Here is a 124,740-nt window from a genome sequence, read left to right on the forward strand (position 1 = left end):
TTTTATTGCCCCATTTCCAAATTTCAATGCAAAATATTGCGAAGGATTTACATACTGTTGCACCTGTAGTACTATGGGGGTTAAATTGCACATACCTTTATTAAGTCAAAGTGAAACATAGCCTACATGTCAGGAAAATCGAATTCTAAACATTGCAAATTATGCCCATAGTACACTTCATTTCAATTAAATTTTATTAAAAATAATGTATTCAAGTATCAAGTTATGATCATCACGCACAGGAGCAACTCTCATAAAGCGCTGTCATCCTAACATTACCGTCTCCATTTCTAATATCTCGTCATTCGTTTCCGGGTGCCAGTTGGAAATATATATGCATTTGTATTGTTAAATATCCTGGTTTGATTGTCCTTAGAAAGCATTGAAAATTAGTATTGACAAGCTCTGTTGGCTCATATAATTTTTGTATTAAAAGGGATAACAAATCTTCCTTAATAATACTGAAGAACTATCATTCTCAACTTCGTATTTTTCTGCGTCCATTCCGACTGGTGTACAAACCCGTGCTCTACTTCGGCCTCAGAAGCAACTTTGAAGCGCTTTTCTGAACGCTGGGTGGTTGACGTAGGATTTCAGAAATTGCTAATTCGTCCAAGTAGGATGTTCCACGAAGCATATGTACCATTATTTGGTAACGCCAAAATCACATTTACCATAAAACTCATTTCAAGCAATATCAGCGTCCTCACCAGCGTCTGCCACGGCTCCGATGTTGATAAACACTGGGGGTCGCGATATGAACAAGGCAAGGTTCGAAAACTCACGATGTAATGATCGTTTATAAAAATGTTTGTTTCCGTATAAAAGGGTGTATTTTATTTGAGAAAAGATATAACAACAGGTTTGGATGAATATGTGCAAAATGAAGTTATTATCGTAGATAATGATTCCCTAATTGACTCTCTTTTATAAAGTAGTTCTGTGTCTCTCTGCTGAACTGATTACGTAATCAGCATCACGTTACATACTGGTGTTCATCTGTGGGGAGTCGCCCGATGCCAATCAAAATGTGTGAGTATTCACACTGACTTTAAATATTCATAACCCTTAAAAAGATTTCTTCTCATGACCTCATATTCATACGGCAAACACTTCCTCATAATATCTGCCTTATCCCATATACGCTTATCGAACGTTGTCTCCGGAATATTAGAGAGGGAACCTGGAACTTTTTCCTTTCCGTGTATTGAGTGTTGGTCAGGGGATACTGTCAGCTGCATGTGTCGAGTGTTGTTCAGGGGATACTGTCAGCTGCGTGTGTCGAGTGTTGTTCAGGGGATACTGTCAGCTGCATGTGTTCAGTGTTGTTCAGAGGATACTGTCAGCTGCGTGTGTCGAGTGTTGGTCAGGGGATACTGTCAGCTGCATGTGTTCAGTGTTGTTCAGGGGATACTGTCAGCTGCATGTGTCGAGTGTTGTTCAGGGGATACTGTCAGCTGCATGTGTCGAGTGTTGTTCAGGGGATACTGTCAGCTGCATGTGTCGAGTGTTGTTCAGGGGATACTGTCAGCTGCATGTGTCAAGTGTTGTTCAGGGGATACTGTCAGCTGCATGTGTCGAGTGTTGTTCAGGGGATACTGTCAGCTGCGTGTGTCGAGTGTTGTTCAGGGGATACTGTCAGCTGCGTGTGTCGAGTGTTGTTCAGGGGATACTGTCAGCTGCATGTGTCAAGTGTTGTTCAGGGGATACTGTCAGCTGCATGTGTTCAGTGTTGTTCAGGGGATACTGTCAGCTGCGTGTGTCAAGTGTTGTTCAGGGGATACTGTCAGCTGCATGTGTCGAGTGTTGTTCAGGGGATACTGTCAGCTGCGTGTGTCGAGTGTTGTTCAGGGGATACTGTCAGTTGCATGTGTTCAGTGTTGTTCAGGGGATACTGTCAGCTGCATGTGTTCAGTGTTGTTCAGGGGATACTGTCAGCTGCATGTGTCGAGTGTTGTTCAGGGGATACTGTCAGCTGCATGTGTTCAGTGTTGTTCAGGGGATACTGTCAGCTGCATGTGTTCAGTGTTGTTCAGGAGATACTGTCAGCTGCATGTGTTCAGTGTTGTTCAGGGGATACTGTCAGCTGCGTGTGTCAAGTGTTGTTCAGGGGATACTGTCACCCAGCTAGCACACCTACGTCGGGCCGACGTTGGCTTTGCATCGGCAACCGCCGGCAATATCGGCATCGGCAAACTGCAGCGGTCCGCTGTCAGGCCAATGCTGGTGATTGGCACTGACATTGAACCTGATATATGATTTGATCTTGTTATGATAACATAAAAGAAAAAAACACATTTGTCGATTACAATGTGACAAATAATAGATCAAGTATATTTACGAATAATACAATAATTCTATTCGAACTCAAAATATTAACTTTATTTTTAAATTTTAAATTAAATAGATCAAGCACATTCACTGACCATTTTGGCTGCACATATACAACAGACAGAGAAGATACAGACGGGATTCGTCACATCTTACAATTCATTCAGCAAATTACATGATATTGGCAAAAGTTTGGAATATCGCGAGCGGTTATGTTACGTTGATCCAACGTTTTCACAACATGTTTCCAAGGGAAGCTACTCTTGTTATAGAGGGCGCTGTTACTCACGCGCGTCTTTTCAAGCAGACGACGAAAGGATGATGCGTGGAGGGCTGAGGGAAAACCTATTTTGCGGTAAGTGTTTACTTCATTACTGTATTTACGAGGTGTTTATTTCATTTTCAAACCTTACAATTGAAACGAGAAACAGTGTACATTTATAAGTGTCAACGTGAAGGGAGAAATCTAGGCCTATGTGTTTTGGAGGTTCGAGAAACACACTCCTGTCAATTCTACGTCAGTGTCAAAATCCGTGGAATATGTCGTGACACTGCATCCTCACCAGATTCTCTATTTGTATTTTTTAAACACCATATACATATTTCTAGCAAAACGCGGGGACAAGGGCAAATACAAAACATGACAAGATATGTTTTATGTCCATGTAGATTCAGCGATGTTCAACCAACGAGTCGCAATCTCGGGGTGAGAGTATTACAGCGGCAAGCAAATGAATAGCCAAACTTTTACTTACATTAGTATTTTTGAATGAACATTGCTTTATTTGTCATTGTCACAGGCGTATTTGTTAAGTGTGGGGATGGATGAGGTTAGGAAATTAATTACAAACTCGAATTTACAAGTCAATTTTGTGATTGCTGTCAGCGGAAAAAGCAGTGAACATGAAATTCATAACGAGGCTTTCGGAAACTTTCAGCATTGCGGGTGCATGTCATGCGATCCAGCTAATGTTTCCTACATATCGATGAACGGAGCTTCACTGCCGAGTTTGGTTTTCGATCACCAAAAGGTTGAAATAAAAAAAATAAAAATATGTTTTTAAATGTCATAGTTACTTGCGAATTTTGAACTTTTTCTGGATAATGGGCGAAATGAAAGGACAGCTCTTTTAGTAAACGGATCACTGCGCATTACAGGTGTGGGCAATTTTATCAAGATCTGCTGGATACCTTACATAGACATATGCCTATAATCGATCAGAAATCTTATACCGATGTATGGTATCTGTATCGATCGATTGAGGTTTTGAGATATGGCTATTTCAGAATGGATTTTTAGGGGATGTTTGTGTTTTTTTGGGGGGGGTATGGTAGTCTTATCTAGTTAAGTAATTTATGATGTACATTTTTGATGAAATACTGAATTAAAAATTTTTAAATGTACTATTTCAAAGGTATGATGCTAAATATATAATCCAAGACAATTTAGAATGTCATTTATTTAATCAAAATTCAAATTTATGGTAAAACTTTGATGAAGATACTTCAGTACAGATTTTTCAGGACATTATCCATTGTAGAAAAACACCCACAGCCTTGTTTCAAATTTGATTTATTCTGAATAAAAAAATTAAATTAAATTAAATTAAAAATTAAAATTACTTGTCCCCAATACTTTCCTGCTATTTTTTGCATACAAGTGTTTGTAATATGTACATACCTTTGTATCGGATCTTTTAATGATAAACGTTTATTTGCAGTTTTGGTTAACCATGATGTAATCTACATATATTTTGGCATCATATAATAAATGAAATCTGTTTTGTGGTAACCAGACTTCACAGGATCTGTTCAACATTATGTCAATATGGGGATTTTCTCACTGCTTTTCAATGGATGTGGCTATGGCTATTAACGTGAAACTACTTTCCCTGGGAAATTATTTCTGCTACATGGCTCCAGATAAGGACTGTATGTACAAGTGCAAATATATGAGATAAGATGTATGACTTAAGGAAAGGACCTGATATCTGTGTATGGCCAAAGCTTTATTTAAATGTTACTTTTATGTTTTGAGCAATATTCCCCTCAACCTCTTGACATCATCACCATAATAGCTACGTGCTCACTGCTGCTACACAAACTTGACATATAATATTCTTATATTTCTATTTAAGAAAATCAGATGTTTAGCCATTGCCTATTGGCAAACATGGATGAGCTGAATGAACTCTTAGCAGCTTTTCCAAAATCGAGCAACTGAGAGAGAACTGGTGAGTGAATTAAATTTCTTTAGATGTATCAAGTATGGGAAGTTTACTCCAATTTTGATTCATATAGAAGATCCGGGGTAGAAGATATCTTCAGCAACCCATGTTTGCCGTAAAAGGCAATTATGCATGTCGTATGAGGCGACTAATGGGAACGGGAGGTGAGGCTCTCTGACTTGGTTGATGCATGTCATCGATCCCAATTGCATGGATTGATGCTCATGATGTTAATCACTTGATTGTCTTGTCCAGACTCGATCATTTACAGACCGCCGTCATATAGCTGGAATATTGCTGAGTGAGGCGTTAAACAACAAACCAAACCAACTGATACATGTTTCTGCTCGAAATATTTATAAGCATATATTTAATATCATGTTTGCCCTATTAAGGGCCCTTGACACTTACTATGGTAATCTTCCAAATGAAATTTCATGCTGACTTACTTTTGATGGACATACAAGAGAGATTGCACACCTAAAACTGTTCTCCAGCAAGATTGGAGGAGGGGTGTTATGTGGTTATTGGGGATTTTTATTGGGCTAAATTAATAGGGTGATATGTCAGTTATAAAATCTTTTTTAATTGACATAAGAAACAGATTAGGGACCTACCATACAATATTGGGAGTTGTTATGTTATTTGCGTATATAATTACACATAATTCAATTTACTTATTTACACATATTATTAACTCATCAATTTACTTACTTGGATTCCGATAATTCTAGGGTGGGGCCTTCTGCTTTTAGCCCCTAAATTTGGAAAAAGGCCCACATTTTCAAATACAATGGGGCATTTTAACATTGTGCTGTATGGGCAAGTGCGGGTGTACCTAGGGAATATATGAAATTGTCACATAAAGGGCCCATGGCAGAAAATTCCTTGAGTGAACCCTGTATTTATTAACAGGTGTCAAGACTTAAAATAAAATATACACACATATGTAAGGTGGTGCATGTGAACAGGGTATTACTTATTCTATTATTCCATTATGTTAACACACTTGTGAAGTCCATTTCTTGTAATTGTGAGAGTGCATGCAATGACTTATAATATGCACACTGACATTTTTTGCTATCATTTGTAAACAGAAGCTGAGGAGGAAGCCTGCAGCTGGGCTCTTACAAGCCACTGACAAGTACATGGTGACCTGTGTAAAAGAATGGCTTCGAGTTCCAGGAGCAAGGCTTAGAAATGGCATAAGGAAAACGCGTACTGAAAAACAGAGATGTAGATAGAGAATCTGCAAACGAAAGTGCTGAATTGCAACGGAACAAAGAAATCCAAAATGTTGGTGTTGACAACATATTTTTCACAGGGTTATGACCCTTGTTTTTGAACTTGGTACATATTCTGCCAGGTTCTCTTGGACACTACTGAAGTTAATAAATGAAACTTTCCGTGCTTACCTAAGGTACAAACTCCAGAAGATGGTTATAACTTATAAGAACTAATTTTGTATGGAGTTATGGCCTTTGCTTCATGCTATTTTAGGGGGGGGGGGGGGGGGGGGGAGTTTGTCTTGCAAACGAATTTGAAGCCACATAAATGAAATTTTGCAGGCCAATAGGAGGGGTATATGTTTAGACTGTGTTTTAAAACAGGTTTTGAGAATATATGTTTCACATCCGCCTTGTTGCAGGTAGTAACACTGTTTTCTTGTAAATAATAATTAATTAATAATAAAGTTTATTATTCTATTTTGCTGTTTGTGTTTTTTATAAGTATTAACTACACATGTATTAGGGTACATAAAAATAGTACTGTAACTAGTGTAAGCATTTCGATTGTATTGTACAGCTAGAAGTATTTATATTACTCACATTTGGTTTTCAAAGTATTAACTATGATAAAAAATTATTATCTTTTTAAAAATTTTAGTATTTTTTAGTTTTACCTTTTATCTTTGTAACTTTAACATCATGGCTAGCTGCAGCTTTTAGAAATGTTTAGTTTTATGTACCCTAACACTACACTTGGAAAAGTTCTATTGTGGCATCATTTACATGAAATATTAAGATGAGATGTTGTCAGTTATGACTTCTGATGGCATCAGCCTATTTAAGACAATGGCAGATGCTGCGCTGATAATTATTGTCGACGTTGGGCCGATGTCCATCCGATGCTGATTCCATAACAGTTGCCGGAGGCTGGCCAGATAACTATTTACGACGTTGGGCCGATGTCGATCCGATGAGCAAAACTTCATCGGCCCGACATTGTTTGCCCACGTTGGGCCAATGCTGGGCCGGTGCATTGCCGATGCAGGGCCGATGATGTTTGCCAACGTTGGGCCGATGTCGATCCGATGAGCAAAACTTCATCGGCCCGACGATGTTTGCCGACGCTGGGCCGATGCTGGGCCGGTGCAGTGCCGATGCAGGGCCGATGACGTTTGCCGGCGTTGGGCCGATGACGATCCGATGAGCAAAACTTCATCGGCCCGATGCAGTTTGCCGACGTTGGGCCGATGGTGTAGCCGACGTTGGGCCGATGCAGGGCCGATGATGGCATGCTACCTGGGCAGCTGCGTGTGTCGAGTGTTGTTCAGGGGATACTGTCAGCTGCGTGTGTCGAGTGTTGTTCAGGGGATACTGTCAGCTGCGTGTGTCGAGTGTTGTTCAGGGGATACTGTCAGCTGCGTGTGTCGAGTGTTGTTCAGGGGATACTGTCAGCTGCATGTGTTCAGTGTTGTTCAGGGGATACTGTCAGCTGCGTGTGTCGAGTGTTGTTCAGGGGATACTGTCAGCTGCATGTGTTCAGTGTTTTTCAGGGGATACTGTCAGCTGCATGTGTTCAGTGTTGTTCAGGGGATACTGTCAGCTGCATGTGTTCAGTGTTGTTCAGGGGATACTGTCAGCTGCATGTGTCGAGTGTTGTTCAGGGTATACTGTCAGCTGCATGTGTCGTGTGTTGTTCAGGGGATACTGTCAGTTGCATGTGTTCAGTGTTGTTCAGGGGATACTGTCAGCTGCATGTGTCGTGTGTTGTTCAGGGGATACTGTCAGTTGCATGTGTTCAGTGTTGTTCAGGGGATACTGTCAGCTGCATGTGTTCAGTGTTGTTCAGGGGATACTGTCAGCTGCATGTGTTCAGTGTTGTTCAGGGGATACTGTCAGCTGCGTGTGTCGAGTGTTGTTCAGGGGATACTGTCAGCTGCGTGTGTCGAGTGTTGTTCAGGGGATACTGTCAGCTGCATGTGTTCAGTGTTGTTCAGGGGATACTGTCAGCTGCATGTGTTCAGTGTTGTTCAGGGGATACTGTCAGCTGCATGTGTTCAGTGTTGTTCAGGGGATACTGTCAGCTGCATGTGTTCAGTGTTGTTCAGGGGATACTGTCAGCTGCGTGTGTCGAGTGTTGTTCAGGGTATACTGTCAGCTGCATGTGTCGTGTGTTGTTCAGGGGATACTGTCAGTTGCATGTGTTCAGTGTTGTTCAGGGGATACTGTCAGCTGCATGTGTCGTGTGTTGTTCAGGGGATACTGTCAGTTGCATGTGTTCAGTGTTGTTCAGGGGATACTGTCAGCTGCATGTGTTCAGTGTTGTTCAGGGGATACTGTCAGCTGCATGTGTTCAGTGTTGTTCAGGGGATACTGTCAGCTGCATGTGTTCAGTGTTGTTCAGGGGATACTGTCAGCTGCATGTGTTCAGTGTTGTTCAGGGGATACTGTCAGCTGCGTGTGTCGAGTGTTGTTCAGGGTATACTGTCAGCTGCATGTGTCGTGTGTTGTTCAGGGGATACTGTCAGTTGCATGTGTTCAGTGTTGTTCAGGGGATACTGTCAGCTGCATGTGTTCAGTGTTGTTCAGGGGATACTGTCAGCTGCATGTGTCAAGTGTTGTTCAGGGGATACTGTCAGCTGCATGTGTCGAGTGTTGTTCAGGGGATACTGTCAGCTGCGTGTGTCAAGTGTTGTTCAGGGGATACTGTCAGCTGCATGTGTTCAGTGTTGTTCAGGGGATACTGTCAGCTGTGTGTGTCGAGTGTTGTTCAGGGTATACTGTCAGCTGCATGTGTTCAGTGTTGTTCAGGGGATACTGTCAGCTGCATGTGTTCAGTGTTGTTCAGGGGATACTGTCAGCTGCATGTGTCGAGTGTTGTTCAGGGGATACTGTCAGCTGCATGTGTTCAGTGTTGTTCAGGGGATACTGTCAGCTGCATGTGTCGAGTGTTGTTCAGGGGATACTGTCAGCTGCATGTGTCGAGTGTTGTTCAGGGGATACTGTCAGCTGCATGTGTCGAGTGTTGTTCAGGGGATACTGTTAGCTGCATGTGTTCAGTGTTGTTCAGGGGATACTGTCAGCTGCATGTGTTCAGTGTTGTTCAGGGGATACTGTCAGCTGCGTGTGTCGAGTGTTGTTCAGGGGATACTGTCAGCTGCATGTGTCGAGTGTTGTTCAGGGGATACTGTCAGCTGCATGTGTCGAGTGTTGTTCAGGGGATACTGTCAGCTGCATGTGTCGAGTGTTGTTCAGGGGATACTGTCAGCTGCATGTGTCGAGTGTTGTTCAGGGGATACTGTTAGCTGCATGTGTTCAGTGTTGTTCAGGGGATACTGTCAGCTGCATGTGTCGTGTGTTGTTCAGGGGATACTGTCAGCTGCATGTGTTCAGTGTTGTTCAGGGGATACTGTCAGCTGCATGTGTTCAGTGTTGTTCAGGGGATACTGTCAGCTGCGTGTGTCGAGTGTTGTTCAGGGTATACTGTCAGCTGCATGTGTCGAGTGTTGTTCAGGGGATACTGTCAGTTGCATGTGTTCAGTGTTGTTCAGGGGATACTGTCAGCTGCATGTGTTCAGTGTTGTTCAGGGGATACTGTCAGCTGCATGTGTCGAGTGTTGTTCAGGGGATACTGTCAGCTGCACGTGTTCAGTGTTGTTCAGGGGATACTGTCAGCTGCATGTTTTCAGTGTTGTTCAGGGGATACTGTCAGCTGCGTGTGTCGAGTGTTGTTCAGGGGATACTGTCAGCTGCATGTGTCGAGTGTTGTTCAGGGGATACTGTCAGTTGCATGTGTTCAGTGTTGTTCAGGGGATACTGTCAGCTGCATGTGTTCAGTGTTGTTCAGGGGATACTGTCAGCTGCGTGTGTCGAGTGTTGTTTAGGGGATACTGTCAGCTGCATGTGTTCAGTGTTGTTCAGGGGATACTGTCAGCTGCATGTGTTCAGTGTTGTTCAGGGGATACTGTCAGCTGCATGTGTCGAGTGTTGTTCAGGGGATACTGTCAGCTGCATGTGTTCAGTGTTGTTCAGGGGATACTGCCAGCTGCGTGTGTCGAGTGTTGTTCAGGGGATACTGTCAGCTGCGTGTGCCAAGTGTTGTTCAGGGGATACTGTCAGCTGCGTGTGTCGAGTGTTGTTTAGGGGATACTGTCAGCTGCGTGTGTTCGGTGTTTTTCAGGGGATACTGTCAGCTGAGTTTCCGAACTTTCGCATCAGGACGTCTCTCCTGCAGGTGACTATGTCTTCTAGGAACTGTTCTACAATATGGAATGGTTTCCCTTATAACTCTTTCCCACAACGTTTGACAGCGTCCCTCTCACGGGTGAACATAAACGTGGCGATGACAGGGCGGGGACGCGGATCCTCAGCCCGACGGGGTGGTTGGTTTTTCTTCCCGATTTACGTTTAAAGTGCCTTTTATCACTTTCAAATTAAAGTTCATCCTAAATGACCTTCTGAGCACATTTTCAGTTTCTTCCCAAGTTCCACCATCCCCGTCGACTCCACTTAGCTCTTTGATGTTTGTAAATATAACACTGTGTCTCTCTTAGTTCCAAATCTTCTTCGTCAATGCTTTTCAATTCACCCATTTGTTGTTTGAAGGATTGTACGTCCCCTTCTATTGTTTTCTGGTCATTTTCCCACTCGTCAAGACTATCACTGATAAAGGTAGCATTGGCTTCAATGTAAGTAACGCGATCTTTCATCTATTGCCTTGACTTTCAGTTCCAGATTCGCAATGTTGACTTTAATATCACTTTCGTTCTTTTCTATCCTTTTCTATGCTGTTGCATCCTGATAAAGTTGTTGTGACTAGAGACTAATGTCCAGTTGGTGTTGTCCTTGTACAGAGGACACATCATATTCTGGTACAGGGGGTTACGTGTGATGATTGGTCCCTATGTGTAGGGACGTGGCACTCGTATATGAATGTCCCCTATATTCGAATCACAAGAGTCCTTTTCTTCTCTTGTTTTCATTGATTTTGCGACATATTGTATTTCTCTTGTCGATGTTTTGCATCAAAAGCTCAGTGTAAGGTTGAAATCTCGATCAGGAAACATTTGCAGTGAGAGCGATTCACAAACACGTCCTCTCCCGCCATCTTATGTCACGTTTGTATGGGCATAGATATCCCACCATAGTATCCTTACACGCCTGAGGGACGTAACTCGTCCACCTCAGGCTAATGTTCTTGTTTGAGAGGTAAAATATTGAAACACGCTGTGGCACAACTCCCGTTCTCCGTATGTAGTAATGCAATGTGTATTACTTTGATTTGATATGGATTAGACAGCTGTCTGTCGGTGGTGACCGGTCTGTGGTTGCTCTGAGATGGCATGCCGCAGTATATCATGAATGCCCAACCAAGACAGATTACGACAGGCGACCAGTCCTTGTTTTTCCCCTTAAAGCAGAGCGCGAGGCTAACATAACAACTACTTTTAACTCCCCCGGTAGGACTCAGCCGGACATCGAACAACCGACCTTATGGACTTATGTCCTATCCACTAGACCTCGAATTTAATTAACTAAAACCATCCATAGTCTATGTCAGTTAGGCTTCACATTGGTAATTGATCAAGACCTTCACTGAGTATAAGCTGATTGAGGGAACTGAACTATTTGTCTTGGAATAAGTGGCGATCATACGATGTGACATGTCATCTAACGGTGTTATATAGCTGGCGTGATGCTCATGCGTCAATACACACTCACGTTTTCAGTGAACTGTCCCTGAACCAGGTCAGTCAAGCCGGTATACGGGTCCTTCGGTACAATACGATACTTCCGTGAAATGGTGAGAGAGATATGGGCCTTAGCATTCTCTTCGAGTTACACATTAACCAAAAGACATGATCGTTTCTGTATTTTCAACGACGATCGACTTTCATTAAATCGTGAAGTTTAGCCAATGAATTTGTATGGTAATAATAAACACACCGATTACTGATCCAGGAGGAGGTAACTCTTGTCACCCTTCTGCAAACATTAGTCAGTATTGTTTACTAAGTAGGAAATATTTTGTTTCAAAAATATCTCTCGATCTGTAACGAAATCAGTTGTGAACCCACGTTACTAAGTAGGGAAAGATCGCAACTTGTTAGAGACACCACCTTCCACATATGGATGACAAGTTACCAACAAACCGACAAGACAGGAGGGGGTCCGGGCATGTTTGAGAACCAAAACATGGTCAAAATTAGCATGTATTATTTTAGTTTTTTTCTTATTTCATTTATTCAAAGAGCAAACCTCGTCGTGTTCCAGTCTGTTTTATCATGAAATATACACATTCATGTAAATATATGAAGTAATCAACGCCAGAGAATAACTATTCTCGATCGGCCGAACAGAATGGCTTGCCATTGGGCGTAAACACAAAATAGCGGTAAAAGTAAACTACTTCACTCTGCCGAATGTTAAGCTGCGTTGTATAATATTGCATTAATGCATTATCCTTTTATGTTTTCGGACAAATGTATGCAAACATCATCCAACCATAAACATTGACATATTAATGATGTGTTTAGTATAACAATAACACTATGAAAGTGTATACAGTTGACACTGCAACATTTATCTCGAATAAATTATCTGCTTGCTATCAAATACAAGAGAAGATGTTGTTTCCTCATAGATAAGGGACTTTTCTAAGCTAAGGGACCTTTCTTCACTTGTTCTACGCTAGCTTGCCCTATCAGCTGGAATGTTTATTGTCGTAGCCAGGCATGAACTGGTATTAGCAACGAAGCAGGAAACTGAGTCACATTATCTGTACGGTACACGTGTGTGTGGAGTGTCAGTATTTACACAGCGTCGCGTATGAAGGATGGCTTCTGTGTTCATCTCCCCTGTAAAACCTGGTAGCTTTCTGTACATGGTATTGATACTGATGAACCCGAGCCACACACACAGTACTACTAGCAATACTATCACAGGTGAGAAAGAGTTTTCATATTGTGGGTTGTCCCGTCTTGTGTATGAATGAGCACTTGTAGAGATGCGGGTGCAGGTGTATTTATTAGGTTTCCTACTTAGATTTTGTACTTTGATGTGGATTATTTGTATTGGAGTTACATTCGATTTCGATAATTCACTCTGTTTTAAGAAAATGATTATTGAGCCTGACAGTGTGTATACATATATTGTTTTGTCAAACACGATATATCAGAATAATTATCGCATTTTCAAGTGCCATTTTCTACAATTTATAGGCATGGCTACTCATGTTAGTTTATAAGTGTGTTGACCCTTATTTATATAAAACATCAACGCCAGAGAATAACCAGTCTCGATTATCCGACGAAACAGATTCCATTGTGCGTGAACGGCAAAATAGCAATGAAAAGTGTATGAGTCTCTGAAACTGTGAATAAACTAACTGAGCCATGGATATGACTTAACAAAAACATATTCTAAGCATGAGGGTAAAATATGTATTTCACGTAACTAAAAAGATCCCATGCTATAAATGCTCGATGTACTGGGGGTCAAGTGGAGTCACAACTCACTGTGCAGATTTCCATTCCTTATCCAAATCAGAATCCATTGCTACTTATAAACAGATACTTTTCAATATAGGATATTACATAGTTTTGAATATGATCCTTGGTCCATCAGCACTATTCCCGTGATTGTCGTTATTATTCTAAAAATGTCAAAACGTCGACGACGGTCGTCAATATGGCGCAAAATTGTGAAAAGGAGCAGCTTCTGTCATTAGCGTCATTACATGTGGTAGACTAAACGAAACTGCATATCTTTAGTAAATTAAGGATGTTTGGCCCTCATTCTATGAAGGTTAATACTAAATGAAAGTCAATTGTTATAAATGTTTTTCACATTTTGTTTACCTCAAAGGATTTTGGCCTGGATTTAAAAACAATTTTATTAAGTACGTGTGACATAATGTTTACACTGACAGCTATACAACAACCAGCTGTATCGCGGAATAAAATAGTTCCTCAAAACAAAGGTGACATGAGCTTATGTATGCATAACTTGCTCTTCAGAAACATCTGACACAACACATGTATTCAAATAATATCAACTTTAGATAAGAAAGGTCTGTTAAGAACTACCTCAGTAAGTCAGTCAGTCACAATGACAGCGCGTCGTACGCCGACACAATACACGTGATGGGAGCGATTTCGGAAGATCTTAATGAACATGTGGCGGTTACATGTTTCAGTCATCATTGATCAATTGGCCGATCATTGAAGGGCGATTAAAGATGATCCAAATATACACTGAGTTCACTTCATAGATTGCTGTGGACCGTCACTGTCAGCGTGGTCACGGATTGATTCCATACTACGATCGTTTGGATGTGCATTTCCTCGTTTTGTTCACTAGCATGGGTCATAGCAAGGCTAATAGTGAACGATCATGCAGTCAAGCTCTCCGACCTTTCTCAATGTATGCTAAACCGCCGAGTTCAAGATTAAAGGTATAAATGATCAGTGAGAACGCTTCTGTATGTATTCGTGCTAGGGAATTCCCAGGGGCTTCCCTGGGAATGTGGAAGCAGTCCGTCAGTGTTTCCGTCATTTCAAAAACACGGTTTTGTCTATGCACTTATGAACGTCAATTTCGCGGTCATGTGATCGACCTCTCACCTAATGGAAAAGCCGTATATCATGTAAACTTCAAATATATATCTATGTGTTATATATTGTAGTTACAGACACAATCGATTTCACATTACAGGATCTTCAACAAAGACTACAAAATACACGACGACAAGTCCAAATTACAACAAGGGTAATACTTTCACTATCTGTTGTGAAAAATTGTGTTATTGTCCTATTGTAAAGTTATTAGAGTGCATATTACATCTGAACATTACATCGTACACCACCTGTAAAATATATATCTGAGTCACATTAACTGTACGGTACACGTGAGTGTGGAGTGTCAGTATTTACAAAGCGTCGCGTATGAAGGATGGCTTCTGTGTTCATCTCCCCTGTAAAACCTGGTAGCTTTGTGTTATTGGTACTGATACTGATGAACCCGAGACACACACACAGTACTACCAGCAATACTGCCACAGGTGAGAAACAGATTTCATATTATTAGTTGTCTCGTCTTGGATATGAATGAGCACTTGTAGAGGTGCGGGTGCAGGTGTATAATTATTTATTAGGTTTCCTACTTAGATTTTGTACTTTGATGTGGATTATTTGTATTGGAGTTACATGCGATTTCGATAATTCACTCTGTTTTAAGTAAATGATTATTGAGCATGGCAGTGTGTATACATATATTGTTCTGTCAAACACGATATATCAGAATAATTTTCGCTTCTTCAAGTGTCATTTTCTACAATTTATAATCGATTTCACATTACAGGATCTTCAACAAAGACTACAAAATACACGACGACAAGTCCAAATTACAACAAGGGTTTTACTTTCACTATCTGTTGTGAAAAATTGTGTTATTGTCCTAATGTAAAGTTATTAGAGAGCATATTGCATCTGGACATTACATCGTACACCACCTGTAAAATATATATCATGCACAAAGAATTGTGGATCTAACTAAGCCTTTGATATGATTTTGTTATGACATATGCTAATCTTTGTGTAATATATTTATCATATACTTCAGTGGGAAAGACTGTGTTTTCTCAAGTTCAGAAAAGCGATATTTTCATTGCAGTGAACATAGCACTTTATATTTCACCGCACAAATGTGATATTTAACTTTTGTTATTATTATCATTCTCTTGAAAATGTTTCTTTATAAACTGTATTTTTTCATTTCACTCGTAAATCGAGACTGTTCGTTTTGCAATACGCTATTTTAGTGACTTGATCAGCGTGTATTCTTACACTTCTAACAGCGGTTTCGTAGATTTTTAGTATAGTTTCTGTTGAAGTTTATTTTGTATATAATCATATCCAAATGCATGATAAAGAATTGTATTGACAACAAATGTTGTTTGTAACTTTTCTTTATATTTGTTAAGATTTTGTAAACAATGAACTACTTTTTAAGCTGCAATTATGTCAAACTAATTACATAATTGTTTTTCCTCAGACAACTTAACATTTGAATCTTCCTGTGCTGCTCTCAATTGGTCGGCAGCGGTGACAGACTGCATCAACAAGGGCGCCGCGATATTCTCTTTAGAAGATTTAAGGACATCTAGGGGCGGCAATGTGTTAAAGAAGGCTAAGGCTGAACATACCAAGATATGGATAAAAATAAATGGTAATGTTGTGAACCTTGATCACCCGCCACTGCTTTTACTGAACCTTACTCTCCCTCACATCAAGCTTGTGACATGAGCTACAGTTCTACAATGTTTATTGCCACACAGACAGAATGGCGAAACTGATCGGCATTCAACTGAAAATGGTTAACTATTGTTGAAAACATCCAATTGTTAAAAACAGATAATATAATGGATGAACATCCACTGAATAGTATTCTTAACCCAACAGGTACCTGCTGGACAGCTGACAAGGAGACATTCCAGGACGCCAACTGTAGTGACTCCAACTATTATGTCTGCAAATCGAACACAAATACCAGTGAGTATCTATCACAGAGTGTATCTATTGGCATCATAAATACTAGTACACAGGCAAGGGCGTATGGCAGTGAGTCGATTAGTGTGCCCTTCTGTGTAAACAGCCTGTCATGGACTCAAAGTGTTCGTATAAATATACTCCAAGCTCAAACCTTGAGGATAACCTTGTCATCAACTCTCATGTTTAAGAGGGTTGGACACGATCAGTGACATATGCATCTTGTCAAATGTGAAAGATGAGACAAAAGGCACGGTTAACACATTGATATATTGACATGTTTTGCGGCTGGCGTTACGTTACACAGCTCGACCTGACTAGTTGCGTATGTAAAATGGGTAATACTTCTGATGTAAGTTCATGGTACTTTTTGTGAGAAATAATATATGTGTATTTAAAACAGATTTTTGCGCTTTCAAAATAATTTGTATCTTACATTGACAGGTTCTGATTGGTACGTACCTTGTCGAAATGAAACCACGGATGCTTCCACACAAGGTACATATCATGTATACAATTGTAGTGTCTCCATATCCAACCGGAGTGATGTCTTTTATGTAAAATGTACATTAATAGGCAGAAACGAATATTACTTGGCGATATGTGTTTTGTATTTATATACACATTAACGCCTCAATGTTCGTGAAACAGTATTTCAATCGTGTAAATGATGAAATATTCATGTAAGAATATATCAGTAATATATTTTTGTAAACATGGATTACCATTTACCTATTTTATCCTTGACAAGTACAAGTCTACCTATCTGTTGTACTTGAACGTTGTATCCACACAGGATCTACAAAATCAACACCACAGATTCCAACCACAACCCATGGATCAAACACAAAAGGTAATCCACATTACTGTAAAACTGTGTAATGGTACATTGCGCGCTTTATGATCGTGTAATCATAGTTTAGGTAGTGTGAATTAATGACAATATTATTTATTTAATGAATGAAAACAATCAGTTCATGTTATATTACATTTATATTAAATTACTTACTTATAAAATTGCTAAATATGGAGCAGCAAATTTATTCACTGACATATAGTCATAGTCTCACTTGAACATATAACCTTCAAGGGAATAGTCGTACAATCACGTTTACAGTTGTTAATATCGACCTAGGGGCGGTCGAGTAGCCTCGTGGTTAAAGCGTTCGCTCGTCACGACGAAGACCCGGGTTCGGTTCTTGATATGGGTACAACTTGTGAAGCCTATTTCTGGTGTCCCCAACCGTAATGTTGCTGGAATATTGTTAAAAGCGGCGTAAAACCATACTCACTCAATAATATCGACCTGTGTGTTGTCCTCTACGTAACGGGGCCACTGTTGGCCCATTTGTCTGAGACGCTGTAATTCGCTGTTGCGTCCCGTGAACACGCCAGACGCAAATGATTGTGGGTTCGAATTCCGGTTCGCCCCGATTATCTTTTTAGGTTTGTCGGCACCATCCCCGTGCTCGTGGATTACACCAAAGTGCTAAACGTTTGATACCTGCATCATTTGTGCTTATTTCCCACGTGAAGCTGAGACGCCCTGATGTAGCTGTAATATTGTTCAAAGCGACGTTAAACCCCCCTCACTCAGTGATTCATTCTCCATGGTGACATCTACATTGATAGGCAGTAACGAAAATTAATAGGCGATAATTTGTTCCGTTTTGATAAAACCAATAAACAGACGTACGAACATTTACGCCTCTATTTTCGTGAAACAATTTTCAATAACGTAAATGATTAAATATTCAAAGTCGCGAAAGAATATATCAGTGATTTATCAATCTCAAACACGGATAACAAATTACCAAATTTCTCCTGGTCAAGTACATATATACCACCTGAAGAAAGGGCAAGAAGTAGCATCGAAACGTCATAGATACATGGGTAGAGATTACAGAAGAAGAAGAGAAGAAGAAAAATAGTTTATTTAAGTGTCCAGCGGTGTATACATAAAACTACTTCAATTTATACAAGAGGTAAAATATATTAAAAGATATACATCGCCCGGCCAGCGTGGGCCTATTAGACACTAATGTTCTTAAAAGCACCGCAAGTGCTAAAATAGTTATGTTGGACAGTGGTTTATTTATTAATGGTGCACAAAATACGAGATAAAAGTATAATGCTCGTACATTTATGACAAGCATTGCCATACAATGACATGTTTTATCAAATATAAAATATACAGAGGCATACAATACTGGAATGGGTTTATGACACGTTGTTATATAACCTACGTTTGTACATGGATTTAATTAGTGCAGCTACAGAATAGGATAAATTATCGCACTTCATAAGGAATGTGGTTTGATCTATAGGGGTCATGAGACAAAAATTTGGGCAAAGAGACGAGGCATAACCCCAGACATATTCTCGTTGATCTGCATAAAGAAAACACGTTGTTAAGAAATGAACCTCGTCTTCGATACTGTTTGTATTACAGTGTTTACAAATACGATTATGTAAGGGAATTTTTGGTTTCAAGAAACGACCGAGTTCAATTTCCAGAGGGAGGGTACCACATCTAAATTTAGCAAATATACTACGGTGTTCTCTGTTGGCTAAATCAATGACATATTTGGAGGTACTTAAAGACGTTTTAAACAATCGATATGTTCTTAACTTAATACCATTTGTTAATCCTCTGTCATCCCAGAGCTGTTCCAACCATAATTCCTTATCCTTATTGATGAGTATATTTCTAGCAAGGTCGAAGTCACAAGATAATAGGTTAGTTATAACAGAAGTAATTGATTTCACATCGAATAATTTCTTAACTGAATTATCCCATGACTTACGAAATTTAGATGACCATCTTTGCACTATATGCATTAGCCTGTTTTCATCTGCCAAACTCAGCCTTTTCCAGAAACGTACTATCTCAATTTTTTGCTTTGTATAGTTAGATGACCAGCCCATTTCCCCCCTTACTGCCAAATTAGGTGTTTTGTTGCCTACTCCCAAGAAAAAGCGGCAAGCTCTATTTTGGATAGCGTTAATACAACTAAATTCTTCGGTGCCCCAAATAGCTGAACCATATGATAAAATTGGTTGAACTAAGTTATTGTATAATGTAGTGAATACATCATAATCCATGCCGCCCACCGCTTTAAACTTACTGATAATTACCCCAAGTGCCCTACTGGCTGATTTAGATATTTCTTTTGCTGTATAATTCATATCTAAGTTTTCATGTAACCAAAGCCCAAGATACTTATATGAATGAACAATTTCTATATTTTCCGCACCACAAGTAAAGTGATAGGATGACTTAACAGAGGATATGTTACGATAATGAACAATTTTTGTTTTTTTGCTATTTAATTGAAGGCGCCATTTCTTGCACCAATTGCCGACACAGGTTAACATTGATTGTAATGACTTTTCATCGGGTGCTAAAAGAGCGATATCGTCAGCATACAATAAAATACTGATTATAGAATTATCAACCTTTATTCCGCATTTAAGATCATTAATTTCTTTAACTAAATCATTAATAAAAACAGAAAATAGCGTAGGCGACAGAACACAACCTTGTTTTACACCGCTTAATACAGCGAAGCTGTCAGTCATTTTACCATTTATAAAAACCCGAGAGCTATTATTTTCATATAGCGATTTAACTGATCGGAAGAACTTTCCGTTTATTCCCAATCTATGTAATTTATACCAAAGTCGCGAAAGAATATATCAGTAATTTATCAATCACAAACATGGATAACAAATTACCTACTTTCTCCTGGTCAAGTACATATATACCACCTGAAGAAGGGGCAAGAAGTAGCATCGAAACGTCATAGATACATGGGTAGAGATTACAGACGTTGATACCCACAGCCATTGCGTCTCCTTGTACTTCAACCTATTCATGACGGTCAAGACCTTATTTTTGCCAATATAATTAAACGCACATATGACAGGACGGGCATATGGGGCATATATTAGTATATATGTACTTGTACGTTGTAATACACACAGGATCTACACCACCGAGTCTAACCATAGGCGCTGGAGCAAATACAAACGGTATTATTTTTGACTGTAAAAGTGTATGATTGTTCATTGTGTGTATTATCATGATTAAGTTATGCATTGATTTGGATGTTACAATGGTATGTTGCTCACCACATATGCCACGCATGACCAACTCGGTGTAACAAACAATAATCTGCGCATCTACATTTGCATGTTTGACATCGTATGTATTCCGCGCTTATTATGTGAATATGTTGAGTGAATGCACAATATGTATGATGTATGCTGTTGAAAACATTTTATTTTGGACTCGTAGATTGATAACAGTTTTCACAACATTTTAATTTGCCTTACGTCAGACTTAACTCCCATTCTTAATTGAAGGTAAATCGAACATGTGATAGCCTCCAATGAAGAGTTCCATTGTATCGGGAGGACTTAGAGAACTACTGCAATACCAATCAGATTCTGAAAAAAAGAATATATTTTCCGTCGAGATGTAATCGATGCATGCTGTCTTTAATGATATATATATTCATTTCTGCTCACAGTTCCAATCATCGCCTCGATCGTATGTCTGATAGCGGTTCTTCCTGCTGTGAGCATTGTTCTTGTGTGTTACTTAATCCAAAGGTAGGAACAGTAACTAGTATTGTTTACAAGATGATGATTCGTGCAAGTTGTTCTTCCTAGTAAGTGGGTGGTACAATTGTGACAAGATCGCTGTCAGACGAATTCATTATACAGTTTAATTCAAAATGTCAACGTTAGAGAATAAGCAGTCTAGACTATCTACCGAAACAGTTTCTATAAGAGTAAAAGGCAAAATTCTGATTACACTTATATGAAAGTCAGTAATGACTGGTAGGAATGTCCTGCTCTTAGACACACTCCAATGAACAATATTAGTCAGCTAACCCAGCACGCTGTGGGGGATTCCGGGTTAGGATCGGTTACCCAGCAACCTGTGGCTGTTGTAAAAGGCGACTTAATCGGTTGGGTTGGTCAGGCTCGGTGAATTTGTAGAAAGTTCTTCATCGTCCCCCGACCATTGCTCACAATATCGATCATTGGATTGTCGGGTCCAGACTCGATTTCCACACACACACACACACACACACACACACTCACACTCACACTCACACACACACACACACACACACTCACACATACACACATTAACGCACGCGCTATCTAGCCTGTCGTCATCAATTGAAAATCCATTTGACCATTGATGGACTATATTTTCAGGAGGAAAACAGGGTCATCGAGAAATCAGGTGAATGTCGCAAGTGAAGGACAACCGGAAGTGGATTATTACTGTCACCTACAAGCTCGAGATGCTTCAGAAATGAACAATTATGCTACACTTAATGAACCTGGAAACAACGAAAGGGCACCTGCAAACCAGTCGGAACAGAATGCTCAATTACACGAATCCTAAAATTGCTCATCACAACTGTAAGGTATGAATTCTGCAGAGACCATCGCCAATACCCACACAAGCTTAGGATGCACTTGCAGGATCTACACAGTTCGTGTCTACTGTTCTTCGGATAATCTTTGATCTAGCCGTGTTCATTCTTTTCCACCGGTACATACATGCATGCATATGATACGTTTCTATAGGTTTACATATCCTTGTTTTTATTCTTTAATATCTTTCTCTGAACGCTATTCAATAAAATATTAATTTTAAAATAGTTGTGATTTGTTTTGTAATTATTTCTCAGTCCTCAGTATCTATGACAGAGGACTATATATGAGAAAATATAAATTCCACAAGTGATGAAAGTAACATTAACACACAAATAAATGAATATTTGATTGCTGAATTATCTAAAATATAAAACCAACCGTAAGTTAGTAGTCATGTATTCCGGCCAAAGTGTTAGTAAATATTTCCTGTTTCAGTTTAATGGTCAACTTTGTTCGATATCTGTGAAGATTCAAAGGTTATTTAATTAGAACATGTTGTCATACAGGGAAATGTTTTTCTTTCGCCAGTTCGAAGGAACGAAACTGTGCTCCGAATGACGTTAATTCAAATACTGTGATTGAGTTTAGGTTATCAAATACACGTGATTGTTGTTCTCGCAATCCATATCAGACGTTCAATTCGTTAGCTTTGTATAACCCTGTTTGTGTGGGTATTTGACATGTTAATGGTTTCATACAAGTTTGATTTTCTCTTATATTCACGATACATCTATACAAACATAGAATATTGTTAACTATGGGCCTGAGGTTTCTACTCACTGAATTATTGTCACTTAGCTGTGCTCCTGAGACCAGGGTGTCACTATAAGAATAAAGCAATAATAGAAAACGTGGTAAATGTCTTATTCTTATCAGCTAAAGGTATCTAAAGAGTGAGTGAGTGAGTGAGTTGAGTTTAACGCCGCTTTTAACAGTATTCCAGTTATATCGCGACGCGTCAGCTTAATGTGGGAGGAAAGCCCGAAGTGATGCAGGTCTCAGACCTTTACCACTTCGGTGAAACCCACGAGCACGGGTATGGTGTTTACAAACCTAAAAGCATAATCGGGGCGAAACGGGATTCGAAACCACAATCATAAGTTTCTGGCGTTCCCACGGGGCGCGACTCTGTACAGCAAATTGCGGCACTTTAGACGAGTGGACCATCTAAAGAGAGACATAGGCATAGACATCGACATCTACATCGACATAGTTTATTCCATAACTAACCACTTAGAGTGGTACAAGGACGTAAATGCAAGAAAGTCATTTGATTAACAGAGGACAGTATGATATTATACACCATTTAACTATACAGGAGACAAATCCGCCGAGGTTTCTTAACACTGAGACTTTAGGAGCAGAAACAGTTTTTGAAGTTTATGATATTTAGGCTTGACATAATAGTACTTTTTAGGAAAGCGCTGACGATCAGTTTCAAAATGTGTACACTCAAACAAGTAGTGAAACCTAAAGGCTCAAGACCAAAATGACACTGTCCAAGATCACTGATTAATCTAAGTCATGAGCAAATATACAAGCTGATTAGCTGATCAACTGTGTGACAGCTATTACCAAACACTCTGACCAGAAAGCCGCATAGACGGCCAATTAAACCGGCTGTATCCAATTAACACCTGGGAGTAAATTAACTCAAATATCGGTTCACTTGTCAGACATCCCATTTGTCAGACGACCCAATAATCAGACAGATCAGTCAGGTGTGATCAGTGTAACTGACTGGCTTCACCTACTACTTAATGAGCTGCCACGCACTGTAGGTAGAGTCAGCTACTCGAACTCGTTAAGTAAGGAGTGAGTAATCTCGGCTTGGTATGGAAGGGTGAAATGGTAACATAGAGCCTGTCCCTAAAATATGCCTCGTGGACAATTAAGATCAGACGAACATGCCTGATTAAAATCTCAGTCTAAAGTCGTTTGGGCTGAGCAAGGACATCCTGGACTTCTTGAATATACAGGAACTGGACCTAGAGTATCTAGACTCACAACATTCAACACGTACTTCACCTAAAGAGTAACTTGACTCACAACTATAGAAAGGTGTTTGACCTAAACAAGGCAATCCCGGTGAGATTGGTAATTCACGAATTACTAGAAAAGGGGGTATATAGTATAACCCCCTAGCCACACGTTCAGCTCGGTAACAACAGGGGTGAGTAAGTAAGATCAATATCGCCCAATAATTATTTATTAGCAAAACTAACTTTTGACCTGACCACACTACCCATATATGGTCTGGCAAATCGGGATACCGCGAGCGCCTTCTAAGACCACCAACATCTAAACTAAGCATGCACAGTGGGTTATCATGAGTTGATGTTTCACATGAATTTTCATAAGTAGATGGATCGATCTTATTAGCATCGGAAAACTCAGTCTTGCAAAACGTATTTTATCAAATTGAGATAAAATATCACACGCACTCATTTCAGGTGTCGTAGGGTTTATGATTTTGCTAGCTTAGTCCTAATATCAATGTGACACGTGTTCATATCTCTGTGGTCAGTTGTTAATCTCTCACAAACTACTGAAGATAAGTTCTGAATGTATAAGTCTTAGTACTTATAATATCCTCTCCAAGTTGCTGAGCAGTCATCTGAATATCATTATTATATCAAGCATACACAACTATCCTGCTCTCCGCTGTCTGCTCAGTGTTTGAAAAAATATTAAAATCCAGTCCCACAGTCAGGCAGGTGACCCAATATATGTTGTATGCCCATCTTCAAAGTTACCTGCGCACATTCAGATATTATAACTAGTGAAAAATGTCGCGCAATATAAGGGGCAAATAGCATCTTGATTCAGTTGAAATAATGCAAACAATTATTTGGGAGTCAACAGGGAGTTATGATAAAACTGAATACGTAAGTCTTAAAATTATCTGCCAGGTAGCCGGGCAGGAGGACGAAAGTTTCCGGCAGCCCGACAGAAAAGTTACCAGCCACGGGCAGGCAGATATTTCGGACACTGTGTCTGCTTGCACGATCTGACCAAACACAAACACGTGGGCTAACGACAGCGTCACTGACAATACCCGCACATTCAAACACATCCGGTTTATTGTCGGTAGCTCAAACTTGTAGTAGTATCTCACTGACCATGTTAACTAAATCAGTTATCTCGTGTTACAACACCATGCTGTTCCCGCGCTTGTCCACCCGCACTTTCCTTTGAGGGCCTCGTTTTGGTTGTCGGTCTGAGAGGGGGCGGTATATCAGGTGTTTGAAGAGAATTATTTATGAACAGTTTGTCAACAACCGAGTTGACATTTCCCCCCAACGCCTGGCCTTTCCGAACTCTCGCACCAGGACGTATCTGCTGCAGGCGGCTATCTCTTCTGGGAAGTGTTCTATAATATGGAATGATTTCCCTTTTAACGCTTTCCCACAACGTTTGACAGCGTCCCTCTCACGGGTGAACATAAACGTGGCGATGACAGGGCGGGGTCGCGGATCCTCACCCTGACGGGTGGTTGGTTTTTCTTCCCGATTTACGTTTAAAGTGCCTTTTATGACTTTCAAATTAAAGTTCATCCTGCAAGACCTTCTGAGCAGATTTTCAGTTTCTTCCCAAGTTCCACCATCCCCGTCGACTCCACTTAGCTCTTTGATGTTTGTACATATAACATTGTGTCTCTCATAGAGCGAGCTATTTGGCCGATTAGTGATTCTCATAGTGAGGGATTGTACGTCCCCTTCAATTGTTTTCTGATCATTTTCCCACTCGTCAAGACTATCACTGATATAGGTAGCATTGGCATTTCATCTATTGCCTTGACCTTCAGTTCCAGATTCGCAATGTTGACTTTAATGTCACTTTCGTCCTTTTCTACCCGTATCTTTGCTGTTGCATCCTGATTAAGTTGCTGTGCCTGGAGACTAATGTCTTGTTGGTGTTGTCCTTCAACAGGAGTATACGCTAATTTCTGGTACAAGGGGCTAGGTGTTAACAATGTATATAAAGACTCACGCACTATGCTTCCTTTTGTGTATCGACGTGGCACTCGTAGGAATGTCCCCTATATACGAATCACAAGAGTCATTTTGCCGAAGTCCTTTTCTTCTCTTGTTTTCACTCATTTTGTGACATATTGTATTTCTCTTGTCGATTTGTTGCATTAACAGCTCAGTGTACGGTTGAAATTTCGATCAGGAAACATTTGCAGTGAGACCGATTCACAAACACGTCCTCTCCCGCGATCTTATGTCACGTTTTTATGGGTATAGATAACCCACCATAGGATCCTTACACACCCGAGGGAAGTAACTCGTCCACCTCAGCCTTATGTTTTTGTTTGAGAGGTAAAATATTGAAACACACTCTGCTACAACTCCCGTTCCCCGTATGTAGTAATGCAATGTTTATTATGCAATATCATGCATTATTAATTAATGCTGCCTATCGGTGGTGATCGGTCTCTGGTTGCACTGAGATGGTATGCCGCAGTATATCATGAATGCCCAACCAAGACAGATTACGAGGCGACCAGTCCTTGTTTTTCCCCTTAAAGCAGAGCGCCAGGGTAACATAACAACTACTTTTAACTCCCCCGGTAGGACTCAGCCAGGGCATCGAACAACCGACCTTATGGACTTATGTTCTATCCACTAGGCCTCGAATTTAATTAACTAAAACCACCCATGGTCTATGTCAGTTGGGCTTCACTTTGGTAATTGATCAAGACCTTCACTGATGATAAGCTGATTGAGGGAACTGAACTATTTGTGTTGGAATAAGTGGCGATCATACGATGTGGCATGTCATCTAACGGTGTTATATAGCTGGGGTGATGCTCATGCGTCACTACACACTCACGTTTTCAGTGAACTGTCCCTGAACCAGGTCAGTCAAGCCGGTATACGGGTCACTCGGTACAATACGATACTTCCGTGAAATGGCGAGAGGGATATGGGGCTTAGCATTCTCTTCGAGTTATACATTAACCAAAAGACATTATCGTTTCTGTATTTTCAACGACGATCGACTAATATTAAATCGTGAAGTTTAGCAAGTGAAATATGATACTATTTGTATGGTCATAATAAACACACCGATTACTGATCGTGAGGAGGTAACTATTGTCACCCTTCTGCATACATTTGTCAGTATTGTTCACTAAGTAGGAAATATTTTGTTTCAAAAATATCTCTCGATCTGTAACGAAATCAGTTATGAATCCACGTTACTAAGTAGGGAAAGATCGCAACTTGATAGGGACACCACCTTCCACATATGGATGACAAGTTACCAACAAACCGACAAGACAGGAGGGGGCCCCGGGCATGTTTGAGAACCAAAACATGGTGAAAATTAGCATGTATTATTTTAGTTTTTTTTCTCATTTCATTTATTCAAAGAGCAAACCTCGTCGTTGTCCAGTCTCTTTTATCATGACATATACACATTCATGTATATATAGGAAATAATCAACGCCAGAGAATAACTATTCTCGATCGGCCGAACAGAATGGCTTGCCATTGGGTGTAAACACAAAATAGCGGTAAAAGTAAACTACTTCACTCTCAGGTGACTTGTGCGGAATCTTAAGCTGCGTTGTATAATATTGCAGTCATGCATTATCCGTTTATGCTTTCGGACAAATGTATGCAAACATCATCCAACCATAAATATTGACATATTAATGATGTGTTTAGTATTACAATAATACTATGAAATTATGTAAACACATGTATAAACACTGCAACATTTACCTCGAATAAATTATCTGCTTGCTATCAAATACAAGAGGACATGTTGTTTCCTAATAGATACGGGACTTTTCTAAGATAAGGGAACTTTCTTCACTGTACTACGCTAGCCTGCGCTATCAGCTGGGATGTTTATTGTCATAGCCAGTCATGAACTGGTATCAGTAACGAAGCAGGAAACTGAGTCACATTAACTGTATGGTAAGCGTGAGTGTGGAGTGTCAGTATTTACACAGCGTCGCGTATGAAGGATGGCTTCTGTGTTCATCTCCCCTGTTAAACATGGTAGCTTTGTGTTATTGGTACTGATACTGATGAACCCGAGACACACACACAGTACTACAACCAATACTACCACAGGTGAGAAACAGTTTTCATATTGTGGGTTGTCTCGTCTTGTGTATGAATGAGCACTTGTAGAGGTGCGAGTGCAGGTGTATTTATTAGGTTTCCTAGTTAGAGTTTGTACTTTGATGTGGATTATTTGTAATGGAGTTACATGCGATTTCGATAATTCACTCTGTTTTAAGAAAATGATTATTGAGCATGACAGTGTGTATACATATATTGTTCTATCAGAATAATTTTCGCATCTTCAATTGCCATTTTCTACAATTTATAGGCATGGCCACTAATGTTAGTTTATAAGTGTGTTGACCCTTTATTATATAAAACATCTACGCCAGAGAATAACCAGTCTCGATTATCCGACGAAACAGATTCCATTGTGCGTGAACGGCAAAATAGCAATGAATAGTGTATGAGTCTCTGAAACTGTGAATAAATTAACTGAGTCATGGATATGACATAATAAAACATATTCAAATGTATTGGTAAAATATGTTTTTCACGTAACTAAAAAGATCCCATGCTATAAATGCTCGATGTAAAGAGTCACAACTCGCTGTGATTTGCATTCCTTATCCAAATCAGAATCCATTGCTACTTATAAACAGATACTTTTCAATATAGGACATTACATAGTTTTGAATATGATCCCTGGTCCATCAGCACTATTCCTGTGATTGTCATTATTATTTTTAAAATGTCAAAACGTCGATTACGGTTGTCAATATGGCGCAAAATTGTGAAAAGTAGCAGCTTTTGTCATTAGCGTCATTACAAGTGGTAGACTAGACAAACTGCATATCTTTAGTAAGTTAAGGATGTTTGGCTCTCATTCTATGAAGGTTCATACTCCAATGAACTCATACAACTTTTAAATGTTTTTCATATTTTGTTAACCTCAAAGGATTTAGGCCTAGATTTAAACACAATTTTATTAAGTACGTGTGACATCATGTTTACACTGACAGCCATACAACAACCAGCCGTATCGCGGAATAAAATAGTTCCTCAAAACAGAGGTGGCATGAGCTTATGTATGGACAACTTGCTCTTCAGAAACATCTGACACAACACATGTATTCAAATAATATCACCGTTAGATAAGGAAGGTCTGTCAAAATCTCCCTCAGTAAGTCAGTCACAATGACAGCGCGTCGTACGCCGACACAATACACGTGATGGGAGCGATTTCGAAAGTCTAATGAACATGTGGCGGTTATATGTTTCAGTCATCATTGATCAATTGGCCGATCATTGAAGGGCGATTAAAGATGATCCAAATATACACTGAGTTCACTTCATAGATTGCTGTGGACCGTCACTGTCAGCGTGGCCACGGATTGAGTCCATACTACGATAGTTTGGATGTGCATTTCTTCGTTTTGCTCACTAGCATGGGTCATAGCAAGGCTAACAGTGAACGATCATGCAGTCCAGCTCTCTGACCTTTCTCAATGCATGATAAAACGCTGAGTTCAAGATTAAAGGTCTAAATGATCAGTGAGAACGCTTCTGTATGTATTCGTGCTAGGGAAAACCCTGGGAATGTGGAAGCAGTCCGTCAGTGTTTACGTCATTTCAAAAACACGGTCTTGTCCATACACTTATGAACGTCAATTTCGCGATCATGTGACCGACTTATCATCCAATGTAAAAGCCGTATATGATGTAAACTTCAAATTAAAATATATATATATGATATATATGTGTAATATATTGTAGTTACAGGCAAATCGATTTCACATTACAGGAGTGAGTGAGTGAGTATAGTTTTACGCCGCTTTGAGCAATATTCCAGCAATATCACGGCGGGGGACACCAGAAATGGGCTTCACACATTGTACCCATGTCGGGAATCGAACCCGGGTATTCGGCGTGACGAGCGAACGCTTTAACCACTAGGTCACCCGACCGCCCCTCACATTACAGGATCTTCAACAAAGATTACAAAATACACGACGACAAGTCCAAATTACAAAAACGGTAATACTTTCACTATCTGTTGTGAAATCGAATGTGTTATTGTCCTATTGTAAAGTTTTTAGAATGCATATTACATCTGGACATTATTATTGTTATTCTCTTGAAAATGTTTCTTTATGAACTGTATTTGTTTCATTTCCCATGCAATATTTGACCGAGTTATATAAGTATTTCATTTTATTAAATAGAATGAGTGAGTGAGTTGGGTTTAACGCCGTTTTTAACAGTGTTCCAGTTAAATCGCGGCGTGTCAGCTTAATGTGGGAGGAAAGCCCGAAGTGATATTTATTCCATTTTATTAAATAGATCCCATGCAATGTGTAGGTATATATGTATTCCATTTTATTAAATAGATCCCATGCAATATGTGACCGAGGTATATATGTATTCCATTTTATTAAATAGATCCCATGCAATATATGACCGAGGTATATATTTATTCCATTTTATTAAATAGATCCCCTGCAATATGTGACCCAGGTATATATGTATTCCATTTTATTAACTAGATCCCATGCAATATGTGACCGAGGTATATATGTAATCCATTTTATTAAATAAATCCCATGCAATATGTGACCCAGGTATATATGTATTCCATTTTATTAACTAGATCCCATGCAATATGTGACCCAGGTATATATGTAATCCATTTTATTAAATAAATCCCATGCAATATGTGACCCAGGTATATATGTATTCCATTTTATTAAATAGATCCCATGCAATATGTGACCGAGGTATATATTTATTCCATTTTATTAAATAGATCCCATGCAATATGTGACCGAGGTATATATGTATTCCATCTTATTAAATAGATCCCATGCAATATGTGACCGAGGTATATATTTATTCCATTTTATTAACTAGATCCCATGCAATATGAGACCGAGGTATATATACTATCCAAAAAAAGAAACGCATGGGTGTTACTGATATGTCAGAACGAAAATAATACCTATTGTATTGATATTATTGTCAAAATATGTATCAATATTGGTGAGAGCATCAATTGACACACTTCCGTTTGCAACAAATCGATTTTGCTTGAAAATGTTGACTTTGATGTGATTTTTTGAGAATGAGTAAGAAATGCATCGCCACAACGCAACAAGTGGCATCTTGCACGTTGAAATTGGGCAGGAAAAGCATGCAGTGTTTGGCAATAAAAAGCAAGCTTGCTTTCGGAATTAGGCATTCGTCCAGAAGGTGTTTCCATGCCAAATGAACATGCCACGTCTTGATGCTGCCACAAGGAACATCGCCATTGCATGTGGTTTAGCGATGAGTCCAGATTCCTGTTACAGAGACGTGATGGTAGGAACCGGGTCTACAGACGTGTTCATGAACGTTATGCCCCAAACTTCGTGCGTCAAGTGGACAGATTGGGTGGAGGGAGTGTGATGATGTGGGCAGCAATATCCTACACTGGTCGTACCGATCTTGTCTACCTCCAGGGAAACCTGACGGCTGTACGCTACAGAGACACCATCCTGCTACCACACCTCCTGCCAGCCATTGACGTCCAACGTGACATTTTCCAGCAGGACAACGCCCGGCCCCACACGGCACGTGTCACAATGACCTTTCTCGCTGCTAACAATGTCAACGTGCTCCCCTGGCCGTCCCGTTCCCCGGATCTTAACCCAATAGAGCACCTGTGGGATGAACTTGATCGCCGTCTCCGTCAGCGTCAACATCAACCCAAGGCACTAGCTGCTTTTTCTGCAGGAGGAGCGGCGGAGGATATCCCAGGCCATTATCTAGCGTCTCATCCAGTCCATGACAAGGCTTGTGAGAACTGTTATTCGTGCACGTGGTGGGCACAACAGATATTGATACACCATTCACGTTTGAGGAATATTGTGAATGCCTTACCTCAAGTTATGGACATCATTGTATAGACATTGATCTTAAACGGATGTAAAATTTCATGTACTCAAGTTCATTTCCTACCAAGTTATTCATGTTTGAATATACAACATTTTCTCAGCAAATACGGGTTATGCGTTTCTTTTTTTGAATAGTATATGTAATCCATTTAATTAAATAGATCCCGTGCAATATGTGACCGAGGTACGTAGGACCAAGGAATACTCCTGAATATGACCCATATTTCGTCAGCACTATTCCCCTGCTTGTGGGCTGTAAAGATGTCAAAACGTCAACGACCGTCATATTTTTTTAACCTCTCCCCATAATTAAGCTTAATCCCTTTGACATAACTGATTAACACAATAAAATCATGGTTTAAGCTAAAGCTTACTCACTCACTATTTTACTCAGTCTGTCCTGTTTTGATTAAGGTATGAATTATTTGTTGAACTAATGATATAATTGTTTCTCCTCAGACAACTTAACGTTTGAATCTTCCTGTGTTGCTCTCAATTGGTCGGCAGCGGTGACAGACTGCATCAACAAGGATGCCGAGATATTCTCTGTAGAATATTTAATTACATCCCTCGGCAGCAATGTGTTGAAGAATGCTACTGCTGAACACACCAAGATACGGATAAACATAAATGGTAATGTTGTGAACCTTGATCACCCGTCACTGCTTTTACTGAACCTTACTCTCCCTCACTTCAAGCTTGTGACATGAGCTACAGTTCTACAATGTTGATTGCTACACAGACAGAACAGCGAAACAGATTGACATTCAACTGACAATGGTTAATTATTGTTGAAAACATCCAATTGTTATAAACAGATATTACAATGGATGAACATCCACTGAATAATATTCTTAACCTTACAGATATCTGCCAGACAGCTTTCAATGGGTCATTCCAGGTCGCCAACTGTAGTGACTCCAACTATTATGTCTGCACATTGAACACAAGTACAAGTAAGTATCTATGCCAGAGTGTATCTATTGACATCATAAATACTAGTACACAGTCAAGGGCGTATGGCAGTGAGTCGATTAGTGTGCCCTTCTGTGTAAACAGCCTGCCATGGACTCAAAGTGTTCGCATAAATATACTACAAGCTCAAACCTTGAGGATAACCTTGTCATCAACTCTCATGTTTACGAGGGTTGGACACGATCAGTGATATATGCATCTTGTCAAATGTGAAAGATGAGACAAAAGGCACGGTTAACACATTGATATATTGACATGTTTTTCGGCTGGCGTTACGTTACACAGCTCGACTTGACTAGTTACGTATGTAAAATGGGTAACACTTCTGATGTAAGTTTATGGTACTATTTATGAGAAATAAGATATGTGTATTTAAAACAGATTTTCGCGCTTTCTACATAATTTGTATCTTACATTGACAGGTTCTGATTGGTACGTACCGTGTCGAAATGAAACCACAGATGCTTCCACGCAAGGTACATATCATGTATACAATTGTAGTTCCTCCATATCCAACCGGTGTTATGGTGTCTTTTATGTAAAATGTCCTTTGATAGGCAGAAACGAATATTACTTGGTGATATGTTTTGTTTGTTTTTTATATACACGTTAACGCCTCAATGTTCGTGAAACAGTATTTTAATCGTGTAAATGATGATATATTCATGCAAGAATATATCAATTATAATTTTTGTAAACATGGATTACCATTTACCTATTTTATCCTTGACAAGTACAAGTCTACCTATCTGTTGTACTTGAACGTTGTATCCACACAGGATCTACAACATCAACACCACAGATTCCAACCACAACCCAGGGATCAAACACAAAAGGTAATCCACATTACTGTAAAACTGTGTAATGGTACATTGTGCGCTTTATCATCGTGTAATCATAGTTTAGGTAGTGTGAATTACTGACAACATTATTTACTTAATACTTAAATTACTTACTTAAAAAATGGTAAATATGACGCAGCAAATTTATTCACTGACATATAGTCATAGTCTCACTTGAACATATAACCATCAAGGGAATAGTCCTACAATCACGTATACAGTTGTTAACATCGACCTTGGGGCGGTCGAGTAACCTCGTGGTTAAAGCGTTCGCTCGTCACGACGAAGACCCGGGTTCGATTCTCGACATGGGCACAACGTGTGAAGCCCATTTCTGGTGTCCCCCACCGTAATGTTGCTGGAATATTGCTAAAAGCGGCGTAAAACCATACTCACTCACTAATATCAACCTGTGTGTCTGAGACGCTGTAATTCGCTGTTGCGTCCCGTGAACACGCCAGACGCAAATGATTGTGGGTTCGAATTCCGGTTCGCCCCGATTATCTTTTTAGGTTTGTCAGCACCATCCCCGTGCTCGTGGGTTACACACAAGGTGGTAAACGTTTGATACCTGCATCACTTGTGCTTATCTCCCACGTGAAGCTGAGCCCTGATGTAGCTGGAATATTGTTCAAAGCGACTTTAAACCCACCTCACTCAGTGACTCACTCTCCATGGTGACATCTACATTGATAAACAGTAACGAAAATTAATAGGCGATAATTTGTTTCGTTTTGATAAATATACATAAACAGACGTATGAACATTTACGCCTCAATTTTCGTGAAACAATTTTCAATAACGTAAATGATTAAATATTCAAAGTCGCGAAAGAATATAGCAGTAATTTATCAATCACATACATGGATAACAAATTACCTACTTTCTCCTGGTCAAGTACATATAAACCACCTGAAGAAGGGGCAAGAAGTAGCATCGAAACGTCATAGATACATGGGTAGAGATTACAGACGTTGATACCCAAAGTCTCCTTGTACTTCAACCTATTCATGACTGTCAAGACCTTATTTTTGCCAATATAATTAAACGCACATATGACAGGACGGGTATATGGCAGCATATATTAGTATGTTTGTACTTGTACGTTGTAATACACACAGGATCTACACCACCGAGTCTAACCATAGGCGCTGGAGCAAACACAAACGGTATTATTTATGACTGTAATGGTGTATGATTGTTCATTGTGTGTATTATCATGATTTAGTTATGCATTGATTTGGATGTTACAATGGTATGTTGCTCACCACATATGCCACGCATGACCAACTCGGTGTAACAAACAATAATCTGCGCATCTACATTTGCATGTTTGACATCGTATGTATTCCGCGCTTATTATGTGAATATGTTGAGTGAATGTACAATATGTATGATGTATGCTGTTGAAAACATTTTATTTTGGACTCGTAGATTGAAAACAGTTTTCACAGCATTTTAATTTTCCTTACGTCAGACTTAACTTAATTAGGGTAATTCGAACATGTGATAGCCTCCAATGAAGAGTTTCATTGTATCGGGAGGACTTACAGAACTACTGCAATACCAATCAGATTCTGAAAGGAAAGAAAATATTTTCCGTCGAGATGTTATCGATGCATGCTGTCTTTAATGATATATATATAACACGTCCCATTTTAATTCTGGAAACCCAAAAGTCCAGAAACTCTACGCTCTTTGCCCAGTCTCGGTTAAAGGTATTTACAAAATTAAACATGCCGTTTTCATGGGAACATACCAAGGAAGAAAAAATGAAAAAAAAAATTGTTTAAAAACTCAATATTCAGACTATGTCGCCCATGGGCCTGCCCATGGGCGAAGTGTGGCCCATGGGTAGGCCCATGGGCAGGCCCATGGGCGAGAATATGTTCCTTTACTTAAAACTCATGTTTTTCTTTCGCAAATACATTTAATGTATTCATTCAAGTATCATGACACAAAATTTAATTCATTTTAACTTAATTCAACGATTTTATAGCGATATTGAAATATTTTGCCCATGGGCGAGAAAAAGGTTCGGCCCATGGGCGAGAATATGTTCCTTTACTTAAAACTCATGATTTTGTTTCGCAAATACATTAAATGTATTTATTGAAGTATCATGACACAAAATTTAACTCATTTTAACTTAATTCAACTATTTTATAGCGATATTGAAATATTTCGCCCATGGGCGATAAAAAGGTTTGGCCCATGGGCGAGAATATGTTCCTTTACTTAAAACTCATGATTTTGTTTCGCAAATACATTAAATGTATTTATTGAAGTATCATGACACAAAATTTAACTCATTTTAACTTAATTCAACTATTTTATAGCGATATTGAAATATTTCGCCCATGGGCGATAAAAAGGTTTGGCCCATGGGTAGGCCCATGGGCAGGCCCATGGGCGAGAATATGTTCCTTTACTTAAAACTCATGTTTTTGTTTCGCAAATACATTTAATGTATTCATTCAAGTGTCATGACACAAAATTTAACTCATTTTATCTTAATTCAACGATTTTATAGCGATATTGAAATATTTCGCCCATGGGCGAGAAAAAGGTTTGGCCCATGGGCGAGAATATTTTCCTGTACTTAAAACTCATGATTTTGTTTCGCAAATACATTAAATGTATTTATTGAAGTATCATGACACAAAATTAAACTCATTTTAACTTAATTCAACGATTTTATAGCGATATTGAAATATTTCGCCCATGGGCGAGAAAAAGGTTTGGCCCATGGGTACTGTGGGCAGAGTAAGCGGCCTCGTTGAGTGATACAGACTAACCAGATTATGATTGTGTTTGTAAGTTGCGTTTAATCTGTGTCGGGTTGCAGTTGTTTTACTAGGGGTAGTTTTTTCAATGAAACCTTTTAGCCGTTGAGTTTGTTTTGCATTCATTTCATTAAATACATTGTTAGGTAGAATAATAACACGTTATATGGATAAAACATCTCCCTAATCTGAGTATAATCTCACATGTACTCTAAGTACCGTACTATATTACTTTGCGGAGACACTGAGTATAATTTTTTAGTTGGCATTGTATGCTGTCTGAATGACTTTACACAAATCCCTGCATTCAATAGACCCGTGAAGATCTTCAACAAACCATTCCTGGCGTAAAAGGGCGACAGCGCTTGTCGTAAGAAGCGACTACCGGGATCGGGTGGTCAGGCTCGCTGACTTGGTTGATGCATGTCATCGTATCCCAATTTAATGTTTCTCCTTCTTAATCTAACGTTATAACATTTCCGGTCATTGCCATCATCTAATACACAAGAGATGATACCAAGACATATTTTATTCGGTTTTATGGTCTATGCGGTCTTACAATTGATTTTATTAGTCTTTAAATCTTATGTCTAGTAAATATTTTCACAAACAGGGCTGTTAACTGATATAAGGAATGTAACATCCAGTTGAGGACTGAATACGACGTACGTTAGTCTGGTAACGACATTTCTACAATTAATATTTTGAATAAGCCGTTAATACGCCCGTTGTGACAGGGATGATGGTATGGTAGATGTAGCAGACATATTGACAGCCGTTGTTACGCGAGTCACTAGGTTATTAGTACGGCATTGGCCTTGTTGATTGGTACTATACTTTCTGTGGCCACTGGCGGACGTAATTCAAACTCCTTCTACACTGACATCGCACCAAATATATTTGTGTACCGATTACATAACTCTTACTGACAGGGTAGGGTGGTAGTTCACGCGAAACGGACGACACTGTGTATAATGAGCGGCTCCTTTGATATCGCCTCACAACATACTTTTAATGAATGACCAATTAAACGATGATACACATCAGGATCGCGGAGAAAATACAAGCTTCGTTCGCGTTGAATACATATATCAAGGCACAAATTCATCTTTCATTTTGTTTCGCCAATACATTAAATGTATTCATTGAAGTATCATGACACAAAATTTAATGAAAAAATGAAAACTCAATATTTAGACTATGTCGCCCATGGGCGAGAATATGTTCCTTTACTCAAAACTCATGTTTTTGTTTCGCGAATACATTAAATGTATTTATTTAAGTATCATGACACAAAATTTAACTCATTTTAACTTAATTCAACCATTTTATAGCGATATTGAAATATTTCGCCCATGGGTGAGAAAAGGGTTTGGCCCATGGGCGAGAATATTTTCCCTTACTTAAAAATTATGTTTTTGTTTCGCAAATACATGCAGGTGTTCTTACTATTTTCATGGCACATAATGTAACTCAATTTTACTCAATTCAGCTATTTTACAGATTTATTGAAATATTTCGCCCATGGGCGAGAAAAGGTTTTGCCTTCGAAATCCTTGATTATTATATCATGCCAGAGTTCTGAAATTCAGTGACAATGCTGTTGAACAGTAGAATCTGATGGACGTATTGTGCAGAACCTGTTTGACACTATGGGTTCCAGGACCACTAACACTCTGAGCTGAAAAAGTTTGGTCCTAACCGCACCCAACATCTACAAGTTTGTAAGCTTGTAGACATCATTAAGAAGTAATTAACAGTCCCATGCTGAGACCTTTCTAAAAATTCAGACCGCTGGCAGGCTGCCAACAAAGAGAAGAACATATCGCAACCCCGACACGAGTGTGCTCAGTCAAACAATGAACTTACGACCGGCAGAAAACAACTCCAGTTGAGTATGCCGATGCTGTATCTCAGCCGTGTTGGCCTGAAAATTTAAACATGCTAATTAAATCCAAAATCGTATAATTATTTTTAATAGAAACCGTATCTTAATTTGTTCTTGCACTGCATCATATCGTGTATTTCATCTGTATATGTGTAATGTGTATATGTATCAATGACTACACTTATACCGCATATTCTGCAACAGACTATAATTAATCACCTTATTATTGTCTCTCCATTTACCATGGCTGACTACACTAATACCCTTTTAACAGTGGACACCGATATCAGTATACATGTAGGCTTTTTGTTCAAAAAGGAATATGCAGGAAATTATATGTAACAATTAACTGTGTACTAATTACATGTTTGAATGTTATCAGTTTTACGTTCTGAGATACAGTGATGTAAGCATCTTCTAAAATCTTCTAAAAATATAATAAAATACAAAATTCTCTGCCGTAATTTTTTGTGGAAATCATTCGATCAAGTAAAAATGACTGCGTGACAAGACGAATCAACTATTTATACCCGATAAAAGAAACTGCCGTATTTTAGGAACAGTGCTATAACAAGACATTTGAAATTTCTAACAAGCAGATACATTAGAGACAGTGACTAGACTACAGGTACGTAATCCGTATCAATCAAAGGTGTAAAAAAACTGAAAATCATATCTGTCGGAGACCTACCAAATTACCAAGTTTTATCATTACTATATTTATTACAATGCAAATACTTTAGTGATACATTTTTTAGAGGAGAGGACATACACACAAGTATATTGCTTCCGTGTGTGAATGCAGGTTGTACTTGGTATCTCAGTTCTCAGTTTCATACCGGTTGTATAACTGAATTTGTATATGGAACCATGCGTACAGCATGACAATTACTTGCTATTCGTCAGTTTACAACACACATAATACGGTCAAACAATTTTAGGCACCGCTTTTGCGAGTTATGTAGTGCAATAATGTTTTATTAAAATCTATTTCAATTTGTTTTCACCATTTTCCCTATTGACAGTCGTTGTTACGTGCGTCACTAGGTAATTAATACGGATTGACCTTGTTTATTGTTTCTATACTTTGAGGATTTCTGTGGCAACTGGCGGACGTAATTCAAACTCCTTCCGCACTGACACCGCATCAAATATATTTGTGTACCGATTACATAACTCTAATGGACAGGGTGGGGTGGTAGTTCACCGGACGACACTGTGTATATTGGGCGGCTCCTTTGATATCTCCTCCAAACATACGTTTATTGAATGACCCCATTAAACGATGATACACATCTCGATGAATATATCAAGGCACTAATTCATCTTTATAAACATTTTTTTGTCTTTGTGCTTAATATATCCACATATCAACGAACATTTGTAAAACATGTATCCTAAAAAAAATAAACATTTTCAGGCTAGGTATTTGCCCACAGCAACACCTGCATAACTGTTTATTCACGCGTGGTGTGGTAGATCGTAATTGACCGAGAGCAGGTATTGTAGAATCACCTGTAAATAAGGCCGACACTGTAATTAGATACAACGTACTAATGAGAATTATCATAAGAAGGCTGTAGTTTTTTCTGAACTGTTACCATTTTCATACCAAAAGTGACAATGCAGTTAAAAGTTGCTTTAGTGTCACAATATTCACTCACGTTTTCCTCAATCGCATTGAAACATAATTCCCACTGGTCAGTTCGAAACCGCATGTAATTAAATAATTATTTCGAGATTTCGTTAGAATGTAAGATATTCAGCCAAACGTTATGCAATAAAAGACGAATAGTTTTTTTCATTAAAATACGCGCACGCGTACCTGTATATTGCATACCTAGTGTCACGTAATTGCCCAGTGTGATGTATCAACGGGACATTAAATGCGAAATGAAATAGAAACTAACTAAAATTTAATGTTGTGGAAAATAACTCCAATGAATTGGAGTACACGCACATGAATTCCTATGATAAACTGTCAAAACGTTTTGAGAGGTAAGGGAGGGTTCATTAGAGATCGCTACAATATGTAAAACAGGTGAAATTTGTAGAACTAAAGGAAACATCCAACCAAATGCCCTTCGTAAATAGTAATGTAATGATATGATATAAAGTATATTTCACATGATACAATATACTTTGCAAACAGTTACTTGATGCTTGAAAGGGACTGACGAAAACATGGGCGAAATATTTTAATAACGCCGTAAAATAGTTGAATTAAGTAAACATTAGTTAAATTTGAAACAAAATCATGAGTTTTAAGTAAAGAAAATATTCTCGCCCATGGGCCAAACCTTTTTCTCGCCCATGGGCGAAATATTTCAATATCGCTATAAAATCGATGAATTAAGTTAAAATGAATTAAATTTTGTGTCATGATACTTGAATGAATACATTAAATGTATTTGCGAAACAAAAACATGAGTTTTAAGTAAAGGAACATATTCTGGCCCATGGGCCAGACTTCGCCCATGGGCCTACCCATGGGCCACACTTCGCCCATGGGCAGGCCCATGGGCGACATAGTCTAAATATTGAGTTTTTAAACAATTTATTTTTTCATTTTTTCTTCCTTGGTATGTTCCCATGAAAACGGCATGTTTAATTTTGTAAATACCTTTAACCGAGACTGGGCAAAGACCGTAGAGTTTCTGGACTTTGGGGTTTCCAGAATTAAAATGGGACGTGTTATATTCATTTCTGCTCACAGTTCCAATCATCGCCGCGATCGTATGTCTGATAGCGGTTCTTGCTGCTGTGAGCATTGCTCTTGGCTGTTACTTAATCCAAAGGTAAGAACAGTAACTAGTATTGTTTACAAGATGATGATTGTTCTTCCTAGTAAGTGGGTGGTACAATTGTGACAAGATCGCTGTCAGACGAATTCATTATACAGTTTAATTCAAAATGTCAACGCTAGAGAATAATCACTCTGGACTATCTACCGAAACAGTTTCCATTAAGAGTAAAAGGCAAAATTATGATTACACTAATATGAAAGTCAGTGATGACTGGTAGGAATGTCCTGCTCTTAGACACACAATGAACAATATTAGTCAGCTAACCCAGCACGCTGTGGAGGATTCCGGGTTAGGAACGGTTACCCAGCAACCTGTGGCTGTTGTAAAAGGCGACTTAATTGATTGGGTTGGTCAGACTCGGTGAGTTTGTAGAAAGTACTTCATCGTCCCCCGACCATTGCTCATTATATCAATCATTGGATTGTCGTTCCAGACTCGATTTCCACACACACACACACACACACACACACACACACAGACACACACACACACACGCACGCACGCACGCACGCTCACACACACACGCTCACACATTAACACATAAACGCACGCGCTATCTAGCCTGTCGTCATCAATTGAAAATCCATTTGACCATTGATGGACTATATTTTCAGGAAGAAAACAGGGTCATCAGGAAATCAGGTGAATGTCGCAAGTGAAGGACAACCGGAAGTGGATTATTACTGTCAACTACAAGCTCGAGATGCTTCAGAAATGAACAATTATGCTACACTTAATGAGCCTGAAAACAACGAAAGGGCACCTGCAAACCAGTCGGAACAGAATGATTAATTACACGAATCCTAAAACTTCTAATCACAACCGTAAGGTATGAATTCTGCAGAGACCATCGCCAATACCCACACAAGCTTAGGATGCAATTGCAGGATCTGCACAGTTCGTGTCTTCTGTTCTTGTGATAATCTTTGTTCTAGCCGTGTTCATTCCTTTCCACCGGTACATACATGCATGATACGTTACTATAGGTTTACATATCCTTGTTTTTATTCTTTAATATCTTGCTCTGAACGCTATTCAATAAAATATTAATTTTAAAATAGTTGTGATTTGTTTTGTAATTATTTCTCAGTCCTCACTATCTATGAAAGAGGAATATATATGAGAAAATATAAATTCCACAAGTGATGAAAGGAACATTAACACAAAAATAGATGAATATTTGATTGCTGAGTTATATAAAATATAAAACCAGACGTAATTTAGTAGTCATGTATGCCGGCCAAACTGTTAGTCATTATTTCCTGTTTCAGTTTAATGGTCAACTTTGTTCGATAGCTGTGAAGATTCAAAGGTTATTTAATTAGAACATGTTGTCACACAGGGAAATGTTTTTGTTTCGCCAGTTTGAAGGAACGAAACTGTTCTCCGAAGGACGATAATTCAAATACTGTGACTGAGTTTAGGTTATCAAATACACGTGACTGTTGTTCTCGCGATCCATATCAGACGTTCAATTCGTTAGCTTTGTTTAACCCTGTTTGTGTGGGTATTCGACATGTTAATGGTGTTATACAAGTTTGCTTTTCTCTTATATTCATGAAACATCTATACAAACATAGAATATTGTTAACTATGGGCCTGATGAAGTTATTGTCACTCAGCTGTGCTCCTGAGATCAGGGTGTCACTATAAGAATAAAGCAATAATAGAGAACGTGGTAAAGGTCTTATTCTTATCAGCTAAAGGTATCTACAGAGTGAGTGAGTGAGTTGAGTTTAACGCCGCTTTTAACAGTATTCCAGTTATATCACGGCGCGTCAGCTTAATGTGGGAGGAAAGCCCGAGGTGATGCAGGTCACAGACGTTTACCACTTCGGCGAATTCCATGAGCACGGGTATGGTGCTGACAAACCTAGAAACATAATCGGGGCGAAATGGGATTCGAACCCACAATCATACGTTTCTGGTGTTCCCAAGGGACGGGACTCTGCACAGCAATTTCCGGCGCTTTAGACGACTGGGCCATCTAAAGATAGACATCGACATAGACATAGTTTATTCCATAACTAACCACTTACAGTGGTACAAGGACGTAATTATAAATGCAAGCAAGTCATTTGATTAACAGAGGACACTCGCATGTGTATGAGTATGATATTATACACCATTTAACTATACAGGAGACAAATCCGCCGAGGTTTCTTAACACTGAGACTTCAGGAGCAGAAAAAAAGTTTTTGAAGTTGATGATATTTAGGCTTGACATAATATTATTTGTTTAGGAAAGCGATCAGTTTCAAAACGTACACACTCAAACAAGTAGTGAAAGTCGTCACCGACAACCTAAAGGCTCAAGAACCAAATGGCACTGACCAAGATCACTGATTAAGGTTATATCCCATTAGTTAGACGTCCCATTAGTTAGACGTCCCAATTGTTAGACATTTTTATTTAGGCAAAGAGGGAATATACCTACAGGTGTAATGGATCAGTCCTAATTAGATTAGGGTACTGCGTAGGGATAGGGGACTCACAGTTTAGGGAGTATATATGTTACAATTTCGTTTAATTAACCTAAATTACCTTACTCTCAGCACAGGTTCAATAGGCATGAGATTAACTATGTAAACTATGGAGTAGCTTAATTGTCTTACTGTATGATCAGTTGAAGGAGTTGAGTTTAGATTATCTATTGTCAAACAAATAAATATGAGATTGGGGTACGTCTCATTATCAGTATCAATATGGCTGGTTTAAGGAAAGTAGAGTAAATCACGTCTCGGCGTGGAAGTAAGCAGTTGATATTAGATGGATATATTTACAACAGAAACCGCGAGAGGCAAACCTGCACACATTGGAGATGTGTCGTCAAGACGTGCAATGAGAAATGTACGACTGTCGGTGATAAATAAACTGTAACAGTTATTAAATGTAAAGTGTACATTACCAAAAACTGTCACAAAGTGTTGTTACAAACTGTATAAAATTTATCAAATGTAAAGTGTCATTAAATGTTAAGTATAATATTAAAGTATCTATTTCAAGCTACTTTGCTTTGTTTGTCAGATCTTATCTGGACTATTCCATTTTAAAGTCTGAGGTAACAAGCACAAGGATTAGTGTGCACTCAACCGTTTAAAGTGTTGTTATAAGCTGTCTAACTATTGGGGCGTCTAACTAATGGGAGTTCACCCTGATTAATATAAGTCATGAGCAAATATACAAGCTGATCAGCTGAGCAACTGTGTAACAGCTAGTATCAAACATAGCTTAATCCACACTCTGACAAGAAAATCGACAAGCCGCGTAGACAGCCAATTAAGCCGGCTGTAACCAATTAACACCTGGGAGTTAATTTACTCACATCTCTGTTCACTCCCAATTGTCAGACATCCCATTTGTCAGACGACCCAATAATCAGACAGATCAGTCAGGTGTGACCAGCGTAACTGCCTGGCTTCACCTACTACTTAATGAGCTGCTACATACTGTAGGAGGAGTAAGCTGCACCAACTCGTTAAAGTGGCACTGATCTAACGCAATTCCCCGGGAATGGTTGTTGCCTTTGTTATTGTTTTTTCCCAGCGAGTACCCGGATGTATTGCAGAAATCTAGACTAGTTCGCGACCTCTGTTGCGCCATTCGTAAGCGCATTAGTCACTTTTATGGGTAGTAATAAGGGCGTATGGTCACACTGATCAACAAAATGAAACACAGTTTTCGAGATAATAAGGAAATGTAGGTTTCTTTGTGGGTAGCATCGGTAATGGTGACGAAGTTTTGATAAGTCACTTGCTTGGTAATTTTATGATTTTCGTTTACACTATTTTGATTGGCAACACAAAGTAAATATTTCACCTGAGCATTGCTTTTTTTATAGTGTGTATATATTTTTACTGTCAAAACGTGTTACATTTTCAAATTTATTAAACGCCTAAATATTCAGTTATTTTACAAGTGACTGAAAACCATTTCCATCTGTATTATTATGATAAAGAATTCCAAACATTTTGATGTTCAATGTCATCACCAAGAGACTGAAAATGTTACATTGAAAATAACATTTCTATGTTGTTTGGCTTCTAATACTACATAATAATCTGTTGTGATGTTTGTAGGCCCTTTTGATCATCTTAATCAATCTGGACAATTTTTTTAGTCAAAATGACTGAAATATTTATACATTTTATAAATTGCCTGAGAGAATTACATTTTACAAATTGACGGTAATATATACACGTCTACAAAGGAAAAGACTTGTGAAAACAACGTCTATCGCGCATTGAATAATTTCCCAACCAATACGTAGAGAAACAAGGACGAATCGGTTCAATGCTACAGCAAATGAAGGAAAACAAAATGCAAATACCATAATTACAACCTACCAAATTTATGTGTATAAATTTTAGGCAGCTTCCTTGTTCGAGGAATGTATCCGTGAATATCCACACAAAGGAACAATATCCCACTCGTCTGCAGCTGTACAAAGAAACTTATTCGATGTCACGTGTCTCTGTAACAATCGAATATTTTAAAAGATGCATATCGTTTCGGGATATTATAACCCGTGTTCGTTTTTCAACTGATCACTTGGATTGTTTCAGGTGTTTCACATAGGTGTCAAGTCTCAAAGGTCGGCTGAGAAAGCCCACGTGACAACTATTTTCATAACGTCCACGGTTACTAAAAAATCCATTGAGTGATAGATATCTCTTGTGTGGAAGTGTTCTATAATATGGAATGATTTCCCTTTTAACTCTTTCCCATAACGTTTGACAGTGTCCCTCTCACGGGTGAACATAAACGTGGCGATGACAGGGCGGGGTCGCGGATCCTCACCCTGACGGGGTGATTAGTTTTTCTTCCTGATTTACAATGAAAATGCACTTTATCACTTTCAAATTAAGGTCATCCTGAATGACCTTCTGAGCAGATTTTCAGTTTCTTCCCAAGTTCCACCATCCCCGTCGACTCCACTTAGCTCTTTGATGTTTGTAAATATAACACTGTGTCTCCCATAGAGCTATTTGGTCGATTAGTGACTCTCTCAGTTCCAAATCGTCTTCGTCAGTGCTTTTCAATTCACCAATTTGTTGTTTGAGGGATTGTACGTCCCCTTCTATTGTTTTCTGGTCATTTTCCCACTCGTCAAGACTATCACTGATACAGGTAGCATTGGCTTCAATGTAAGTAGCGCGATCTTTTATCTATTGTCTTGACTTTCAGTTCCAGATTCGCAATGTTGACTTTAATGTCACTTTCGTCCTTTTCTACCATTATCAATGCTGTTGCATCCTGATTAAGTTGCTGTGCCTGGAGATGAATGTATTGTTTGTATCGCCCTTCAACAGTATACGTCATATTCTGGTACAACGGGTTAGGTGTGAACAAAGTATATAAAGACTGACGTACTAAGCTTCCTTTTGTGTATCGACGTGGCACTCGTATAGGAATGTCCCCTCTATTCGAATCACAAGAGTCATTTTGACGAAGTCCTTTTCTACTCTTATTTTCACTCATTTTGTGACATATTGTTTATCTCTTGTCGATCTGTTGCATTAAAAGCTCCCTGTACGTTTGGAATCTCGACCAGGACATTTGCAGTGAGAGCGATTCACAAACACGTCCTCTTCCGCCATCTTATGTCACGTTTCTATGGGTAATGATATCCCATCATACGATCCTTACACGCCTAAGGGAAGTAACTCGCCCACCTGAGCCTTATGTTTTTCTTTGAGAGGTAAAATATCGAAACACACTGTGCTACAACTCCCGTTCCCCGTATGTATTAATGCAATGTGTATTACTTTTATTTGATATGGATTAGACAGCTGTCTGTCGGTGGTGACCGGTCTGTGGTTGCTCTGAGATGGTATGCCGCAGTATATCATGAATGCCCAACCACGACAGATTACGAGGCGACCAGTCCTTGTTTTTCCCCTTAAAGCAGAGCGCCAGGGTAACATAACAACTACTTTTAACTCCCCCGGTTGGACCCAGCCAGGGCATGGAACAACCGACCTTACGGATTTTTGTCCTATCCACAAGACCTCGAATTTAATTAACTAAAACCATCCATAGTCTATGTCAGTTGGGCTTCGCATTGGTAATTGATCAAGACCTTCACTCACAGGGCCACGGATAGCCATACTATATTGACTGTACTGATTACATTAAAAAAATGTAATCAGTACAGTCAGTGTAGTATGGCTATCCGTGGCCCTGTGCCTTCACTGATCATAAGCTGATTGAGGGAACTGAACTATTTGTGTTGGAATAAGTGGCGATCATACGATGTGACATGTCATCTAACGGTGTTATATAGCTGGGGTGATGCTCATGCGTCAATACACACTCACGTTTTCAGTGAACTGTCCCTGATCCAGGTCAGTCAAGCCGGTATACGGGTCACTCGGTACAATACGATACTTCCGTGAAATGGCGAGAGGGATATGGGTCTTAGCATTCTCTTCGAGTTATACATTAACCAAAAGACATTATCATTTCTGTATTTTCAACGAAGATCGACTAACATTAAATCGTGAAGTTTAGCCAGTGAAATATGATACTTTTTGTATGGTAAAAAGAAACACCGATTACTGATCCAGGGGGAGGTAACTCTTGTCAACCTTCTGCGAACATTAGTCAGTATTGTTCACTAAGCAGGAAATATTTTTGTTTCAAAAACATCACTCGATCTGTAATGAAATCAGTTATGAATCCACGTTACTAAGTAGGGAAAGATCGCAACTTGAGAGGGACACATATGGATGACAAGTTACCAACAAACCGACAAGACAGAAGGGGGTCCGGCCATGTTTGAGAACTAAAACATGGTGAACATTAGCATGTATTATTTTATTTTTTTTCTCATTTCATTTATTTAAAGAGCAAACCTCGACGTGTTCCAGTCTGTTTTACCATGAAATATACACATTCATGTAAATATATGAAGTAATCAACGCCAGAGAATAACTATTCTCGATCGGCAGAACAGAATGGGTTGCCATTGGGCGTAAACGCAAAATAGCGGTAAAAGTAAACTACTTCACTCTGCCGAATGTTAAGCTGCGTTGTATAATATTGCATTGATGCATTATCCGTTTATGTTTTCGGACAAATGTATGCAAACATCATCCAACCATAAATATTGACATATTAATGATGTGTTTAGTATTACAATAGTACCATGAAATTATGTAAACACATGTATACAGTTGACACTGCAACATTTACCTCGAATAAATTATCTGCTTGCTATCAAATACAAGAGGACATGTTGTTTCCTCATAGATAAGGGACTTTTTCTAAGATACGGGACCTTTCTTCACTTGTACTACGCTAGCCTGCGCTATCAGCTGGGATTTTTATTGTCATAGCCAGTCATGAACTGGTGTCAGTAACGAAGCAGGAAACTGAGTCACATTATCTGTACGATACACGTGAGTGTGGAGTGTCAGTATTTACACAGCGTCGCGTATGAAGGATGGCTTCTGTGTTCGTCTCCCCTGTAAAACCTGGCAGATTTGTGTTATTGGTATTGATACTGATGAACCCGAGCCACACACACAGTACTACCACCAATACTATCACAGGTGAGAAACAGTTTTCATATTGTGGGTTGTCTCGTCTTGTGTATGAATGAGCACTTGTAGAGGTGCGGGTGCAGGTGTATTTATTAGGTTTCCTACTTAGATTTAGTACTTTGATGTGGATTTGTATTGGAGTTACATGCGATTTCGATAATTCACTCTGTTTTAAGAAAATGATTATTGAGCATGACAGTGTGTATACATATATTGTTCTAGCAGAATAATTTTCGCATCTTCAAGTGCCATTTTCTACAATTTATGGCATGGCTACTAATGTTAGTTTATAAGTATGTTGACCCTTAATTATATAAAACATCAACGCCAGAGAATAACCAGTCTCGATTATCCGACGAAACAGATTCCATTGTGCGTGGACGGCAAAATAGCAATGAAAAGTGTATGAGTCTCTGAAACTGTGAATAAATTAACTGAGTCATGGATATCACATAATAAAACATATTCAAATGTATTGGTAAAATATGTATTTCACGTAACTAAAAAGATCCCATGCATTCCTGATCCAAATCAGAATCCATTGCTACTTATAAACAGATACTTTTCAATATAGGATATTATATAGTTTTGAATATGATCCTTGGTCTATCAGCACTATTTCCGTGATTGTCGTTATTATTTTTAAAATGTCAAAACGTCGACGACGGTCGTCAATATGGCGCAAAATTGTGAAAAGTAGCAGCTTTTGTCATTCGCGTCATAACATGTGGTAGACTAGACGAAACTGCATATCTTTAGTATTATATATATAAGGATGTTTGGCCCTCATTCTATGAAGGTTCATACTCCAATGAACTCATACAACTTATAAATGTTTTTCACATTTTGTTTTCCTCAAAGGATTTAGGCCTAGATTTAAACACAATTTTATTAAGTATGTGTGACATCATGTTTACACTGACAGCCATACAACAACCAGCCGTATCGCGGAATAAAATAATTCCTCAAAACAGAGGTGGCATAAGCGTATGTTTGCATAACTTACTCTTCAGAAACATGGATTCACATAATATCACCATTAGATAAGGAAGGTCTGTCAAAAACTACCTCAGTAAGTCAGTCACAATGACAGCGCGTTGTACGCCGACACAATACACGTGATGGGAGCGATTTCGGAAGTTCTTAATGAACATGTGGCGGTTACATGTTTCAGTCATCAGTGATCAATTGGCCGATCATTGAAGGGCGATTAAAGATGATCCAAGTATACACTAAGTTCAATTCATAGATTGCTGTGGACTGTCACTGTCAACGTGGCCACGGATTGAGTCCACTACGATAGTTTGGATGTGAATTTCCTCGTTTTGTTCACTAGCATGGGTCATAGCAAGGCTAATAGTGAACGATCATGCAGTCAAGCTCTCTGACTTTTCTCAATGTATGCTAAAACGCTGAGTTCAAGATTAAAGGTCTAAATGATCAGTGAGAACGCTTCTGTATGTATTCGTGCTAGGGAATTCCCAGGGGTTTCCCCGGGAATGTGGAAGCAGTCCGTCAGTGTTTACGTCATTTAAAAAACACGATTTAGTCCATACACTTATGAACGCCAATTTCGCGGTCATGTGACCGACCTTACATCCTAAGGAAAAGCTATACACCATGTAAACTTCAAATTAAAAAAATATATTATATATATGTCTTATATATTGTAGTTACAGGCACAATCGATTTCACATTACAAGGATCTTCAACAAAGACTACAAAATACACGACAAGTCCAAATTACAAAAACGGTAATACTTTCACTATCTGTTGGGAAAAATTGTGTTTTTGTCCTATTGTAAAGTTATTAGAGTGCATATTACATCTGGACATTACATCTGTAAAATATATATCAAGCACAAAGATTTCGGATCTAACTGAGACTTTTATATGATTTTGTTATCACATATTCAAATCTTCGTGTAATATATTGATCATATACTTAAGACTGAGTTTTATCAAGTTCAGAAAAGCTATATTTTTATTGCAGTGAACAAAACACCAGATATTTCACCGTGGTGAACACAAATGTGATATTTCACTTTTGTTTTTATTGTTATTCTCTTGAAAATGTTTCTTTATAAACTGTATTTGTTTCATTTCACTCGTAAATCGAGACTGTTCGTTTTGCAATACGCTATTTTAGTGACTTGATCAGCGTGTATTCTTTCACTTCTAACAGCGGTTTCGTAGATTTTTAGTATAGTTTCTGTTGAAGTTTATTTTGTATATAATCATATCCAAATGCATGATAAAGAATTGTATTGACAACAAATGTTGTTTGTAACTTTTCTTTATATTTGTTAAGATTTTGTAAACAATGAACTACTTTTTAAGTTGCAATTATGTTGTACTAATTACATAATTGTTTCTCCTCAGACAACTTAACGTTTGAATCGTCCTGTGCTGCTCTCAATTGGTCGGCAGCGGTGACAGACTGCATCAACAAGGGAGCCGCGATATTCTCTTTAGAAGATTTAATTACATCCATCGGCAGCCATGTGTTGAAGAAGGCTACTGCTGAACACACCAAGATATGGATAAACATAAATGGTAATGTTGTGAACCTTGATCACCCATCACTGCTTTTACTGAACCTTACTCTCCCTCACTTCAAGCTTATGACATGAGCTGCAGTTCTACAATGTTGATTGCTACCCAGACAGAACAGCGAAACAGATTGACATTCAACTGACAATGGTTAATTATTGTTGAAAACATCCAATTGTTATAAACATATATTATAATGGATGAACATCCACTGAATAATATTCTTAACCTAACAGATACCTGCTGGACAGCTGACAATTGGTCATTCCAGGTCACCAACTGTAGTGACTCCAACTATTATGTCTGCAAATCGAACACAAGTACCAGTAAGTATCTATGCCAGAGTGTATCTATTGACATCATAAATACTAGTACACAGGCAAGGGCGTATGGCAGTGAGTCGATTAGTGTGCCCTTCTGTGTAAACAGCCTGCCATGGACTCAAAGTGTTCGTATAAATATACTCCAAGCTCAAATATGATGAGGATAACCTTGTCATCAACTCTCATGTTTACGAGGGTTGGACACGATCAGTGATATATGCATCTTGTCAAATGTGAAAGATGAGACAAAAGGCACGGTTAACACATTGATATATTGACATGTTTTTCGGCTGGCGTTACGTTACACAGCTCGACTTGACTAGTTACGTATGTTAAATGGGTAACACTTCTGATGTAAGTTAATGGTACTATTTATGAGAAATAAGTTATGTGTATTTAAAACAGATTGTCGCGCTTTCTACATAATTTGTATCTTACATTGACAGGTTCTGATAGGTACGTACCTTGTCGAAAAGAAACCACAGATGCTTCCACGCAAGGTACATATCATGTATACAATTGTAGTTCCTCCATATCCAACCGGTGTTATGTATTTTATGTAAAATGTACATTGATAGGCAGAAACAAATATTACTTAGCGATATGTATTTTGCATTGATATACACATTAACGCCTCAATTTTCGCGAAACAGTATTTCAATCGGGTAAATAATGAAATATTCCAAGGCATGTAAGAATATATCAGTAATATATTTTTGTAAACATGGATTACCATTTACCTATTTTATCCTTGACAAGTACAAGTCTACCTATCTGTTGTACTTGAACGTTGTATCCACACAGGATCTACAACATCAACACCACAGATTCTAACCATAACCCAGGGATCAAACACAAAAGGTAATCCACATGACTGTAAAACTGTGTAATGGTACATTGTGCGCTTTATCATCGTGTAATCATAGTTTAGGTAGTGTGAATTACTGACAACATTATTTACTTAATACTTAAATTCCTTACTTATAAAATGGTAAATATGGAGCAGCAAATTTATTCACTGACATATAGTCATAGTCTCACTTGAACATATTACCATCAAGGGAATAGTCCTTCAATCACGTATACAGTTGTTAATATCGACCTAGGGGTGGTCGAGTAACCTCGTGGTTAAAGCGTTCGCCCGTCACGTCGAAGACCCGGGTTCGATTCTAGACATGGGCACAACGTGTGAAGCCCATTTCTGGTGTCCCCCACCGTAATGTTGCTGGAATATTGCTAAAAGCGGCGTAAAACCATACTCACTCACTAATATCAACCTGTGTGTTGTCCTCTACATAACGGGGCCACTGTTGGCCCATTTGTCTGAGACGCTGTAATTCGCTGTTGCGTCCCGTGAGCACGCCAGACGCAAATGATTGTGGGTTCGAATTCCGGTTCGCCCCGATTATCTTTTTAGGTTTGTCAGCACCATCCCCGTGCTCGTGGGTTACACCAAAGTGGTAAACGTTTGATACCTGCATCATTTGTGCTTATCTCCCACGTGAAGCTGAGACGCCCTGATGTAGCTGGAATATTGTTCAAAGCGACGTTAAACCCCTCTCACTCAGTGACTCATTCTCCATGGTGACATCTATATTGATATGCAGTAACGAAAATTAATAGGCGATAATTTGTTTCGTTTTGATAAATATACATAAACAGACATATGAACATTTACGCCTCTATTTTCGTGAAACAATTTTCAATAACGTAAATGATTAAATACTCCAAGTCGCGAAAGAATATATCAGTAATTTATCAATCACAAACATGGATAACAAATTACCTACTTTCTCCTGGTCAAGTACATATATACCACCTGAAGAAGGGGCAAGAAGTAGCATCGAAACGCAATATATACATGGGTAGAGATTACAGACGTTGATACCCAAAGCCATTGCGTCTCCTTGTACTTCAACCTATTCATGACGGTCAAGACCTTATTTTTGCCAATATAATTAAACGCACATATGACAGGACGGGTATATGGCAGCATATATTAGTATGTTTGTACTTGTACGTTGTAATACACACAGGATCTACACCACCGAGTCTAACCATAGGCCCTGGAGCAAACACAAACGGTATTTTTTATGACTGTAAAAGTGTATGATTGTTCATTGTGTGTATTATCATGATTTAGTTATGCATTGATTTGGATGTTAAAATGGTATGTTGCTCACCACATATGCCACGCATGACCAACTCGGTGTAACAAACATAAATCTACGTGTTTACATTTGCATGTTTGACATCGTATGTATTCCGCGCTTATTATGTGAATATGTTGAGTGAATGCCCAATATGTATGATGTATGCTGTTGAAAAGGTTTTATTTTGGACTCGTAGATTGAAAACAGTTTTCACAGCATTTTAATTTGCCTTACGTCAGACTTAACTCCCATTCTTAATTGAAGGTAAATCGAACATGTGATAGCCTCCAATGAAGAGTTCCATTGTATCGGGAGGACTTACAGAACTACTGCAATACCAATCAGATTCTGAAAAAAAATAATATATTTTCTGTCAAGATGTCATCGATGCATGCTATCTTTAATGATATATATATATTATTCATTTCTGCTCACAGTTCCAATCATCCCCTCGATCGTATGTACGATAGCGGTTCTTGCTGCTGTGAGCATTGTTCTTGGGTGTTACTTAATCCAAAGGTAGGAACAGTAACTAGTATTGTTTACAATATGATGATTCGTGCAAGTTGTTCTTCCTAGTAAGTGGATGGTACAATTGTGACAAGATCGCTGTCAGACGAATTCATTATACAGTTTAATTCAAAATGTCAACGCTAGAGAATAATCAGTCTAGACTATCTACCGAAACAGTTTCCATTAAGAGTAAAAGGCAAACTTCTGATTACACTAATATGAAAGTCAGTGATGACTGGTACATGTAGGAATGTCCTGCTCTTAGACACACTCCAATGAACAATATTAGTCAGCTAACCCAGCATGCTGTTGAGGATTCCGGGTTAGGAACGGTTACCCAGCAACCTGTGGCTGTTTTAAAAGGCGACTTAATTGATTGGGTTGGTCAGGCTCGGTGAGTTTGTAGAAAGTTGTTCATCGTCCCCCGACCTTTGCTCATAATATCAATCATTGGATTGTCGGGTCCAGACTCGATTCACACACACACACACACACACACACACACACACACACACACACACACACACACACACTCACACTCACACTCACACTCACACACTCACACACTCACACACTCACACACTCACACACACACTCACACACTCACACATAAACGCACGCGCTATCTAGCCTGTCGTCATCAATTGAAAATCCATTTGACCATTGATGGACTATATTTTCAGGAGGAAAACAGGGTCATCGAGAAATCAGGTGAATGTCGCAAGTGAAGGACAACCGGAAGTGGATTATTACTGTCACCTACAAGCTCGAGATGCTTCAGAAATGAACAATTATGCTACACTTAATGAACCTGAAAACAACGAAAGGGCACCTGCAAACCAGTCGGAACAGAATGATTAATTACACGAATCCTAAAACTGCTAATCACAACTGTAATGTATGAATTCTGCAGAGACCATTGCCAATACCTACACAAGCTTAGGATGCAAATGCAGGATCTACACAGTTCGTGTCTACTGTTCTTCAGAGTCTGGTGTTCATTCTTTTTCACCGGTACATACATGCATGATACGTTACTATAGGATTACATATCCTTGTTTTTATTCTTTAATATCTTGCTCTGAACGCTATTCAATAAAACATTAATTTTAAACTAGTTGTGATTTGAGGAATCTATATGAGGAAATATAAATTCCACAAGTGATGAAAGTAACACAAAAATAGATGAATATTTGATTGCTGAGTTATATAAAATATAAAACCAGACGTAATTTAGCAGTCATGTATTCCGGCCAAAGTGTTAGTCATTATTTCCTGTTTCAGTTTAATGGTCAACTTTGTTCGAAAGCTGTGAAGATTCAAAGGTTATTTAATTTGAACATGTTGTTATACAGGGAAATGTTTTTCTTTCGCCAGTTTGAAGCAACGAAACTGTGCTCCCCAGGACGATCATTCAAATACTGTGACTGAGTTTAGGTTATCAAATACACGTTCTCGCAATCCATACCAGCCGTTCAATTCGTTAGCTTTGTATAACCCTGTTTGTGTGGGTATGCGACATGTTAATGGTGTGATACAAGTTTGATTTTCTCTTATATTCAGGATACATCTATACAAACATAGAATATTGTGAACTATGGGCCTGAGGTTTCTACTCACTAAATTATTGTCACCCAGCCCTGCTACTGAGACCAGGCGGAGGTCTGATAGCCTAGTGGTTAAAGCGCTCGCTCGTTACGCCGAAGATCCGGATTCGATTCCCGACATTTTTATAATGTGTAAAGTCCATTTCTGGTGTCCCCCGCCGTGATATTGCTGGAATATTGCTAACTGCGGCGTAAAACCATACTCACTCACCCCTGAGACCAGGGTGTCACTATAAGAATAAAACAATAATGGAGAACGTGGTAAATGCCTTATTCTTATCAGCTAAAGGTATCTACAGAGTGAGTGAGTGAGTTGAGTTTAACGCCGCTTTTAACAGTATTCCAGTTATATCGCGGCGCGTCAGCTTAGTGTGGGGGAAAGCCCGAAGTGATGCAGGTCTGAGACCTTTACCACTTCGGTGAAACCCACGAGCACGGGGATGGTGCTGACAAACCTAAAAGCATAATCGGGGCGAACCGGAATTCGAACCCACAATCATAAGTTTCTGGCGTTCCCACGGGACGCGACTCTGCACAGCAAATTGAGGCGCTTTAGACGACTGGGCCATCGAAAGATAGACATCGACATAGACATAGTTTATTCCATAACTAACCACTTACAGTGGTATAAGGACATCAATGCAAGAAAGTCATTTGATTACCAGAGGACACTCGTATGAGTGTGAGTATGATAATATACACCATTTAACTATACAGGAGACAAATCTGCCGAGGTTTCTTAACACTGAGTCTTTAGGAGCAGGGGCGGTCGGGTAGCCTAGTGGTTAAAGCGTTCGCTCGTCACGCCGAAGACCCGGGTTCGATTCCCGAAATGGGTACAATGTGTGAAGCTCATTTCTGGTGTCCCCCGCCGTGATATTGCTGGAATATTGCTAAAAGCGGCGTACAAACATACTCACTCACTCACTCACTTTAGGAGCAGAAAAAAGTTTTTGAAGTTTATGATATTTAGGCTTGACATAATAGTACTTTTTAGGAAAGCGCTGACGATCAGTTTCAAAATGTGTACACTCAAACAAGTAGTGAAACCTAAAGGCTCAAGACCAAAATGACACTGACCAAGATCACTGATTAATATAAGTCATGAGCAAATATACAAGCTGATTAGCTGATCAACTGTGTAACAGCTATTACCAAACACTCTGACCAGAAAGCCGCATAGACGGCCAATTAAACCGGCTGTATCCAATTAACACCTGGGAGTAAATTAACTCAAATATCGGTTCACTTGTCAGACATCCAATTTGTCAGACGATCCAGTTGTCAGACAGATCAGTCAGGTGTGACCAGTGTAACTGCCTGGCTTCACCTACTACTTAATGAGCTGCTACATACTGTAGGTAGAGTCAGCTACTCCAACTCGCTAAGTAATAACTGAGTAATCTCGGCTTGGTAAGGAAGGGTGAAATGGTAACGGAGAGCCTGTCCCTAAACTATGCCTCTTGGACAATTAAGATCAGACGAACATGCCTGATTAAAATCTCAGTAAAAGGTCGTTTGGGCTGAGCAAGAAAATTCTAGACTTGAATATACAGGATCTGGACCTACAGAGTATCTAGACTCACAACATTAAACACGTACTTCACCTAAAGAGTAACTTGACTAACAACTATAGAAAGGTACTTGAGCTAAACAAGGCGCAATCCCGGTAAGATTGGTAATTCACGAATTACTAGATAAAGGGGTATATAATATACAAGTCATGAACTTTTGTCACAGTTGAAATCCCTCGCCGAGGATGTGAAAGTGATTAGATCGGAATCAACAAAAATAAATGCTACACTACTTAATATTCAAACTGATATCAGTGACATTAAATCCAGACAAGAAATATTACGTATAGATGTTGATGATATTGCAGATAGACTTGAGGCTCTGGAATACACTACTGCCTCGGTGAAGGAGAATATTGAGACTGTCTCTGTGATCGATGAGAAAATTGGTGTAATAGAAGATGCAATTGATAAACAGGAACAATACAGCAGACGCAATAATGTTATCTTGTATGGTCTGTCTGAAAAACCCCGCGAAACTACCAACGCATGTAAGAATTATGTGTGTGATGTGTTAAATGCCTGTGCGAGTGAAGATGAAAACTCTAATCCTATCGGCGCCGATAGTATTATTGCTGCACACAGATTGGGTAACAAGAGTGGAAAATCGCCCAAACCGATGATAGTTAAGTTCTTATATCCAGAAGATAAAGTATGGGCGCTTGGTCTCCGTGAAAAACTTAAGTCAAGGAAATTTGGCATATCCAGTGACTTGACGAAACGCCAGCGGGGGAAGCTGCAGGAGCTGAAGGACGCCAACAAATTCGGCTACTACAAGTATGGCAAGCTATTCGTTACAGACCGACGTCCCCCTCGTGACGACAGCAACCAGGGAAACGTGGGCTCTGATAATACAGGTAGCAGCATCGACATTGGCAACGACAGAGTGGGTAATCAGGGACGTTCTCTCCGTTCACGAGGCAAAAAGGGTAAAAAAACATAGGGGTGCGACGACAGCCCAAGCAACAACCGTGTTATTGATCTCAACTTACTATTTTGGAATGTCAACGGATTGCTATCTAAACTCAATGAGTTTAATTACATACGTACATTTACAATTATAGGATTGTGTGAAACCTGGCTAAAACCTTACGACTTTTCAAAGGAGTTCCCTGAATATGTTTACTTTAATGTTGATGCTTGTCAAATCTCCAAACAAGGTAGGCTATCCGGTGGTATTACATTGTTAATAAAAAACACACTTTCAAAATCCATTTTGTGGTCAAAAATATGTGACAACTGTGTTTTCATTTTGCTAAAGAAATCTGTATTTAATAATGCTAAGGACACTCTTATAGGTTGTGTATACATCAATCCAGAGAATTCAAACTGGTATGTCAATAAAGCCAACAAGTGCGGCGTATCTATACTCCAGGATGCGTTAATAGATGTACTACAACAAGTGGGGGACGTCTCTATCCTCCTCGGGGGCGACTTCAACGCCCGCACTGGGACAGATTTTGATTTTGTTGAGGACGATATAATGAGAGCTCTGCACATTGACAAGTGTCATTTTCTCTGTGAGGGTATTTGCGCACAGCGATTTTCATCCGATAAGACTGTGAACAAATTTGGGCGAATTTTGCTTAATATGTGTGCTTCTCTTAACTTGTCTATACTTAATGGTCGATGTGGATCTGATGCCAGTGTGGGAAATTTTACGTTTGTGTCCCCTACAGGCGCAAGCGTTTTTGACTATGCTATCACAACAAGTGATTTGTTTACATTGTGTAAGAATTTTAACATCGGATCTCGGATCGAGTCTCCGCACGCGCCAATCAATTGCACCTTTCAGTCACGTAACACTGAAATTGACAATGCTATGTCGGGTGAGAATGTGAAGCCCGAAGTTTGTATTAAGTATACTTGGCGTGATAACTTTGGTGATCGGTTAAGAGAAAATGTCTCATGTGATGAAAGTAAGCAATTGTTTGATGATTGTATTACGTTAGCATTAACAGACATAAATGCAGCAATTAGTAAATTTACGGAAGCTTTGTTGAAGGCAGCAGATTTTACAAAGCGTATGATTGTTCAGCGTCAAGCCGGGGTTTGATAAAGAATGTGGTTATCACAGAAGAGAAGCCTTCCGACTACTAGATGTTTTTAATAGGAAAAAGGATAATGTTTCGTCACAAGCCTATTCACTGCAGCGTAAAACATATATGGATATCGTAAGGTGAAGAAAAGAGCTTTTAATGATTTGATTCGTGACAGACTTTCATCCAATATCAATAATTGCAAAACATTCTGGGAAATGTTAAGAAAATACACTGGTGTTGAAGAAAGGGAATCGTCTATCCCCATTAGTGACTGGTTTTCGCATTTTAAAAATTTATTCCAAGATATGCATACCGTCTTCTCTCGTGATATTACGAAAGATGGTGTAGATTATCCTTTTGATGATGTCACATGTTCTATCCTTGACAGCCGTATAACTGAAGACGAGGTGTTGCAAGCTATCAATCAATTAAAAAACTGTAAGTCGCCAGGAAATGATTCTCTTATTTCTGAATTTTTCAAAGCATCAAGTGATTTAATAGTACCATACCTAACAACCTTGTTTAACATTTTATTTGAAAATGGTTCGTTTCCCGAGTCGTGGTGTACTGGTGTTATCATACCTCTGCATAAGAAGGGCGATTACTCAAACCCCAATAACTACCGTGGTATCTCCTTGCTCAGCACTTTTTGTAAACTTTATGTATCTGTACTTAATTCAAGACTTACGTTCTGGTCTGATGCGTATGATAAAATTTGTGACTCTCAAGCTGGTTTTAGGAAAGGTTATAGTACTATTGATAATATATTTATTCTGCAGTCTGTAATCCAGCATTATCTGTCTAAGAAGCGTGGTAAATTATATGTTCTTTTTGTTGACTTTAAAAAGGCTTTCGATTTTGTAAATAGATCTAAACTTTGGCTAGTTCTTAAATCCAGAGGTGTGTCCCCAAAAATGTTAAATGCATTAGAATCCATTAATTCCTGTGTTAAAAACTGTGTTAAGATCAGAAATTGTTTTACAGAATGTTTTGATTGCCCTCTAGGACTTCGGCAAGGCTGCGTAATGAGTCCATTCTTATTTTCTATTTTTATAAACGACTTAGCTTTGTATATAGAATCAACATGCACTCCAGGTGTACAGCTACACCCTGACACTGTACAGATTTTTCTATTGTTGTTTGCTGATGATGTTGCACTTATTGCTGATACTGTGTATGGCCTTCAAAAACGCATAAAAGCTCTGGAAAGTTTTTGTAGTAACTATCATCTAACAGTCAACTTGGATAAAACTAAGGTAGTGGTATTTAAAAACGGGGGTATTTTATCCAAATATGAAAAGTGGTATTTCAAGGGTAAAAAACTTCAGTGTGTAAGTTCTTAAAATATATCGGTACCATTCTTTCAAAAACTCTCTCCTGGTCTTTGCATGTTAATAGTGCTGCTTTACAAGCTAAAAAGGTCCTATATTTGGTGTCATTAAATCTCTAAAAATGCTTCAACCTCTTCCTTATGACTTGTTTTTCAAAGTCTTTTATTCTAAAATATCTCCAATTCTTTTATACGGTGCCGAGATTTGGGGTGTAGATACCTACAAAGAATTAGAGCAAATCCAGATACTAGCATGTAAACGCTTTCTTGGGGTTAAACAATCTTCATCAAATCATGTGGTTCGGGGGGAATGTGGAAGGTATCCTATGTACATATGGGCTTATAAGCGTGTAGTTACTTATTGGTACAGAATTTTACATTTGCCTGAAAATAGATTAGTTAAGAAATGTTATAGATTATTATTACTTGATGTTAATAATGGTAAGATCAACTGGGTCTCTAAAATCAAACACATTCTCTGTTCGTTTGGTTTTGGCTACATATGGGAGATGCAATTTAGTAATAATCGTAGAAGTTTTATTTCGGAATGTAAACCGTTTAAAAGCCTCGTCTGAGCAAGATTGGCATGCAGCTGTTTCATCTAGCACTAAATCCCAGAGTTACTCTCTTTACAAAATTTCATTTGGCTTAGAAAGCTATATCAAGGTAGTAAATGTTTCAAAATTCAGAGCTGCTCTTGCTCAGTTGAGATGCTCCTCCCATCGGCTGCGAATTGAGACCGGTCGATATATTAAGGAAATTAGAGAACAGAGACTGTGTTTGATGTGTAACCAGAATTTTATTGAGGACGAATATCATTTTGTGCTTGTATGCAATGCTTATAATAATTTAAGAGCTGAATACATTCCTCCTAAATATTTTACAACCCCTTCTAAAAATAAATTTAATGCTCTTATGTCATCCACTAACTCTAAAATCATACGAAATCTAGCAGTCTACGTTTACAAAGCTTTTCGACCTCGTTCATTACATACAGTCTAAATATTCATTTGTGTATATGCATGTGTATGAATGTGTATGGATATGGATGTATATGTAAACTAGTGGTAATTCTTTTTTCTCCCTCTCTCTGTAAATATTTCTGTGTAATAGGCCTACGGCCTAACACTTTTGTGAATAAACAATATATATAATATACAAGTCGCGCATATATAGTATATAAGTCGCGCAATATAAGGGGACATCGCATCTTGATTCAGTTGAAATAATGCAGACAATTACTTGGGAGTCTGGAAGGAGTTATAATAAAACTGAATACGTAAGTCTTAAATTATCTGACAGGTAGTCAAAATCTGCAAAAAAGTATCTGCAGGAGGACAAAATTTTCCGGCAGGCCGACAGAAAAGTTAGCAGCCACGGGCAGGCGGGCAGGCAGTTATTTCGGACGCTGTGTCTGCTTGCACGGTCTGACCATTCACAAACACGTGGGCTAACGACAGCGTCACTGACACTACCGACACATTCAAACACATCTGGTTTATTGTCGGTAGCTCAAAATTGTAGTAGTATCTCACTCACCATGTTAACTGAAATGTCTTCACGTTTATTAGTTTCATATATCTGACTTGGAGGTATCCTTTACGAGTTATCTCGTGTTACAACACCATGCTGTTCCCGCGCTTGTCCACCCGCACTTTCCTTTGAGGGCCTCGGTTTGGTTGTCGGGCGTTGTGGTCTGTGAGGGGATGGTATATCAGGTGTTTGAAGAGTATGACAAGTTTGTCAACAACACCTGGAATGATTTCCCTTTTAACTCTTTCCCACGACGTTTGACAGCGTCCCTCTCACGGGTGAACATAAACGTGGCGATGACAGGGCGGGGTCGCGGATCCTCACCCTGACGGGGTGGTTAGTTTTTCTTCCTGATTTACAATGAAAATGCACTTTATCACTTTCAAATTAAAGTTCATCCTGAATGACCTTCTGAGCAGATTTTCAGTTTCTTCCCAAGTTCCACCATCCCCGTCGACTCCACTCAGCTCTTTGATGTTTGTAAATATAACACTGTGTCTCCCATAGAGCTATTTGGTCGATTAGTGACTCTCTCAGTTCCAAATCTTCTTCGTCAATGCTTTTCAATTCACCCATTTGTTGTTTGAGGGATTGTACGTCCCCTTCTATTGTTTTCTGGTCATTTTCCCACTCGTCAAGACTATCACTGATACAGGTAGCATTGGCTTCAATGTAAGTAGCGCGATCTTTTATCTATTGTCTTGACTTTCAGTTCCAGATTCGCAATGTTGACTTTAATGTCACTTTCGTCCTTTTCTACCCTTATCAATGCTGTTGCATCCTGATTAAGTTGCTGTGCCTGGAGACGAATGTATTGTTTGTATCGCCCTTCAACAGTATACGTCATATTCTGGTACAACGGGTTAGGTGTGAACAAAGTATATAAAGACTCACGCACTAAGCTTCCTTTTGTGTATCGACGTGGCACTCGAATAGGAATGTCCCCTCTATTCGAATCACAAGAGTCATTTTGACGAAGTCCTTTTCTACTCTTATTTTCACTCATTTTGTGACATATTGTATTTCTCTTGTCGATCTGTTGCATTAACAGCTCGCTGTACGTTTGGAATCTCGATCAGGACATTTGCAGTGAGAGCGATTCACAAACACGTCATCTTATTTCACGTTTCTATGGGTAATGATATCCCATCATACGATCCTTACACGCCTAAGGGAAGTAACTCGTCCACCTGAGCTTTATATTTTTCTTTGAGAGGTAAAATATCGAAACACACTGTGCTACAACTCCCGTTCCCCGTATGTATTAATGCAATGTTTATTACTTTGATTTGATATGGATTAGACAGCTGTCTGTCGGTGTTGATCGGTCTGTGGTTGCTCTGAGATGGTATGCCGCAGTACATCATGAATGCCCAACCACGACAGATTACGAGGCGACCAGTCCTTGTTTTCCCCCTTAAAGCAGAGCGCCAGGGTAACATAACAACTACTTTTAACTCCCCCGGTTGGACGCAGCCAGGGCATCGAACAACCGACCTTACGGATTTTTGTCCTATCCACTAGACCTCGAGTTTAATTAACTAAAACCATCCATAGTCTATGTCAGTTCGGCTTCGCATTGGTAATTGATCAAGACCTTCACTCACAGGGCCACGGATAGCCATACTATATTGACTGTACTGATTACATTAAAAAAATGTAATCAGTACAGTCAGTGTAGTATGGCTATCCGTGGCCCTGTGCCTTCACTGATTATAAGCTGATTGAGGGAACTGAACTATTTGTGTTGGAATAAGTGGCGATCATACGATGTGACATGTCATCTAACGGTGTTATATAGCTGGGGTGATGCTCATGCGTCAATACACACTCACGTTTTCAGTGAACTGTCCCTGATCCAGGTCAGTCAAGCCGGTATACGGGTCACTCGGTACAATACGATACTTCCGTGAAATGGCGAGAGGGATATGGGTCTTAGCATTCTCTTCGAGTTATACATTAACCAAAAGACATTATCATTTCTGTATTTTCAACGAAGATCGACTAACATTAAATCGTGAAGTTTAGCCAGTGAAATATGATACTTTTTGTATGGTAAAAAGAAACACCGATTACTGATCCAGGGGGAGGTAACTCTTGTCAACCTTCTGCGAACATTAGTCAGTATTGTTCACTAAGCAGGAAATATTTTTGTTTCAAAAACATCTCTCGATCTGTAATGAAATCAGTTATGAATCCACGTTACTAAGTAGGGAAAGATCGCAACTTGAGAGGGACACATATGGATGACAAGTTACCAACAAACCGACAAGACAGAAGGGGGTCCGGCCATGTTTGAGAACTAAAACATGGTGAACATTAGCATGTATTATTTTATTTTTTTTCTCATTTCATTTATTTAAAGAGCAAACCTCGACGTGTTCCAGTCTGTTTTACCATGAAATATACACATTCATGTAAATATATGAAGTAATCAACGCCAGAGAATAACTATTCTCGATCGGCAGAACAGAATGGCTTGCCATTGGGCGTAAACAAAAATAGCGGTAAAAGTAAACTACTTCACTCTGCCGAATGTTAAGCTGCGTTGTATAATATTGCATTGATGCATTATCCGTTTATGTTTTCGGACAAATGTATGCAAACATCATCCAACCATAAATATTGACATATTAATGATGTGTTTAGTATTACAATAGTACCATGAAATTGTGTAAACACGTGTATACAGTTGACACTGCAACATTTACCTCGAATAAATTATCTGCTTGCTATCAAATACAAGAGGACATGTTGTTTCCTCATAGATAAGGGACTTTTCTAAGATAAGGGACCTTTCTTCACTTGTACTACGCTAGCCTGCGCTATCAGCTGGGATGTTTATTGTCATAGCCAGTCAAGAACTGGTATTGGCAACGAAGCAGGAAACTGAGTCACATTATCTGTACGGTACACGTGAGTGTGGAGTGTCAGTATTTACACAGCGTCGCGTATGAAGGATGGCTTCTGTATTTGTCTCCCCTGTAAAACCTGGTTGCTTTGTGTTAATGGTATTGATACTGATGAACCCGAGATACACACACAGTACGACCAGCAATACTACCACAGGTGAGAAACAGTTTTCATATTGTGGGTTATCCCGTCTTGTGTATGAATGAGCACTTGTATAGGTGCGGGTGCAGGTGTATTTATTAGATTTCCTACTTAGATTTTGTACTCTGATGTGGATTATTTGTATTGGAGTTACATGCGATTTCAATAATTCACTCTGTTTCAAGAAAATGATTATTGAGCATGACAGTGTGTATACATATATTGTTCTGTCAAACTCGATATATCAGAATAATTATCGCATCTTTAAGTGCCATTTTCTATTAAACCGTGAAGTTTAGCCAGTGAAATATGATACTATTTGTATGGTAAAAATAAACACTGATTACTCATCCAGGGGGAGGTAACTCTTGTCACCCTTCTGCAAACATTAGTCAGTATTGTTCACCAAGCAGGAATATTTAGTTTCAAAAATTTCTCTCGATCTGTAATGAAATCAGTTATGAATCCACGTTACTAAGTAGGGAAAGATCGCAACTTGATAGGGACACATATGGATGACAAGTTACCAACAAACCGACAAGACAGGAGGGGGTCCGGCCATGTTTGAGAACTAAAACATGGTGAACATTAGCATGTATTATTTTAGTTTTTTTTCTCATTTCATTTATTTAAAGAGCAAACCTCGACATTTTCCAGTCTGTTTTATCATGAAATATACACATTCATGTAAATATATGAAGTAATCAACGCCAGAGAATAACTATTCTCGATAGGCCGAACAGAATGGCTTGCCATTGGGCGTAAACACAAAATAGCGGTAAAAGTAAACTACTTCACTCTGCCGAATGTTAAGCTGCGTTGTATAATATTGCATTGATGCATTATCCGTTTATGTGTTCGGACAAATGTATGCAAACATCATCCAACCATAAATATTGACATATTTATGATGTGTTTAGTATTACAATAGTACCATGAAAATGTGTAAACACGTGTATACAGTTTACACTGCAACATTTACCTCGAATAAATTATCTGCTTGCTATCAAATACAAGAGGACATGTTGTTTCCTCATAGATAAGGGACTTTTCTAAGATAAGGGACCTTTCTTCACTTGTACTACGCTTGCCTGCGCTATCAGCTGGGATGTTTATTGTCATAGCCAGTCATGAACTGGTATCAGTAACGAAGCAGGAAACTGAGTCACATTATCTCTACGGTACACGTGAGTGTGGTGTCAGTATTTACACAGCGTCGCGTATGAAGGATGGCTTCTGTGTTCATCTCCCCTGTAAAACCTGGTAGCTTTGTGTTATTGGTACTGATACTGATGAACCCGAGCCACACACACAGTACTACCAGCAATACTACCACAGGTGAGAAACAGTTTTCATATTGTGGGTTATCTCGTCTTGTGTATGAATGAGCACTTGTATAGGTGCGAGTGCAGGTGTATTTATTAGGTTTCCTACATAGAGTTTGTACTTTGATGTGGATTATTTGTATTGGAGTTACATGCGATTTCGATAATTCACTCTGTTTTAAGAAAATGATTATTGAGCATGACAGTGTGTATACATATATTGTTCTATCAGAATAATTTTCGCATCTTCAAGTGCCATTTTCTACAATTTCTAGGCATGGCTAATAGTGTTAGTTTATAAGTGTGTTGACCCTTAACTATATAAAACGTCAACGCCAGAGAATAACCAGTCTCGATTATCCGACGAAACAGATTCCATTGTGCGTGAACGGCAAAATAGCAATAAAAAGTGTATGAGTCTCTGAAACTGTGAATAAATTAACTGAGTCATGGATTTGACATAATAAAACATGTTCAAATGTATTGGTAAAATATGTTTTTCACGTAACTAAAAAGATCCAATGCTATAAATGCTCGATGTAAAGAGTCACAACTCGCTGTGATTTGCATTCCTTATCCAAATCAGAATTCATTGCTACTTATAAACAGATTCTTTTCAATATAGGACATTATATAGTTTTGAATATGATCCCTGGTCCATCAGCACTATTCCCGTGATTGTGGTTATTATTTTTAAAATGTCAAAACGTCGATTACGGTTGTCAATATGGCGCAAAATTGTGAAAAGTAGCAGCTTTTGTCATTAGCGTCATTACAAGTGGTAGACTAGACAAACTGCATATCTTTAGTAAATTAAGGATGTTTGGCTCTCATTCTATGAAGGTTCATACTCTAATAAACTCATACAACTTTTAAATGTTTTTCACATTTTGTTTACCTCAAAGGATTTAGGCCTAGATTTAAACACAAGTTTATTAAGTACGTGTGACATCATGTTTACACTGACAGCCATACAACAACCAGCTGTATCGCGGAATAAAATAGTTCCTCAAAACAGAGGTGGCATGAGCGTATGTTTGCAGAACGTACTCTTCAGAAACATCTGACACAACACATGTATTCAAATAATATCACCATTAGATAAGGAAGGTCTCTCAAAATCTCCCTCAGTAAGTCAGTCACAATGACAGCGCGTCCTGAGCCGACACAATACACGTGATGGGAGCGATTTCGAAAGTCTAATGAACATGTGGCGGTTACATGTTTCAGTCATCATTGATCAATTGGCCGTTCATTGAAGGGCGATTAAAGATGATCCAAATATACACTGAGTTCACTTCATAGATTACTGTGGACTGTCACTGTCAGCGTGGCCACGGATTGAGTCCATACTACGATAGTTTGGATGTGCATTTCTTCGTTTTGCTCACTAGCATGGGTCATAGCAAGGCTAATAGTGAACGATCATGCAGTCAAGCTCTCTGACTTTTCTCAATGGATGATAAAACTCTGAGTTCAAGATTAAAGGTCTAAATGATCAGTGAGAACGCTTCTGTATGTATTCGTGCTAGGGAAAACCCTGGGAATATGGAAGCAGTCCGTCAGTGTTTACGTCATTTCAAAAACACGGTCTTGTCCATACTCTTATGAACGTCAATTTCGCGATCATGTGACCGACTTATCATCCAATGTAAAAGCCGTATATGATGTAAACTTCAAATTAAAAAATATATATATGATATATATGTGTGATATATTGTAGTTACAGGCACAATCGATTTCACATTACAGGATCTTCAACAAAGATTACAAAATACACGGCGACAAGTCCAAATTACAAAAACGGTAATACTTTCACTATCTGTTGTGAAAACAAATGTGTTATTGTCCTATTGTAAAGTTTTTAGAGTGCATATTACATCTGGACATTATTATTGTTATTCTCTTGAAAATGTTTCTTTACGAACTGTATTTGTTTCATTTCCTATGCAATTTTTGACCGAGTTATATAAGTATTTCATTTTATTAAATAGAATGAGTGAGTGAGTTGGGTTTAACGCCGTTTTTAACAGTATTCCAGTTAAATCGCGGCGTGTCAGATCAATGTGGGAGGAAAGCCCGGAGTGATATTTATTCCATTTTATTAAATAGATCCCATGCAATGTGTAGGTATATATGTAATCCATTTTATAAAATAGATCCCATGCAATATGTGACCGAGGTATATATGTAATCCATTTTATTAAATAGATCCCATGCAATATGTGCCCCAGGTATATATGTATTCCGTTTTATTAAATAGATCCCATGCAATATGTGACCCAGGTATATATGTATTCCATTTTATTAAATAGATACCATGCAATATGTGACCGAGGTATATATATATTCCATTTTATTAAATAGATCCGATGCAATATGTGACCGAGGTATATATGTATTCCATTTTATTAAATAGATCCCATGCAATATATGACCGAGGTATATATGTATTCCATTTTATTAAATAGATCCGATGCAATATGTGACCGAGGTATATATGTATTCCATTTTATTAAATAGATCCCATGCAATATGTGACCGAGGTACGTAGGACCAAGGAATACTCCTGAATATGACCCATATTTCGTCAGCACTATTCCCCTGCTTGTGGGCTGCAAAAATGTCAAAACGTCAACGACCGTCATATTTTTTTAACCTCTCCTCATAATTAAGCTTAATCCCTGTGACATAACTGATTAACACAATCAAATCACTGTTTAAGCTAAAGCGCTTACTCACTCACTATTTGACTCAGTCTATCCTGTTTTGATTAAGGTATGAATTATTTGTTGAACTAATGATATAATTGTTTCTCCTCAGACAACTTAACGTTTGAATCTTCCTGTGTTGCTCTCAATTGGTCGGCAGCGGTGACAAACTGCATCGACAACGATGCCGAGATATTCTCTGTAGAAGATTTAATTACATCCATCGGCAGCAATGTGTTGAAGAATGCTACTGCTGAACACACCAAGATATGGATAAACATAAATGGTAATGTTGTGAACCTTGATCACCCGCCACTGCTTTTACTGAACCTTACTCTCCCTCACTTCAAGCTTGTGACATGAGCTACAGTTCTACAATGTTGATTGCTACCCAGACAGAACAGCGAAACAGATTGACATTCAACTGACAATGGTTAATTATTGTTGAAAACATCCAATTGTTATAAACAGATATTACAATGGATGAACATCCACTGAATAATATTCTTAACCTAACAGATACCTGCTGGACATCTTTCAATGGGTCATTCGAGGGCGCCAACTGTAGTGACTCCAACTATTATGTCTGCACATCGAACACAAGTACCAGTAAGTATCTATGCCAGAGTGTATCTGTTGACATCATAAATACTAGTACACAGGCAAGGGCGTATGGCAGTGAGTCGATTAGTGTACCCTTCTGAGTAAACAGCCTGCCATGGTCTCAAAGTGTTCGTATGAATATACTCCAAGCTCAAATATGATGAGGATAACCTTGTCATCAACTCTCATGTTTACGAGGGTTGGACACGATCAGTGATATATGCATCTTGTCAAATGTGAAAGATGAGACAAAAGGCACGGTTTACACATTGATATATTGACATGTTTTGCGGCTGGCGTTACGTTACACAGCTCGACTTGACTAGTTACGTATGTAAAATGGGTAACACTTCTGATGTAAGTTAATGGTACTATTTATGAGAAATAAGATATGTGTATTTAAAACAGATTTTCGCGCTTTCTACATAATTTGTATCTTACATTGACAGGTTCTGATTGGTACGTACCTTGTCGAAATGAAACCACGGATGCTTCCACGCAAGGTACATATCATGTATACAATTGTAGTTCCTCCATATCCAACCGGTGTTATGTCTTTTATGTAAAATGTACATTGATCGGCAGAAACGAATATTACTTGGCGATATGTGTTTTGTATTTATATACACATTAACGCCTCAATGTTCGTGAAATAGTATTCAATCGGGTAAATGCTGAAATATGCCAAGGCATGTTAGAATATATCAGTAACATATTTTTGTAAACATGGATTACCATTTACCTATTTTATCCTTGACAAGTACAAGTCTACATATCTGTTGATGCACGGCCGTGTACAGCTATAGAGACATACAATAAAGATATCTCACCTTTTGTATTCTTTAAACACAACTATCGATGGTATATTCTTGCCCTTCACACTCCTAGTGGGGGCACGGGTGGCCTAGTCTAAGGCACCGCAATTCGCTCTGCAATGTTGCGTCCCTTGGGCACTCCAGAAACTGATGATCGTAGGTTCGATTATGTTTCTATGTTTGTGAGCATTATACATGTGCTCGTGGGTTACACCTAAATGGTGAACGTCTTAGACCTGGAACTCTTCGGGCTTTCTTCCGACATGAAGCTTATACACCGTGACGTTAAACCAATCTCTCACTCACACTTTCCCCTAATGAAAGCGCGAGAAGTAGCCTCGGAACGTCATATTTAGAGATTTGAGAGCTGATGTCCATAAATCTTGTATCTCGTTTATGTATCTTGACCTTGTTCATGTTTCTATAGTAACGCACATGCGTGGCAGTGTATATAGTTGTACTTGAACGTTGTATCCACACAGGATCTACAACATCAACACCACAGATTCAAACCACAACCCAGGGATCAAACACAAAAGGTAACCCACATGACTGTAAAACTGAGTAATGGTACATTGCGCGCTTTATCATCGTGTAATCATAGTTTAGGTTGTGTGAATTACTGACAACAGTATTTAATTAATGATTATGAACAATCATTACATGTTTTATTACATTTCTATGAAATTACTTATTAATAAAATAGTAAATATAGAGTAGCAAATTTATTCATATAGTCATATTCTTGTTTTACATAAAGACGTTGGTTGACGTTTAATAATAGTTTCACATGAACATAACCATGCATGTTTATATGTGTTCTCAGTTCTAATCATCGCTTCTGTGGTATGTGTGATAGTGGCTCTTGTTGCTGTGGTCATAATCTCAGGCTGTTATATCATTAAACGGTGAGATTTTTATTTTAATCTAATCAAATGACCTATAATTATGTTAAAAATAGCGAGTATCGATCCGAAAAAAACGTCATCATCTCATTCACCCAAAACCCTCACCCCATCAGGTCATTCCTATTCTCTCTATCTTCCCAGCTCTGTATATTATAGAAGGTTTGTTTCTGTATTCAGCAACAAGAAACCAATCAAGTACGCAGTGAGAACTGAGAGTGTTATGTATCACAGACAGCACCCGGATCCTGGTATAGTAGAAGAACCGCAGCTGGCAGATGTGCAGCTGGTATGTCCTACAGAAGCTGACGGTGGAAACAGTGGCATGAGTGAAAGGCAGGACGGTGAATATGACATTCTGTGTCGACCAGTGGGCAATGGAGGTAAAGTTGTCCCGTCAGACAGCACGGCCGTGTACAGCCATCTGTGTGCATCTAACGCAGCAGCTGGACCCCAGGAAGAAAACAATTATGACACCACCACGCTGCCACAGTATGACAGGAGGCCTGTTGACAGGATATATGACAGAATACATGTGCCTGACAATTAAATATACTCATATGTAGTAACGAAGGATATAAAAATCCCTGTTAGTGGTGGCAATAGATGAGTGCTTCTTTGTTCAGTTGATCATTGGTTATTGTATTTATTGGTAGCGCAATGATTGCGATACTGCCGACGTATTAGCTATACCTGTAACACTTTCGCCATACATCGTCAGTTTAGCAGTATGTCTGTTTCATGTATTTTCGACTGAAAATAAAACTTCCTCTCAATAGTATGACGGATTTAAACGATTATGTTTATGTCTATTAAAACACAATAGAGCTAGGAAGTAGGAAATAATTTCTGATTGTTTTTCTTCCACGAACATGCTCTGATGTACATAGGATTACAATATACTTTCATATATGACATGCAAAATAGGTTTTAATAGGTTATCTGTGACTTCGTTGTAGATGTCAGTTCACAAATCACAAGACAAATGCAACATAAATGTTTCTGATATATTCATACACCCTTCCCTAAAAAATAGTAAGAGTTTTTGTTACTCTTGAAAATGTACTGATAATCATTGAGGAAGCTATGGTGTGCGAACACTTAACCAGTGCTGACAGCGCGATATATCCACAAACACATACAGACTCGTGAAGATCTGGGGTAAAATACGTCTTCAGCAACCAATGCTTGCCGTAAAAGGCGACAATGCTTGTCGTAAGAACCGACTAACGGAGAGGGTGGTCAGGCTCGCTGACTTGGTTGATTCACGTCATCGTATCCCAATTGAGTGGATCGACGCTCATGATGTCAATCACTGGATTGTCTGGTCCATACTCGATTATTTACAGACCGCCGTCATAAAGCTGACATATTCTTGAGCAACAAACAAACAAACAACAAACACACACAGCTAAAGTTACATAAGCAATGTCTATAGGCCCTGGATGTGCCCCTAATATATAGACAAAGCAAAGTATTTATGATGTCAAAATACTCTTTTTTTATTCGAATTACTTTCCCTCCTCCAGGAGTTCATCATCCATCCATCACCCAATCATCTATCCATCATGTAATCACCCATCCATCCATCAATCTATATTAATATATCTGTAGCTATATATTTATGTGCACATAATTTGTTTGCATTTTGTCCAATTTAAGTTCCATTTCTACTTGTTACTCACAGCGTGCACTGTCAATAATACACAATATTTGATAGAGCCGGTGATAGAATCACGCTCAATAATGCAGCTTTTTCGTATGCATGTACATGTATATGCAGCTCAAAGAAACTGGTAACACAAACTGCACACTGATACACAAGGAAGCAAAAGAGAATATACCCTTTCCGCGAACACATTTTGTTATCACTGATTTTCAGTGGCCCATTCGTATAATTTCCACAGCTATTTGCCCTATATACCAAGTGGAAACTGTTTCGACAGAATCTCTGGGCTGCTTATTTATTCTCTTGCGTTGAAAATTTATATGTACTACAATCAACACAATTTCCTCGATACGAAGAGTTAAACGTGTAAGTGGGAAAGGAAAGATATCAAAATGTGATATCCAATATCAACATGCACGTACATGTATATCAAGCGGGTACATATTTAATGTTTTGTATACCTAGCAACATTATTAATTACATACATCATTTATGGTCCTTGTGTGCGTTTTCAAAATGCCACTGCACTACATAAAATATCAATGATCAACAATATGCAAAGATTGTTTTTATTTTTCGGACATATGTATTCAAGTGAAGGACGAAGTGATAATAAAAGCTGCGACAGTCCACACAAAGTTTCCGCGTTTTCCCGTATCGAGTCAAGTCATGTGAAAAATACGTGTACCAGTGACCCACATCATTGAATTGTTTTGAACCTTTCTGCATAATATATATCACGGTCAAATTGTATAAGCACTGACAAATAGTCTCTATGAAAGCTAGCATTATAACCTGAATGTCAAACATTAACCTCATCGGACAATCTCGACATGATTGGAACTAACAACCTACTTCCTGCAAATAACACGTGACCCTCACAGATAGATGGCTAGCTGACCCAACGTACAATTAGTATTAATATTTCACAGTGTTTAACTTGAATCCTGTTTAAACCTTGCCCAATTGCCACTGAACAAGAGGCACCATATCTAAGTAGTCAGAAATGTATTAACATACCATACATATTGGTGTCACAGGAACTTTTGTTGTTGAGTATATATTTTTTCAGATATATATGAAAGCGATAGAAAGGTTATATCATGATATGTACCAGTTCTTGAATAGGTTCTGTACATATTAAAGTTAGTTTTCAATGCCTTGTTTTCAAGTAAATGGTCAATTAATCCAATTAACTATGCCTTAGCTATTCCTCCAGGATATACGCACATCTACAGACACTTCACTGTCATTATGACACAGTGATGACAATGATATGGTTTTGTGAGTATCAGGCAAGAAGAATGTATCCCCCTGTACAAGTCATCAATAAAGCTTTTAAATTATCATTGGCTAATAGCAGATGTCATTTTGTGATTAATATGTTAACATTTGCTTGATTAGTCTTTGTATCGTGTCAGCGTACCCCGACGGCGTGGATTGCTGTTGACAGGGTAACCTCCCCAAACCCCTACATCCCATTACCCTACAGCTTAAGACAACAAAGTTCACGGTCCATGGCAGTGCTAATCCCCAGTCTGTTACCTATTTCAAACAATGGAACAACCCATGAAACACGAATAGATTGCGATAAATATTTAATTACGATTACGATATTATTCAAAATTCATAATACATTATAATAAAGTGTTCATTTTTCAAAATTCATAATACATTATAACAAAATGTTCATTTTTCAAAATTCGTAATATCAATCACTGTATTGTCAGGTACCAGTCGCCGTCATGCAGCTAAGGGTATTGTGCGGAGTCATATAACATTTAAAAGCAAATATTATAGTTGTTGATGTTATTGTTGTGTTAGTCTACGTCACTATCACCGATCGGCGAACGGTGTCGTGTAACGGTAGTTACGTCATCTGAGATAGCACCTCCGTCCTGAATATAATCTCCTTGTGGCCGGATGCCAAAACGGATATCACGATGCTTGGTGAGGCTCTGTTGAGTGAGTGAGAAGTGCTACAGCCTCTTTCAACAGTATTTTAGTCCTATTACAGGAGTGTAATGTTTGAGGATGTGCGATGCACATCGTAGACGTTTACGACTTTTGGTTGAACTAGGATAAAGCGATGGCATGTCGAATTGAGAATTCAAACCCAGGACTAGCGGATCCTGGCACGAATAAGAGAAGCAACTCTTACATGGCAGATCCATACGGACAACTGATTCATGTAATGCACTATTTGTCATGGCTGAATCCATTTCTACATCGTGATGTTATCGACAGCATCTAGGCTCTCATTTTCGAATTGCTATATTTTTTATACTGTTCTCGCACGTCTCGTGTTACCGTGATATGTCGCATTCACACACCAGGAAGTCGAAACACATGATAGTGTCAATATGCTAGAGACGAAGGTGAGTATACAGCGCCACACACTTAGTTAACCACTTAAAATATGCGAAACGTACTCAAAACATTTTCCATTTAATCAAATGCATAACAACATAAAGTTGCTATGCAAACAGTCTGACATCACGTGACATTGTAGGCAATGGAGTATGGAGGTAAGGCACGCGGCATTCACGTGATCACCGATCAGTGCACTAACAAGGAAATATTTCCAACCCCTTATTTAATTTCAGTTTGACATATTTGTTTTGACAGTATCCACCGGTTTATCTTGATCGCGAGTTCAGTGATGAACAGCACATGGCCATTCGCGCGCTTGTTCATGCAGAGCGCGCTCCACGTGGAACTGGTCCGAACAGGTGAGACAAATACCATGTGCATATATGGAATGTGAAAGTGCACTGAATTTATCTTAAGCTTAAATCATTTTAAGATGTAACAACTTAGCACAGATACAACAATAGAAGTATAACACAACAACCGTCTTAGGGTCAGGTGTAGCTACACGACATACAGCAGGACAGGTTGTCTGTATGATTATATGGAGTACTGCGCAGGCGCAGAGAATACTTTGCGAAGAAATGTCGTTATGATTTCCGTCTCAGAACTGGGTGCGAACTGACCGGACCCCAAATACAAAGTAGACGCAATTTATGGATAATATTTCTGGGTACTTGATCATCAGCACGAATTAAATGTATTGAACGTAGCGGTATTTTTGATAGCAATAATTCACTTTTAGAATAAGGGGGATAAGACCGTTTAGTTTTTGACACTGGTTAGTGACAGAATAGAGTGGAAACTCTTCTTGAAATTTAAAGTAAATATTTGTTAACATATGCACCTGTATGGTTTTGTAATCATATGTACATACGGCTTTTCCTTCGATAACTTCTCAGAATAAGTAAGTGCAACACTTTAGTGTTACAAGAGACAAAAGATTGATCACACATTGCCTAAACACATGTTCTGGATTATGTTTATTATGAAAAAAACACGAACTACTCTCAATAATGTAGTTTATGCATAACATCTTTCACACATGATCATACTTAACTGCATATTGATCTTTGTTTGCAGCATCGTATTTAGCCCTGGCGGGAGTTATCGCCCTTCTCCTGTGTCTACTCCTGCTCGCTACTATCAACACATGCCTCATCTGCAGGTATACTTTCAGTAATAGGCTGTCTCTCATTTCGTAGTATTAATACTTCTGTGACGTTGTACTATTTGCACGCATAGTACCTGGTGTTTTCTCGTATCTACATTTTCGACAGGATTGCATGCGAGTTGGTCTAAGTTAACTGACACTGACGCTCCAGGACCCCGTTCCACAAAGCGACCTTTGCTCTACGATTGTCGTAATTCACTGTTAAAGTATGGGACCGACGATGGTCTTAGCACTCTGATCACTTTGCGAAATGAGGCCATGACGATTACCCTTTTGGCACGTCTTAATATAATGGAAGGAGATTACATTGCACATCCTACCCATAATTAATTTGTATATATTGAAAGTTTGCACTCCTAACTTTAAACATAGAATGTTATTCATTGATAAAATCTTTACATAATATTGCAAATGTTAATTATATTATTCGCTGTTTTGTATGCATTTCATACGGCATTTGCCCTTACTGACAACGCGTCAAGGACGAAGTAATTCAAATATGTTTCCTTGTCGTTTAAGAAACCCAAGCGAAAAACGACCATCTCCATACATCGAATCCATGACAGATGACCCCAGAGCAGCGGGTCAATGTTCACCATATCATATGACACACCTACATGCACAGCGTGACGGCTCTGCAAAACCTGCTAGAAAATCCTCTGGAAGCGGGGGATACGCCAAGCCCTTCCACCCTGGCCGAGGAGTCAGTCTGAGCAAACACTATGTGACAGTAGACATAGAGCCTAACAATGGGCACGGTTCTGCACCGATGACAGATGTTGGCCATCAATGCAGCACATGGTACGACACTGACATTGTCGTTCTTAGGAGTCCTCAAAACTCTTGCTTGAGAGACAATGGGCGCTACTCGTGTAACGCCACAGACCCTTTGAATTCACTGATTTTCTGAGACTTTAACAGATGGGATCAGAGACTGAATTCGTTAATGTATCAATTCTGATGTTCCAGCTTTAGATAAGCAGCAAAGAATGCCATGTATATATGCATATTGCTCATTTGAGTTTTCCTGAATAAAACTTTTTTATTAATTCTTTTATTCTATATATTCCCATCATGCACCGGTGTGCTGTTGCACTACTAGGTCATATTAGACATGCATCAACTGACAACAGATGGGTTGAGAACAAATATGGCAAACACGTTTTGAAGCAAAATGCATCATTCAAAGTCACGTACATGTCTCTCTAACACATCTTGTATTCCATTCACTATTGTGCCTTGTGAACGCAGCGGCGTCGGCAGATAATCAAATTTTATTATTCCCCAGGGTAGACGTTATATATTTTACACATCGTCCGTTGTTGGTGTTAATTTGAGCCCTGGGGTATGTTCAAAAGTAGACAGCGACGTGCTCCAGCATCTAGTGTCGTCTTTGTTAAGTTATGAAGGGGTTTATTTGTCATATATAATTTCGTGTTGAATACTGTTTCAATTTCGTATCGGTAACATTAACGTGACGGGTAATTGAGTACAAACATTTCAAAGACATCCGTCTATTAAGTCAAGCAAATGGCTTTATGTATCATCATAAGCTTGTGTCAAAACAGGAAATATTTAATACATTTAATAGCATAGCCTATATAGGCTTGACTACATATTGGTTGTCAGTGTTGATCCTAGTGGAGTATGTGATGGACACCACGTGCCTGTCTACATCTGCAGTGGGGCTGGTTGGTGTGGCTCTCATCGTGTTTCTACTTTTAAGAAGGTAGGAAACTCATGGTAATTTGGTCGTTACTTTCCCACATTATTCACCAGCAGTGTTTGTGATCAATCAAATTAATGCAATACATAACACATAAATCAATTGTGAAATATAATGCCTGTGTTTGTCTGACCATTTGAAAATATATGACTTTGTGTTAATCATTTGTCCACAAGACTAACGATGCCATTATATTGTATGATAACACAATGCAGTGATGACAATAATCAGACATCTGAAATCAGTGAAACTGCCTAACTTCCTTGTCGCCCTGTGACGCACCGACCTAGACACGATCCTCTTCCTTGTACTCACATGGCCGAATCACAAGAGTAGTTTCAGTAAACGTTCATTTCCGTTCCCAGATGTATGGTTGTAATACTAGTAATACTCACCCTCAAGTACACACTAGACTATCCTCAAAGTGTATCCTATATGACATACTATATGTGTCTAACTCATGTCATTAGTTTTAAACGTTGTTAATATTGTTCCGTAATACATATCTTACTATACCACAAAGCAGCTGCTCAGTTGTAAGGAGTCGATGTGATGCAAAACTTAAACGTTTACCACTTTGGTGAAACCTATCAAACCAGATAAAGTGCTACGAAACCTAGAAACATAATCAGGGTAACTGGGTTCTAACCACGATCATATGTTTCTGGCACGCCTAAGTTACGCCATTCTGCATAACGAATTTCTCATTGCTCACATAAAGGCCTTTCCCTGTAACTCATGCATATATTTCCCTTTGTCATTACACATTTAATTTCACCAAATCTTTGAGTAACCTGTGTGATTTTCCTTTAGATTTCACCGGCTCATACAAGCCACACTGCGGATCGAACTGTCGAAGTTCCTGCAACCAGACAGCAGACATAACGATATTGAAACAACCCCGACCAGTCGGGTCAAATCTGGGGGTGCACTGAGGACTTACCCCTTGACCCCTGGGATGTGCACTGGATGCCTGGCGGGTGGAGGGTACATTCGGATGGACACAGACAACATGTCGGATACATCTCATGAAGAAAATGTAACTTACAACGAATATGGCTGCACCTCTGTAACAGTGTAATGTTTAGTTACAATGACTTGCTCACACTAATAGTCATACACATTTAGTTACCCCTCTCGGAGCAGGATCGCGCAACAAAACGAAGAGAGAGTTAGACAGAGTTACCTCTCTCTGAGAAGGAACGCACAACAAAACGAAAACAGAGTGGAGTTTCGTATTCAAATAGAATATATTAATGGACATTACAAAAACACCTCTTGAATAAACAATATACAAAGTCTGTTTGGTTGTAGATCATTGTTGCAAACATGAAACTGTTGCATTTGTGAAAGTCAGTAAAATGATAACGTGTCTGATATGCTTGAAGGACTCTCATCTTTTAGAAATGACACACATTGATACCTGTCAGCTTTGACACAAACGCGTCAACAAAGGCAAATAGTTCCTGCACACAGATATGAGGTATACATATAAGGGATAAAACATAACTGCTAGCAACGACGGGTTCTCTTTAACTGTGACACATATCACTTCACACACTAACCAACATAATGCCTCTTACAACAAGGGGCGGTCGGGTAGCCTAGTGGTTAAAGCGTTCGCTCGTCACGCCGAAGACCCGGGTTCGATTCCCGACATGGGTGCAATGTGTGAAGCCCATTTCTGGTGTCCCCCGCGTGATATTGCTGGAATATTGCTAAAAGCGGCGTAAAACCCCACTCACTCACTCTATTACAACAATTGCCGTGAGAATGTACGCTGTGTCACAAACTTCGTTTTTAATCGATTTTATGTGAGAATGTGTATATTTTGCATCATATTCATCAAAAATCGTCATCTTTGTAGAAACGTAAATGTCATATTACATCACATGCAGCACTATGTATAGTGAAGGGGTATACATTTATATTTGTTTACGTTTGATAGCCACTTAACGTGAAACGTGACACCCACGTAATAGGGTACCATGTTCGATCATATCGATGTGCATATCTAAAGTCGAAAGTGTGTGTCACTACACTCAGACAATGGAAGCAATGACGAAAGGAAACGGTCAGCTAGTCACACAGATACACGTTGTGCATAAAATCCTGACTCACTGGGTATATCCAGACATTGGACTTTCGTACATACGACTGTCGATTCACGTTCTACATATGTGCGAAATTCTACAAAATATGCACAAGAAAATGTGATGCTTCACATAGCCAAAGTGTTAGGGTCCATCGAACAAACCACCGCACATAAACATCGAAAGCGGCTTTGCCCTTCATGTTAAAGCCAACCACTTAGCACTAAATCCTATTTAAGGTTTTGATTGAATAAATTATATTGATAATATATTTATTCTGTTGCGATTCACATTCAAAACGTAATTTGAACTTGCAAAATCAAGTTTAATTCTGAGTGCTGTTTAGATCGGTTAAAACAGTGACACGGTGGGCGCTGGCAGGTAAACCCTACTTGATATATTGTCAATAAATAAGTACAAAAACAAATATCAACATCTCAAAATACATATTTACACGATAAACCAGAACACGCACATGTTACATATTGGCATGGTCACGGAGACTAATAATGTGGCACAGAATACTATGAGCAATTCCATCCTGGGTGTGGTTTCGGCATATAGTCGACACCGGAGACTGTATATGTACACGTCTAAGGCATTATGTGTGTCCGGTTACAGCGTCAGTGAAATTGCGGTATTGATACCCGTCAGTACAGAAGTCAACAATGTATGGACCTTTAACAGATTTCCTGGATTCAGCATCCTATGCTTGTCTCCCCAACTGAAGCTCTGATTGAGAACTGGTCTTCAGCAAACCACGCTTGTTGTAAAAGGCGACTATGCTTGTCGTAAGAGGCGACTAACTGGATCGGGTGATCAGACTCACTGATATGGTTGATGCATGTCATCGCATCCAAATTACGCAGATCGATGCCTTTTCTGTTAATCCCTAGATTGCCTGGTCCAGACTCGATATTTTACAGACCGCCGTCATTTAATTGGGATATCCCTACGTTCGGCGTTATGCAACACAGAAACATTCTTTTCAGCTGCATGACGGGTGCCGTGTCATATATTAGAGAGTCGTATAGGCCATGTATCATTCGTCTTGCTTATTTCAGGACGCGATCCTGTGGTATATCTTTAAAAGCATGTTTTGTATGCAAGGTAAATATTTCTTGCTGAATTTTTCATGCCACTAATATATTGTCACATATCCCGTGACTCATCCTCCTTGTTACACTCCCCTTCGCCGTCCACACGTATCAACGATCTCTCCTCCATGTCCATCACGTGATCGTCCCGTCCATTCGGACACGGGTTATCTCCCCCTGGTGGTTCCTGCCTGCCGCACCCAGCAGCCACCTCGGCCGGGTCCTCGTCTGCCCTGTTCTCTGGTCGTACGTCTCCCTGACCCTGTCGGTCGGTGTAGGCTGCGTTCATGGCCTGAATAATGTCACTGCTTGATGACCAAGGTTCACAATACGTACCATTAAACCCTTGTTGTTTAGGGGGTTTAGGAAAGTTCCAGTTTTCCACGTTTTGGGCCTTTCCAGACATGTACGAGTCATTTGCGTTGTCTTTTGAGGCACTGTTTTGTCTTCCAATGATAACATGTGTTTCTGATGTGAGTCGTCTGCTCCTACGACGCATGCGCATATGGTCTAGAGTCAACTCCTGCTGGATGATCCTCCGCGTCATCTTCTGTATCCTGCAGGAATACATGACACCGTTTAAGGCATGCAAGAAGAGTGCTATTTTGTGTAATCTATATAATGTACACAGTATAATGACATGTACAACCTGATACCAAATACATTTTTTCATGAATCAGTTACTGTTGTAAACACGGTTCATCGAAAGTTGCTTGAGATATGTATGTACACGTTAATGCCATTCCAGTTAAGCGACAAGGCTTGTCATAAAATAGGACTGGGAATTAAACACACGCATGCCCAGTGATGAAAGCGGCACACTGTGTAACAGTGAAACCATGCTCATTCACTCATGCATTTGTTTTAAATAATCTATGTTATTATAATTTCAAGAAATGCATGTTTAAAATGATCTTCATCAAACAGACGAACAAATTGTAACCGAGCAAATATGTTATTGACTACACACTACACAGTAAAATATTACCTGTCCAACCAACTATCTTATTACCTACACGATACAATATTACCTGTCCAACCAACTATGTTATTACCTACACATTATAATATTAGCAAATATGTTATTGACTACACACTTCACAGTACAATATTACCTGTCCAACCAACTGTGTTATTAACTACACAGTACAATATTACCTGTCAAACCAACTATCTTATTACCTACATAGTACAATATTAACCGTCCATCCAACTATGTTATTACCTACACATTAGAATATTACCTGTCCAACCAACTCTGTTATTAACTACACACTACACAGTACAATATTACCTGTCCAACCAACTATGTTATTACCTCTTCAGTGCAATATTACCTGTCCAACCAACTATGTCATCTCATTACCTACACACTACAATATTACCTTCCAACCAACTATGTTATTAACTACACGCTACACAGTACAATATTACCCGTCTATCCAATTATGTTATTATCCACACACTACACAATACAATATTACCTGTCAAACCAACTATGCCATTACTTACAGACTTCAATATTACCTGTCTAACCAACTATGTCAATACCTACACACTACAACTGTCCACAGACAACTGCTGACTTTACACTCTAACATTACCTGTCCAACCAACTGTTATTATCTACACACTGTGAACTACAATATTACCTGTCCAACCAACTGTTATTATCTACGCACTGTGAACTACAATATTACCTGTCCAACCAACTGTTATTATCTACGCACTGTGAACTACAATATTACCTGTCCAACCGCTACTATGTTTTTTACTACACACTACACAGTACAATATTACCTGTCCAACCGCTACTATGTTTTTAACTACACACTACACAGTACAATATTACCTGTCCAACCGCTACTATGTTTTTAACTACACACTACACAGTACAATATTACCTGTCCAACCGCTACTATGTTTTTAACTACACACTACACAGTACAATATTACCTGTCCAACCGCTACTATGTTTTTAACTACACACTACACAGTGCAATATTACCTGTCCAACCGCTACTATGTTTTTAACTACACACTACACAGTACAATATTACCTGTCCAACCGCTACTATGTTTTTAACTACACACTACACAGTGCAATATTACCTGTCCAACCGCTACTATGTTTTTAACTACACACTACACAGTGCAATATTACCTGTCCAACCGCTACTATGTTTTTAACTACACACTACACAGTGCAATATTACCTGTCCAACCGCTACTATGTTTTTAACTACACAGTACAATATTACCTGTCCAACCGCTACTATGTTTTTAACTACACAGTGCAATATTACCTGTCCAACCGCTACTATGTTTTTAACTACACAGTGCAATATTACCTGTCCAACCGCTACTATGTTTTTAACTACACACTACACAGTACAATATTACCTGTCCAACCGCTACTATGTTTTTAACTACACACTACACAGTACAATATTACCTGTCCAACCGCTACTATGTTTTTAACTACACACTACACAGTACAATATTACCTGTCCAACCGCTACTATGTTTTTAACTACACACTACACAGTACAATATTACCTGTCCAACCGCTACTATGTTTTTAACTACACACTACACAGTACAATATTACCTGTCCAACCGCTACTATGTTTTTAACTACACACTACACAGTACAATATTACCTGTCCAACCGCTACTATGTTTTTAACTACACACTACACAGTACAATATTACCTGTCCAACCGCTACTATGTTTTTAACTACACACTACACAGTACAATATTACCTGTCCAACCGCTACTATGTTTTTAACTACACACTACACAGTACAATATTACCTGTCCAACCGCTACTATGTTTTTAACTACACACTACACAGTACAATATTACCTGTCCAACCGCTACTATGTTTTTAACTACACACTACACAGTACAATATTACCTGTCCAACCGCTACTATGTTTTTAACTACACACTACACAGTACAATATTACCTGTCCAACCGCTACTATGTTTTTAACTACACACTACACAGTACAATATTACCTGTCCAACCGCTACTATGTTTTTAACTACACACTACACAGTGCAATATTACCTGTCCAACCGCTACTATGTTTTTAACTACACACTACACAGTGCAATATTACCTGTCCAACCGCTACTATGTTTTTAACTACACACTACACAGTACAATATTACCTGTCCAACCGCTACTATGTTTTTAACTACACACTACACAGTACAATATTACCTGTCCAACCGCTACTATGTTTTTAACTACACACTACACAGTACAATATTACCTGTCCAACCGCTACTATGTTTTTAACTACACACTACACAGTACAATATTACCTGTCCAACCGCTACTATGTTTTTAACTACACACTACACAGTACAATATTACCTGTCCAACCGCTACTATGTTTTTAACTACACACTACACAGTACAATATTACCTGTCCAACCGCTACTATGTTATTAACTACACACTACACAGTACAATATTACCTGTCCAACCGCTACTATGTTTTTAACTACACACTACACAGTACAATATTACCTGTCCAACCGCTACTATGTTTTTAACTACACACTACACAGTACAATATTACCTGTCCAACCGCTACTATGTTTTTAACTACACACTACACAGTACAATATTACCTGTCCAACCGCTACTATGTTTTTAACTACACACTACACAGTACAATATTACCTGTCCAACCGCTACTATGTTTTTAACTACACACTACACAGTACAATATTACCTGTCCAACCGCTACTATGTTTTTAACTACACACTACACAGTACAATATTACCTGTCCAACCGCTACTATGTTTTTAACTACACACTACACAGTACAATATTACCTGTCCACCAGCTACTATGTTTTTAACTACACACTACACAGTACAATATTACCTGTCCACCAGGAAACATCCACTGGCCAGTCCCACGAACAACACAAAGCCACAAACGCCAATGCTTGTACCCAAAATCAACCGGTCTGCAATTGGAATACATAACAATCATGGGAATCACATCATTTAATGTTTCAGAATTAGAATACAATTAACTAAACTCATTTATGTGTGCATATAAAACGTGAACGCCAAGACAACAGTCGTAATCATTGCACAAAAAGGCCAAGGGAAATTACATGCACGGACCACTGAAAATGACTGACGACAGCAGGTGTTATCGAAAAGGGTAAGCATGTCCCGCGAATGCGTCAAGACCAAACGCCAGGCAAACATTACGTCCAAGGCGTCAACATCTACCCTTACCCCAGCTCTGTTCCGTCTTTGCTTGATGGACAGCCGCGATGTTTGGAGCATCGTAGTCCACATTGACAGCCGATGAATCTGAAACTGGTCCATAATAGGGAAATATCAGTCACATATATCTATTATTATTTGAAGAGACGTGTGGTCCATATGTCTATGGATCATCAATACTATTTTTGCTAAAGAATATGATCTTGGGTATGCATTTGGGATACTTTTCTGTGTACCATATACATGTAAAATATATTTTTATACACATGTAAAATATTTATCAGAAGACTGACACTTTGCCATTTGACAGTTACTGTCAAAAAAAAATATGTATTGTAAGTTTGAAGAATGAGCGGATCTATTGTATATTTCACCACATGTCTAAGCTTTCATCAAGCCAGTCTCTAAAACTGATGTGTTCTTTCCGCCTAATATAAGCATTATAGTGAACGATTATAACCTACCACTTGTTACGTTTGGGTGATTGTCATGTCGTTGTGTGGTGGTGACTGTAACAGCTGAATGGAGCCGTGGTGCAGCATCGCCTGCAACAATACGATGAATAAGTGAGTGAGTGGGCGAGGGAGGGAGTGGTGCCGTAATGATAGATGATGGCTCAAACATACACATCGTCGGTGACGACTACACCGAATCAGCCGACTCAAAACATTGTAAACCTGGATTTCCATTCGTCACACACTGAAAACCTTTTGATCCATATCCCCATTTCTAGATGAATTAAATGTGTATATTCCTAACTAAATACTGTTCTCGTTGTTGTTTCTTCGGGAAATTGACTATTGTTATATATAAAATATACTCGTTCTTTGGGATGGGCAAACGTTTTGAGGAAGACCAAGCTGTGATCCGCCTCCTTTATGTTGTGGCAGCCTGGACAGCGCAAGGTCGGCGGTTCCATCCCCTGCCGCATCCTTTCGAACGATAGTATGATAGTACTTTTGTGTCTGACATTCGGCATTAAGGGGATCAAACAAGAACCGGTCGATTCTCAGTGGTCAAGCATTATATACACTGTATTTGCGGCATATAAGCCTAGTAGAAGCAGACAAACACGAAGCGAAAAGCAGGAATTTAGTCAACAAACCTTTTCTGGACAATACCACAGTACTGGAGAGTATTGGGTTTGTGTTGACGAGGCATGTGAGCGTGCCAAAATCATTTTTATTGACATTTGTTATCTTCAGTGTCCAGTTCCTCCTTTGTCCCTTGGAACTTATCGTGTATCGTTTCCTGAGACTCCGTGACCCGAACGCGACGACGCGGGATCTCGGATCAAGCCATAGAACCTGCAAAGTACATCACAAATACAGAAAGTGTCACAGAAAGTGTCACAGAAAGTGTCACAGAAAGTGTCATTCCATGAAGGCTCACACAGATACTATCAAATTTAAATGATTGCAAATTGACGTTTATGATACGACGGATAAATAATGAAGTAAATGAGGTTCTAGACATGAATTTCAATCATTGTACCCGGTTTGGGAATCGAACACGACCCTAGGCGTGACAGACGAACGAGTTTTAATGTCTTGGTTAAAATAGCGTTGGCTGGATGCAGATACGCTATAGTACCACTGGATGTACGGAGATCTGACATGTTCATTACAAACACAACAAGCAACGTTGTTGAATTGGTTTTTTGCTTTTGTAAATTTGGCTTCAAGGACGTAGTCCTGGTAGCTATAGAATTCATTTATACCACATATAAATCTATTATGTTCCGGGTACATATTCGTCTCCGGGTTATCCTCATGAGTAAGTGAGTGAGTACGATTTTACGCCGTTTTTAGCAATATTCCAGCAATATCACGGCGGGGGACAGATACCAGAAATGGGCTTCATACATTGTACCCATGGCGGGAATCGAACCCTGGTCTTCGGCGTGACGAGCGAACGCTTCAACCACAAGGCTACCCGACCTCCCCTCTACCTCGTGACGAACTGGAAGGTGATTATGTTCAGTCAGACTCTGCGGCCACTTTAACAAACAGCATATGGGCGGGACATCCAGTGATATTTTCCCATACTGTGTTAACCTTGTACAATTCAATCTCCTGTGTCAGATGAATAAGTCCAAGCACAGCCCCCAATCAGTGTAACCTTTGCCCGACCAGACTAAATTAAGAAGCGGAAACGTGACAAGTGCGCATATGCCCATTGACCATTGACGAAGAGCGTAACCACATTTTGACATCACGACATCGCTCAATAGGAAAGTCGCAATTAACTTGCTCAAATGTAATAATGACAACACTAGTTTCAGCAATGTGATTTTTTCATTTGCTTTCTATCATTTGGATATATTTTATACTTGATGTGTACAATTTCCCAGCTCATCTTTACGGTAATGCCATTCCTACACAATATATTAGCAGCCAGAATGTAGAGTGCCCTGGCCCAACAGTGCGCTGTTCTAACCTTATACTTATGTTTTCGTTGTACGATACAAGGAAGTTCGACATCATCTCCGATAGAAGCCTTTATTGGCTTCTCTGAAGTTTCGATGAGTGTGAAATGTTTATCTGCAAGTGGAGATACATAAGTAAAATTGTTTATTTCATGTGTGATATACAACAAAGCGTATTTGTACCAATACAAACAAATCCGAAATCATGATAGGTTTGATTTAAAACTAATTTATTTACAGTTATCCATCATAAAGAGGTGACATTCAAAACGAGATAAGTTGATACCACAAGGGAGTAATAATGCAATAAGTTCTCCTGCAATCTGGTATCAATCTTGTTATTGGACACATCACATTTTCTCACATTTGCCGCCGAAAACATCTTATTTACTTTTCCGTTCAACATGTATTTAAATCTGTAGCTATGATGTTACACACATCATCACCATACATCTAATATTTAGAAACATGCTTTACGAAACATGTGATATAGATTTCCGCCGCACAACAGCTGAAAATAGTGTAAGTGTATGGCATCGTGTTCACCTTTTCGTGTCAGCACGAATGTTGTAGAGTTCACCACCGTCCTGTTCAGCATCCAAGAACAGGCGTAGAACCCTGCATCCGTCACAGTGGCAGCAGCGATGATGAGGCTTGATATGCCTTGCGTCTTGTCTTCCGCGATCTGGTACTTGTCGGGATGAGAAACCACCCAACGTCCTACGGCAATGGGTACCTGTAACCCCGTCTTTCTCCAAGTTACCTGATGAAATATCACCAAATTCAAGCTTAGTATGTTGTGTATAGTTTGTAAATTCTTATTATATTATTCATATTTTAATTTAAACTATTTTAATTTATAGTTTTGTCATAATGTCATAATTATACACAAATAAATAATATTAAAACAAACAAATATTGCAATATTGGTCATCCAATCTATTCTGTTTCTTGTTTCTTTGTGGTGTTAGGGTAAAAAATGAAAAATGATTGAACAGAGATTACATCGTGAGCATTGCTAGAGCAGTTAAAGCCTAAACCTACTGTTACATCGGCACTTGCAGGGAAGCGGCATGTGAGATTCACTCTTCTGTTTGTCTGGTACAGTACGCGTATGGCGGTTCCCAAGTCGTCTGAAGGTTCACCTGAGTCATAAATGACAAATTGAGAAATCGTTGACATTTGATCGAATCTGAATGTCCTACTGGTCTAATACGTTGTGCCGAGTTGCTTTTCTTAGTCGGTACAGAATCCGCTGATCGTAGGTTCAATTCCCAGGCTCTCCGGTACATTTGGTTGGTCAGCGCCATACCAATGCCACCTGTGTACCAAAGTGGTTAACAGGTAAGGATGTTGGGAGATTCCTACCACATTAAGCTGACACATCCTGTCATCGCCCGGGAGTCAAACTACTCTAATTGCCCTTAATAGCTGACCATTGGCAAATAATAGCGGTGTGCTGACACTGTTGACTGACATTGACATATGCAAAGTTATCACAATACACCCAGAGGATTAAACAAACACACGTATTTGAAAAAAAAAGATTCTCAGCCACCCCTCCCTCCTCGTTATCACATAATCCATGTCATAACACGTTAAGCACTCACTGATTAAACCACAACAACCACAAGAAATCTGTTGACCTTGTAGTGACCTTACTCGATCAATCCGTGTTAGATAAACTTATATTATATAAGTTGATTTGTATAATTTACATGGGAGAGACACCTGAATGTGGGGGTCACGTAAGGTGAGGTGACATGAGTTTGTACTTCAAGATCATTGCACTTGGCGTCCTTTGAAATAAGGTTTAATTATCTCACTGAGTGTTAGCTCAATGAAGGGGAACCACCTCATTTGTTGAACCCATATGTACGAACACATACCTTGTCGATATAATATAAACCAAATGCAAAATGGCGGCCAATTTGAAATTCAAGACGGCCTCCAAAATGGCGAAGGAAAAGACAATGGATTTTTTTACCTATTGGTATAAGGGGTGATTAAATTAGGCTTGAGTAAAAATGCCAGGTAATTTACATTTCGCCTCATAACGGATCCTAAAAAGGGAGAATGTGGGTTTCGAACCCACGATCAGCTGCTGATGACATAACTGAGGGATGCCACACATATATACAGATAAGAAGGATGTCAGGCATCTGGATCACCCCTGTAACCTGCTCCACAGTTCGGGTTAAGAACAGCAGTACTCGAACACATTTTACCCATTAATACTGTGTTTTATAACAAACTTATGTTTTATTATTAATTGAATCATTTACACGGTTTTATGTTGACATGTGAAGAATGGGTATCTCTAGTTACACTGGAGGAAAAAGTAAATAATGCATCAATTATCATAATATAAAGCGCTTCCACATGCTCACCAAGTCTTAGCAACACGTGGTAACTTACCTTTCCCTGACTCAGCAGATTGTGGGAGAACTGTCGCACACACCAGGGACAAGTGCAGATACACCATCAGCATCATGGTACATGGTACAGATCCACCGAGCTGTCACGTTCGTTCTGTCACAGCCACAGTTCAAACATCGACATAAGTATGTAAACACAATGTACTTAGTCTACTTACTCTGCGTATCCTGCCAATCACATGACCAGGGCTGACTCACTTTTCACTCTGCGGCCTGTATGCCTCAATAACAAAGATCCTCACATTTCTCAACGGGAGGGTAACGGATACAGCTAATGCGTATGAACAGTCATTGTCTGCCAGACAGACATTGTCATATGATCTTCACTCTTAGGAAGATGACTTATTACTTCATAGACTATACGCGTACGCATAATATCTAATGGCGGAACTTAATTAAGGACGAGAACAATATGTGTCATAATGTTTTGTTTGTTTGTTTGGCTTTTTTTGTACTCAGCAATATCATATTCCCCATAACCAGCTATATGACGACGATCAAGGGATTGATATCATGAGCATCGGTCCACACAATTGGGATATATCACATGCATGAACCAAGTCAGCGAGCCTGATCACCCGCCTGTCACGGAATGGATTAGTTGCTGAAGACCTATTCTAAGCTGACTAATTACTCAAAATACAAAAACATAAAACCCTTAACTAAAAGCGATAACTACATGTATATATGTCATAATGTGAGAGATCCAGTTATAAATGTTTTTGAAAACACCAAGGGCATAGACAAGTCTCTTGTTTCCCGTTAAACCTGTGAGATTTCTTAATCTTGATTTCTATGAAAAGTGTACGACTAAGTTAAATCAAATCTGACTCCCGCTATAAATACATGCATGTGTCTATTGCTACAGAGTAGCACTAACGTGATCGTATTGGATGTTACATTTAGATACTTTTAGGTACTTGATCAAGACAGGATAATCACACATTCGAGTGTTGCGTTGCTCGCTAGTTGACCGTCTGACATCCATGTATCCTGTCGGATATGGTCCGGCTCGTTCATGTGTGTCTGTTCAACACAAGGAAGTATCCACAGATAAACGCATATCATATATCTATAAAACAAGAACCACAAGCTAGACTATTTATCACAAAATAGCTTCATAAATACCATGCCAAACAATTGAAGGAGGACAGTTTGGGGTATGAATGAGTAGGAGGTTTCCGCGTACATGGCTGTACTCAACTGACGCCAATGCATCCCCAAGCATATTTTTTTTAGTTCCAGGTTAGATCTTCACCAACCCGTGCTTGTCGCAAGAGACAACTAGCTGGTACAGGTGGTCAGACTCGCTGACATGGTTGAGACATGTCATCGTATTCCAAACTGAGTATCGATACTCATGATATCAATCACTGGGTTGTCGATCCCTGCTCGATTATTTACAGACCGGCGTCATATAACTAGAATATTGCTGAGTGCGGCGTTAAACACCAAAACAAGCAAAATAATGGAGGAGGTGGTGACACTGTGATAATTAAAAGATTTTTCAAAACATTAAGGGGGCACGGGTGGCCCAGTCGTCTGAGGCGCCGCGACTCGCTGTGCAGTGTTGCGTCCCTTGGGCACGCCAGAAACCTATGATTGTGGGTTCGAGTCCCGGCTCGCCCCGATTATGTTTCTAGTTTTGTCAGCACAATACCCGTGCTCGTGGGTTTCACCGAAGTGGTAAACGTCTGAGGCCTGCATTACTTCGGGCTTTCCTCCCACATTAAGCTGACACGCTGTGATATTATTCGAGATATTTCCATCGTGGTATAATACACTGTTATTATTCAGGGCAAGTTGTACCCGACAGTAGAGCTTTGCATAAAACAAGACGGAAGAAGATGAAGCGAGCGTTTCGCTTTCCTTTTAGTTTTCGACGGTAACTTGTCATGTCGGGCGGCTATCTTCTTGTAGTTATCTGTTTATCAACCATCCAATCCACGTATCAGGAACTAGCTATAGGTAAGTCTTTGATTATTGCTACGTAGACATATGGACGTTTATGTTACGTGAGATGTTGGAATTGTGGGTTTTCTAATAAGTTTTTTTGCAGTTTTCGTTTCCCAGTATTATGAGAAGATGAACACGCACTGTTTTGATTGAGGCCAGCTTATAAAATATGAAACCATACATCACACGAAACCCAGCGAAATGCCCTGAAATTGTACCACATGTATAGAAATGATAAAATGCAAGCCTCATATTAAACGGGAAGTTTAACATGACGTTACATAAAAGAAAAGAGAGGTAATAATGTTTTGACAAAAATGTTTGTGGTTTGTTCTAACTAACCGATATCTACTGTGGAAACCCTATTGTGAAAACCAGTTTGGGATGGTAAATAATATGTCACAATAAACACGTTGCAGAATCAACAACTCAAATCACATACGACAAAGGAGAAGACGTCACCTTGACCTGCAACGTCACCTGGTGCAAGAAGGTATGTATTGCTAGCCGAAGATATTTTACCAACAATTTTCTTCATACAAGTAGCACATTTTACTAATTTTCAAACTGTGACCTGTTTAACTATTAACAGTCATCTGTGTCGATATTTGTTATTACGTACTGACGGAACTTGCAGTTAACATTTATATGATTGAGATTTATGAACGTCCTGCGAGGAGTACATGTGACAGATAACGACCAGTTGTATTGCGCGAAAAACTTTATTAAAAAACAGATGACAGAGCGCATGTATGATCAAACTCATCTATAGTAACATCCTGAATATGTTTTTAGTTACGTTGCAAAAAATATTTAAATAATATCATTGTTAAATTAGCATTTTTTGTCAACATCTTCCTGACACAGTATGTCACTGTGCAGGTCCGTCATGACCACAGCATTTAAAATTGACGACACGGTTAACAATAAAAGGAAGCTATTCAATGTGTTGCATTGAACATGTGGTGTTTAAAAGTTAGATATAATTGCTTAAGGGGTCATTTAAAATTAAAATTAAAGATATGTTGAATAGCCGCTGAAATAAAGGTCATTTAATGTAGAATACAAATTGGACGTTTTAGTAATGAATAACTGGAGACTCCAAAGGCCGCAGTGTACGGACCCTGTATGTTATTGTACATAAGAAGCAGTTGTGAATGTATTCATGCAAGGGAGTTCCCATGGGTTTCTCGGGAGTGTGATTGTAGAAGAAAGTCTTGTCAAAACCTAAGAACGGCATAATGTGTTGTTCAAGTTGTTGTTCATGCGCTTACCGAGTTCATCTCCGAGGTCATCTTCGAGGTCATGTGTTCAGTCTCTCGTCAACGGGTATCGTGTAAATAGTAGTAATTATACTTAACGTCATTTCAAGACAATAACCAGTCTTGTTTATTCACGAAAACATTCCATTTTGCCGGAAAGGGAAAATATAGCTGTGAAAGTGATAAGAATGGACCACTGAAAATCAGTGATGACACCAGGTGTTCGCGAAAAGGGTAGGTATTCCTGCCCTACCGTTGACAACGGCCATTCACACAATCTTCATGAAAAGAAATTATGTATGAGAAGAGAAACTTGAGCACACTTTGGTGATATGAAAAGTTTATGATGAAAATTGTATTTCGAAAGTTAAGCAAATTATATATATATATATATATATATTATATATATATATATATATATACGTTTGAACACCATGTTTCCATACGTCATTGTAGCAACTGCACATGAGCGACAGACCAGAGACGATGTCTATTGATGAAGTTTATGCACACCTGAATCTAACCTTTTGCACTTGGGTTTATGTACTCTTATGCATATCTTGTTTGCCTTTTGATTGATTTTGATTTGGAAACATTAATGTTAACTTTATATCTTTCTTAACAATGAAGATAGTGTGGAAAAGATGGTACAACCCTGTCCCAATATCTATCGGCAAGAGGATATTTGTGAATCCTGAGAAATATGCTTTACAAGGGAACCAGACTGACTTTCAACTGACAATCAAATCTCCGCGTCGTTCGGATGCAGGGGTCTATGCCTGCATATACAAGAGCGCCGGTAGAAAGATCGTACAGCGGTTTGAATTAACGCAAAGAGGTGACTACAATTTCTTGTTGATTTTTTTTTGTCTAAGATGTCATCGCATCCCAATTGCGTGGATCGATGGTCATGATGTCAAAGACTGGACTGTCTTATCCAGACGCGATCATTTACAGACCGACGTCACGTGGCTTGAATATTGCTGAGTGTGGCGTTATACTACAATCAACTATCCATCTATTCGTTAGAACGAATCGTTAAATCAAGTGGTATTGGTTTGCTAGGTTGGAGAAAACCACAAGCAGGTTATCGTGGTGAGAGGCTAAGGATCATTACTAGTCTCTTTCGACCAACAATGTGGGGCTGGGAACTATTCTGTCACGGTGGCATACGGGGCACATGTGCCGTTACCGTGATGAAACAAAGCCATACTCCAAAAAGAGTGTCAGACAACACCCTGAGGTTTACATATGTGTGTTGTTATCCTTAGAAAACCCGTCTGTGTATTACATATATATCATGAATAGGTTGACCTCTTCACAGTTCACATATACTATGCTCGTTACAGGTGAAGCTTCAGTCAGTGAAAGCATATCAGGTAGCACTTCTGTTCGAGTTGCCTGTGGTGGAACAGCCAAACTACATTGTGTCGTCAAGGCTCGCAAGCCATCCAAGGTAATTAATTACCTATGGACAAATACTTAGACGTGACTAGACGTGTCATTCCAACGGCGCTAGGGTAGCCTTGTGGTTCAAGCGTTCGCTCGTCACGCCGAAATCCCGGGTTCGATTCCACATGGGTGCAATGTGTGAAGCCCATTTCTGGTGAGCCCGCCGTGATATTGCTGGAAATATTGCTAAAAGCGGCGTAAACGTAAAACCATACTCACTCACTCGTGTTATTCCTACAATCACTATCTGGAACGTGTGTGACGTAACGATATGTGTTGCAGGCGATATGGATGGATAAGAGGGGACGATATGTATCTGTTGGCAAGACAAGCCTCAGAAATAGATACAAGAGCTCTTATGACAACGGATCCTGGCAGTTAAAGATTAGGAACGTAACCGATAACGACTATGGACATTTTACGTGCATGGTGAAGGGTGACACGGTGATGGCCGTGGATGTGTTCCTGAACAGAAAAGGTAGGTCGATTCACAAGGCAGTTGCGCAAAAGCTTTACGCGTTGTAAATGAAAACAAAGTGCCACAGAAAAATGTGTACGGGTTATTGTCTTAGATAAGTATAACGTTGTACCTTCACCAACAAATACTGATGAGATACCATCCATGTCACTGGGTGCTAATAACAAATACAGCATGAAAAGTCAATTATTTGTCAGTTCGCTTCATTTCTTATTTCCAGGAAACACGTCTTTGTGTTCGTCAGTCCTCGGGGATTACACAGAAAACACGACTTCGCCAACCAATTCAACGCAGAAAAGCGATGGAGGTAACTTTTTAAATTTTTTTCATTTTATTTTCATTGCCCATAAGCGTATAGTTGTGTGGTAATTGATATATTCACACAAGTAGCATTTTTTACTAATTCTCATGATATACACTGTATATATTCCTTTTACCAGACAATTATACGCCTAATTTAATTATTTACTTGTTTTATTGTTATAGTTACTACACTCTCAACAAAACCAAGACCCTCTGACCCACAGACAACAGGTGAGAAATTAGATATAGCTAGTCATACGAGTTATGGGTTTACATAAGTCTTTAGCGTAGAGTTTTTTGGGATAATGTTTGTTTGTTTGTTGTTTACTCCGCACCCGGCAATATGCCAGCTATGCGTTGGCCGCCATTACATAATCTAGCCTGGACCAGCTAATCAAGGTATTGATATTATGAGCAACGATCCACCCCATTGACGTAGGACCCGATCCGTGAAGGTCCGGGGTAGGTCTTCAGCAACGCATGCTTGCCGTAAAAGCCGCCTATGCTTGTCGTAAGAGGCGACTAACGAGATCGGGTGATCAGGCTAGCTGACTTGGTTGATGCATGTCATCGTATCCCAATTGCGTGGATCGATGCTCATGATGTCAATCACTGGATTGTCTGGTCAAGACTCGATCATTTACAGACCGACGTCATGTAACTGGAATATTGCTGAGTGCGGCGTTAAACAACAAACAAACAAACGTGGGACCCGATCCATTAACTCTCCTCCTACGACAAGAGTAGTTGTGTACAGGGATCTGGTTGCTGGAAGTGACGCCAGTCACGTGACCTGTGTATCCAAGATGGCGACACTTCCGGTTCCGGGAGGCGTACGCCTCCAAGATGGCGATACTTCCGGTTCCCGGAGGGCGTGCGCCTCCAAGATGGTGGCTCGGCGCATCCAAGATGGCGGCGGCGGGAAGGCGGGAAGGCGGGGAAGGCGGGGAAGGCGGGTGGGATGTCACCATCGGAGGAGTGGGTCGAATGGATGACTAGTGCACCATCAGAGTGGATAGAATTATTGACTCGTGCTGACAACGAGTTCAAGCCAAAGCCAGAACACCACAAGACGCCATGTGACAACTGTAGCTACTTTGGTCGTTGGCCACCATGCAGCCAACAGCAAAAGAAGCTAGGATGACGTTTGCGGTTCCTGTTTCCCGTTTTCCGGTTCCCGTTCCCGTCTTTCATCATCTTCCTCCAAACGGTCCTTTTCAGGGCCACCTAGCTCTCCCGAAAGAACGCTTTCATCCTTGCTTTGACTACCTCCACCTCCACCACCAAACCAAAACAAAGAACCCTCCTCCTCCCTCCTTCCTCCTTCCCGCCTTCCTCCTTCCCGCCTTCCCCGCCTTCCTCCTTCCCGCCTTCCCCACCTTCCCGCCTTCCCGCCTTCCCACCGCCGCCATCTTGGATGCGCCGAGCCGCCATCTTGAATGCGCACTCTCTCCCGGAACCGGAAGTGTCGCCATCTTGGAGGCCTACGCCTCCCGGAACCGAAAGTGCCGCCATCTTGGAGACGCATGTCTTCCGGAACCGGAAGTGCCACCATCTTGGAGGCGCACCCGCCCTCCCCGGAACCGGAAGTGCCGCCATCTTGGATGCACAGGTCACGTGACTATGACGTCACTTCCGGCAACCAGATCCCTGTACACAACTACTGACAAGCATAGGTTACAAAGTCTAACTGCACATTAGCCTGACATAATGACAATTGAACTGAAGAAAAACAGACCTGTAAAGACTATTTGCTGTATATGTAATAGATTAACGTGTCGGAAGCTAAAATGCCTCCATCTTCAGTGACTTATAACAAGTGATGTACACATTATTAAATAGAGTTGGTAGAACAACGTTAATTATGATTATTTGTAACAAATTTGGTATACACAGGTGGTTTTATTTTTGATTTGAAAGAGTAGTACGAAACGTGATACTAGTCATTGAACAGTTGGAACTATACTATTAGTTAAAGAACGTATTTTCTACCAGACAAGGACATGAGGTCAACAATGAAGCACAGGTAGAACAAATTAAAGTACATGTTTTACCTGTTATATTTTATTTCCCACATGAAGGTCTTGTCATTCTTGGAGTTGGAATATGCGGAGTTCTGTCAGGAGTGATATGTGTCGTCGCAATCTGTACTGTCAGAAGGTGCGGTTGGTGTTTGCATGCACTCTCTATAACAGTCAATAAAATAAGTCGTTAGATTTATTTGCACACATTCATAAATGTGCGGTCGTCACAAACGTTTTTATCCACAAATGATTCATTATCAGTTGGGCTACTAGTCTTTCTGTTCGTGGAAGTTTTGAATGAGTGAGTAAGTATGGTTTTACGACGCTTTTAGCAATATTTCAGTAACATCATGGCGGGGGACACCAGAAAGATTTGAAAAAATGCTCACAACAAAACACGGGAGAGTTAAATGTTGGGGACACATGTATTACCTTTAAGAAATGCAGTAAGATCGTTAATTCGCCATGCAGTATTGGTCGACTGTATGTCTTCTTTCGTGACTATAAATGGATTTTTCATGTCAATGAGAAACACGGTAAATGAAAAATGCTTCATGTCGCATTGTTTCTGTAAAAGAATCACGCATCTGACCAGCACTGCCCTGAGACGGGTGGCCTACAAGGAGCCGAGAACAGAGGAAACATCACTGTCAAGATGGAACTTCAGCATGTCTACTCAGTATGAGTCAAGAAGCAGCGTGGCGCCACCTCTCGCCAACATTAGGAACTATCGCCGTAGCAGCAGCATGGGTGCTACAACCGGCGTCCACGCAGCTAGCAGCATGCACTCCTCCTACCCCTCGTCTGCCCCTCACTCCCTGCTGATCCCTGGGGGCTGTGTGTGCGAACACGCGCCTGACGTCTCTCCAGAACACTCCGTTGTTGAGGAAGAAGAAACAACGGATGCAGTTGCCGTGTAAATAATTCCTGTTTATACACGGCCAAACTTTTAATCTTTCACTTTTTACTGCTCAATTAATCCTTCAATCATATTGGTCATGAAGGATGGCTCAGGCTGGTTTTGGTTCAATGCCTTCATGTGTATGTCGGTTTGACGCAGTGGTCTGCTGTGGGTGAAATGTGTTTTAGTATGCGTTCAAAATTATTACACTTACATATAAGTATATTTGTATATATGTGTGTGTGTGTGCTGCTCAACGCATTGTTAACATGGATATCCCCTCAGACGCAGTATACTGACTCCTAGACGACCAGTCCTTGTTTTATCCCCTTATTGCCGAGCACAAGGCAGTACAATTACAGTATACTGCGTTTATAACGAACACCCCTATAACGAACTGATGGATATGACGAACTTATTTTTGCCCGGCCATTTTCTGTATATATGCTGTACATATGCTTATAACGAACTCCGGTTATAACGAACTAAAATTAGTGGCCCCTTTGAGTTCGTTATAACCGTAGATTACTGTAGTTCCATCTTTTTGAATGACACGGTCGGGAATAGATCCACCGACCGTCCACTCTCCGGGCAGACGCTCTATCCTCTTGACCACGAAGGCGATGTTTGGCCACGTAGCGGTACGTGTATTATTTGGATACCTTGAGACAGGGAATACCCTCTGAAGGCAAGCAGGTAACACAACAAGTCTGATCTTGACCCGCACTTGTCAAATGTCTGATTATACTGGAGGTGCAGATTGTTGTGATTTGATTTTAGCTTTCGTTAAAAATGGCTCAAACGTTGTCAAGTGTTCAACTGGTCACGCTTCTCTAGCAGAATAGTAGTGAGTGAGTGAGTGAGTATGGTTTTACGCCGCTTTTAGCAACATTCCAGCAATATCACGGCGGGGGACACTAGAAATGGGCTTCACACATTGCACCCGTGTGGATTTGAACCCGGGCGTGACGAGCGAACGCTTTAACCACAAGGCTACCCCACCGCCCCCTCTCCGAATAGTAAAAGTGCATGGTTCAATGTGAGCCCTATGTTTTTGTGTAAGGTTTATTTTCATCAAAAATAACTTCAAGGTATACGGAAACACATACCGCATAAGACTTTAAAAAAACAGTGTTCCTGTCTCAGGGTGCTTGTAGTCCTGGAATTATAAGTATTTATTATAGAGGCATCTGGTTTGCCAAGACACGTTTAGCCGTGCACGTCAGCAATATTTCCGTATCCACATTATACGAGCTGTATTTGCTGCGGAAACAGAAAGTGAAAGCAAGACTGCCTGCCACATCCATGTACACATGCCTCAATGCTCGTATTCATGTTTTTTTCCTAATTATAGAATTAAAGAGGCGCCATAGAATCGGACCTGCTTTGTTTTTATTCGTGAATTCTAAAACTCCAATTACAAGAAAATATTTCCTGGTTTAAAATTATAGGTACGATAACCTGTCACCTATTTTAGTACAAATGTGGCATTGCTATGTAGCGGAAACAGAAATATTTCGGCATTCATGTCGTGAGTGTCAAGATTTAAAGCAGGAAATATTGGACGAGATGGATCAAAGAACTACAGACAGCCTCAAATATGTTCGTTTGGCTACAATAAAAGCTTTGGAAACCAACATTTATTACGTCCGTAAAAATAATGGTCATAATCAGGAAAAAGGTCATGCGTTTGTTTGCAAATATTTCAGCAAACTCTCAAAACGTGTCAGATAAAATACATCCCTAAAAACAACCTGCTCCCTTTGAAATATAAAGGATCATCAGACGACTTGTACTAGTTGTACTTTCATTTTCCTCCTGTTTCTATCGGGAGTCAAGCATGGGTTGCTTAGTCGTCTAAGGCGCCGCAATTCGCTGTGCAGAGTAGCATGCCCTTACACGCCAGGAACCTATGAGTGTGGGTTCGAATCCAGGTTTACCCCGATTATGTTTCCAGGTGTGTCTGCACCATACCCTTGCGGGTTTCATCATACTGGTAACCGTCTGAGACCTGCATCACCGCGGGCTTTGGTCCCACGTTAAGCTAACATGCCGTGATATAACTTGAATAGTGTTAAAAGTAGCGTTAACCCTACTCGCTTTCCAAATGTTTCTATCATGCCATGCGGTAAAGATATGCTGAATAGTTGGCTGTCCTGTAAATTCATATTGGTCGTGTAAATATAAGCTGCCACACACCATGTCCATGTTAGAGACAGCTTTCATCAAGCAAATAATAACATCAGTTCGGTCCGTCTCCCACAGGCGTGGGCTATAACATACAGAAACACTGCTTCGCGTGATCGAACGATAAGCAAATGAAAGGGCAATAACCCTGTTACGCTAAATGATCGCAAACGGCAATCATGTATTGAAAACAAAATAGACTATGTTTGACTGTATATTTGTTTGTTTGTTGTTTAACGCCACACTCAGCTATGTAACAGCTGTATGACGGCGGCCTGTAAATAATCGAGTCTGGACATGACAATCCAGTGATACAGAGTACAGAGTTGCGTCCCTTGGACACACCAGAAACATGTGATCGTGGGTTCGAATTCCGGTTCGCCAAGATTATGTTTCTAGGTTTGTCAGCACCATACCCGTGCTCGTGGGTTTCACCAAGGTGGTAAACATTCCAGACCTGTATCACTTGGGGCTTTCCTCCCACATTAAGCTGACACGCCGCGATATAGGTGAGTCGAGGTGAAAACGGTTTAACGTCGCAATTTTTCAGCGAAATGCATGCACGTGTGTGTGTGTGTGTGTGTGTGTGTGTGTGTGTGTGTGTGTGTGTGTGTGTGTGTGTGTGTGTTCTAGTCCTGACTGATGCCGAGCCTACTGAGATACCATGCCGCAGTTTAACATGAATACACATCTCTGACACAGTATACCGACTCCGAGCCGAACAGTCCTTGTTTTAGCCCCTTAATGCCGATCGCCAGACAGGGTAACAACAAGTTTAACGTGTTTTGGTATGACGCAGCCGAGGATCGAACCCCGGACCTTCCGCTCTCCGGGCGGACGTTCTACCACCAGACCACGAAGTCGGTCCTCCGTCATAAAACTGTAATAGTGTTTAAAGTGGCGCTAAACCCACTCACTCAATTACTCTTTCCGCGCATCCGCTCAAGCATTGTAAACTACAAGCAATAAATCGCATGTTACACCCGTTTCACTAACCCCGTCAGCTGTAACAGACAACAACATTATTTTTAGCTGTAGGTACACACATTCAACTGAAGATGGGTAGAGTCTCACGCATGACTCAACAGTACAAGGTTCACCTGCCAGCTTTCGATACAAATCCTTCCCTGTGTGCCGGAAAAAGGCTTCACCTTGATTTGTATGCACCCCACACAATTTATTAATCAGGTGGCCATTGACATAACGTCACTACTATATACCTCGTTATGATTCACGCAATAGCTTGCAAATCTTCAGGAAACTGATCTGAAAATATCGATATGGAGATACCATTACGAGCCGGAAATAGCGAACTGACATAAGTGCTCCTGAACCAACACGAAATTATTACTCAGATCTTTTCACAATAGCACAGGCCCCTCACAATGACTTCTGTGAGTATCGCGCTGTTTGTGTGTGTTCTTATCCTCTGGGTTGCCATGGTGATGATGACAAAGACGGGTAAGTACAAATGGCCAGTTCGCATTTTGGAAACGTTAATATTGGGAAAACTACAGATATTATAAAGGGTTATAATCATGCGAATAGTACAGAAATGCATGTGTTCGTAATATGATGTTGTTGATTGCAGCATGATGTTTTGTCTCAATGTACAATGTGATTCAGCAAAACTTACGTTGCCCTGTTTCATCGTTTAAGATCTGTATCACTTCGCGCTTGCCTCCTTCTGAGACTGCGTGATATGACTGAAATATTATTCAAAACGGCGTTAACCGAACTTAACCCCGGCGTTAGCCTGGAATAGGATTTCGAGTGCAGCATTTGATGATCATGTGATTTCACAAACATGTTAAACTGAGTTTCTCCTATAACCGACAGAGGTAAGTGCCTCACAATGCTGTCATCTAACTAACACCAACATTTGCACATCGTTTATCAAATACATACATGTATACTACTCAAAAGAAGTTAAGGACAACCCTATTCTCTCACAACACTTTATGTCGTGTTGATTTTAGCACTTGGATACAATTTGTGCTGGTTGTCTCAAAGTCTGTACATATTTGCAGGCTACACATCAAACAAAACATCTTATAACCGTTACTGTTCACTAGCACCTACCTAGAAAGGCATTGCATGTAATTTTTGTTATCTGCTTTGGTTGATTACAGGTCATTTATGAGTTGACCTAATTTACTTTCATATGTTCTCCTCCATTATTGGTGGAAATGAAGAATGTCTGTCTGTCTGTCTGTCTGTCTGTCCTGTAGTTAATCTTTCATGCCTTGCAGTTAAGTGGCACCCGATTCTTTCATATTGTTATAGCTAATCTACCATGCCATGATAGATTAACTATAGTAATATGAAAGTGAGTGAGTATGGTTTTACGTCGCTTTTAGCAATATTCCAGCAATATCACGGCGGGGGACACCAGAAATGGGCTTCACACATTGTACCCATGTCGGGAATCGAACCCGGGTCTTCGGCGTGACGAGCGAACGCTTTAACCACTAGGCTACCCGACGGCCCCGTAATATGAAAGAATCGGGTGCCACTTTTGAGTAGTACAGTAAACTACGTTCGTAACGAACACACTTATAACGAACTGACGGATAAAACAAACCGTTTTAGAGGGGTCCCATCCGTTTGCTGTATACATATGTTGTATGTAGTTCATACCGAACTTCGGTTATAACGAACTAAAATTAGTGGTCCCTTTGAGTTCGTTATAACCGTAGTTTACTGTATATGTAGAATACATCATACCAGTAAAGAGATACGTTTTCCCCTTGCAAATTAGTTTGAAAATGATGGCGGTTGAAATGTTGAAGGGAGAAGTCACGTTACAAACTGACTCAAGCGTCAAACCGACATGTATATAGAGAATCTCACCCTCGTGTCTTTTGATTTGAAATATATCAACACGAGTTGATAAAAATGGAAAAAAACTCCTAGGATTTTATCAACGAATGTTGGTATATTTGATAATTTATCAAAAGACACGAGATGAGATTTTATTTATCATCCAACATCATTCTTCCATTTTTTTCAGTTTGTGGACAGAAAAATCAGTGTCTTAAGTGTAAAAGCCACTGCTAACAGCTTCAGTAGCAGAGTCATTAGTGATTTCATGTTATTGTGACGTCATTGACGTCACAAAATTAAATGGTCTACAAAACATTGTGTGGCAATTCTACAATGTAGATATCGCTTGATCTCACCCAAGCGATATCTCCTCTGGGAGCCAGTTTTGGATGATAAAAAGATGATATCAGAATGTGTATGAATGCTCTGGATTTGTTCTAGATGGAAGCTTTAAAGGTAGTTTGACTCCCAGACAGGTATTGCCCCGTGGGTCATTCAGTGTCATTGACACATTCTGAAGCAATGTGTTCTGTGTGTTCTGAATGTACAGGCGGCACGGGTGGCCCAGTCGTTTTAGGCGCAGCGATTCGCTGTGCAGAGTTGCGTCCCCTGGACACGCCAGAAACCTATGATTGTGGGTTCGAATCCCGGTTCACCCCGATTATGTTTGTAGGTTTGCCAGGACCATACCCGTGCTCGTGGGTTTCACCAAAGTGGTAAACGTCTGAGACCTGCATCACTTCGGCTTTCCTCCCACATCAAGCTGACACGCTGTGATATAACAGGAATAATGTTAAAAGCGGCGTTAAACCCAACTCACTCACTCACTTTGAATGTACATGGAATCCCGTTAGTCGGGTAATCCTGCTTTCTGGCCGACGGCTTTTGAGGAGGACCAGTACCAAAACTAATGTCACATGACTAGGTTCCAGTATTCGTTAATCTTAAACATGGTTAATCCAGACGATCTGTATACGATATCGTCCACATTATCGAGGTTACATTATGTCTCTAACTTTTCTCATAAACCACGACGGATAGCATCATTAGCCTTGTATATACAAAATAGTGTCATACTTCACGGGAGGCTGTGAGTTTCTCCTGACATTGGACCTTGTATCGATATCAGTGACAGGGAAAACGGAAGGGTCCGTCACGACTACATGCCAGTGTTTCGTTAACTCGGGAATGTTTTAAACTGGACGGTTTCCCCGAGGACGTTACAGTTTGTATGAACGGGGTTTCACTGTGTTAAATACGTAGATCTAGGGCAGTCATTCTGTGAAGGACTATGCCAGAAGATGTTAATCGTTTGAGTCCCTCAACGTGGTAGACACGTGAAGTTGTTCCTCCAGTTTGTAAACTTGTCACGTGTTCATAATCCTTGTCCTGGATCGAAAATAACATTATCGTACAATTTCCTGAAAAACACGAAACAAGTCGTGACATGCATTTAAACTAATGTTATTTCATATTTCCATAATTAGGTTTGAATGACTACACCTTAATAATCCAGGAATCGGGAGTTTGCTTTGTAGACAGATTAAATATTTATTGAACGCTTGCCATGTAGGATCAGTATATGTTTAAAAAAAGATGGCAAAACCCTTTCCACAACAAAGCAGAATCCATTGACAGAAGGTTACTACTTCCCAAGCGTGTGTCTATGAGTCTCCACCAAATAGTGATCGCCAAAAGTTAAACTTATTCCGTCCAACCAGGAAAAAATAAGAGGCTAGGAAAAGATATATGCAGTGATTCACTTTAACCAAGGTGGCCATAATTACTCATCAATATCATTAAGTCATTAAGTTGTGATCATATGGAAGTGACATTAAACCCCTTTCTTATAATTGCGTTTTACATATCTTTAGAAATCCCACCGTCCAGCTTCGATCTGTCTTCGACCAAGGCGAATATGTCAGTGGCAGAGCGAGATTGTCTGACCAGGAACGGCAGTATGGTACACCTTACAAACCTCAGTAGGTCATCACTTCAAACAGCCTTCTTGGAAGTAACGAATAGGTTCGGCAAGGCAGTATGGCTTGGCTACAATGACACCGAAATCCAAGGTAAAGAGGGAACTGTATGTGTGAGAATGTGTAGTGTGTGTGTGTGTGAGAATGTGTAGTGTGTGTGTGTGTGTGTGTGTGTGTGTGTGTGTGTGTGTGTGTGCGTGCGTGCGTGCGTGCGTGTGTGTGTGTGTGTGTGTGTGTGTGTGTGTGTGTGTGTGTGTGTGTGTGTGTGTGTGTGTGTGTGTTTTTGTGTATGTGTTTGTTTTGTTTGTTTGTTTGTTTGTTGTTATTTCTGTGTGGAAATACACGTGTCGCCTGGGATTAGATACTAAAGAGGGATAAAGTGAGTACTTTTGAGTTAAATACTGGCAACACTTTGATAAATATTATATTTGTTCGTTGTTTAACACCGCGATCAGCAATATTCCTGCCATGTGATGGCGGTTTGTTAATAATCGACCAGATAATACAGTGACTGATATCATGAGCACCGATCCATCCACGCAACTGGGATACGACGACATGCATCCACCAAGTCAGCGAGCCTGACCACCCGATCACGTTAGTCGCCTCTTACGACAAGCATGGGTTGCTGAAGACCAATTCTACCCCGGATCTTCACAAGTCCTATGATAAATATGCCTATATCAGTAACTAATGCTATCGAGTGAATAAAATCCGTCACATTCAAGTGTTAAAAACTGAAAGTACTTTAACTATACTCAAATGCTCCTTTTACACAACACAACAGCAGGCAACTGCAACGTCCTGTACCCCAAAACGCCAGGCGCTGCCAGAATAAAGACATCCTCCTGTGACGAGCTGCATCACTACATATGCTTCCAGAGCACGGTCGACAGTGGTAAGTGTTTCTGAAACTTCTGGGGCGGTGGGGTAGCCGAGTGGTTAAGGTACATGGGTACAATGTGTGAAGCCCATGTCTAGTGTCCACCGCCGTGATGTTGCTGGAATATTGCTAAAAGCGGCGTAAAACCATACTCCCTCTGAAACTACTGTTTTACCACGAAAATATACACAAACACATAATCTATCGATAACGGGTACATGGCGTCTTTTAAGTTATTGTTACTACACTGCTGATATTAATTATGTTTCAATGAACGCAATAATGAACCGGACTACTTGTTATACGTTAGTGTCAATTCCACGTAAAGTAGATTTTCATATTTCAAAATTCAAAAAATATTTTTTTTAAATCGGATAGTGAGTCAACGGTTTCCAACACGGGACAGATGACGCAAATTGCCGACATGATTGAAACTGAAACAATACTCGTCTACACTTAGCTCGTGTTTTAGGTGAACTCTCGTTGACGATAAACTGTCTGTTCATTCCCGACAGACATGAAATAGGTTTAAACAAAAAACAAATATTAAGGGGTTTAAGTGATGATTAATCAAACCGCCTTAAGACAATGAAGTTATCTTAAAATCCAGGCGCAAATATTATCTCATTTTTGAAAGGTGAGTATTCCGTCCATAAAGAATGCAAATGAAACAAAATGAAAGATGAAAAATGTTATATTTCAAAAGCCACTTCACAAAATAGGCATTGGTCGTATTATTTTATCAAATTTGACCGATTCAGACCCAAAACCTGGCAGAGCCCACTTGACCGGAAGCGTTATGTCCCTTCGTAAAACGTAAGGTGCTTGCTGTGAAATGCTTTATTTTATCGACTTTCTGTGCACCAAGTACACCGGTCAATAAGTGTGCACCGTTTGTTATACTATTGCATACAATTTAATGTTTCTCCCGAAGTAGTTGTATTGTCAGGAACGATCGGGAACAGGCTAGTGATAATTAATGTTGCCTTTGGACCATATATTACATCCGACTGATTTTTGCTAATTAATGCTGCGTTGTGCATGTCTCTCGAGTAACCATATATACGTATTCCGTGATGGATGTAGTTATATATACGTATCGTACGTACCTGAATGCAAGTAGATGACAAGACAGGCACATGGTTGACAATAGTTGTCATCAGCCTAATTGACTCCTTATTTGCCTCATTTGAATACACACACATGCAGGGAAAATAATATGTTTATGTTTATTCCTGTGTTTGATAATAGTTGTCATCAGCCTTCCTGGGTCTTAACCTGCCTCATTCAAATATACTCATACATGAATGTAACAGACGTATGTTTAAATCTATCCCTGTGTTCGTTATTCCATACAGGGAGCGACATGACGACCAGCGCTACATCGCCTGCAAATTTCTGTGAGTAATTCAGTATATTGTGATCAGGAAGTATAGCAGGCTTTGTTTAAATCGGCAAAACAGTTAAAACGAATACAAGGAAGTAAACCTTATGCTATAATTTGTACTTCTCATTATGTTTTCGTTGATTTATTTGTTGGGAGGTTATTTTTGTTATCATCCTCTTCCCCACACCCCGAATACCCAGTCACCATACAACCTGCATCCCCTATATTCCACACCCTGCATCCCCTATATCCCACACCACCTTCCCCTATATCCCACATCACCTTCCCCTATATCCCACACCACCTTCCCCTATATCCCACACCCCCTATATCCCACACCCCCTTCCCCTATATCCCACACCACCTTCCCCTATATCCCACACCCCCTTCCCCTATATCCCACACCACCTTCCCCTATATCCCACACCACCTTCCCTTATATCCCACACCCCCTTCCCCTATATCCCACACCACCTTCCCCTATATCCAACACCACCTTCCCCTATATCCCACACCACCTTCCCCTATATCCCACATCACCTTCCCCTATATCCCACACCCCCTTCCCCTATATCCTACACCCTACATCCCCTATATCCCACACCGCCTTCCCCTATATCCCACGCCTCCTTCCCCTATATCTTACACCACCTTCCCCTATATCCCACACCACCTTCCCCTATATCCCACATCACCTTCCCCTATATCCCACACCCCCTTCCCCTATATCCTACACCCTACATCCCCTATATCCCACACCGCCTTCCCCTATATCCCACGCCTCCTTCCCCTATATCTTACACCACCTTCCCCTATATCCCACACCCTACATCCCCTATATCCCACATCACCTTCCCCTATATCCCACACCACCTTCCCCTATATCCCACACCCCCTTCCCCTATATCCTACACCCTACATCCCCTATATCCCACATCACCTTCCCCTATATCCCACATCACCTTCCCCTAAATCCCACACCACCTTCCCCTATATCCCACACCCCCTTCCCCTATATCCTACACCCTACATCCCCTATATCCCACATCACCTTCCCCTATATCCCACATCACCTTCCCCTAAATCCCACACCACCTTCCCCGATATCCCATACCCTCCTTCCCCTATATCCCACACCCTACATCCCCTGTATCCCACACCACCTTCCCCTATATCCCACACCCTCCTTCTCCATATCCAACACCTCCTTCCCCTATATCCCACGCCACCTATATCCCACATCACCTTCCCCTATATCCCACACCACCTTCCCCTATATCCCACACCCCCTTCCCCTATATCCTACACCCTACATCCCCTATATCCCACATCACCTTCCCCTATATCCCACATCACCTTCCCCTAAATCCCACACCACCTTCCCCGATATCCCATACCCTCCTTCCCCTATATCCCACACCCTACATCCCCTGTATCCCACACCACCTTCCCCTATATCCCACACCCTCCTTCTCCATATCCAACACCTCCTTCCCCTATATCCCACGCCACCTTACCCTATACCCAACACCACCTTCACCTATATCCCACACCTCCTTCCCCTATATCCAACATCCTGCTTCCCTATATCCCACAACCTGCTTCCCTTATATCCCACAACCCCTTCCCCTATATCCCACACCCCCTTCCCCTATATCCCACACCACCTTTCCCTATATCCCACACCAACTTCCCCTATATCCCACAACCACTTTTCCTATATCTCATACCCCGCTTCCCATCTATCCAAGTATCCCGTATCCATCTGCTCTTCTTCCATACCCGTCTAAACCCACACCAGGCAGCAACCTATTGACTATTGACCACCCCCTCAATCTGCATCCCCATCCACCCACTGAATCTGCATCTCCATCCACCCCCTCAATCTGCATCCCCATCAACCCCTCAATCTGCATCCCCATCAACCCCTCAATCTGCATCTCCATCCACCCCCTCAATCTGCATCCCCATCAACCCCTCAATCTGCATCCCCATCAACCCCTCAATCTGCATCCCCATCCACCGCCTCAATCTGCATTCCCATCCAATGCATCCCCATTCACCCCCTCAATCTGCATCCCTATCCACCCCCTCAATCTGCATTCCGAACCTGCCCCTCAATCTGCATCCCAATCACTGCATCCCCATCCACCCCAACAATCCCTATCCACCTATTCAATCTTCATCCCCATCCACTGCATCCCCACTTACCCCTCAATCTCCATCCCAATCCTACCCCTCAATCTGCATCCATATCCACCCCTCAATCTGCATCCCCATCCAATGCATCCCCATTAACCCCCTCAATCTGCATCCCTATCCACCCACTCAATCTGCATCCCCATCCACCCCCTCAATCTGCATCCCCATCCACCCCCTCAATCTGCATCCCCATCAACCCCTCAATCTGCATACCCATCCACCCCCTCAATCTGCATTCCCATCCAATGCATCCCCATTCACCCCTCAATCTGCATCCCCATCCATCCCCTCAATCTGCATCCCCATCCATCCCCTCAATCTGCATCCCCATCCATCCCCTCAATCTGCATTACCATCCAATGCATCCCCATTCACCGCTCAATCTGCATCCCCATTCACCCCCTCAATCTGCATCCCCATTCACCCCTCAATCTGCATCCCCATTCACCCCTCAATCTACATCCCTATCCACCCCCTCAATCTGCATTCCCATACAATGCATCCCCATTCACCCCCTCAATCTGCATCCCTATCGACCCCCTCAATCTGCATTCCGAACCTGCCCCTCAATCTGCATCCCAATCCACTGCATCCCCATCCACCCCAACAATCCCTATCCACCTATTCAATCTTCATCCCCATCCACTGCATCCCCACCTACCCCTCAATCTGCATCCCCATTCACCCCTCAATCTGCACCCTATTCACCCCTCAATCTGCATCCCTATCCACCCCTCAACCTGCATCTCCATTCACCCCTAAATCTGCATCCATATCCATCCCCTCAATCTGCATCCCCATCCACCCCTCAATCTGCATCCCCATTCACCCCCTCACTCTGCATTCTAATTCACTGCATCCCCATCCACCCCAACAATCACTATCCACCTATTCAATCTTCATCCCCATCCACTGCATCCCTATTCACCCTCTAAACCTGCATCCCAACCTAATCCTCAATCTGCATCCCAATCCTACCCCACAATGTGCATCCCTATCAACCCTCTCAATCTGCATCCCATCCTATCCCTCATTCTGCACCCCCATACACTGCATCCCAATCACCCAAACCTCAATCTGCATCCCAACCCATCCCTCGACCTGCATCCCCACCCACCTCCTCAATTTGCATCCCCATCCACCCCCTCAATCTGCATCCCCACCCACCCAATCAATCCGCATCCCCATCTATCCCATCAATCTACATCCCCATCCACCTCCTCAACCTGCATACCCACCCATCCCCTCAACCTGCATACCCACCCACCCCCTCAATCTGCATCCCCATCCACAGCATCCCAATCCACCCCCTCAATCTGCATCCCCATCCACCCAATCAATCTGCATACCCACTCATCCCCTCAACCTGCATCCCCATCCACCCAATCAATCTGCATACCCACTCATCCCCTCAACCTGCATCCCCAGCCCGTCCCCTCAATCTGCATCCCCATCCATCCCATCAATCTACATCCCCATCCACCTCCTCAATCTGCATACCCACTCATCCCCTCAACCTGCATCCCCATCCACCTCCTCAATCTGCATCCCCATCCATCCCATCAATCTACATCCCCAGCCCGTCCCCTCAATCTGCATCCCCATCCATCCCATCAATCTACATCCCCATCCACCTCCTCAATCTGCATACCCACTCATCCCCTCAACCTGCATCCCCAGCCCGTCCCCTCAATCTGCATCCCCATCCATCCCATCAATCTACATCCCAATCGAACCTCCTCAACCTGCATCCCTACCCACCCCCTCAATCTGCATCCCCATCCACAGCATCCCCATCCATCCCCTCAATCTGCATCCCCATTCCCAAACCTCGATCTGCATCCACATCCACCTCCTCAACCTGCACCCCCTTCCACCCCCTCAATCGGCATCCCCATCCACTGCATCACATACACCCCCTCAATCTGCATTCCCATTCATTCTCTCACTTTCCGGCCCTATCCATTCCCCTCATCCCTCCCAACAGACAGAACAGCAGCTGTTTATCACCTCGACAAATTTAAATGCATGGCATGCGGGGATGCAATTGCTCTTTAAAGGGAGATAACTCTTTGAAGTCTCCCCGCCTGTGGAAGTGGCGTTTTACACTCACTCCGCACTAGCAGGCGCAGTGTGGTCGCTTCTGCCTAAATTTGAATTATACGTGACTTTTTGGTCTATGACCTAGGTCTATGCCAGTTTCAGAATCTCTGGCGTTTGCAGCACACGTGCTTGGATGTGTAGCTTGCGACTCAATTTACTCGTCAACATTGCTTGATAATATTCATTGGGATATTTCCTTGAAAATACTGAAAGGAACATGAAACTTCATGGTAAAGATTTCAAGATTTTGTAAGCCAAACCTCTTAAAGGATGATTTCATTCAATTATCAACATATACTGTACTGTATTTTCAGCTGCTCTTGTTTGTCTGCTTCCGAACCAAGTTATAATTTCACCAACATACAAGTACATGTATGTGTCTACATGCAGTTTAAACTTGTCCCATTTTCACTTTTCTACAGCTTCTAGCACAAGCGGACAGGACTCATTAAGTAAGTTGTATGTAACCCAACAACACGATAACTTAATGAATAAGGAGACACAGTTCGGGCAATCATTATTCCACAAAGCATAGGGACACTGTATAACGTAGTACTCAAGTAACAAGTAAGCCATGGTCGCCACTTATGGAAGTGTCTGTGGTATTGAAAATTTAATAGAGTATAATGTCTGAAGAATATTCATATTAACTCTTGTAACGGTGCTCGTGCTATGTTTTCTATCTTCAACCATCTTTAACGCCGCGCACAGCAATATTCTATCTCTATGACGACGGTCTGTAAATAATCGAGTCTGGAACAAACAATCCAGTGACTGACGTCATGCACATCGATCCACGCAATTGGGATGCGATGACATGCATCAACCAAGTCAGCGAGCCTGACAACCCGATCCCGTAAGTCGCCTCTTACGACAAGCAGAGTCGCCTTTTACAGTAGGCATGGGTTGCTGAAGACCTATTCTACCCCAGATCTTCACGGGTCACTTCTTTATTATACACACTTCCTTAAAGTCTTCATTAGTCCTGGGGATGAACGGGGGCCGGGTAACTTCGCAATCCTATTATCGTGGGTTCGAATCCCAGATCCATCCTGATTATGAGTCTTAGTTTGTCAGCACAATACCAAAGTGTGTATCATGTAAAATGTCACTCTACCCCACCCCACCCCACTCCCCCACCCCCACGCACACTATTATTCACAATGTAACAATGTGTTTATTTTCCAGCCCCGACTCACGTCATCGTCATCATTTACGTCGCGTGTGTCGTCGTTGTCATCGTTGTCGGAGTCGCAGTGGTCAAATTAAGGTGAGAACGCTTCCATGAGGAGAATCAATGTGACCAATAGATATATATTTCAATGGACATTATAAATTGTTGCTCTGCTTAACCTTACTTGTAACAACAGGACACGCCATCTGTATAGTGTTAGAGATATACATGATACGCTTAGATATACATTGATAGAGTTACGGCATAAGTCTATTGACTTCCCTTGACAACTTGATATGTCTAATTAGATAATTTGTCTTAACGCAAGTTATTTTTCTGGGATCAATATGGGAAGATATTACATGAAAACAATGTTGACCATAGGCTTGTCCACGTGTCGATATGCAGAGTAGCCTACCTCATTTGTTTCAGGATCTAGTGGTCATGCGTTACATCCAATGTCGATTGTGATCCTTGGTCTGAGACGCTATGATAGTGATCCTTGGTATGTGAGCAATATCAGTGTGATCCTTGGTCTGTGAGCAATATCAGTGTGATCCTTAGTCTGTGGGCACTATCATAGTGATCCTTGGTCTGTGAGCACTATCATAGTGATCCTTGGTCTGTGGGCAATATCAGTGTGATCCTTGGTCTGTGGGCAATATCAGTGTGATCCTTGGTCTGTGAGCACTATCATAGTGATCCTTGGTCTGTGAGCACTATCATAGTGACCCTTGGTCTGTGAGCACTATCATAGTGATCCTTGGTCTGTGAGCACTATCAAAGTGATCCTTGGTTTGTGGGCACTATCATAGTGATCCTTGGTCTGTGAGCACTATCATAGTGATCCTTGGTCTGTGGGCAATATCAGTGTGATCCTTGGTCTGTGGGCAATATCAGTGTGATCCTTGGTCTGTGAGCACTATCATAGTGATCCTTGGTCTGTGAGCACTATCATAGTGATCCTTGGTCTGTGAGCACTATCATAGTGATCCTTGGTCTGTGAGCACTATCACAGTGATCCTTGGTCTGTGAGCACTATCATAGTGATCCTTGGTCTGTCAGCACTATCATAGTGATCCTTGGTCTGTCAGCATTATCATAGTGATACTTGGTCTGTGGGCACTATCGTAGTGATCCTTGACCTGTGAGCACTATCATAGTAATCCTTTATCTGTGAGTACTATTATAGTAATCCTTCATCTGTGAGCACTCTCAGTGTGATCCTTGGTCTGTGAGTACTATCATAGTGATCCTTGGTCTGTGAGCACTAACAAAGTGATCCTTGGTCTGTGAGCACTATCATGGTTATCCTTGGTCTGTGAGCACTATCATAGTGATCCTTGGTCTGTGAGCACTATCATAGTGATCCTTGGTCTGTGGGCACTATCATAGTGATCCTTGACCTGTGGGCACTATCATAGTGATCCTTGACCTGTGAGCACTATCATAGTAATCCTTGATCTGTGAGTACTATTATAGTAATCCTTGATCTGTGAGCACTATCAGTGTGATCCTTGGTCTGTGAGTACTATTATAGTGATCCTTGGTCTGTGAGCACTATCAAAGTGATCCTTGGTCTGTGAGTACTATCATAGTGATCCTTGGTCTGTGAGCACTATCAAAGTGATCCTTGGTCTGTGAGCACTATCATGGTTATCCTTGGTCTGTGAGCACTATCATAGTGATCCTTGGTCTGTGAGCACTATCATAGTGATCCTTGGTCTGTGAGCACTATCATAGTGATCCTTGGTCTGTGAGCATTATCATAGTGATCCTTGGTCTGTGGGCACTATCATAGTGATCCTTGACCTGTGAGCACTATCATAGTAATCCTTGAACTTTGAATACTGTTATAGTAATCCTTGATCTGTGAGCACTATCAGTGTGATCCTTGGCCTGTGAGTACTATTATAGTGATCCTTGGTCTGTGAGCACTATCAGTGTGATCCTTGGTCTGTGAACAATATCAGTGTGATTCTTGGTCTGTGAGCACTATCACAGTGATCCTTGGTCTGTGAGCACTATCATAGTGATCCTTGGTCTGTCAGCACTATCATAGTGATCCTTGGTCTGTCAGCATTATCATAGTGATACTTGGTCTGTGGGCACTATCATAGTGATCCTTGACCTGTGAGCACTATCATAGTAATCCTTGATCTGTGAGTGCTATTATAGTAATCCTTGATCTGTGAGCACTATCAGTGTGATCCTTGGTCTGTGAGTACTATTATAGTGATCCTTGGTCTGTGAGCACTATCAGTGTGATCCTTGGTCTGTGAACAATATCATACTGATCCATGGTCTGTGAGCACTATCATAGTGATCCTTGGTCTGTGAGCACTATCAGTGTGATCCTTGGTCTGTGAACAATATCAGTGTGATTCTTGGTCTGTGAGCAATATCATACTGATCCTTGGTCTGTGAGCACTATCATAGTGATCCTTGGTCTGTGAGCACTATCATAGTGATCCTTGGTCTGTGAGCACTATCATGGTTATCCTTGGTCTGTGAGCACTATCATAGTGATCCTTGGTCTGTCAGCACTATCATAGTGATTCTTGGTCTGTGAGCACTATCATAGTGATTCTTGGTCTGTGAGCACTATCATAGTGCTCTTGGTTGCATCGTGTTGGTAAAAGTCTACGATCCACATCACTTCTGCACTGAACTGATACGCCATACACGTTATATAACTGATATTCATACGTTTAATGGCAACCAGTTGTGACGCATAGCCTACATGTACATGTAAGAAGATCTGACACCCCCACACGCATTCCGGTTTCCCATGCTGAACATTGCTGAGGGTGGCGATAAACAAAAAAGAAAACAACTAAACAACATGAAATACCCTATCATATCTAAATCGTATGTACACACGTAATTGTAAACATGTAAATATCTCTGGAATTAAGATAACCCACATTGTTGCAGGAAAAGGCCCCAGACGTCGATGTTGGTGCCATATCCCCCTCCACCCCCAAGCCTCCCGCTCATCTACGGCGTTCAACACTCCCGCATCAGACCCCCCTTCAACAGGCGCCTTACCCCACAGGTCCGGAAGTTGTCGGAGGTTGACGAGGGGGCAGAGAATAATCAGGGAACGCTGCTTTTGTACAACGGAACGCCGTCCCATCCTGACATGGGCGACATTGACGACGTCGTGTACGAGCAATACAGCTTCAGTTCAGACAGAAGACAAAACGATTGTCCCATGACGCCCGAGTCAGAAACCTACACCCCCCTTTTGAACCCCCCGACTACTGATGGCGACGTCACTAGCACAATCATTTTCTTTGGACCGTCAACTAACGTAACTACAGGTTCAATGTCACTCAATACAGGCGATTCTGTTCTGGAAAATCCTGTCTATGAATCGTATGTAGGCAGTACCTACCTCTAGGGGGCCATGTGACCAACCTAAGCCTTACTGAGGAAAAGGCAAATATGGTTTCTGCAACAGATTGGTGAAATGGGTTTCACGTCACGTACAAGATTATTGCACTTATAGCGACACGAATGCCCATGTGTGTTTCTGCTTGTACGAATTGATGTCGGTTTAATAATGCAAAACTATTGAGATCCTATGCGTTAGGATAACACGTATACCTCAATCAGTACACTGACTCCGAACCGACCAGTCCTCGTTTATCACCTTAATACCGAGCGCCAGGCAGGGTTATTTTCTACAACAACGTTATGTTTATCAGGAAACATCTTTCTCGTGTTCATTGTAGCCTGGCAGACTCTACTTTCACTGAAAACAACTGTAACGGAAACACAAACGACTTGTTGCCGGTTAAGGGAAACAAGAGTTATTTCCCCTCAATGACTATTTGTATTCTGAACGAGAACAGCTGCACTCAATATGGAGAAAGGGGTTATTCCGGCAGAATAATGTAAGGATGAGTTTGAATCACGGACACAGCTTCTACGAAACGGCCGTGGCACATATATTAGGACACAATGTATATAAGATATGTTGAACACACAAGTCACGATTAGTTGTATGGCTTTTTATATGTCAACATGATTCATATTGAAATTAATTTCTTTAATCCAGTGTCCTTATATCGTGAGTACTGCTGACTCAATATGAGTCTGAATAATGCATGTTTCAAAATGTAAATTTTATTTCTTATGCACAGTTTATGCAACTTCTGCATTTTAATGCTTTATTCTGTTTATTTTAGTTAAGCTCTTTATGTGCTCTGTTAACAAGTGTTTTGTGACACAAAATTATTTATGTATATGATAACCTTTCAAAACAATAAATTTTTATTATCAATGATGCTTTCATGTTTTAAAAATTATTTATGTATATGATAACCTTTCAAAACAATAAATTTTTATTATCAATGATGCTTTCATGTTTTAAAAGACGCTCAATTCCCCTGCTGCATGTTGTATGAGATAATACAGTGAGTGAGTGAGTGAAATAGGATTTTACGCCGCTTCTAGCAATATTCCATCAATACAAGGCGACGACACCAGAAATGAACGTTACACATGACTAGTGCTCTATCGGGTTCAAATCCGGGGATCTGGAGGGCCAGGGGAAAACATCAACGTTGCGAAGACAGGCTCTTGTGATCTGTGCTGTATGCGGTCGAGCGTTGTCCTGCTGAAATACACCGTTGCCGTTAACTGCAATTGGGAGGACGTGTGGTAGGAGAATATCGTTGATGTATCGTTGAGCCATACGATTGCCTTGGATACGGACCAAACATGTCCTGCCATGATGAGAAATAGCCGCCCACATAACACTACCCCCACCACTTCCTGTACGCAGTTTCCGGCGTAACGTTTTCCCCGACGTATGTAGACCTAAGCTCGACGGAGGAGAAATCTTGATTCGTCACTGAACCAGACATATCTCCATCACAGTTGAGGCCATACCCTGTGTTGACGACACCAAGGCAGTCGTTGTTGACGATGTTGTCGACGCAATATGACGCGCCGAACAGGACGTCTTGCTTGTAGACCTGCTGCTCTTAAACGGTTTCGTACGGTCTGGTCGGAGATTCTGCGCGGTCCGGGTATTTGGGATGCGGTTGAGGTGGTTGTGGTCGTACATTCGCGTAGGTGGCGCAGTCGTGTGTAGCGATCTTAGGCGGTGGTTACTCTTCGTCGTCCCGACCATGGCCGATCACGCGTTGGCCCATGCTGTTGAAACTGATCCCATTGAAAACCCTGGCTGCAAGTGGCAAGCGGCGTTGTTTCTCTGCACTTCTGTTAATCTTGGCATGTTGTTGAACTGTCACTGTTCGATTGACGTAGATGCCAGGCAATCACAAACCCTGTACTTTAATACCTTTCATAGTGCTGCTGCACGCGCAGCTCTATGACCCTTTGGTTAATACACTGGGTGCGTTTTTCCGAATCGTACGTTTTTCCCGACTAATGGTTTGCATGTTCTTGTTGTGATCATTTTGATCCGGAAAATTTGTCACAATCATAGATTGCTATAGATGTCACTGTCAGTATAACAAAGGATCGAGAGGATAGTTTGGATGTGCATTTCTTCGTATTGTTCACTAGGATAGATAGGAGCTGGGATATTCGTGCACGGGCATGCTGGCAAACTCACGCTGCTGTAAATTTCCCAGTGTATGCTAAGACGCTGATTAAAGTGTGATCAGAAACAACGCTTCTGTATTTATTCGAGGAAGAAAATTCCCAGGGTTTTCCCCAGGAATGTGGGAGTAACCTATCAGTATTTACGTCATTTCAGGAATACAGTCTCGTGATAAACGTATGAAAATCAAAATGTGTTGTTCATGTATACGCTTATCAACGTCATTGTCGCCGTCTCGTGGCCGGAAAGGCCGAAAACCATAAAATGATAGCAGTATGTCCACTCCATTTTTGATGAGCAGGCTACACAGGACACACGCAACATACACTGACAACTAAGTGACTCAAACGCCACTATCGCCAAATAAATACGTCGCCCGGCACAATGGGTGTTTCTGGACTAGCCACACTCTGCTTGTCTCGAAATACGGATGACTCGACATATTTAAAATATATTTTCATGGCCCCAGAACTTCCTATTAACGAGATTGCCCTGTACGGTACTGAATGTAATCAGTCGCATGGTATAATCAGACACTGGTGACATCAGAGACCGGCCATATCATGCTTTGAGTGGGAAGAGCCGAGCATGACTTACGAACAATATATATTTCTTAATAAAAATTGCTTATTCGTTAATATCATACACACACACACACGCGAACACGCACACACACACACACACGCGCGCGCGCGCGCGCACACACGCACACGCACACACACGACACACACGCACATGCACATTGCGGTATAATTGCAATAATCTGGAACGCAAACCGCAAAACCTAATTTTTCCTCACCTCACCTCAAACGAGACTCGTGAAAATCCAAGTAAAGAATTAGTCTTCAGCAACCCTTGCTTGTTGTGCTTATGTCATCGTATCCCAATTGATTGGATCGATGTGCATGATATCAATCACTGGATTGTCTTGTCCAGACTCAATTATTTACAGACCGCCGTCATATAGCTGGAATATTGGTGAGTGCGGCGTTAAACGACCAAACAAACAACCACCTCCAGCCAAGGTCTGGACAAGGCACTGCATGATTCGACGGGGTATGGAGACGGACACTTAGCGACATCAATCATTTGTATCTCCCGATCAAATTATTCGGCTCTTGCGACAAACATGGGGACCTATCTCCTGATGCCCAGGCTGTGTGGGAAGCTAACCGTCAATGAGGTAGCTGCATCACTGCGACATATATGTGTATAGTCTGGAAGGTAATTTAAGGTACCGACGTTTACTACAATATCTGAAAAACTATCGGACCTACTCCAATCAAAGTTGGTACGGGAATCACGCACGTTGAGACGCCAAACGCTAACACCGTATTCGTGCGTGCTTGATTCCCGTGCAACCTTTCGAGTTGTGTTGATTGGTTCAACTGTGTCATGTGGCCCTGTGACGCAGGGGTAGCATTATGCAGATGGCTGTTTCAATGAATGCTCGTTCCACCCGTGACCAACAGGTCTGGTTGTTGATGAAATATAGTGATAGCTAAACAGACAGATTTTTTATTCATGCACCGATTGTCTTTAAATGTAATATCCAGTTATGTATGACTGTTTAATAATCTCATACCAACTTTGACTGGAGTAAGTCCGATAGGTTTTCAGATATTGTAGTAAACGTCGGTACCTTAAATTACCTTCAAGACTATAGTCGATACCAGAACATCAGGGGTCTTTTATCAACGGTGGCGAGTATCAGACACAACTCGCTGCTCGTGCGGTTTTGAAAACCAAAACTTGCCGCGATAATAATCCCCACTGTGTCAACAATTACCTCATTCCTCTATGTACACCATGCTGACACGCCGTGATATGCAGCTGATAATAAAACATCTTGTATTGCCAACGCATTTAAAGTTCATGCGAAAGCACTCTGTGTGAAATACAGGTTACCTGAAACGACTAACTTGATGTAGGTAGTGAAATGTGAGGTGTGATGCGAACGTGGTATGAAGTAAAAGTATATTACGTGGACATTAGGATTGAAAAAAAATGTTTTCAGTATTAACATGCCCGCTGGGAAATAGAACAGCTACGACGATCTTATTGACAGGCGGTGATTGATTGACTATGTATAATGTATGGGACTCCAGTGATATGGTGATCCAGGTTATCCGTGGCATGACACGAGTCTCCCCATCATGTCACGCCAGGGCAGGACGTACTTGTGCCCTACAAGCGTGACGTGGGGTATAGTCACGGAGTGTATCAATCTTGATGATGAAGCTCCAAGCCTTCCATAGCTGGTCCATACACATTGGTCCAGCACGTCAGCATGCTTCGATTGCGTATCATCGTGTGGGCGTTACTCAAACAACCACTGGTTTGTCTGTGGACTAACATCTAGTCTCCGAAATGAACATATCTTACAGTCAAAATGTTGTTAAATTATCTTAATAAATATATAAAAAGAAGCCCAGAGACTATCTACATTTTCAGATACATCAGTAATCTAGACCTGCCAAACATTATAGATTTGCATGGGCTGTATTGGATATATTTGTATCAGGATCTGTATGACAGACTGTTTTGTCTGGTCCACTCTCTATAAAGTTTAAACGTTACATCCCACACACGCAATTCACTGACAAAGATTACTTACGTAACATGAACGTAGACAATAGGAAAATATGATGTAGATACAATATTAAATTCTACATTTAAATATTGTATCTACATCATATATCATACTGAGCGGGTATGGAATGTTGTAAAACGACATTGTAAAGACATGTTCCGGCGATCAGTAAATAGTCGCGTTTGGGCCTGATAACAGTAACAGAAATTGGGAGAAACGGTTTGCACATGAAACAGAATCCGCTAAGTCGCCGAGCCTGACCATCAGGTCCACTTTGATGGCAAAGCGCTTTCCATAATCTTAAGAATCTTAAGAACCTTTCAGATACTTCTTTATTACATGAACAAAAACATAAAATAAGTGTTATCAATTATATATAATACACACATATCTAATTATAACAGTTTTAATTAAATCGCCATCTTCCTGTCTCAGTGATTCGTCTTCGGGACACATTTTCCATTGGCATTAAGCGTTCTACGATTGCGTCTTGTGTTACTTCTAACTGAAAGGTCTTTCGCTAATTTCTTTTTTTCCAACATCCCGCTGTTAAATACATCCCCGGATATAACAGGGTATGACTCTCAATACGTGTTATGGTGTTTTCGAAATGATACTTTGTTTTTGAAACCATATATGTTTTATTAAATTAGCCTGTAGGGCATCTTCGATATTTCTGGCTTTCTCTACTTGTGTGAAGAAGTCGAAGTATATGTTGAAACGACCAGGCTACTATATGAACACATGCGGAAAGGAAGATAACATAGTTCTGAAACTTCGTGTTTTGTGTACTTCACATTCAGAGCTTTCAACATGATCGACCAATCACACGTGGTACATGCACCTCGATGGTGGAATATATGGGGCGTTATGGCCCATGAATCCGCCCGGAACCCGTGAGAGAGATCTCACCTTCAGCTAAATAATAAACCCTTGTATCTATATCTTTGTTTATTTGTTGTTTAACGCCACACTCAGCAATATCCCAGTTGTTTGACGACGGTTTGTAAATAATCAAGTCTGGACCAGACAATTCGGTGATTGACATAACGAACATTGATCTACGCAACTGGGATACGATGATGTGCATAAACAAAGTCACAGAACCCGTCAGCCCGATCCCGTTGGTTGCCTCTGACGACAAGCATGTGTTTTAACCCGGATCTGCACAGGTCTCCGTGCATATATGTACGGTATTTGTATTTTTCCGCAGATGGTTGTCACGCAAGGAGGAAACAGCAGTTTTTTCAATCAATTTATTAATACAATCAACGTCCATCATAACATTCATACCCTCACTTTGAGATATTATCTCAAACATATAAATTAATCAAATATTTACAAAATGATATATAACATACATTGGCAGAATAATATTTTTCATTTATTTACATTTCAAAAACAACCAAAGGACACAACGAAATATTTAAGTGTAACATAATCGAATGGAACAGTTTTAACTGTCGCAAAATATGCCAAAATACAAGCGGTATAAAAATTCGAATATCCGATTCAAAGTCAGTATTCGCGACGCTGTGTTACTCACTGAAGTAAAGGTTCGTGTTTTCCCTGAGTGGTCTTCATGGGACGGGCGACTATTTTCGCCCACCTGATGGGAAGGTGAGTCCGCCTAGTTGGCCACCACCAGCGGCGAGACCTGACCCCGTGTTGCCCAGAGTTCCACTTCCAGGAAGACCAGAATTCAGACCACCGCCAGTGCCACCTCCAAGACCACCACTGAGTCCTCCTCCTAGGCCACCGCCTAATCCGCCGCCTAATCCACCACTTGTTCCACCTAATCCGCCGCCAAGGTTACCATTGAGTCCTCCACCTAAACCGCCTAATCCACCATTAAGTCCACCGCCGAAATTCCCCTGAGTTCCTGGCAAGAACTGTCCCACGTTGAAGCCTCGGGTCGCATCCTGACGATCCCTGCCCAGTTTACAGCAAAGGGGGATAGTGTCGAAACATCTGGAGCCTGAGAGCTGGGTAGTTGGACACAGCGCAAAACCACGACCATTCAGGTCATCAATAGACAGATTTTCTATCACCTCAGAAGACGTTGCCCTCTGTCCTTGCATAATTCGGACAGGGTTTCCCACAATGCCTCGAACTCTATTTTGATTCCAAAAGTCGTTACCGGTGAGGATGTCCCCAAGCGCGCTGCTGACGCAGGAATCTTCGACTCTGCCATACTCGGTGACAACGAACTGGAACTGTCCTTGCAACCGAGAGCTCACACCAGCAATGACAACTGCGGAGAACCGTAAAGTGGCGGGGCGGTTAAAGTTAAATCCCAACCGGTCTCGAGGGTCGTCGTTCTCGTTGAAGGTAATCCTCATTTCGTCCCCAAAGTTGGTCCTTCCAATACAAGTTTGGAAGCGTTCAGCGTCCGAAAAGCCGTTGTTTCCCATGCCACCATTCCACCAACCAACGTTGTTCTGGTTCCCCCAGCTTTGCCTCCTGGGATTGATGCTCAGCTGCTGTCCCCAGAGATTAGACTGCTGTCCCCACAGGTTACCCTGCTGACCTTGGGGGTTGTTCCACT

At 40.3% G+C, this 124,740-nt stretch overlaps 8 protein-coding genes and 1 long non-coding RNA gene across 14 annotated transcripts; 8 read left to right on the forward strand and 1 right to left on the reverse strand.

Moving 5' to 3' along the window:
* Positions 1-2,128: 2,128 nt before the first annotated feature.
* Positions 2,129-6,053, forward strand: LOC124127668. The gene is made up of 3 exons (XR_007217778.1): positions 2,129-2,686; positions 4,470-4,565; positions 5,657-6,053. It is a non-coding gene; the product is annotated as an uncharacterized LOC124127668 (long non-coding RNA).
* A 6,171-nt stretch (positions 6,054-12,224) lies between these two features.
* Positions 12,225-22,016, forward strand: LOC124136808. Its single transcript, XM_048380578.1, has 8 exons — positions 12,225-12,729; positions 14,501-14,846; positions 15,839-16,012; positions 16,246-16,335; positions 16,777-16,830; positions 17,129-17,185; positions 20,868-20,949; positions 21,568-22,016. Exons 2-8 carry the CDS (start codon positions 14,738-14,740, stop codon positions 21,758-21,760), a joined length of 759 nt encoding a protein of 252 aa, XP_048236535.1. The 5' UTR covers positions 12,225-12,729; positions 14,501-14,737; the 3' UTR covers positions 21,761-22,016.
* Positions 22,017-27,644: 5,628 nt separating this feature from the next.
* Positions 27,645-42,075, forward strand: LOC125371791. Its single transcript, XM_048380576.1, has 8 exons — positions 27,645-27,887; positions 29,805-29,858; positions 32,213-32,386; positions 32,620-32,709; positions 33,151-33,204; positions 33,508-33,564; positions 40,961-41,042; positions 41,666-42,075. Exons 1-8 carry the CDS (start codon positions 27,779-27,781, stop codon positions 41,841-41,843), a joined length of 798 nt encoding a protein of 265 aa, XP_048236533.1. The 5' UTR covers positions 27,645-27,778; the 3' UTR covers positions 41,844-42,075.
* Positions 42,076-66,454: 24,379 nt separating this feature from the next.
* On the forward strand, positions 66,455-72,420 carry LOC124136739. 2 transcript variants are annotated; one of them, XM_048380574.1, is made up of 8 exons: positions 66,455-66,618; positions 68,358-68,411; positions 69,429-69,602; positions 69,836-69,925; positions 70,369-70,422; positions 71,217-71,273; positions 71,561-71,642; positions 71,820-72,420. In XM_048380574.1, exons 1-8 carry the CDS (start codon positions 66,510-66,512, stop codon positions 72,187-72,189), a joined length of 990 nt encoding a protein of 329 aa, XP_048236531.1. In that variant the 5' UTR covers positions 66,455-66,509; the 3' UTR covers positions 72,190-72,420. The 2 variants fall into 2 exon arrangements, with proteins under 2 accessions (XP_048236531.1, XP_048236532.1); XM_048380575.1 differs by lacking the exon at positions 68,358-68,411.
* A 3,236-nt stretch (positions 72,421-75,656) lies between these two features.
* On the forward strand, positions 75,657-77,901 carry LOC124136738. Of its 2 annotated transcripts, XM_046502736.2 has the most exons (4): positions 75,657-75,686; positions 75,937-76,040; positions 76,762-76,846; positions 77,372-77,901. In XM_046502736.2, the coding sequence occupies exons 1-4, from the start codon at positions 75,672-75,674 to the stop codon at positions 77,420-77,422; spliced, it is 255 nt and encodes an 84-aa protein (XP_046358692.2). In that variant the 5' UTR covers positions 75,657-75,671; the 3' UTR covers positions 77,423-77,901. The 2 variants fall into 2 exon arrangements, with proteins under 2 accessions (XP_046358692.2, XP_048236487.1); XM_048380530.1 differs by lacking the exon at positions 75,657-75,686 and having other exon boundaries at positions 75,825-76,040.
* Positions 77,902-78,283: 382 nt separating this feature from the next.
* On the forward strand, positions 78,284-80,177 carry LOC124136737. The gene is made up of 2 exons (XM_046502735.2): positions 78,284-78,581; positions 79,392-80,177. The coding sequence occupies exons 1-2, from the start codon at positions 78,391-78,393 to the stop codon at positions 79,657-79,659; spliced, it is 459 nt and encodes a 152-aa protein (XP_046358691.2). The 5' UTR covers positions 78,284-78,390; the 3' UTR covers positions 79,660-80,177.
* A 925-nt stretch (positions 80,178-81,102) lies between these two features.
* On the reverse strand, positions 81,103-91,055 carry LOC124136736. Its single transcript, XM_046502734.2, has 9 exons — positions 90,882-91,055; positions 89,508-89,608; positions 89,010-89,226; positions 88,475-88,578; positions 87,141-87,342; positions 86,500-86,580; positions 86,045-86,128; positions 85,680-85,764; positions 81,103-82,325 (listed from the first exon to the last, which is right to left on the reverse strand). The coding sequence occupies exons 1-9, from the start codon at positions 90,955-90,957 to the stop codon at positions 81,824-81,826; spliced, it is 1,452 nt and encodes a 483-aa protein (XP_046358690.2). The 5' UTR covers positions 90,958-91,055; the 3' UTR covers positions 81,103-81,823.
* Positions 91,056-92,730: 1,675 nt separating this feature from the next.
* LOC124129752 lies at positions 92,731-100,652 on the forward strand. Its single transcript, XM_046493153.2, has 9 exons — positions 92,731-92,869; positions 93,277-93,350; positions 94,750-94,957; positions 95,469-95,575; positions 95,854-96,049; positions 96,270-96,356; positions 96,536-96,583; positions 98,434-98,512; positions 98,954-100,652. Exons 1-9 carry the CDS (start codon positions 92,797-92,799, stop codon positions 99,294-99,296), a joined length of 1,215 nt encoding a protein of 404 aa, XP_046349109.2. The 5' UTR covers positions 92,731-92,796; the 3' UTR covers positions 99,297-100,652.
* Positions 100,653-102,597: 1,945 nt separating this feature from the next.
* LOC124129751 lies at positions 102,598-118,304 on the forward strand. 4 transcript variants are annotated; one of them, XM_048380600.1, is made up of 7 exons: positions 102,598-102,925; positions 106,165-106,362; positions 107,060-107,167; positions 108,511-108,552; positions 113,267-113,296; positions 114,033-114,114; positions 116,956-118,304. In XM_048380600.1, exons 1-7 carry the CDS (start codon positions 102,850-102,852, stop codon positions 117,422-117,424), a joined length of 1,005 nt encoding a protein of 334 aa, XP_048236557.1. In that variant the 5' UTR covers positions 102,598-102,849; the 3' UTR covers positions 117,425-118,304. The 4 variants fall into 4 exon arrangements, with proteins under 4 accessions (XP_048236557.1, XP_048236558.1, XP_048236556.1 ...); XM_048380599.1 differs by having other exon boundaries at positions 102,603-102,925; positions 107,057-107,167; XM_048380602.1 differs by lacking the exon at positions 102,598-102,925 and adding an exon at positions 103,176-103,305 and having other exon boundaries at positions 107,057-107,167.
* The last annotated feature ends 6,436 nt before the right edge of the window (positions 118,305-124,740 follow it).

This window comes from Haliotis rufescens, unplaced genomic scaffold (assembly GCF_023055435.1).
Source record: "Haliotis rufescens isolate VD_foot unplaced genomic scaffold, xgHalRufe1.0.p SCAF_31, whole genome shotgun sequence".
NCBI lineage: Eukaryota > Metazoa > Mollusca > Gastropoda > Lepetellida > Haliotidae > Haliotis > Haliotis rufescens.

Bases quoted from the DNA above. Each gene is read 5' to 3' on its own strand.
- LOC124136738 (XM_048380530.1), top strand. From the start codon at position 75,971: ATGAACAGCACATGGCCATTCGCGCGCTTGTTCATGCAGAGCGCGCTC. The intron at 76,041-76,761 runs GTGAGACAAATA...CTTTGTTTGCAG, and splicing joins CGTGGAACTGGTCCGAACAG to CATCGTATTTAGCCCTGGCG. The intron at 76,847-77,371 runs GTATACTTTCAG...TTGTCGTTTAAG, and splicing joins AACACATGCCTCATCTGCAG to AAACCCAAGCGAAAAACGAC.
- LOC124136739 (XM_048380574.1), top strand. From the start codon at position 66,510: ATGGCTTCTGTGTTCATCTCCCCTGTAAAACCTGGTAGCTTTGTGTTA. The intron at 68,412-69,428 runs GTAATACTTTCA...GTTTCTCCTCAG, and splicing joins AAGTCCAAATTACAAAAACG to ACAACTTAACGTTTGAATCT. The intron at 71,274-71,560 runs GTAACCCACATG...ATGTGTTCTCAG, and splicing joins CCAGGGATCAAACACAAAAG to TTCTAATCATCGCTTCTGTG.
- LOC125371791 (XM_048380576.1), top strand. From the start codon at position 27,779: ATGGCTTCTGTGTTCATCTCCCCTGTTAAACATGGTAGCTTTGTGTTA. The intron at 32,710-33,150 runs GTAAGTATCTAT...TTACATTGACAG, and splicing joins CACATTGAACACAAGTACAA to GTTCTGATTGGTACGTACCG. The intron at 41,043-41,665 runs GTAAGAACAGTA...CTATATTTTCAG, and splicing joins GGCTGTTACTTAATCCAAAG to GAAGAAAACAGGGTCATCAG.
- LOC124136808 (XM_048380578.1), top strand. From the start codon at position 14,738: ATGGCTTCTGTGTTCATCTCCCCTGTAAAACCTGGTAGCTTTGTGTTA. The intron at 16,013-16,245 runs GTAATGTTGTGA...TTAACCCAACAG, and splicing joins GATATGGATAAAAATAAATG to GTACCTGCTGGACAGCTGAC. The intron at 16,831-17,128 runs GTACATATCATG...GTATCCACACAG, and splicing joins CACGGATGCTTCCACACAAG to GATCTACAAAATCAACACCA.
- LOC124136737 (XM_046502735.2), top strand. From the start codon at position 78,391: ATGTATCATCATAAGCTTGTGTCAAAACAGGAAATATTTAATACATTT. The intron at 78,582-79,391 runs GTAGGAAACTCA...ATTTTCCTTTAG, and splicing joins GTGTTTCTACTTTTAAGAAG to ATTTCACCGGCTCATACAAG.
- LOC124129752 (XM_046493153.2), top strand. From the start codon at position 92,797: ATGTCGGGCGGCTATCTTCTTGTAGTTATCTGTTTATCAACCATCCAA. The intron at 93,351-94,749 runs GTATGTATTGCT...TTAACAATGAAG, and splicing joins ACGTCACCTGGTGCAAGAAG to ATAGTGTGGAAAAGATGGTA. The intron at 98,513-98,953 runs GTGCGGTTGGTG...TTTCTGTAAAAG, and splicing joins GCAATCTGTACTGTCAGAAG to AATCACGCATCTGACCAGCA.
- LOC124136736 (XM_046502734.2), bottom strand. From the start codon at position 90,957: ATGATGCTGATGGTGTATCTGCACTTGTCCCTGGTGTGTGCGACAGTT. The intron at 89,609-90,881 runs GTAAGTTACCAC...TTTATGACTCAG, and splicing joins ATCTGCTGAGTCAGGGAAAG to GTGAACCTTCAGACGACTTG. The intron at 82,326-85,679 runs GTAATATTGTAC...GTATTCCTGCAG, and splicing joins GGATGTTTCCTGGTGGACAG to GATACAGAAGATGACGCGGA.
- LOC124129751 (XM_048380599.1), top strand. From the start codon at position 102,850: ATGACTTCTGTGAGTATCGCGCTGTTTGTGTGTGTTCTTATCCTCTGG. The intron at 102,926-106,164 runs GTAAGTACAAAT...ACATATCTTTAG, and splicing joins GGTGATGATGACAAAGACGG to AAATCCCACCGTCCAGCTTC. The intron at 113,297-114,032 runs GTAAGTTGTATG...TTTATTTTCCAG, and splicing joins AAGCGGACAGGACTCATTAA to CCCCGACTCACGTCATCGTC.